Genomic DNA, 144179 nt, shown 5'->3' with positions numbered 1-144179 from the left:
TAAAATAATTGAATGAATAAAACTATTACTGACAGTTGTATAAATTAAAACGTACGATGTCATTGTAACTATGTCACCTAAGTGTTGTATGGTAACTGTATCAATTTCCTTCGTCAAAATTCAATATCGGGGATTGAAAATGCAATAGAACCAAAATGTAAAGTATTTTATTGTCACTAATCAATGATAGTTCTAATATCATTTCTAGGGATAATACTTTTTGTTAAAAGATTTTTTTTTCATTTACTGAGTATTGTACATGTAAATCACAAAAATGCAATGATCTATGGTTTACCTACAATGCGTGAATGAAAGAAGAATCGATCTTAAAAATAAAGACTAAAACAAATAAACCCCCTTTACGGCAAGATATGATACAAAACAAAAACGGATTTATTGATTTGATTTGATAAAACGAGCCATGTCTCTACAAGAATATTTCAATTACTAAGTATTTAGAGGTGAAACGTATAACACAACACGTAAAATGACAATAACATGTAGTTTATTGTTTGATGAAAGATGCACAACTTAGTCTTAACTTGTGGTTTGGAATAGTGTTTGACATAGTTTTATGAATAATAGATGCTGCTACCGCTGCTGCTGCTGCTCTCTCTCTCTCTCTCTCTCTCTCTCTCTCCTCTCTCTCTCTCTCACGTTCGAGTTTATGTAAGAATCACTTACAAAGAAGACGTACTGGCCGGATCTTGGGGCGCTGAATACCCCGATATCCTGAATGTATCCACTTTCTTTGTTGTTTATCACCACCGGAAACACTATTGTACTTCCGGTCCCGATATTCCCTGCAGAAGATGTTCCGGGTGTGAAGGCTACTTTATTCGAAGAGCCTATTGATACATTGTGTATTCACTATATGTCAACATAAACTAGTATAGCGCAAAATTTGTATTTATTATTTTGTAATGATCTGCATTTTGCGGGAAAAGACGCTAGTAGATAGTAACGTAATCTTAAAAGATTTTTTAACTCACCTAGACAACGTCGGGGGGAGCTTATCTTATATCCCCAGCGTCGACGTCCGGACCTGGTTAAAGTTTTTGTTTCATGTCCTCTTTCTAATTATAAATTATTACTTGTCCTATCTTTACCAAACTTGCATGGATGATACATCTGGGCCTTCTTATGGACTTGAAAGACTTAGGTGGTGAATTTGGGCCAGGAATTTCAGATTCTGGAGTAAATTAAGATTTTAAGAGCTTGTTAAAGTTTTTGGAGTAGGTGCCCTCTGATGATTTTATCTTAGTTATAACTGGTCCTTACTTCACCAAAATTGCATGAATGATGCGTCTTATGATACATTGTATGATACGGATGCACTTGACAGGCTTGAATGCTGAATCTGAGCCATAGGTTTCGGATGCTGGATGAGGTTTAGATTTTTGGAAATGGTCACATGTTTAATAGATATTAGTACTATTTCAAACTTGCATAGTTAATTTATATATATAATAAATAAATTGCAAAATTAAATTCAGATGAAGAGCCTGATCTCCATTATCTATGATGCTAAACAAACTCCTACCTCATGATCACTCAAACTTGCTTGATAGATGTGTTTGTTGTAAAATGATTTTAACATGATATTGCTATGTACACATTTGTATATAATGATACATATTGTATAATATGATATAGTATTATATATTATTGTATCACGTGATATTGTTTCAAATGATATTGTATTACATAATATTGTATCATTCAATACAATATATTGTACGATATTGTATTATATAATATTTTTAAATAACATGAAAATGTATCATATGGTATAGTAATGTATAATATTTTATCATATGATAAAATTGTGAAGTATGACATTGTATTTTTAAAAAAAAATATTTTATTATATTTTATTAATATACCACATGATATCGTATCATATGAAATGAGACAATTTTCTATCAAATTATGTGTTATCATACTATACAAATCAAATTATTATTCATATATGATACATTATCTTACAAAACAATGTAGATACTTTATCATACAATATAATATTATATGTTACTATATTGTGATGTATTAATAATATGATATTGTATCATATATGATACTCTATTATATCATATATTATGATATCAAATACAAAGATGTATAACACTATACAATATTATATCATATTATATGATACAATACGTTAGCTTGATACAATGTTATATCATATATGTTACAATATTATATTGTATAATATAATATATATCGTAATATATAGTATCGTGTGATGCAACATTGTATTTCATATTACTGTATTGATAAGCATTGTATCTTACAATACCGTATGGAATGAATATATGATTATCAAACTAATTTTTAACATATGATTTACGATACTGCGTCAAAACAGTATCCATGAATATCCAAGATCATTAACTATGTTTTTCAAATAATATGATAAAGGTGATGCCTCACAAAGATGATGCCTCGTGTCGGTGATCTTTGTAATTTGTGGCAACCTTTGTTTTATTTTAGGAATTATAAGTAATTCTTTGAATATTACGAGGTAATGAAATATGGTTGGGGTGATCAAATTGAATAAAGCCCAAAAGGCTTTATGATATATTTGATCACTCCCGACCATTATTCAAAAGAATGATTCCTTATTACTAATGTTTATATAATTTTCAGCAGTGTGTACGATTGAAAATTAAATTAGGCATTAATTAACTGTATTGGAATATAAATTGCAAAAGTGTTATCACAGACAAAGACACTGGATAATGTAAATATTTGTAAACATAATTTTTTATGAGCTTTGCAAATTGTTTACTGAAAAAATAATTTTGCCACACAAGGCATGTTTCATCCCTCTCTGACGGATCAGGGATAAATAATTAAGGTGGTATGGGACACTTTCATATCGTAACTTACTTCCTATATAACAAAATAAACAACAAAATCAGTTGGTTAGAACGTTAACTACAACTCTGTAAGTCACGAGATCGAATACCGCAGGGCCTTTTATAATTCTAAACATACAAAAAAAATTAATCCGATTTTTTTTTTTGGGGGGGGGAGGTCACATACTGCAAAATTTAAATTAAAAACAGGAGAAAGAATATTGATTACTTTGATGTACTTTTTTCCACATTAATATCGACAGGTGTCCGTGTCCCATCTTAATACACTGTATAAACTGGAAACTTTGAGGCCGAATCTTATACCTAACCCGACGGCTGGCCCCAAACGCCAATAACACGGCCAATGACTAAGACCAAAGGGTGTTCCGAAAACATCAATGGCCAAGACCAATGTGTTTCGAATAGTGGTTCAGTTCAGATAAGCCAGCCATACGTCCAATACAAACCATTTTGGGTCAGGTTCTCTACTCTATCCACTAAATGGCTGTGCTCTGATTCTAATTCCTCGAATCGCTTCTGTTGCAGAATAATGCAGTCGACTAGACTTCAACATGTCAGCAGCGGTTTTGTAGACTGATTTTTCTTAAGTGCAAGTCAATTCCTGCTTATATTGGAGGTCATGTAACACTACTGTCCGTTATAAAAGTACTTTTACGTAGCAGATCGGACAATGAAACAACTATTGAATAACCCGATTGAAAGTCGTCACAATACCAACCTGCCAAATAATTTGCGTTTTTAAAATTGTCTGTAACTGTTTTAAGAAACTGGCATATTAATTAAATTCAAAATTCATACAGATATCGTATCGGTAAATATTTAACTACAATGAGTAACTTCTTTTATAAGTAGTGACTATATGCCGAAAACGTGTCTGTATGAAAAAATTTCAAAGAGTTTCGAGGCATGTTGGTTAATTTTTAATTTACAGAATCTTGTTCTCAGCTACAGTAGAACTGGGTTATAACAAAATCGTAGGAACCAATGGATTTACTTCGTTATATCCGTAGTTCGTAATATCCGTGTAATGAATTCGTCATAATAGCAATAGCAAATTCACTATACACATGTTTTCTTTCACCAGACTACAATTTTTGCTAAATAAGGCTTAGAATGGAAAGGCATTCTTTTGATAGGATTGTGAGTTGAAGAATTTATGTGAAAATAAATTCTTTGAAAATGTTATGTTGAATGGTTGTGCAAACTATTTAAACAGTAAAGAAATTCGTTATAAAAGTATTAAATTTTGTTATTATTCACCTGTACGGGACTCAAAATCAGTTCGTTATATCCGTAAATTTCTTATATCCGAATTCCAAAGATTTGTTAAGAATTTTACTGGGAACTCAGAAAAAAAATTCGCTATATTCGAAATTTCGCTATATTTGTGTTCATACTAAACGAGTTTTACTGTAGTAGCATTGTTAGTTGAGTGTTAGAATATTGTGATTTTGAACTTTTGATGTAACGCCAACATCATTTTTCTTTACGTTTTATATACTTACCCCCTTACTTATTACTTTTGTTCTTTATGACCATTCATACTCGGGGGAAGGGGCACGTGGTGTATATGACTATGACAAATATTTCAGTGTGAATGACAGAAAACTATTCGGTTATTCTTGAATACGTAAATATTGGTATCCAGAACAAAGATATCTCGAATACCCCGCTGTCGAAGTCAACCGCCGGTGTAACGAAGAATTTTGACCCGGGTTGAAAATTGACCCAGGGGTCATTTTTCCACGTTGAATAATGAGACGAAAGGTGTTGAATAAAGACCCTAATCCGTTGAAAATTGACCCGCATTGTGGAATTTTGATCATCAAACCGGTTCAAAATTCAACAGCAAAGAAGCACAAAATAAGGAATCAATATTAAAACTTGAGTTTATTTAATTGAAAATTATCAGTTTATACATATTTATTCTTTATATTTATGTGTTTCAAGGGGGTGGGGGGGGGGGGTTAAAATGAAACTTTATAAATGAATGTTTTTTAATTTACATATTATCCCTTTAAATATGTAATAACTATTTTATTCATAATAAACTTTTCGCGTATAATTGCTGTTTTGTGTGATATCTATATATTTCTTTAAAAAATATATGTTTTTTAAGAATATTTGCATATGTCACAGGATTAATCATTTTAGTTAATTAGTATTCATATTTGCGTTCACTTATTTCAACATTTCATGTTTTCATTTCCCATTGTTCATTTGTTTACATTCACACCGCTTCATTCATTCATACAATCATTCATAGTATGATAGTAGTACGAGAGGTCACTTGGTTACGTTTGGCGGTTGGATCAGTGAATGAATGGGTGTGTTAGACTGGTTTTTCGGGTTTAAAGTGAGTGAGTGCGCATGTCCGTTTGCATTATCGACTTTTTAGCATGAAATTTGATTAAATATCACGACGCCACCCAAGACAGACGGTTGAACTATTAAGCTTCATAGCTTGTCAACCCGACTATTATCCTAGTTCATATTGCTGTTACACTTGGTGAGTTATTTTAATCAAATATGTGTAATTTAAATACTATTTAGCTAAAGATGAATTTAATGAGTGAATGTAGAGAATGAGAGTGTTTTAGTAATATTATAATTGTATATGATTATAGATCACCTAGCTGTACTTGAGGAGACCATTTATTCGATATACAAATACAACAATAAATATTCAGCGTCATATTCACAAAAGGCCTTGGAGTTCTTAATTGTTCCCAAATGTAGCCCAGAATATTATTTATCAGCTACCCCTTGACATATACATAATTACACGTTAAAATATTCAATGCAGTTAAACTCCATTTTTTAAATTCGCTGGAGAAGTGTAGAAATGTAAATATTTTAAAAATTACAATACATCATATTGTTTAATTTTGGTTTTACGTTCACCCAGTAAATTGAAACTTTGATATTGTTCATTGTATATTTTCTGGGTGTGTGCAAATACAAAAATTTAGAGTATGTCATATTGAGATTTTTGTGCTCGCACCCACTCAGTTTGTTAAAACTGTGATTTTCTGAATTTTGTATTCACACCTATCCAGCCAATAACAGTGTACAAAATGATGATATGCTAACATGTACTCTTTCATGATTAATGAGTAGTAACTATATCTTGAAAGCCTTTTTTTTTAATTCTATTTGTTACGTAGTTACTAGGGTAACTAAATATCATCAAATCGCTGATTTATTTTAGGCATAAACAATTCTGCTTCATGGAATCTGTAGCAAGTTAGCAACCTAATTTTTGTACAGGATGACAATAAAATAATTTTGCTTTGATAGTTTCTAAATTGCTTTGATTACAAAAATTTATCATAAATACTAACAGTAATTGTTTTGGTCAATAAATAGGCGAATTGCATTTTTTGAATAGAAATATGTAGAAGAAGATCATACAGCAGCGTTGGAGTAGATGGTTGACCCTCCTATCACAGCCACCTACATTATAAATCAATTTAAACGTGTTTTATTGAACGGAATGTTCAGATTATTGAATTGATTGGATAAGAGTAATAGCCTATGTAAACCCTTTCAAACATACAAAGTCAAGAAGAAATTATCTACAGTCATAAGAATATAGTATTACAAGTTTATAGAATATTATTGATATTATGTGCATATAAGACAGGGGATACCTGAATATTAAATAATTATCGGAATATTTATCATATATGATTGTATGACATATTGTTGGTAGACATGTTGACTAACACCTTCATTAACAAACCTATCACCTTCCTTTATACCTGCAGGGATACAAACATAAGAATGACATTTTCATGATCCAGCCCATTTGAAAAGAACAGTAAATAAAAGGGGACTATATATTAAGCAAATATACATGTATAATACTTAAATAGGTTAAAACCGTGTAATCTAAGAGAATCAAAAACGCTTTGGAGCTCTAATATAAATATAAACATGGGAAACAATTTTACAATTTTATCTATATGAAAAATCAGAACTACCATAAAGTATATAGTTCATATAAAAAGGTACACTAATGTCAATAAGTTGTTTAAAAGTTCGTCTCTTTGTTGAGTATATCTTGGATATCCAGGGGGGAAGATCACATTTCCTTCAGATGCAGACCTACACTATAAACATCGACTCCCATCAGTTTAATAAATCCTTAAAGTAAGCTTTACTAGCTTTATTCCGTAATAGACGTAAAATAATATTTCCTATTGCCGTAACTGAAATTTTTGTAAGCTTTAGGTATATTTTGTTTTTTAAGTTTTGACTTAAAAAAAGATAAAGTTGATGAAATTTTCTTTCCTGCATGAAGATTATTCCATAATTTACATGTAGACGGAGCAAAGCTATTGTAATAAGTATATAGTGGTAGATAGTAAACAAGCTCATTCGACCTAAGATTATATGTATGTTCAGTTAGAAAATATGATTTAATTCAATCTAACATATCTTGTAGTGCTAAACCATTTTTAATCTTGGAGAATATAATTAGTTTATGTTTATCCCTTCGAGATTGTAAGGTTTCCAAATTAAGCTCACAATATAAAATGATTTTAGAAGAAATAACTCTGATCCCTGTCACTGTCCTGGTTGCTTCAATTTGTAAATGTTTAAGCAAATCGGATTTTCCTTGATACAGCTGCTCCAAACAACATCACCATATTCCATTCTAGGTCTGATAAAAGCCGAATTTTAACAAGTGTTTATCTATCAATTATATGCTTGAGTAATCTTAATATATTCAACTTTTTGCATGCCTTTTCATGTATACCATTAATATAATTAGATCAACCATCCTCCGATTGTATATTTAGATGCCAACCTACTTTTTAAAAAAAATTGATAACATTTTTGCTGTATGCTATATGTTTTTAATTTTGAGGAAATATATTACGTCAGTTGCCTGTGTTTCTTATTTACTGGTAATTAATGGAATTGAAAACTCAAAATGATAGTTCTAAATAAATTGCATTTTTTAAAAAGAACTACGATTCTGCATATGCAGAAAATTGAATGGTGCTTCAATAAAGTTAATCCGACAAGTTTATGAAAAATTATTTTTTAAGTATATTTATATGTATAATACAGTATACATAAAAAAAGATAAAAATATGACAACCATTCATTTATTTTTTTGTCAGGGATGCTGACTTCTTCAAATTAAGCATAGGTATCTGACATTATATCCTTTTGTCTTGATATAAATATATATACCCTTTACCCAATAAAACAGTATAGAGGTTATATTTTCAATTATTAGAAAATACAACGCCAGGTGCTTGTCGAATAGAGCTCTGTTGAATTGCTTTAAAAGTGACAATAACGGGCAATACATTGTTAGATATATTTATCAGAGATTATGACAAGTTGAAACTTAAAATTCTGTCACATGAGGGAATGAAAACCATGTCATCTATGTCAAAAAGTATTCTAGCCCTACTCGCCTGTTCCATTCCGAAGCAAACGGTCATTTTCTTAGCGTTATTAACATAGTATAGTAATAATAAATGGATATCATATTTTCAGTCTCAAAATTAAATGATTAATTGGACCTAAATGTATCAACCTAAAAGAAATTAGCCCGTCCGCATATGTATCGGACAGTATGAACATTTTAAAACTAAAACTTTCAAATATGTGCATGATTGTACATTTAAACTGTGTAGAGTAAGTTCCAGTTCAGATCAAAACTCTGAGGTTGGGATCAATTCTCAACAGGATCAATTTTCAACGTGTCGATGTCTTCAGAGTTTAGAAAAATCTTTCTCATACCGTTGAAAAATGACCCCGGGTATAAATTTCACGATTTTGGTCTCAATTTTCAACGTTGAAAAATAAACCCCCGGGTCAATATTCAACGTTAAAAAATGACCCCCGGGTCAATTTTCAACCCGGGTCAATATTCTTCGTTACACCGGCGGGGTTTGCTTATTTATATTTAAAGATTAAATCGTGCGATGGCCTAAAATTATAGTAATATATGTAATAAGTAATCATTCTTTGAAAATTATGAGGTGATAATTTCGGTCGGAACGTGATCAAATCTATCATAAAGCACTTCGGGCTTTATTGGATTTGATCACGCCCCGACCAAAATTATCACCTCATACAATATAATACTCAAAGAATTATTCCTTATGTTCTTAGGGTATGCTGAACTTTAAATACCTTTGAACTGGTCTTGAGTGAATAAATAATTTATTACGGGACTCTCTCTCTCTCTCCCATGCAGGACTATTACTGGGCCAACCGTGAGCTTATTTTCTTGTTGTTGGACCCAGCCTCATGAAACCTCCAACAAGCCAACACGCGTTTTAGTTTTCAGACTTTTATATAGACTTTACATGAAATATATTTTTACGTGAGTACACCGAAGGTCTGATTCCAACTAACTATAATTTACAATTCCGAATAATATATAATGAACAATGGAATAACACAATGAAGGATTAACATAATACGTACAGATATAAGTAAATCAATTATCATACAGCTATTGAGTAACTCGGGACATTTTAGCAGCAGGCACATAAAAGGATTAATAAGATGAAAGAAGCTTAAGTGTCAATAAACATAAACAGAAGTCAATTAAAAGATAAGCTGTCCATCATTGATTGAGCCTCAGGTGGAATTAATGCTGCGCGGAATTTATAAAGTTTATAAAACAGTTGTCGAAATAGATGAAAAGTTTTAGTAGCAATTAACACAAAGTCCGAAAAAGTTAATTTACACAATAATTAAAAATAGTCCGAAAGATTGAATTTCACACCGTGACATGCTTCGCGTCAGCGTAAAACACTTCCTCGTGTTTTGACGTTTTGTAACACAGCACAAAGGAAACAGAGTACTAAGTTCAAATAACTTTAATAAGGTTACGAAGCAAAAGATAAAGTAAATGCAAATCAGGTAAGAAAGTTATCTCGGTTATAAAGTCCAATACTAGTGTAAAAGTATAGTTATCGTTCCAAGCAACAAGTACACCAGACAACACAGTCTCTGACGGGAGAAGTTGTTCTACAGTCTTTGATCGTATAGCTTTAAGGTTTCAGGATGGCTGGAGAGGATGCTCTTCCTCACTGATGGTGATTTGAGGACTGATCTCTCCTGACCAAGTCCGAGTATATTATTTTCCAAGGAAACAACGAAGCATTGTTGTTGCGTGTCGTGTTTGACAGGTGAAAGTACTAGGATCAAAGGACATTCACCCATAACTCTGATGGTTCTGTCATAGGGCTCCACGAAGTCGGTGACCACGGCAACTTAGATGGTGTATTCGGTACTTAATGTCCATTTATGATCCCTTCAACATGGTCAAAGTGTCCTTGGTTGTCGTCAAGTGTTGGTACACCCATCCATCACTCCCGCGTAGAAGGAAAGTCGGTGACCATATCCCTCGAGGCGTCGTATACTGATGTACAGGTAACGGTCCGTGTCCGCATGAACAAGCACGGCTCTGGTCGAGTGCCTGAGGCTAGTGCGCTTCTCTGTACAGGTGTTAATTAATGTCCATGCAGACAAGTATAAAAAAGATAAGTGCAAAATAAACACGGATAATAATAATAACACAATTTGTTGTAGCTAATTGTGTTACAGTTTTATCATCGACGGTAGTCGCGTTGTTGTTTTCTTTGCTGCCTGTGTAGTTGAAATCGGCGGTCAAGTTGTTTATCAAGCAACACGGACTCTAGATGTTCTTCATCACTTTCCAATGCCCAAATGGTCTGCAGCAGGGTGTTGTTTTGTTCCCTCAGCTGTTTGTCTCGTCAGCCTCCGTCTGAATTTTTATTACATATTAATAATGTTCACTCCCGATATCTTTTAGTTTCCTATGCATTAGATTCATGAGTACTCGTCCGCCGTGTGTGTCTTCTTCTAATTTATGAATTTTCTTTACATACATATCAATGTCAGAACGTTTCGAGTTTTCTTGGAGCTTCGTTCTTAAATCCGTATTTTCACTTTGAAGTCTTGCGTTCTCAGACTTAGCACTTCGTAGATTTTCAGCTATACTATTCGTAAGTTAATTCGACATGCGTAGCTTAATCTTAGTGCTGTGTAGCTCAGTTCGTAGGATACTTGAGGTATCAAACAAAGAATGAAATTCACAGGCAAAAAGAAAAAGAAATTCTCTATTCCGGGTGGGGAATGGGGAGTGCATAGTATGCCTTTAGTTGTTCAATGGTATCTTTATTATTTTCACTTCCATTAGATGCTCCCTTGGGAGGCAAATCTATTTTCCTTATATGATCAGCAATTTTTTTTTATACGTTTGTCTAAAACAAATTATTATTTTAAAACGGGGGGGGGGGAATCTATGATAAGTCAATTTTTTATATGTAAGTTTACGAAAAATGTCTGCTTCAAGAATATGCGAAATAAACTGCAATGAACAGTATGTTAAAATCTTTTTTGATCAACAACATTGTTTCTGGGATATATTCTATTTATTAATGTTATATCCGGAATGTGTACATGCTCGGTTCTATATGTTATTTATGTCATGCGAATGAATACAAAAATAAAGTAGTTACAAGATGGCAACCTCTGTTGTATTCCATGTGGTATAGTGTTCGGGCGAATATGTAACATATTGGCGACGAGGATAAACTCCGGTAACCTAAAATTATTCCAAATTGTCTGTTTCTAACCCGTCCCATTATATTTTGGATCTGTGGTAATGGCGGCGTTTGGTGTAATTGGAAAAATTGACCCATTTGACGAGACTATCGAACCGTGGGAATCTTACGTCGAACGATTTGAGCAGTACTTTACAGTGAATGAGATATATCATGGAAAAAAGGTACCGTCTTTATTATATCTCATCGGTGGACGATTATATTCTCTTCTGCGGGACTGTTCCTGATAAACCAGCTGAGAAGACTTATCAGGAATTGGTGACATTACTCAACAGCCATTTGTCTCCTCAGCAGAACGCTTTCGTTTCGATAAAAGAGACCACAAGGAAGGAGAAAGAATATTGGAGTATGTAGCTCAGTTAAAGAAACTCTCGATTTATTGTGATTTTAATGCTTCGCTAAATGAAAAGTTGAGGGATAGAGTGGTATGTGGTATAAGACACCCTCACATTCAAAAGCGCTTGCTGTCAGAGAAAGACTTGACATTTGAAAAAGCTATCATGGAGATCAGTGTGGCAATGGAGGCGGCAGCTAAGGATGCAACAGAATTAGTACAGGCTAGGAATCGGACAGATACAGGAGCCGTGAACAGACTGCATGTGAAGAGTAAACGTTCCAGAGGAAACGACAGGAAAATTTAAGTACAGTGTTATCGGTGTGGTGAGAAAGGACATATAGCGAAAGACTGTCGGTCAGGAGAAGCACGGTGTCATCGTTGTAATGGAAGTGGACACGTAGCAAAGGACTGTAAATTCAGGAATGCAGTGTGCCACAACTGTCATAATACGGCACACATAAAGAATGCGTGTAAAACTTCAAAACCTCAAATGCCTTCGTCTGGAAAACATCAAAGAAGAAAACATGTTCATTATGTTGAAAATGACCCTCAGGATTTGAGTGATGACAACTATATAGCTAGTTTAAATTTAACAAGTGCAGACATAATATGGATTCATCTGAAAATAAATGGAATTATGATGCAGATGGAATTGAATACTGGTTCAGCTATTTCGGCCATGGCAGAGGAAGAATTCAGGAGGAAGTTCAGAGATCAGAAGTTAAAAACTTCAGACATCACTCTACGCACCTACTCGGGAGAACACATCAAGCCAGTGGGTTATATGGATGTGGAAGTGGAATACGGTGGCACTAAACAGACATTGCCATTATACATAGTTGAAAAGGGAGGACCAGCTCTTCTTGGACGGGATTGGCTGAGAAAAATTCAAATTGACTGGAGATTGATTAAGGACACGCATGCCATTAACACTGAGAAGCCTACCAGCGGAAGTAAAATTATAGACAAATATAAAGATGTCTTCGTTGATGAAGTTTGAACTGTGAAGGGCATGACAGCAAAACTGAAACTCAGAGAAAACAAACCAAAATATGTCAAGGCCAGGAATGTTCCTTTTTCCTTACGAACAAAGGTGGAAGAAGAACTCAAGAGATTAGAAGCGGAAGGAACTCTGACCAACGTACAGCATAGTGATTGGGCAACTCCAATTGTGCCTGTTCAAAAGAAGAACGGAAGCATCAGAATATGTGGCGATTTCAAGGTTACGCTTAACCCACTACTCAATATCGATCAGTATCAATTACCTAAAATTGATGACATCTTCGCCAACCTAAATGGTGGAACGCATTTCTCTAAGATCGATTTGAAGCAAGTATACTTGCAACTTCCAGTGGATGAATCGTGCAATGAGCTACTAACTATTAGCACACATAAGGGGTTATATCGTTATAATAGCATGGCCTTTGGAATAGTGTCAGCGCCTGCTATTTGGCAGATGACCATTGAGCAAGTATTACATGTAAGGAGTCCCTGGAACTCAGTGCATGCTAGAAAACATGGTTATAACCGGCAAGAAAAATGAAGAACACCTCAAGAATTTGGACATGGTTCTGAAGCGATTGAGCCACTATGGACTGAGAGCAAATCTAGATAAGTGCGAATTCTTCAAGGAAAACATTACCTTTTGGGGCATGTGATTGATAGAAATGGTCTACACAAGACACCAGAGAAGATTGATGCCATAGTTAAAGCACCTTCCCCAAGTAATGCCTCTCAGCTAAGATCGTTCTTAGGTTTAGTGAACTATTATGGTAAATTTTTACCTGACCTGGCAACAGTGCTTGGACCATTGCATAACTTCTGCGAAAAGACAGCCATTGAAATTGGACAGAATCTTGTGAAGAATCCTTCAACAAGGTGAAGGACTTAGTAGTATCAAATCTGGTACTTACACATTATAGCCCTGACTTGCCAATTTCCCTGGCATGTGATGCATCCCTTATGGACTCGGTGCAATTATTTCTCATGAGCTACCTCATGGAGCAGAGAGAACAATCGCTTATGACTACGACATTGGATTCCGTAAAACTTCTAAGCATGCGAATGCAGATTCAATGTCACGCTTACCACTGAAAAGCACAGAGACTGATGTAACCATAGATATGGTGGACGCTTTTTATCTTTGACTGATTAAAACTCTACCAGTTTCCAGCAAAAACATTCAAAACGAAACTCGTAAAGACATAGTTCTTGGTCGTGTCATGTTGTGCATTAACAGTGATTAGACATCTACTGATAAAGATGGAGAGTAAGCACCATACTACTAACGACGAAGTGAACTATCTATTCATCATGGCTGTATCATGTGGGGAGTAAGAGTCATTATACCTACCAAACTCCGCAACTTGGTGATTTCACAGATTCATGAAGGACATCTAGGAGTGGTCAAAATGAAAACACTTCCTAGGAGTTTCTGTTGTTGGCCAGAAATTGACCAGGATATTGAAACTATCGCCAAAAGATGAAATGGATGTCAACAATCCCAGAATTCGCCTAAGGGAACACCATTGAATGCTTGGGAGTGGCCAACCAAGCCATGGGAGTGAATTCACATAGATTTTGCAGGACCGTTTTTAGGATATATGTTTCTTATAATGGTGGATTCAAATTCAAAGTGGCCAGAGGTGGTGAAAATGAGCACAACCACATCAACCCGTACTATTGATGTTCTGAGAACCATATTCTCCAGAAATAGACTTCCAGTCACAATTGTGAGCGACAATGGCCCACAATTAACCTCAAGAGAATTTGAAGAGTTCTTGAATGTTAACGGCATAAAGCACATCAAGACATCACTGTACCACCCATCTAGTAATGGACTTGCAGAGTGTTTTGTCAAAACTTTCAAGCAAGCCATGAAATGCAGTAAGAATGATGCAGGGGGCATTGAAAGAAAACTGGCAAATTTCTTGTTAGCGTATAGAAATACTGCATATGAAACAACGAATGAAGCACCAGCAAAGCTTATGATGGGGAGGGAGTTAAGAACGAAAATGGATCTTTTGAGGCCAAACACAGAGTTACACGTCAAGCAGAAGCAAGAAGAAATGTGTATACAGAGAACTACACAGAGCAGAGAATTTGAACCAGCACAGTCGGTAATGATGCGTGATTATCATGGGAAGGAAAAATGGATTCCGGGAATAATTGCCCAAAGAACTGTACCTGTTTCCTGTCGTGTGCAAGTGGACCCTTCAACACAGTGGAGGAGGTATGCAGATCAGATTGTAAAAACACAGATTCCAATCATGTTACCAGATGTTGAGATACCTGAGCCGAGTGTTTCAAGTGCAGTTTCAATGGACAATTGGGCAGAGAAGTTAAAAACGCCGAACAGCAGATCTTTACCGTCGGTTTTATCGGACAGTGCGAAGAGATCAACTCCGTTGGTTAAACCTACTGTTGCGAAAAACATTGAGTCTAGTCAGTCTACACCGCTGAAATCAACAGCACCCAATCAGTCAGAGAGACGTTACCCGTTACGTACCCGTCAACCAAAAATCCTGGAATATTATGTATACTCCAAGTAACTCTGCGAAACCCCAAACTAATTTGTTATTCAGTTTAAGTATTAAGTTGTACTGTGTTTTGGGGCATGATAATCCCCTATGCAACTTACAGGAACCAAGAGGTTTTCTTGCAATTAATCCTAGTCAAGAATATTTGTATTTTGTATGTATCTTTATTTACATGATAAGGTCGTAATTCATATGTATAAGAGGAAGCATTTGTTTATGTTTATATATAAATTCAATTTCTGACAGTTAGCATAAGTAATATTGTATAATGAAACATGTGTGTACATCATTCTTAAGGAGGGAGAAGATGTTATATCCGGAATGTTTACATGCTCGGTTCTATATGTTATTTATGTCATGCGAATGAATACAAAAATAAAGTAGTTCTAAGATGGCAGCCTCTGTCATACTCCATGTGGTATAGTGTTCGGGCGAATATGTAACAATTAATAAATAAAAAATCATATAAATTATTAATAATGAATATTTACTGTTAAAAAATAGTTATTTTTATCTTATTTTGCATTCTAATTCATTTACGTTACGTTGCTACTTTTATTTTTATTTATTTATCATAATTCATTATTTGATCACATGCTGCGCTCGCTACAACGGTCGCACCGTTAAACATATGAAATTATTTATGTATAATTCTTTTATTAAGATATAAAGATATTAAATAAAATAGATAAAGTAAATGTCACTTTGTATGACACTTAGTGTGGTTCCCTAAATTAACAGTCACGTGATACGTCGGACCGTAAAACATATTATTCATGTAAAATTCTTTTATTAAGATATAAAGATATTAAATAAAATAGCTATAGTAAAAGCCACTTTGTATGACACTTAGTGTGATTCCCTAAATTAAAAAGTCACTTGATATGTGATGAAAATCCTACCGAATGAAGGTCATATACAATATTCAATACGCATGGTTATGTCCAGTTGCATATTCCAGCGATTTTACCCACATTAAAACTAGATTTTATGAATCTTGCTGCACAGTGAATATCATCACACGCCATTGCATGTATTTCCTTTTTGTTTTCAATTTAGCCGCTTCAGATTTCAACTCTCTATTTGTGTTTAATCCATTTAAATCAGCTCTGCTCAGCTAAAGGAGTTTCCATTTTTAAATATTGTTGCTATTGTTGTTTAGTATTCATACGCGCAACTTCGTTTACATTATTTACATTTTTGATCAATGACACTTCACATTTTATGATTTGAAAATGTTTTATTAAATGATAAATAACTGAATATATCATCAATTTCTCTGTATTACGTATAATATATATCATTGATTAGGTGTTTATTTAAGAGAAAATCAATGTCGGGAGAAAAATCATCGGAATGCAGTGTAAACAATGCCGAAATAAGACATATAATACAGATACCCAAGATTAAGATGAATGTCAGTTAGTATATATTCAAGATAATACAGGCATGGATATTTTTGTTTTATTAGCGAGTGTACTAAGGTTAGCATATGGACATCTATATGAATTGACCGGCCTTTACTTACTCAGTGTGTACAGAAAAAGGCAAAACTGTAATACTACCCCGATTGTTATGAAAGAGAAATTTTGCTAATATCAGAAGCACTTGACAAGTGCTGCTAGAATCCTGTGCTCTGTTGCTGTAAATAAAAATACGTTGTATTTTCAATGAAATTGAAGAAATTGAGGGGGGGGGTCCGAAAATAAATGACAATATTTATTTTATTTGAATAACAGTAGGTTTCTAGAAGTAACACTAATAAAGATGAACTAATTGCCGTAGTTTTTTTTTTCAGGGTGTTACTGTATCACACATACGAATTAACTTCAAGGTAGTGTTACATTTTTAGCTCACCCGAGCCGAAAGCTCAAGTGAGCTATTCTAGATTTGATTACATTTTGTCTGTCCGACCGTCTGTAAATTTTTCACCTTTTCAACATCTTCTCCTCTGAGCTAATTTCAACCAAACTTGGCACAAGGCATCCTTGGGTAAAGGACATTCCAAGTTGTGAAAATTAAGGACCACGACTTTTACTATAGGGGAAATAATGAAGGATTATCAACAATTTTTTCTCAAGAACCATAAGGCCTGAAAAACTTAACCTTGTGTGGAAGCATTCTTAGGTAGTGTAGATTTAAGGTTGTGAAAATCATGATCCCTGGGTGTAGGGTGGGGCACAATGGGGGGTCGAATTTTTACATACGAATATGTAGGGGAAAATTCTTAAAAATCTTCTTCTAATAAACTAATCGGCCAGGAAAGCATCCTCGGGTAGTATAAATTCAAAATTGAGAAAATCATGATCCCAAGAGATAGGGTGGGGTTACAAACGGGAGTCGAACTATTACAAGGGACTATATATAATAAATCTTTAAAAATCTTCTTCTCCGAAATCAATTAGCAAAAAAAGCTGAAACTTTTGTGTAAGCATCCTAAGGTAGTATAGATTCAAAGTTGAGAAAATCGTGACCCGCTGGGGTAGGGTGGGGTCACAATTATTATCAAATTTTAGTTTAGGAATATATAGAATAAATCTTTAAAAATCTTCTTCTCAGAAACTAATCAGCCAGAAAAGGTGAAACTTCTGTGGAAGCATCCTCGGGTAGTGTAAATTCAAAATTGTGTAAATCATGATCCCCAGATGTAGGGTGGGGCCACATAGGCGAGTTCAATTTTTTACATACGAATATATATATGGAAAAATCTTTGAAAATCTGTTTCTCAGAAACTAATCAGCCAGGAAAGCTAAAATTGTGTGAGAGCATTTTTAGGTAGTGTAGATTTAAATTTGTGAAAATCATGATCCCCAGAGGAAGGATGGAGCCACAAACGGGAGTCGAACTATAACATAGGTATTTATAGAATAAATCTTTTAATAACCTTCTCCTCAGAAACCAATTGACCAGAAAAGATGAAACTTAAGTGGAGCATCTTCAGGTAGTGTAGATTCAAAGTTGTGAAAATCATGATTCCCCGTGGAAGGGTTGGGCCACAATGGGGGGTCGAATTTTTACATAGGAATGTATAGGGAACTCGTTTTTTAAATCTTCTCAAAAACTAATCAGCCAGGAAAGTTGAAACTTTTGTTGAAGCATTCTTAGGTAATGTAGATTCTAAGTTGTGAAAATCATTATCCCCGAGGGCAGGGTGGGCCAAAAACATGAGTCAGATTTTAACATAGGAATATATAGGAGAAAATCTTTTTTTTTTAAATTCTCAAAAACTTATCGGCCAGAAAAGCTGAAAATTTTGTGGAAGCATCCTAAGGTTGTGTTAATTCAAATTTCTGAAAATCATGATCCCCAGGGATAGAGTGGGGCCACAAACAGGAGTAGAACTATAACATAGGAATATATATAATAAATGTTTTAAAAACCTTCTCCTCAGAAACCATTAGGATGAAAAGTTGAAAATTTTGTGGAAGCCTTCTTAGGTAATGGCAATTCAAATTTGTGAAAATCGTGATCCCCAGGGGTAGGGTGGAGCCAAAAACGGGAGTTGAAATACATGTATACATAGGTTTATATAACATCTTTTAAAAATCTTCTCCTCAGAAAGCAATTCCCCAGGAAAGCTGAAACTGTTATGGAAACATCCTAAGGTAATATTAATTCAAATTTGTGAAAATCGTGATCTCCGGGGGTAGGGTGGATTCACAAACGGAGGTAGAACTATTACATAGGTATACATAAAATAAATCTTTTAAAAACCTTCTCATCAGGAACCAATTGGCCAGAAAAGGTGAAACTTGTGTTGAGCATCTCCAGGTAGTGTAGATTCAAAGTTGTGAAAAATCATGATCCCCAGATGTAGGGTGGGGCCACATAGGCGAGTTCAATTTTTTACATACGAATATATATATGGAAAAATCTTTGAAAATCTGTTTCTCAGAAACTAATCAGCCAGGAAAGCTAAAATTGTGTGAGAGCATTTTTAGGTAGTGTAGATTTAAATTTGTGAAAATCATGATCCCCAGAGGAAGGATGGAGCCACAAACGGGAGTCGAACTATAACATAGGTATTTATAGAATAAATCTTTTAATAACCTTCTCCTCAGAAACCAATTGACCAGAAAAGATGAAACTTAAGTGGAGCATCTTCAGGTAGTGTAGATTCAAAGTTGTGAAAATCATGATTCCCCGTGGAAGGGTTGGGCCACAATGGGGGGTCGAATTTTTACATAGGAATGTATAGGGAACTCGTTTTTTAAATCTTCTCAAAAACTAATCAGCCAGGAAAGTTGAAACTTTTGTTGAAGCATTCTTAGGTAATGTAGATTCTAAGTTGTGAAAATCATTATCCCCGAGGGCAGGGTGGGCCAAAAACATGAGTCAGATTTTAACATAGGAATATATAGGAGAAAATCTTTTTTTTTTAAATTCTCAAAAACTTATCGGCCAGAAAAGCTGAAAATTTTGTGGAAGCATCCTAAGGTTGTGTTAATTCAAATTTCTGAAAATCATGATCCCCAGGGATAGAGTGGGGCCACAAACAGGAGTAGAACTATAACATAGGAATATATATAATAAATGTTTTAAAAACCTTCTCCTCAGAAACCATTAGGATGAAAAGTTGAAAATTTTGTGGAAGCCTTCTTAGGTAATGGCAATTCAAATTTGTGAAAATCGTGATCCCCAGGGGTAGGGTGGAGCCAAAAACGGGAGTTGAAATACATGTATACATAGGTTTATATAACATCTTTTAAAAATCTTCTCCTCAGAAAGCAATTCCCCAGGAAAGCTGAAACTGTTATGGAAACATCCTAAGGTAATATTAATTCAAATTTGTGAAAATCGTGATCTCCGGGGGTAGGGTGGATTCACAAACGGGGGTAGAACTATTACATAGGTATACATAAAATAAATCTTTTAAAAACCTTCTCATCAGGAACCAATTGGCCAGAAAAGGTGAAACTTGTGTTGAGCATCTCCAGGTAGTGTAGATTCAAAGTTGTGAAAAATCATGATCCCCAGAGGTAGGGTGGGGCCACAATGGAGGGTCGAGTTTTTACATACGAATGTCCAGGGAATTTTTTTTTTCATTCTTCTTCTCATAAAATAATCGGCCAGGAAAGCTGAAACTTTTGTGAAGGAATCCTTAGGAGTGTAAATTCAAAGTTGTGAAATTCATGATCCCCGGGGGTAGGGTGGGGCCACAAACGGGAGTCGAACTATTACATAGGAATATATACAGTACCGTCAACACGGATCCCGTATTTTCCGCGCACCCCCGCGGTCCAAATTGCAACGCGGTTTAAACACCTGTCTCAGGTAAAAACCGCGTGCCCCCGCGGTACAATCACCCATAATGACAACACCCCCGCGGTTTGAACGATCGATTACAGGTGTTAAAAAGTATCGGAAAGGAACACGAGTTATCTCCCTCGATTTAAAAAAAATATAACATGCATTAATTAAACATAAATGTAAGTTAACAAATGCATAACGATAATCATGATCCTTTTATAGAAAATCACATATTTTGAAGGTAAATATATTTTTTTAATATTTGCTGTTTATTTGGTAATACTGGGGTAATATTTGAATTCTAATCATTTAAAGCTGTACAATCCAAGGTGAAATGAGCCATGCCTGCAGGTGTTTGAAAAATCATGATTTACTAATTTATTGATCTATCGATATACGATTAAATTAAATTTTAAAATCTTACAAAAAAAATATAAAATTAATAAGACTTATTTACTTAAATTAGATATTTTACTTTATAAATATTCAGGTACGTATATTTTTATTTTTCATAATCATTTTATCCTATGAAACCGTTAAAAATTCATTCAACTTTTAAAAGTGGCTTAATCGCTCAAATTACGGAAAATCACGACTTTATAATTGCTGTAACAAACGTCATTGTTTTGATAAAAATTTTATAATTTGTTAGGGAAATTGATTTCAACCAGCTCTGAAGACCGACTAGTTGTAGCCTTATAAAAACACCTGCTCACAATTAAATGTTCAAAGAACAATCAGTTCTAATTAAAACACAAAGGAAAAAGGTACTCATGATTAAAATTGTATGATTCTTCACATCGCACGGGTTTTATTCAGTTTTAAACTAAGTGTTGCCCTGAAAAGATACAGGTATATACACGTATATTCTGTGATTTTCATAAAACAATGGCTAGGCGTTCTGGTGTGCGTGAAGATAGACATTTCTTTACAAGAAATGGAATGAAGTTGTTACATCACAAAACAACATGGGAAGTTGTACATGTTATTAAATGCATACATCTCGAGTTACTTTTTAAAAAATTCAAATGCCAACTATTTTTGTACACATTTAATTCATTGTGTATATTAATTATAAGTCGCGATCATTTCCTGTGTATAGTGATTAACAAACCTAGGGTAGAAAACGACATGCTCTAGGGGTTTTCACACCTATTCAAGACAAAAGAAAATCTCCAAATTGCGTACGGCTTCGTCTAACCGTACACCTATCTTACAGAGGAGGCTTCTTGAGCATGTTGATTGAGTGTCGCCGATCTTGATTTTATCTACGATCTTTATGTGTGTGTGTGAGAGAGAGAGAGAGAGAGAGAGAGGGTAATGCTCTTTAGCCCCCCCCCCCTCCCCACGACGCCACTGCATTCAACTGAAATATAATAATATAAAAATTTCCTAAGTTAAGTATTCATAAAAGACCAATATGCAGTTTCAGTCCACGTGCTTCACCTGTCAATCAAATCAGCCTGCGAGCTGCACCACGTGCTTTTTCCTTGATAAAGGAAAACAGTTTCGTTCTATTAGTCTTCAGGTATAAAAAGGAAAAAAAGTTTGTCTAACAATAAAGTATTTCACACTGTTTATGATGTTTAATTTAATGCTTGACACCGTGTTTATGAAGTTTAGTTCGTATACAACGTTATTTAAAAATAAAACTAATTCTCTCCCTCTCTCTCTCTCTTTTCGGGGGAAGAGACATGTTAAACACCTTTTACAGTTAAAGAAGGCAGTAAAATGAAACAATTATTTATTGTTTAACTGTTAGATAAATTGTTTGATATACGGGAAGAATTTCTGGTTGTCACTTGTTGCAAGGAATATCCACCTGCCTCATACCCGTGAATTCTGTGCGTTCAAGCGAAGAGTGATATCCTGTCAGTGCGATGGTTTCACACCTGATTGTAAAACAATTAGGACAAATACAGTTAACAGTTGACAGTCATTAAAACGTTGGAAAGGGGGGTACAAAAAACGTTATAATTCGCTGCAGATACGACATATGTGTAGTAGCTTCATATTCAACACACATAAAATGATATCAATATCTTTTTATATTTTAAGGGAAAAGTAAAATTTCATATTTTGCCGTTGATCGTATGGTATACGTACAGCGCGTAGCATGTGCTTGTCACGGACTAGGTTAATTGTCTTGAGTATCGACAGTCTCTCTCAGGATTATCCCCCTGTCTCATATACATGTACCAGTGTATTCTGTGCATTCAAGCGTAGAGTGATTTCCCGTCAATGCGATGGTTTCACACCTTTGTGTTAAACAATTGGGACTAAAGTCAAGTACAATTTACATGTACTTTCACAGTCATTAAAACGTTGAAGAGGTGGAGGGGGCGGTTACGAAAAACGGTATTCGCAGCTAATACTACATGTACATTTGTGTTGTAGCTTCATATTGAACTCACTTAAAATTGTGTCAATATAATTTAGTATTTTAAGGGTTGAGTAAAATTTTCATATCATGCCGTTGACCGTAGGTAAACGTTCTCCGTGTAGCATGTGCCTATCACGGACTAGATTAATTGTCTTGAGTATCGAGAGAGTGCCGTAAAACAAGCTACAAACTGATATGGATTAAAACATTTTTGTAGTCGGAAATGTTTAAAATCATTAAAAAATCGAAAAATAATATTTTATAGTTCTAACCCTCTCCGACATGTAGATTACATTATAAAAATGATTAAATATTTTTGAAATAATAGGTATATCAACAGTTACATGAAAATTATTACGGGTGCAGATGATTCATTAATTAAAACAATTCTAAAATAATCGATAAGGCGTTTTGAAAACGTGCATTAAAAATACGTTTAATATGTGAAATGAAAACAATACATCAGACATGGCCAGTATAGAATGACTCTTAGTGTTAGGTGGCCGTCTTATTGTCTAATAGCATACAGGTAAAAATCTCCGATCACCTTGTTCAACGGTAGGTCACACCGCCGCGGTTTAAACATGGCTGCAGCGAGGACCGCGATGAATTAACCGCGATGGTGTAACGCGGAAAGGATTAAATAACCGCGGGGGGAGCGCGGTCAAATACGGGATCCGCGTTGACGGTACTGTATAATAAATGTTTTAAAAATCTTCTCCTCAGAAACCATTTGGCCGGAAAAGCTGAAACTTTAGTAGAAGCATCCTTAGGTAGTGTAAATTCAAAGTTGTGAAAATCATGACCCCCGGGGGTAGGGTTGGGCCACAATGGAGGTCGAATTTTTATTAAGAATAGAATTGGAAAAATCTTTAAAAATCTTGTTCTCAAAAAGTGTAAATTCAAAGTTGTGAAAATCATGACCCCCTTGGGTAGAGTGGGGCCACAATGGGGGTCAAATTTTTACATTAGATAAATATAATATAGTAAATCTTCAAATATCTTCTCCTCAGAACCTCATCAGACAGGAAAGCTGAAACTTGTTTGGAAGCATTTCCAAGTTGCGTAAAAATCATGATCCCGAAGGTACAGTAGGCCACAATGCGGGGCCAAATTTTTACATAGAAATATACAGAATAAATCTTTAAAAGTCTTACCAGAAACCAATCGGCGAAAAAAGCTGAATCTTGTGTCGAAGTATCCTTAGGTAGGGTAGATTCAAGTTTGTTCTAATCACGACCCCCGGGGGTAGGACGGGATCACAACGTGGGGGGAGGGGGGTTATATAAGAATATTTAGGGGGAAATATTTTTCTAAAAAACTCTATGCCTAGAAAAGCTGAAACTTTAGTGCAAGCAACCTCAGATAATGAAGATTCAAATGTGTTCAAATCAAAATCTTGAGGAGTAGGGTGAGCCATATTGGGAATTTACAAAGAAAAACATTTTAAATATTTAAAAAAGCTGAAATGTAATAATATATACTTTTATTTATATGCAATTATTTTGACATATTGCTGATTCTTTAAAATTGATAGACTTTGGCCCCTGGACGATTCTTTGGCCTTTCAAGGGGCTCAGAATTTGATGACAGTTTATATCCCATATATAAACAACTGTTCAGAATCTTTTTTGGAACTGCATTGCTCAACATGTGATCTGACTATAAAATCACCCTGTTAGAAAAGGGACTAATTATAATAAACATTAGAATATCCAGGGAGGAATGGATTTTTATTTATACATGATCTACATGTAGTATACTATATTGTCCAGATAGTTTGTATTATGACTCCATTAAGCTGATTTTATCTTTCTATTTGTTCCTTGGGTGAGCGATGTGGTCCATGGGCCTCATGTTAATTTTTTGATAAGGTAAAAAAAGTGATCTATTTTCAACTGTAACGTGAAACAAAGTTTCCAAAGTAGAAGAAAAAGTATCTGGGTGAACACCTTCACTTGTTATTGATATTTAGCACTGTTTTCATAAAAATAAACAGTTTTTAAATTTATTATTATTTTGACGGTCATTAAACTCGTACTCGCCTTAACCTTTTAGTTTCGCCTTGTTTGAATTTAATTCTGGAGAAGAAACCCTGAAAAGGTGGTTATATGACCGCTGTCACTATGATAACCTTGACCAGAGTAATGTTGTATCCACACTCTGTCCTCTTTTTGTAAAGTTAACACTGCCAGGTTTGGACCTGCGTTGTTATAGACGTAAGAACCACCATACGCATATGTTCTGACTTTAACTACTCCATTCAGCACGACGTTTAGATAAATGGTATTAGTACCGGCAGCCTGCACATTGACAAAGAAGACATATTCCCCCGCTATGGGTGCGGTAAATACGCCGGTACTTGGGTTGTATCCATTCCCGACGTTTGTGATCACCGCAGGAAATACCAGAGTACCGCTGTTCCAGGTAGAACTACCAGACGAAATCGATGCTGTAAATCCTATTTTTTTAGACATATCTGAAAGAGGTTTGATTAATGATTAGATTTTGTTTACATGAATCACATTTTTTAAAGAAAAATAATTATCAATGTAAAAAAAAGATCACACCACAGAAATTGAAAAAAGAAAGTTTCAATTTAACAACAAAAATCTCTTGTTGTAGCAGTTTTTAATGATGCAAAACATTTATGCTATAAAGTTGCATTAGTGGTCAGAATCTCGACCATTAATGATATAACTTTATTATTAATCAACTCATAACCGTAATTTAATGCCACAATTTCAAAATCATGTCACTGTCAAAGTTCACTTCCAGTAATGAAAGGAGAAAAAAAACAAAATTGTTGACCTTAAATGATATAATTTTTATTGCATTTGGGGATGGACTTTAACAATTATGTATGAAATAGCTAGTATTGTTTTAAATTTGCATATTTGCTATTTTGCATTAGCCTCTGTTTAATTATTTTTTTCATAGCTAAGAGGAGTATTAGATTAACTATTCAATCAGTTTCTACTTTGCTTTACCAATTCTTTTGGTATATACTTAAGGTTTTAAGTTTTAGTCACAAGCTTATATAAACCACTACTTTTTACGAGTATGCATACTCAGCTACTACAAGGTTAATTGAATATTGTAGAATAACAAAATATGATAAAAAAAATTTCTTTAGATCGTTTTGCCTTTTATTTCGAGAATTAATTAGTCCCCTTTTCGCATTTTTCTGAGCTAAAATACGCAAATGATATTTTTACCTCAAATATCCATAAATGAGGTACGGAGAAGGAGTTAGTCAGTAATACAAGTAGTGAAAACAATCTAGTAAACTAAAACTAAAACATAGAATGGGTCGTCATTAATCAAAATAGGATTTGCGTAATTATGCAAAATAGCGTGTTTGTTATACCCATGTACTTATCATAATAAAGCTGAAATCAGTAGAAAAATTAAAAACTACAGATAAACCCGATTGCATAATATATTAAAATTCTTTACAGTTACATTTAACATGGAAATAGGCAGAGTGGCATGCAAAAAATGCATGTTTGAAAAAACAATGCTATTCATCATTCATAATTACTAGTAATTGTTTCATTAATGGTCAAAGCCCATGGAAAACTCTCTAATGACACAGTATCCTTTAATTAGCTTTTGTTGCATTTGTGGTCTGAATCTTGACATTTAATGATATTACTTTATCATTAACATTCCCGTCCAATAATGATACAATTTCAAAATTATATCACTAATTGTCTAAATACAGATAATCTTAAGATATGAAATAACGCGAAATGAATACATCGTTGACTATTAATGATTTATTTTCATTGTACCAGTGGATGGACTTAAATCATTTATGATACGATTATTATGAAATAGTACTGTTTTGAACAAGTTATGGACAAATCGTGCTTTTTTGGATACCCCTTCGCCTACATCTCTGGCTAAGGAGAATGTACTAGATATATTATAAACAAAGAGACAGATAAAATAAATACATCGTTGACAAATAATGATCTTAGTCTTTATTTGAATAACGCCTACTGGATGGTATAATATTGTGGATGGACAAATCGTGTTTTACGTGACACTTTAAATTTCTTTTCCTTCAGCCTTTTTTTCTAAATGAAGATTTTCTGCACATGCTCGTATGTACATGCACAAAAATGTGTAATTTTCTCTCAAATATAATGTTTAATTCACATTGATGAATTATTCAACACAGTAAGAATGATTGGATTAGTAATAATAGCATGTGCTTCGCTAATCTAAGTGATTTACTCGCCCTCTCTGGTGAGGCCCCCGGCTGTGGGTATTCTCTTTCGATACGTTTTCATGATCACCAAGAGTGCACTCGCCCCGATTACGTAAAAAACGGTTTGTGAAGCGATCTTAATTTTTTTAAATCTGTTTAAAGGGGCATGGTCAAAAAGTATTTTTTCGTTTTAATGTTTACACTGCTTCAGCAAAGCATTTTTAATAGTCAATGAGAATTTGACTGTTAGTCGTCGTGTTTTAAGCGAGATACAGGGGTAACAATTCTCTGTTATGTAAACAAAGCTTACGTCATGTTTTTAGCTTAAGTGAGCTTTTCTGATCAAAATTTGTCCGTTGTCTGTCGTCGGCGTTGGCGTTGGCGGCGTTGTCGTTGTAAACTTTTCACATTTTCTTCTTCTTCTCCAGAACCACTGAGCAGATTTTAACCAAATTTGGCCTAGAGCATCACTGGGTGAAGGGGATTCATGTTTGTTCAAATGAAAGGGGAGATAATTGAGAATTATTGAAAATTTGTTGGTATTTTTCAAAAATCTTCTTCTCAAAAACTATTCGGCCAGAAAAACTTAAAATTGTGTAAAGGCATCCTCAGGTAGTGTACATTCAAGTTTGTTCAAATCATGGTCCCCGGGGGTAAGGTGGGGCCACAATAGGGGGATTAAGTTTTACATAGGAATATATAGAGAAAAAGTTTTAAAATCTTCTCAAAAACTATCAGGCCGGAAAAGCTCAAATATAAATGGAAGCATCCTGAGGTAGTGCAGATTCAAGTTTGTTCAAATCATTGTCCCCGGGGGTAGGATGGGGCCTTAATAGGAGGATCAAGTTTTACATAGGAATATATAGAGAAAATCTTTAAAAATCTTCTTTTAAAAATTATATGGCCAGAAAAGCACAAATTAAAATGGAAGCATTCTCAGGTAGTGTATATTCAAGTTTGTTCAAATCATTGTCCCTGGGGAAATGGCGGGGCCACAATGGGGGAATGGATTTTAACATAGGAATATATAGAGAAAATCTTTAAAAATCTTTTTCTCAAAAACAATTAGGCAAGGAAAGCTCAAATTTGAGTGGAAGCATCCTCAGATTCAAGTTTGTTCAAATCATGGACCCTAGGGTAGAGTTGGGGGATTATTTTTAATAGGAATATAAAGAGAAAATCTTTAAAATATTTTCTTTTAAAAACTAATAGGCCAGGAAAGCTCAAATTGGCGTTTAACCATTCTCAGATAATGTAGTTTCAAGTTTGTTCAAATCATGTTCCCTGGGGATAGGGGGCACAATGGGGGATAAATATTTATATATAGAGAAAATCTTTAAAAATCTTCTTCTCAAAACTATTAGGCCAGGAAAGCCCAAATTTGAGTGGAAGTATTGTTTAAAAAATAATCCTGGGGTAGGGTGAGGCCACAATGGGGAATGAATTTTTACATAGGAATATATAGAGAAAATCTTCTTTTTAAAAACTATTTGGCCAGAAAAGCATAAACTTATTTAGAGGCATCGTCAGGTAGTGTAAATTCAAGTTTGCAAAATCATAGTTCCTAGGGATAGGGCGGGGCCACAATGGCGGTTTAAATTTTTACATAGGAATATATAGAGAAAATCTTAAAAAATATTCTGGGAAAGTCTTCAGTCCAAAACTCAGTACTTAGTGTGAAAGCACAGGTTATTCAGATTTAAGTTTGATGAAACCATGTTTCCCTAGTGAAAAGTGCGGCCACAAAATGGGGGGGGAGGGTATATAGGAATAGAGAAAAATCTTCTTACAGGTACAACAGCGAAAGGGGCTTGGTATTTACCAAAAAAAAAAGATGTGGATACAATTTGGCAGATATTCAATTTTTTTTAGCAAGATATACTGTACTTAGTTGTCAAGATATTTTTATTTTAATACTGTAATGCTAATTTGATCAGAGTTAAGGCAATTGTTGCTTAGGTGAGTAATGTGGCCCCTGGGCCTCTTGTTGCTTTCGTTTTGAATGTTGAAGTGAAAGTTCCGAATGTGATAGATGTTGGGAATTGTCTATTTAAGCTTCAAACGAATTAGAAGAGAGGAAAAAACAGCTTATAAATGAACTTCAACTGGTATATTGAACATTCTACTACAGTTATTGCCGAGATCAAAGAGATGCCGCGGACATTATTCTCCAATATACCACGAACGTCATCAGTAAATTATCAGATCAGAAATACCTATTTGTCTCGCACTGATCATGAAAGTACAACTTCAAACTGTTAATTTTTTTTTTAAACCATGTCAATTTCACGTGTTAGTTCCAGTCAAAACGATGTGTATTGCCTCAAATGTTTATTTTTAAGAGATCAATGCGGCTGTTCCTAGGACCTCCCTAGCACATTTTCACTGCGTGTTTTTACATAAAATATATAACGTGTAGTAGTAATTATCGTATTAAATTTTCCTTAAAATATCAGGAACATGATTCAAAGATATTTTATAAATAAGAAAAGAGTATTAAAAATCCAAAGAAAAATTCTGTCGTCTGCATGTGATTCTTTTGATCAATACACATGTAAACATTACTAACAAAACCATTGGGGTTACACGGAACAGCTGTCAAAATGACCTAGATCGTCTCTCTATAGGAGAAATGATCTGTAGAAATACTGAGCTGTTAGTAGAATAGAAATAAAGTTCTTGTTATCGTGAATGTTGCAGGATAACCTCCTCGGTCTCGAAATGTTGTTTGAAATATAAAAGCCTCGGCTTTTATATTTCAAAACAACATTTCTCGACCTCGGAGGTTATTCTGCAACATTCACGAAAACTCGTACTTTATTTCTCAAACATAAACAGTGCACGAGCCTTGTTTGCATATCAAAGAATTGTGAGCTCTGTATCTTGCTTATACATGTGCCTCCACGACTGACTCTTAACTTTAGATTAATCATTAGAAATGCATTTCTAAAGCAATGAAAACAATGAAAATAGAAATATAAAATTTAAGCAAAATGGTGCCTATGCCCCTTTGAATTTAAATTAAAATCCAAACGAAAATTAACGGTGTGGAATGATTGCATAGAATCGCTAATCTAAATAAAAGATATGGTGAAGTTTGAAAATAGCATGATTAAAATTGCGACTTCTAACGCTATAAAAGTGTTTAAACCACAACAAGAAAGCATCACCAGTATCTTTGATTGTGTATAATACATACTCTCTTACATTGAAAACAACTGTTCCAAAATATACAGATTGAATATAAAAATGATAATTTTTTTGTTAAAAAAATAATTATGCATACAAATTACTAATAATTATCTATTATTCCCGAAGAATTTCTTATTGAATTTGAATAGAATTATTAGTCAATTGAAAAATTAACTAATTTGTCCGAAAGAATGAATATTTTAAGTAGAATACCCGCTTTAGAAAGGTATCAGTGATGAAATTGAACAATTTTTGTATAATGGCATACTTACTTTTAATGTGTTCGGTTACTCTATCCTCAACCAGTTGAATTGCCTGTAAGGTACCATTCAGTTCGTCTGTCATAGATTGTCTAATATCCAACAATGACAGGCTTGTGTATCTAACCTGGACTTTAAGGTCATCTAGACTTTTAACCGCAACGTCTAACCTCTGTGTCAGGTTTCTATCATTCGCCTCATTTGTCGCCATATTATGAGTTAATTGGTTCATGCTACTCAGATACGTGGAGAACTCCTGGATAGAGGGGAGTTTGGATACGTTCAGTTTGTTAAGTTCTGCTTCCAGGAAGAACACTCGATTTTGAAGTGACTGTATGGTGGTTCGGTCACTTGCAGTCTGTTGTTTCAGGTTTTCTATCTCTGCAGTCTTTTGTTTTAAGTTTTCTATCTCTGCCGCCGTTTGTTGTTTCATAATGTCCAGTTCCGCAGTCTGGTTCAGAAGCATTTGCATCATGTCCACTAGGTCGATATTTTGTCCAGGAAACCCGTGAATATTGTCGGTTAAGTTCCCTGTGTTCCCGTGTACCATCAATCCTACCGTTTCTCCTATGTTACATACATGTAGAAGGAGCAAAATAAAACAGTAAACAGCATCTTGAAATTTCATTCTGATGTTCATTCTTAAACCAACAAACTTTGTCTGAAAAATTTGCCTTAAATACATGCAGGTTATTACGATGTTCGATCTAAATACTTAGATCTTGACACGTTGATCTCATGCATAATTTGCTTACTGAAATTAATGCAACAATTTCTTTTTCACTAGATAATTTGTGATTCTTAAATAAATATTCTAAAACGAGTAAAATGTGCAACTGAATTTAAAATTCCATTGGAGGGATGGAAACAAACGAATATTATCTGAGTTTCTAAAACCGGGCAGATAAAACGGCGACCGAATTTTATCCCTGAAGTCGTTTACCTGGGAGATAAAAAAATGTAGCTTACTTTTTGAACACATTTTAGATAGCAAGATGATAAACAAATAACAGCTCTTTTTTTTTCTTTTTATCCTCCTCCCCCTCTCTAATTCTGACATAACTGATATTCCTAAAATTGGAATATGTTTAATATTAACGTCAAATTATAAAATGAACACTATCATTTATAAGGACATTTACGATATTCGTTTTTATTTCATCATTAAGAGACCGACCCTAATTTATCTTGATCATAAATGAGATGTAATAGGACTGTAATAGCCATTTAAGTGATTTTATATAAGGGGTGGATTTTACTATTTCAAGAATTTACCATTAATCATGGTCATTGATGTCAACGTTTGTCATTGTTTATTGTTTATATTACACTGTGTTGGTCGGTCCCATGTTTTTTTTATTTTTATCCATGCACATACTTATTTCCTAAAGCATTTTTATTTGACAAGGTTTCATGAAGAACTCTTCATTTTATGGATAAAGGAACCTATTGATGATCAGCATTAAAATGTACTTACAGTAGTTTCAGTGATGATATAAGTTAATCCTTACTATAAATAACATGGCTTCTACACTTAGTGCATGTAGGCTGCCATTGTGTGACATCATCAAGTAGTTCACTTGGCGCAATAATTTGAACATTTGCATTTATGAATAGCAAGTATAAGTAGATACTGTTAAAATAATATTGTTATTAACTAATCCTTAATGCATTACTTGTAGACATGTTTTCTAATTCTATTAGATCTTTTAATTGGTACTATTTAACTCTGCCCCAGAATAGGAGTAATACAGTCAGTGTTGTTAGCTTTATGTAGTTTTATCCAAGGATATAGTCCCTATTCCAAGATAGTGATTACTTGATGTAGTAAGTAAGTAATTCATCAGCTTTAGATATAGAATTAGTACAAGAACAGTTATTAGGTAGAATTGAACACTTTAATTATTCTTAATTGATTTATTTATAATGAGTTATTCCTGTCAGGAATTGTCAGGAGAATAGAGCATTTTGATGCTCCAGCATAGGCTGGAGGGCAGGAAACGCAAACAAGACGAATCGATTGCATCATTAGGAGATGACCTCAGACAGATGTCCCAAAGAGCCCACCCTAACTTAGATGCTAGAGCACAAGAAGCATTGGCCTTAAACCAGTTATACAAGTCTATTTCTCTGGAGATGAAGTGCCGCTGCATTGACCGGAATTGTTCCACCATTGCCCAAGCTGTAGACATTATAGAGAGATACGAGTCGATACTGGGAGATGGGGCTGAGAGGAAGAGAGCAGTAAGAATGGTAGGCGCAGATTCCAAAGAGCAGGAAGATGACATTTTGAAAACCTTGCATAATATAATAACTCGTCTGGAGCAGTTAGAACGAAGACCAAGTCCGAGGTACAACCAATCAAGACGAAATGGACAATAGAACAACCAATGTTCTGGTTGTGGCAGCTCAACACATTTTATTAAGCAGTGTCCTGTAGCTAGAAATAGACCAGCAAAACAGGGAGGTGCAAGTGGACCGGCAGGCCAGAGGTCGGGAAACTTCTGCCGCCATCTCACTAGGCCAGGGGGTGACGGGAGATAGAGGGCCAATTGACATAGCAGACAGATATGGTGTGTGTGGGGAGACACTGGGGAAATGGGACAATGGTTTTTTATATATCCGAATTTCTGAATGGCCTTCCAATAGATTTCTTGATTGGTTCTACGTCTACCATAATTTCATCAAAAACTTTTACCAGAGAACTCAAAACTTGAATTAGCAAGATCAGATCTGGTGCTGAAGGGAGTAAATGGAGTTCAACTGCAGACCTTAGGCATGGCCACATTTGAAATTACCTTTAAAGACCAAAAAGAACAACAGACAGCAATAATCTGCGATATAGAACAGCCTGCAATTCTTGGACAAGATTTTCTGAGAAGAAATGTACATAGAATTGATTACAGAAAAATGGAGATAAAAGTTGGGAACAATTCACTCCCCTGCTGGGTCAAAGGAGAAGCTGAAGCTGTGTGCGCAGTTCATGTAGCAGAATTCACGACTATACCTCCTCTGACCGGGAAGCTTGTACAAGTGTCTATACCTAATTCAGACCATCTAAGTCCTATAGGACTGATTGACAGAAACAGGATTTTTCGTAGCCAGATTATGGTGACTCCTGGGCTTATAGATGTATGCAAGAAAAATCCAGTGATCCAGATACTGAATATCTCCAGTGAGGAGGTCAAGATACAGCCAAACCTTAGGTTAACCACCTGTGAATCTGTTAACCTGAACTCTTATCAGACATCACATGCTATGCTGTGACAACAAAGGAAGAACCGGATCTGGTACCATCATATCTCCAAGAACTTTACACCAAAAGCTCAGTAAACCTGTGTCCTCAGATGAAAAATCAAAATTAGCAGAGCTACTTATCCAATTTCAAGACATATTTTCAAAATCATCAGATTATTTAGGTAGGACCAATCAAGTTCTTCACAAGATTAATACCGGGACAGCTCATCCCATCAGACAACCATGTAGGCGCTTACCAATTGGGAAGAGGGAGGCAGAACGCGAGGAGGTAGAGAAGATGTTAAAGCGTGGAGTAATAGAACCATCTTGCAGTCCATGGTGTTCCAATGTTGTACTCGTAAGAAAGAAAGACAACACATACAGATTTTGTGTAGATTATAGATCACTGAAAGAAGTCAATGTACGAGATGCGTACCCCCTTCCTAGGATTGATGAGTGTCTGGACAGTCTCAGTGGAATGAAGTGGTTTAGCTTCCTCGACCTCAATTCTGGATTTTGGCAGATCGGCATGGCTCCAGAGGATAAAGAAAAGACAGCATTTGCGACAAGTCTTGGCTTGTATCAATTCACAGTGATGCCTTTTGGACTCACCAACTCCCCCTCCACTTTTGAGAGATTGATGGAGGATGTTCTTCGAGGATTGCAGTGGGAAGAATGCCTTCTGTATTTGGATGATATAATTGTACCTGGATCAACTTTCCATCAAACCCTTGAGAGACTTAAGCATGTTTTCATACGACTTAGGGAGGCAAATTTAAAATTGAAACCCAGTAAATGCATTTTATTCCAGACCAGTGCTAAGTTTCTAGGACACATTGTATCTGAGAATGGAATACAGACCGATCCTGACAAAATTTCAGCTATCAAGAACTGGCGCACACCAACAAAGCCAAGGGAGGTAAAGAGTTTCTTAGGTCTTGTATCGTATTACAGACGGTTTGTTCAACGGTTTGCAAACATCACCAGGCCTCTACACCGTATCTGTGACAAGGGAGCAAAATTCAGCTGGTCTACCGAACAGGAAGAAGCCTTCCAAACTCTAATGGAAGCACTCATGTCATCCCCAATTCTTGCGTTCCCTCAAGCCAATCTTCCATTTATTTTGGACACAGATGCCAGCCATTATGCAATAGGAGCTGTCCTGTCTCAGATAATCAATGACAAAGAGCATGTAATAGCCTACATGAGCAAAGCCTTGAACAAACATGAAATGTCTTACTGTGTGACCAGAAAGGAGTTGTTAGCTGTGGTGAGGGGATTAAAAAATTTCCATTCCTATCTTTATGGGCAAGAAGTGATCCTAAGGACTGATAATGCAGGTCTGAGTTGTATGAAGAGCTTGAAAAACCCAACAGGCCAAGTTGCGAGATGGTTGCAGTTCCTAGAAACATTCAATCTGAAGGTTACTCATCGCCCAGGTTATCAGCATAGGAATGCAGACGCTCTAAGCAGAAACCTATGCAAACCATGTAAGAGACAAGAAGAAATTAATCAGACAAGTGATGACTCCAATGATGAAAGAATGCATCCTACTGATTCAGTCAATGATGCAAGTCCTGTTTGCAATTTCCCAGAAATCGAAGTATCGAGAGCAATCACAAGACAACATCTCCAATCTACAGGGTTCAAAGAAAACCAGCTGACATTGCTTGGGTGGTCCTTAGAGGAAATACGAGATCAGCAGTTAGCAGATCCTGATATATGCCTTTTACTGTCAAAATTGGAAGAAAACAGCCCACGCCCAGCTTGGGAGGAAGTATCTCCAGGTAGCTCTCATCTGAAGACCCTATGGACTCAGTGGAATCGCCTCCATGTACTTGGTGGAGTATTGTATAGGACATGGGAAAAAGAAGATGTTGACGATCAATGTATCCAACTTATAGTTCCAGCGGCTAAGAGAATAGAACTTTTGAAGTACATACATGACCTTCCATCATCGGCACACTTAGGTGTTGACAAGACCTTTGAAAGATTAAAGAATGGATTCTACTGGCCAGGGATGAAAGAATATGTTAAGAATTACTGCAAGTCCTGTCATCATTGCTCAGCCAGAAAACCATCCAGAAAGCAAAACAAAGCACTAATGGGAAATTATATTGTCGGAGAACCTTTTGAGCGAATAGAAATTGACATTTTTGGACCCCTACCAATCACAAACTCTGGTAATCGATACGTATTGACCCTGTGTGATTGTTTCACCAAGTGGACGGAAGCCATCCCAGTACCAGACCAGACTGCAGCTACTATCGCCAAAGCTTTTGTCAACAATTTCATTTGTCACTTTGGATGTCCGCTCCAAATACACTCAGATAGAGGAAGTAATTTTGAATCTGAAATATTCCAAGATGTATGTAAGCTTTTTCAAATAGACAAGACAAGAACAACAGCCCTTCGACCTCAATCCAATGGGAACATTGAAAGATTCCACAGAACGCTTGCACCTATGTTAACTATGTACTGTGAAAAAGACCAAAGAAGATGGGATGATTATTTGCCTATGGTTATGATGGCTTATCGGTCCTCAGTCCATGCTAGCACCAAGCACACTCCTAATAAAATGATGCTGGGCAGGAAAACGGTGATGCCGTTGCAGGCGGTCATTGGACAACCAGATAAAGAAGAATGTTGGGAAGATGAAGAAGACTACGTACAGAGCCTTAAGAGTAAATTACAATCCATCCATGAGCTGGCAAGGAAGTTCTTAAAAGAGAGATCTCAGTACCAGAAAAGAAGATATGACCTTTATGCTAAGAGGCGAAAACTTGGGATAGGACAGGCAGTGTGGATCCATGAGCCAATCAGAACCAAAGGAGTGTGTAGCAAACTGACTTCACCTTGGAAAGGTCCATTTGTCGTGACCAAATGTATTGATGATGTTACATACCAGGTTAAAAGAAGTCGGTCACAGAGTCCTAAGGTGTATCATATTGATCGGGTGGCCTTGTATCATGGCAGAAATATTCCAGGGTGGATCGGGCAGTTCCGAAGGCAGCAGGGATGTTCTAGAGAGGCAACAGAAACACAAACCTAGTGTAACCATAGAATAGGAGAAATCTAAGTACTTAGTGGTGGATATAATGTAGTTTAGGAGGCTGGACTGATCACCCGGTGATCTCAATGAGAAGTCCTTGCTGATTTTTTTTGTTTTATTATTAAATCAGAAGATGTTCCAGTTTTAGAAGAAGGACAAGTTGAATATGTTGTATATCGTTGGAGTTTTGTTGTTGTTGTGTTGTTGCCTAATTCCTGTTGCGCTTCCCCTGCTGTTTTAAACTCCTGTCCATATCCATAGTTGTTCCCCCCTTCTTAAGCGTTCCCTATCTTTTGACTTGAGACATTTACATGACAGACGAAGATCCCTGGTTGCCAAGTTGTGTGACTTCAATCCATGCAGTTCAATATACCGACTATTAAATTTCAGAATGGCATCTCAACGTATCCTGTTGGAAGTGTAGCATGGAATTTGCATCCCTGAGAAGTCGAAAAAACCACATGTCAAGTAGGGAACATGGAGAGTCGTGTGCCCCTTCTGCCCGAAGGAGAAATTATTCAAAAGATCTACGCCAGAGCTAAAGGAACATGTGACTAGTCATCACCCGACAGATTTAAACAACCTTACAGATAAAGACTTCTTTGCAGAAAGGAATGGATTTTGGATGGCAATCCACTCGAAAGACTACAAAAGACTGGTTACACCCAGTCTGTACCAGGCACCCTCATCAATCCAAGCCAGGGAGTTGATACGGACTTGGTTTGAGAAAGCTAAGGTATCGAGGCACCGGAGAGAAGAGTGGGAGAATGGGTGGAAGTCACAGATTAATGAAGAACCTGGTGAAGAGGCCTTTGTCCCCGACTATGACGAGGACCCGGAGCCATCGACAAAGAAACTTAAGTATTCCCCGGAGGATCCAGCAATCAGAGAATCTCTGCAACTGTGTGCAGTTGAATTCGACTTCAATCCTGCCCTGACACTGCACTCACAGGACCACACACTGTGGTACAGAGTTACCCTCCGACCATTTAATAAGGAACCTAAGATGATGGCCAGTGTTCTCAGAAGAGTTCAGGGTTGCTCCACTGATCCGCCCAGCTTCAATGATCTAAAACATCCTGGGAGACAGCTTACGAAGCACCTGGCAGAGACAGTTGGGATAAAAGAAGATGATATACTCAAAGTAATGAAGGGGACGCAATCTATATTCACCTATGTCCATGAGAAGAATTTGACAGAGCCCCAAATGGAAAGCAGAAAAAAAGGGAAAAGTGTCCAGAAGGAGGAAAGCAGGAAAGAAGGGAAAAGTGACCAGAAGGAGGAAAGCAGAAAAGAAGGGAAAAGTGACCAGAAGGAGGAAAGCAGAAAAGATGGGAAAAGTGATGAGAAGAACATAGAGAAGGATAAAAAGGGAAATTGTTGAGACACAATGAAAGAGAAACAACAAGAAATGACAGAAGAAGCCAGTGAACCAACGAAGCAACAAGATGGAGACAACACCATTGTAAGTGTAGACAATGAAGGGATGTCAGCCCAGCCAGATTACTCTATCCAGGATCTGTGCATCAATCAAGCCTCCTTTTCCTTAGTGACGCCCTTGACGCCCTATGCCAAAAGCCCAACAATCGCGGAGGAATGCCCTGGAAATTGCAACTCTGATATCATCTTGGCAATCCCGGTGGCAGATGCCAGTATCCTGTCCGGTGTGCATGACCAGAAATTGAGAGCAATGAAGCTATTGGCCAAAGGAATAATGCCACTTTTTCCGCCAGCAAAAAGGGAATGGGATGGAGTCCAGACAATCACAATCTCAGATGGACCGGTCCCTTTGCAGTGGCCCCCAGCTAATTGGAAAACTTTCTCATCGGAACAGAAGCTGCACGCCTGGGAAATGGCAGCTATGTACATTGCCTCAAGGGATGGACTGGATTTTTCCATAGACCGAATTTACATGCTGTCACGCTTCAATTTTCTTTCCCTTCCAGGATCATCCATGCCAATTCTTCCAAAGGAGCAGACGAACGAGGTTAATATGAGACTTTGCAACTATAGAGCTGTCTGTGACATTGCCTTGTTTGGAACCAAAAGCATGCAGCAGGAGAAGTTCCTTGACATGCTGGAAGGTTGTGGGCAACTACGCGATATCTCCTTGGACTGGATTATTGAGATAATTGAAAGACACAACGTAAATTTGAGACTTCCGAAACTTCAAAATTGAGAAACTTTTGACTTTAATTCAGGAGAATTGTGAAATTAAGGTGGAGGGATTGTAATAGCCATTTAAGTGATTTTATATAGGGGGTGGATTTTACTATTTCAAGAATTTACCATTAATCATGGTCATTGATGTCAACGTTTGTCATTGTTTATTGTTTATATTACACTGTGTTGGTCGGTCCCATGTTTTTTTTTATTTTTATCCATGCACATACTTATTTCCTAAAGCATTTTTATTTGACAAGGTTTCATGAAGAACTCTTCGTGTTATGGATAAAGGAACTTATTGATGATCAGCATTAAAATGTACTTACAGTAGTTTCAGTGATGATATAAGTTAATCCTCACTCTAAATAACATGGCTTCTACACTTAGTGCATGTAGGCTGCCATTGTGTGACATCATCAAGTCGTTCACTTGGCGCAATAATTTGAACATTTGCATTTATGAATAGCTAGTATAAGTAGATACTGTTAAAATAATATTGTTATTTACTAATCCTTAATGCATTACCTGTAGACATGTTTTCTAATTCTATTAGATCTTTTAATTGGTACTATTTAACTCTGCCCCAGAATAGGAGTAATACAGTCAGTGTTGTGAGCTTTATGTAGTTTCATCCAAGGATATAGTCCCTATTCCAAAATAGTGATTGCTTGATGTATTAAGTAAGTAATTCATCAGCTTTAGATATAGAATAAGTACAAGAACAGTTATTAGGTAGAATTGACACTTTGAATTACTGACAGCTGAGTTCCTGACAATGTAATTCCTGACACTTTGAATTACTGACAGCTGAGTTCCTGACAATGTAATTCCTGACAAAGTAATTGCTGACAACCCCTTGTAAACATGTATTTAGTTTATAAGTCTACTCCCATAGTAGGCTAGCTCTCTATATTAGGAAAGTTATTCCCCTTTAATTCCCTTTATTATTTTTGCCATGGTGACCTAGGGCTTAATTAGCTATCTCCCACCACTCACGAAACCCTGCATGATATTGTGTGATTTGGACCAACACAGTTTTGTGTACAAGCTGTTGAATTGTTATAGGAACTTATTTGTGATGACATTAATAAACTGTTACAAAGAATATGAGTTATGTCTGAAGCATCAACAGCAGAAAGGAGGACAATAAGGCCAGCCTGTTACAGGACTGTATTGATATCACAATTAAAGAAATTACACACCTTCTTAATACAATTGTTTTTAAATTCAAAATAATAATAGTGTAATAATTTACTTAGCAGGTGATTTTTTTCTTTTTTATCCAATGAGAAACCCCGAAAAGGTTGACCCGAATAACGTTTGACCCACACTCTGTCTTGTTTTAGTAGGGTCAAAACCGCCATGTTTGGACCGGCGTCGTAATGATTACTTGCCATTGTTCTGACTTTTCTTGCTCCATTTACAACTACGTCGACATAGACAGAAAGAATGTTGTAACTCTGTACGTTGACAAAAAACACATATACTCCCGCGGTGGGAGCGGTGAATACTCCGTCATTTGGGTTGTATCCGTGCCTTAGATTTGTGATGACCACAGGAAAAAACCAAAGTACTGCTACTCCATGAACTGCTGCTAGACAATACCGACGCCGTAAATGCCACCTTTCTAGACAGATCTACAAAAGAGAAAATATTCATATTATGTAAATTGGTGTTCATCACAGATTAAAGTTTGCTAATATTTAAAAAATACTTAATATGTAGGAAGAAAAATTATATACTGTAAACGTATTACATTTGGCTGTGTATTCTATTTAGTGTTTTAGGCTGAAAACGGCGTCCGCAAAATCAAGTACATCGCCAAATGTAAAATATGTAAGTAGATAAATAGTTACATTTAGAAATGCGCTAAATCAAATCTACGTTAACTTGTTCAAAAATCATTTTCCGCCAAATGTCGTACACGCTAAATATAAAACGTTAACAGTATGCTCTAAAAAATTGATTTTTCCACTAAAGGGCTATCTTTATATGTTTTTGTTGCCATGATCACGGGTTAACATAAACACCATTGATTGTTCCTTGTTGTTCAACGTCACTTCATTTACTTTTAAACCTCAGCAGTAAAAGGCTTTAATATTTAAAGAAATAGAGCATTTTGATTACCATCGAAGAAAGTTGCGATTTCTGTTTACTGTATCAATTGTTAAGATAAGAATTACTTTCTCTATTTTATGTCGACAACATTGTGCGTTCGGACAAAGTTCCGTTTGCTTAACCTAAGGTCATGTGTGATACAATTTTGAACATCCTCTAGTTGTTATAATATTATACTTTATAATATAATATTATACTTTATAATATAATTTTTTTTATAATACATTTAGTTTTATTTAGGGAAGAGAAAATAAAAAATGTTAACATTAATATTTTTATGACTTTGAATTTGATACTTAGTACACCTACTTGCAATTTCATCATGGACGTAACCATTTATTCTGTCTTCCATCTGTTTGTTTAACGATCTGTTCATAATATGAACATCTATCAACGACAGACTCGTATACTGCAGCTGGACATTCTGGTCCTCGAAATTTTTTATGGTGACATTTAACAAATTGGTCAAGTTTTTATCGTTTGCCTCCTTTGTCATCGAATTTTGAATTAAGTGTTTGATGCCACTTAGGTATGATGATAATTCTTGGGTCGACGTGGGTTTGGAAGCGTTTAGTCTGTCCAGCTCTGCCTCGAGTGAGAACAACTTGTTCTGCAGTATCTGAATGGTGGATCTATCATTTTCTGTTTGCTGTGTGAGGTTACTGGTCAGTTCCTGGAGACAGTTTATCTCTACGGTCTGTTGTTTCGGGTTTTCTATCTAAGCAGTCTGTTGTTTCAGATTTTCTATCGCCGCAGTTTGGTTCAGAAGCATCCGCATCATTTCCGTTATTTCGACGTTAACGTTGGGGCCATGACCAGTCGAGCCATGAACAGCGTCGGTTAGATTAGAGTTCCCTTGTGCCATTGGTCCTTCTCTTTCTCCGATGTAAATCAATAAAAGAGAGAATGTAAAAGAAACTGTATGTAGAAAAAGCGTTTTCAAGACTAAATGTTAAACACTTCTCGAACCAAAAACGATGCCCTGTCCTTATGTAAATCTGCAGAAAATAGCTTTTTCCTCAGATATTTTCAAACAGTTTTGCATGATATGAAGATGTTTGATTTATATAGTTCTTTGAACTTGTCAAATAACCTATTTGAATACAAAACAAGTGAAATAAATTGTTAAATTTGAGTAGAATATCGTGTTGCTTAACATGTTACGAGTTAGGTGCATTTAAAATTCGTTTACATAACATAGCACTCGAGAGCTGTTCAAGTGTTCCCCCTTTTATTACAAGGAGTTCAAAAATGGGAATCCTGAGATAACAAACTAATAATTAACAGATGATTTGACGACAATTTGCCATATTCGTATTACAATATATTATTTCTAAGTAAATAATTTACTATTCTTTAAGTAGCATTTTGTGTTTATGAAATTAGTATTTTAAACATTTTACATGCGTTTCTTGCATACAAATTCATTTTGAGTAAAAACACAGCAAGCAACTAATTTCAATTTATTTGTTTCTATAAAAGTACAAAATATTCGGTAGAACCATTTTGACCATCTGTCAGACAGGTCAAAGTAACATGAACGAGACCGTGTAAAAATCATACACATTAAAAATATGCCAGTAAACTATTCGTTGCCTTTCCCTGAGACTCATTAATTGCCCGTCAATGATACAAACAGATACTTGGGTAATTGTGTTTATCATTGGATACATAAAAGCTATACTAGTCAGTGCAGTACTAGTTATTCAAATACTAGTATATCAATTTGGACCGAGACTTGCAGCCCCAACACAGGACACCGTATTGACAGTTTCTTCGTTGGTATCTGAAATCAAATGAGAAAACCGGAGTACATAGAAGAAGGTCTGAGGAATTCGGCAAAATACTGTGTCCTGCATGTGTTTGAATCCCAGTCTGTCTCCTGCCTGAAGGGTCAGCACAGTGACTTTGTGTCCTGCGTTGTAATTTGTATAGGCCAATGCCCTCACCCGTGTCTCTCCATTCTGCGCGATTTTCCACGTAGATGGCAAGAACTTTGAAACCCTGAACATTGACGAAGAAGACATATTCCCCTGCTATGGATGCAGTAAATACCCACGATACTTGGGTTGTATCGTATGAACGTGACTACAGGAAATACCAGAATATCGCCGTTTTATGAACTGCTAATAGTTGGAAGCGAGGTTGTAAATCCTTTTCTTTTGAACACATCTACAATGAGGTTTTCTCGAAAATTTGATAATGTACAATAAAGTACACTCTTTTTATTTTTGTTCTTTGGGTGTGTTTCATTATATACTCTTTGAAGTATATTTGAAGTATATGACCATCAAAAAAAAATTAAATTTCACCAAACATGAGAACATTGCTTTTAAGATGACACGACTACATCTTGAAATCTTTTTGTATTTTTTAACAAAGAAAGGCAATCAACTTTCAAGTCAAACGTTATCTTCTCAATACTACATTTTTGAAATCGAGTAAAGATAATCGCAAATGTTATTTACATAATCTATTTTTTGCAAGAGAAGATATAACGCCCATAATTTATTACACCAAGCATTAAACTAACACAGGCGTTTACATTTAAGAGTCATTGCTGCTTGGATGTGAAAAAATCTCTCATTTGTTACGTTTTCGTTCGTTGATAGGACGTCAAGATCATAAGATTTGAGATCTTGAATAATTTCTTTGCATTGTATTGTACAAAACGTATTTAGCGTTTATATATCTGAAACGTAAAGTTATATTTGGTTTTAGTGGTTTGAACGTTTGAGATGTACAAGGCGTGCAATGTTTTGTGACTATATAAGTAAACGTTAAGCCATAAATTTGTCATTTTATATCAAAGGCTATTTTATCATATAGAATCAAATTAAATGAATACATCTACTACTGAGAGTTGTTTTAAGTAAAACTTTGATGTCATTGATATCCATATCACCTGGGTAAGGGTTGGATGGTAACTTTGTCAATTTCATTTGTGTTCATTTAATATGGGGGTGTTATATAAACCAAGGTGCAATAGAACCCAAAACTAAAGCATTTACATCTATCATTGTAATTGATGAAATAAAACTCAAATATCAATACATGTAATACATTGAGGAATTGTTGGAAGTTTTCTCAATAATTATAAACCATGGAAACGCAAGGATATATCGTTTACCTACAACGTGTGAATGAAAGAATAGTCGATATTAAAATCCACTTTCCAAAATTAAAGACTAAAACAAATAAACTATAAACTCTCTTACGGCAAGATTGAATTGGTTTGATAAAACGGGTCATGTCTCTGCAAAAATATTTCAATTATTTAGAGGTGAATCACATAACACAAGTAAAATAATAATTAGTTTATTTTTTGCTGAAAGATACACAATTTAGGCTTAATTTATGGCTTTAAACAGTAATGTTTGACACAGTTTTATGAATAATTGAATAATAGATGCCGCTGCCTGTGTTCTCTCTCTCTCTCTCTCTCTCTCTCTCTCTCTCTCTCTCTCTCGTCAATCTTGCATTTCAGGTATTTAAATGTAAGCGACATTCATGAACACAATCAAAATGCATTTATACCAGAATAATTACATTTGCATTTATAAATTAAATATGTCTTAATTCAGTTCACAAATGATCAAATAGCCTAATATAAAAATATAAGTATGGTGCTTATATTTTTTCAGTAAAATCATCTAAGTAGAAAACTTCACAAAATTACATCACATAACCGTTGCATAAAATTCCAACACATATTGTAACATTAAACCCCTAAACTTTTATTTATTAAAATGCAAAAGATTAATGTTGACGTCAGTAATGCATTCTTCTTTTTTTTTTTAGAAAATATATGAACTTTACTTCATTTATAGTTAAACCATTATCTTTGCTAAACCATATGACGCCCACTTTCATACCAGTTTCATATTGTCACATGTTCATAAAAAATGCACACGTTCGAGTTTATGTAAGACTCTCAGAGAGTCTCTATAGATGCTCATTGGAATCATAATTTTTAACGCTCTGTAGTTGGTGACGTCATATTTCATATGAGAAAACCAGAAAACGTTGTAATAGGAATTCCCTCGCTGTAGAATGACGACCCACTGTGGCACTTGGCCCACACTGTATCCCCCTGCTGTAAATTCAGAGCCGCCAAGTTCGTCCCGGAGTCGTAGAAATCTTTCCCCCGCCCTCCGTCCGACATAGTCATGACCTTTGCACCGCCATTGTGGACGATACTCACGTACAGTGTGTCGCTTCCATAGCCCTGTGCACTTACAAAGAAGACGTACTGGCCGGATCTGGGGGCGGTAAATACCCCGGTATCCGGATTGTATCCACCGCCTTCGTTGTTTATCACCACCGGAAACACTATTGTACTTCCGGTCCCGATATTCCCTGCACCAGATGTTCCGGCTGTGAAGGCCACTTTATTCAAAGAGCCTATCGATGAGAAAAAAAATGTCAACTTCTCAGTCGGTACATTGTGTATTCACTCTATGTCAACATATACTAGTATAGTATATAGTGCAAAGTTTGTATAAATTATTATTTTGCGATAATCTGCATTTCGCGGGAAATGACGCTAGTTGACAGTAAACTTAAATGTTGGGGTTTTTTAATTCAAGGAATAAGAAGTCATTCTTTGAGTATTATGAGGCAATCAAATACGGTTGGGGTGATCAAATCCAATAAAGCCCGAAGGGCTGTATGATATATTTGATTATGCCCGACAGTATTTGATCACTTCATGATATTCAAATATGATATCTTATTACTAATGTCTATGTGATTTTCAGCAGTGTTTACGATTAAAGATTAAAATAGTCATTCGTGAATTGTATTGGATTTTACATTACAAAATCGATCGATTTGTAGATCGTTTCATGAAACAAATCATTTTACAACACGAAGCATGTTTCGTCTCTCTCTGACAGATCGGGAATAATTAATTAAGGTAGTATGGGACACTTCCATATCGTAACGTACATGTACTTCCTATATATATCGAAATAAACAATAAATCAAGTATAATTTTACAATCTTTTCTTACCCATAATAATTACCTAACACTTGGCGCAATGGGTTTCAGCGTTGACTACGAATCTGTAAGTCAAGAGATTGAATACAGCACGGCCTTTTGTAATCTTAACCATTCAAAAAAAAATTAAATCTATTTTGAGTTTTAAACCAGTAAAAGTATTTTGATTATAGTGCACTTTTATCCACATTAATACTGGTAGGTGTCCCAAAACACCTTGAAATAAACTGAAAACGTTCAGGCCGTAACGAATAACAAACCCGACAGCTGCGCCCGAACACCAATAACAAGTCCGATGGCTAAGACCAAAGGGTGTTCTGAAAATGTCAATGGCCAAGACCAGTGTGTTCCGAATAGTGGTACAACACAGATCATGCCAACCATGCAATGAATACAAACCATTCTGGGTCAGGTCTTCTACTTTATTCCATAAATGGCTGTGTTCTGATTCTAATTCCTCGAATCGCTTCTCTTGCAGAATAATGCAGGCGACTAGGCATGCAAGAATCACTCCTTGCAACATGTCAGCAGCGGTTCTGTAGACTGATTTCTCTTAAGTGCAAGTCAGTTCCTGTTTATATCGGGGGTCATTTAAAACTACTGTCCGTTATAATTGTACATGACAGATCAGACAATGAAACAATTTTTGAATGACTCGATTGAAAGTCGTTAATGCCAACCTGCATGAAATTGTCCGTAACTGATTTAATCCAATATTCAAATACATATCGTATCGGTAAATATTTACCTTTTTTTAATGAGTATCCAAGCAGAAAACTCCTTTTCTAACATTTTCTTTAAAAAAAACATTGCTCTTTGTCATTTCTAACTGACTGGATCAATTGCAGATTTTTTTTTATTGAGGTCAGTTTCTTGTTAGCTGACTCAATTAATTATCATTTCTTTCTTAATTATTGACTCAATTAAATTAATTATTAAAACTTCCTCTACTTCTATTTTCTGTAAGATTACAAATACTTCCGTTATATTAAAATTAAGTTTTAAATCACAGAATTCTGTACTCAACCACTAGTATTATTAGTTAAGTGTTAGAATACTATGATTTTGATCTTTTAATGTAACGCCAACATCATCCTTCTATTCGTTCTATATACTTATTCATTCTCTCTCTCTCTCTCTCTCTCTCTCTCTCTCTCTCTCTCTCTCTCTCTCTCTCTCTCTCTCTCTCTCTCTCTCTCTCCTTACTTTGATTCACTTATTTTGGTCAAACAAAGATCCTTATTTCCTCAAAAGGACCAATATCCCAGCGTTAATTATTGTATTTTTGGAGTAAGAATTGAAAACGTTAAATCATTTTGCTATTTGGGTAGTGTTTTTTTTTCAAGAAGTGGAAAATTGAATAATGCTGAGAAGCATTAAGTAGAACAAGCTAACGTCAAAGGCATTATATGGTACGAAAAATACGTTATTTTAACCTACCTATTAATTGTCAAATAGACCTATTTGACAAAGTCATTAACCCAATTTTACTCGTGTCATAGGCGTCGGAACCGGGGGGGGGGGCTAGGGGGGCTTAGCCCCCCCCCCCCCACTTTTTTTGCAAAGTTATACCTAACCATTAGAAACATAGCATGATAGAGGGTTCAGCCCCCCCCCCCCCCACTTTTATTCGCAGGGAAGATTATTGTTCCAAAGTTTGCCTTGAAAGATAGACAAGTTGGATTCAGAAGCATACTAGCCCCCCCCCCCCCCCCCCCCCCCCCCGGAATATGAATTTCATGATTTTGAAAAAAAAATTGGGGTAAGTAATTTTTTTTTTTGGAAGTATAGGTATACTCCCCCCCCCCCCCCCCCCCCCCACACACACACACGGATTAGGATTTCCCTGATTTTGGGAATTACTTTTTTCTCTATATTTCTGAGGATAAGTCTAGCCCCCCCCCCCCCCCCCACCGCCCCCACTTTCAATTTGCTTCCGACGCCAGTGCGTGTGAAGTGTGGGGTTACGAAAATATAGTTATAGATATTATCGAAAAAGTACATCTAAAATTTTTGAAAAATCTAGTACTCCAATCTGTAAGGTGCATGGAGAAGGTGGAAGGTATCCTTTTTCACTCTTTGTTATCATTAAAATGATAATATGTACTGTGCGGAAGTTTTGACAGCCCACGATTGTAAACTCACTAATGTAATATGTTGTTATTTTTATAGATGTTACAAATACAACCATGGATAAAATGTACACATGATATACTCAACTCATGCGTGTTGTCTTATATATATGAGAAAATCAAAAAATATGCAGTTATAACTGGCTTAATTCAATTGTTAAAGAAATATAACAAAATCAAATTGTACATGACTGGAGAAATATAGTAGATAACTCATTAAAATGCAATAATTAAAGAAATTTTAAAACAAATTTCAATTTAGAAAAGTACTTGTTGATTTTAGCTACAGATCTACAGATCGCGTTTGCAAAATTACGAACATGTAACCATCGAAATAGATTGCTCTATATTGACAAAAATTTAAGAAAATGTACACTGTGTGACTCACAGTATTAGTATTAGGGATGAATCTAATTATATTTTGGAATGTACACATTTTGCAAACGATAGAAAAATGTTTTTGTCCTAGAGATACTGTTAAAACTCAAAAATATTATAAAATATAACGAGCTAATGAATACTTATAATGTGAAAAAAAGGAACTAAAAATATTGTCAAGATTTATTGAGAAAAAGTGTGCTCTTCCAAAAACAAACTTATACAACCTACGTACTGTAGTGTAAACTCAACTTTTTTCATCTTAATTACTTCTAATGTACATGTGATCCTTGACTGTTTTTGTGTTCATTTGTATATACTTAGGGTATGCTTAACTTCAAATACATGTGGACTGGTCTTGAGTGAATAAAGAATTGAATACAATTGGTCGGGTGTGATCAAATCCAATAAAGCCCGAGGGGGGTTTATGATAGATTTGATCACGCCTAGGCCTCGACCGAAATTATCACCTCATAATATTCAAAGAATGATTCCTTATTAAGCGTAAATTAAGTTTACATAACTACTACTTTGTTGGTCTTCTTGATATTTTTCATCCACTATATACTTTGTATATATATATTTATATAACCTGCCTCCCACAATTATTGTAAAGTACGATTAAATTTTTGTTATGGGAATGTATGTAATAAATGTATACGCCAATAAACTACTACTTATTACTTATATTTAAATTTCAGCAGTTAACGATTAAAATTAGAATTTTAAGTATGCAAACTCCGCTTGTGCCCCAATAATTTCATTTGAATTTATTGATCTGTATAGTACAAAACGACTCGTAGTGTTATCACAGACAAAAACTTAAAAAATCCCTCCCTCCTGGATCTGGAAATTTCAAGGGGGCAATTTCAAACACACATTTTATAAGGATAGCTTTACTTGCTGATACAATTGCAGAGGTACGTTCCTAATTCCTCGCTTCCTTATTTGCCAACATAATCACTTAGGTGCCTACCTCCTTACTCGCTGACATGAATAGTCGTTTGCTGTATTAATTTTCTTATAATTTCTGAAGCTTTCTCGCTCAAATAGTTACGCACCTGTTGTTACATGTGTTACATTAAAAGTTAAAAATTTATCAATTTAAACTTAGGAAACTGTTATACATGTAGTTAAGTTTAAATTGATAAATTTTAAACTTTTAATGTAACACATGTACGTGGTTTTACGTTGTTACGTTGCTTTTTAGACAAATAGGGTAACGTTCCATATTACATGTACCTTTTTTACTTACTGACTAATTGTTTGATGAAAGATGCACAGTTTAGGCTTACTTTATTGTTTTAAATAATGTTTGACATAGTTTTAAGACTAATAGATACCTCTACCGCTACTTCTAGTACTACTGATGCCGCTGCTGCTGCTGCTACTACTGTCCTTTACAAAAAATTAAATTACTAATAATCAAAATTTGTACCATGTTGTATATTTTATTTGATAAAATGAATGAAATATATCGGAAAGGACTCTCTCTCTCTCTCTCTCTCTCTCTCTCGTCAATCTCTCTCTCTCTCTCTCTCTCTCTCTCTCTCTCGTCAATCTTGTATTTCAGGTAATTACGCGACATTCATGAACACAGTCTAAATGCATTTATACCAGAATAATTACATTTGCATTTATAAATTTGCTTTAATACGGTTCATCATGCAATGATCAAATAAACTAATATAAAAATCAGTATTGTGCTTATATTTTTTCAGCAGAAATAATTATAAACTAAGTAGAATATCACACAAAATTACATCAATTTCACGACATTGTAAACGTTGCACAAAATAGCACTCAATATAGTAATGTTAAACCCTTAAACTTTTGTTTATTATAAATGCGATAGTTTAATGTTGACGGTGTTATATAGTGCCTTTTCCCCCTAGCCATCTTTCCCCCCGGAAAAATGGCTATATAGCAGTTCTTCCCCCCGGAAAAGTGGCTATATAGCAGTTTTTCCCCCACGGAAAGCTGACTATATAGTGGGATTTCCCCCTTTTTATAGCCAGATTACCCCCACGGAAAACCTACTATATAGTGGACTTTCCCCCATTTTTACTTTCCGGCCATGTTTATTGCGGACCATTCGTGACAATAATTTGCAATAACTGATATGATATTAATTTCTCACAAAAAAGGATTATTATGGCATTTATATATACATAGAATAAAATACATGGTTTTCCAACCCCAAATATGAACTAAGGCATGCGCCTTCATAACATGCAAGTGTCATCATCGTTTATTTCACCTGTTCTGACCCCTTTTTGGAACACCTTTTACACGGATTTACCTCGAATCTTTTTCATCTAATCGATGCTTATCTACAGTTTTGACTTCGACGTTATGAACACGTGAGAACACATTTGAGTGAAAATACGCCGGTTTGTAAATCCAATTTTCCAATGTATTACCATCAATGTATAAGCTTCTCCCAGGAAACTAACTGACCAATCTTGACTTAATTTCGTAGAGGAAGGGAATAAAAAGTGGAAATGTATTACTCCGTTCGTCCAAAAGGCTATCAATTTTAAATAAATACCGTTAGAATTGACGATCTTAAAAACAGTTATATATTTCTTCTTCTAAATATCAAACGGGAGACAGGATGCAATGATATGATGAGAAACTGAAATGTTTTAGTTTTACTTTGATTGATGGGGTTCTAAATTATGGTTAAGGGGGTATTTTAATTATGTATTAAAAGCATGTGTAAAGTTAGTGTTTACAATTTCGTTTTAAAGTTACGCATATTCATATTTTAAGCACATTTCTACGAAACGCGAGATATTATGATGTAAACATTTTAAAAAACAATGAAATGTCTTCACAACCAGAACAATGTCGATATCTTTGCTGGTTACTTTGGAAAATGTGAAATGGAGCCTGATTATATTGTCACTCACTATTTGCTAATTTTTCCACTTTTAATGATAATGAATTTTACCCGCGTACCTTTTTAAAAAATTTTGTTCGTTAATTTAAAAAAAAAAGCAGCAGAATTAAACGTAATTTTCAATCATTTTGATAAAGAAATATATGAGTGATTGTGTATTTCTAAATGATGTTTTTACTTTTAAATGACCGTAAAAATATGTTCATGTGGTCATCTATAGTTTTTGAGATATGGGGCCCTAAAAAATACATATTCTTTATAATTGGATTTCAAACATCGGGCTAGAAAACAACAAAGGCTCCTACCCTGCATAGGGGCTTAAATTTTCGGTGTCATCTACTAGTGGTATACCACTATCACTGTGAAAATATGGTTAATTGGTCATCTCTAGAATTTGAGATTCGGGTCATCACTTATAGAACACTATTCAATCATTATAATGGGGTTTTATACATTGGGCCCTGAAACTTCAAGGGCCCCTACCCTGAGGGCTGAAATTTTCAGAGTCATCTTCAAGTGGTAAACCACTGCCACGATAAAAATATGGTGATATGGTCATCTCTAGTTTATGAGACATTGGACCCTAAAGAATATGCACTATAATTATTATAATAGGATTTTAAAATCGGGCTCTGAAACATCGGAAACCAAATTTCTCTAAAACAGAGGTTTAGCCTGGATGAAATTTCACAAACAGACAAACAGTCTGATAAATTTATCAAGAAATTCTTAAAACATTCTCGTTTAATACAATTTCAGAACACAGAATTATGCATATAAGTGTATAACTTGTAAAACTTTTTTCAATAAATTACCTAAATTAAGTTCTATGTGTAATTCCATTACACACATGTTCAACTTTTAGCATTGTCTATAAAAATAATAAATCGGCAAAACGAAACTTAACCTGTACAGATGAATGCAGATATACATGTATGCAACCTGGGAGTGTAGAAACATTGATTTTAATCCTTACTGGATTTCCATAAATATTTTTTATAATATCTGAACCAAAAACGTGAGGGAGAAACCCTACTATGGGGGAAAAGCTACTATATAGTAGCTTCTCCCCCGGGGGGGAAAGGCTACTATATAGTAGGTTTTCCGGGGGGAAAAGCTACTATGGGGGAAAAACTGCTATACAACAACGGCAGTAATGCAATCGTTTTCTCTTGAGAAAATATTTAAATTTTTACTTCATCTATAATTAGACCAACCTAAGTGAAATCATATGACATCAACTTTCATACCAGTATTCGTTTCATAATACCACATGTTAAAAAAATGTACACGTTCGAGTTTATCTATCGAGTGTATCTATCGAGTGTATCTATCGAGTGTATCTATCGAGAATCTCTATATATGCTCATTGGAATCATAATTTTTAAAGCTCTGTAGTTGGTGACGTTATATTTCATATGAGAAAACCAGAAAATGTTGTAATAGGAATTCCCTCGCTGTAGTAAGACGACCCACTTTGGCACTTGGCCCACACTGTGTCCCCCTGCTGTAAATTCAGAGCCGCCAAGTTCGTCCCGGAGTCGTAGAAATCTTTCCCCCGCCCTCCGTCCGACATAGTCATGACCTTTGCTCCGCCATTGTGAACGATGCTGACGTACAGTGTATTGCTTCCATAGCCCTGTGCACTTACAAAGAAGACGTATTGACCGGATGTGGGGGCGGTAAATACCCCGGTACCCGGATTGTATCCACCGCCTTCATTGTTTATCACAACCGGAAAAGCTATTATACTTCCGGTCCCGATATTCCCTGCACCGGATGTTCCGGCTGTGAAGGCTACTTTCTTCGAAGAGTCTATTGAAAGAAAATATGTCAACTTATTGGCTGGTACATGGTGTATTCACTACATGTCAAATGCAGGAAAATACCTCTAGATCTAAACGCCCATTTTTTAAATTTGCCTTTTTCATGAGTTACCAAATGAAGTTTTAATTTGCATTTCAATATAATGCATACTTTGTGGTGTCAAAACGTTCTAGAAGTCTATGCAAATTAATAATTAGCTTTGAATAATGCAACAATAATAATTATCCCAATAGAAGTTGTCTTACTTATAAAATGTGCATTTAACCTAAACTTGAAAAAAAATTCAATCACTTAAATGCTATCTTTGTTTCATAAATGCGAGATATTGCAATTATTTTCTTTTGTATTTGTGAAACAGCAATAAGGAACAGTTTATTTGTGAAATATCAATGAAGAGCAGGTTTTTCACATAAAATGAGTAAGATATGCAAGATATTGTACATCAATCAGTATGTTATACATGTACATTGATTGAAGAGCTAAATTTAAATAAAAAGCGACGACCTTTAACACCAGTCGTCTCCTTATTTGGTCTATAATGTTCATTTGATTAGATAGAAACAAGAATCTGATTAGTCTAATCTGTAGAAGGTCATGACGATGTGCATACGTCATTTCCGATGAAATGAAAAAGTAAATCTAAATCAATCAAAACTTACCCAAAACTTACCCTGAACTATTTTTGACAAATTCGTATTTGCTAGTGTAAGGTTTGCAACCGTTTCCAGTAAATGTGTGTGGGATAATTCCAGTTCCTTGAATTTCCTCTCTTGTAAAATAAAACAGACAGCTAAAATTGAAGGTATCAGGCCTACAAAAACCTCACAAAACAATGTTGCTGCAGAACTGTAGCTCTACAGGAAATTTGGGTTGACGAACCTTAGATCAACAGTCTGTCAATCTGAATTTCCCGTAGAGGTACAGTTCTACGCCTAAAAACTATATGTAGTGTTTCTGCTAATTGTTAGTCACTGTCTGGTCATGTTAGTTGCAAGTACTGGCTTTTAAACACAAATTAATTTGTCTTTATTCTGGACAAACTTTGAGGCTAATAAAATAGTTCATTCGCAGTGGATACTTTTTGGGAAAAAAATCTTTCTTTAAATGTTATAGAAGAGAAAAAAATATTTAGAGGTTGAATTACTCATAATTCAAAAGTTTGTGGAGTTTTGTTTAGTGTAATGTTGTAAATTCTGAATGTACCTACTACCAGGTGGCAGTCAATTGATACAAAACCTACAACTGCCGGACTTCATGTTGTAAATTACAACATAACTTTTGGTCAATTCTCGCTATTACGGTGGCGTATCTCTGCCCCTTGTGTGCAAGTTATTTTTCTTTCAAATATGTCGACATGCAAAATAAATATGTTGACATGCAAGATAGTTATGTCAACATACAACATGACTATGTTGACATGCAAGAAATATCAATTTAAAACATGGGTTTTTTTTCACCTGAAATAAGTAAAATATACAAGATATTGTACATCAATCAGTATGTTATACATGTACATTTATTAAAAAGCTAAAATAAAAAGCGACGACCTTTGACACCTCTCCTTATTTGGTCTATAAGGTTCATTTGATTAGATAGAAGCAAGAATCTGATAAGTCTAATCTGTAGAAGGTAATGACGATGTGCATACGTCATTTCCGATGAAATGAAAAAGTAAATCTAAATCAATCAAAACTTACCCAAAACTTACCCTGAACTATTTTTGACAAATTCGTATTTGCAAGTGTAAGGTTTGCAACCGCTTCCAGTAAATGTGTATGGGATGATTCCAGTTCCTTGAATTTCCTCTCTTGTAAAATAAAACAGACAGCTAAAATTGAAGGTATCAGGCCTACGAAAACCTCACAAAACAATGTTGCTGCAGAGCTGTAGCTCTACAGGAAATTTGGGTTGACGGACCGTAGATCAACAGTCTGTCAATCCGAATTTCCCGCAGAGCTACATTACTTCTACAGCTAAAAACTATATGTAGTGTTTCTGCTAATTGTTAGTCACTGTCTGGTGATGTTAGTTGTAAGTACTGGCTTTTAAACACATTAATTTGTCATTATTCTGGACAAACTTTAAGGCTAACAAAATAGTTAATTATCGGTGGATACTTTTTTTTTTGGGGGGGGGGGGGGGATCTTTCTTTAAATGTTATAGAAGAGAAATATTATTTTAGATAATGAATTACTAATAATTCAAAAGTTTATGGAGTTCTAGTGTAGTGATTATGTTGTACATTTTGAATGTACCAGATGGCAGTTAATTGATACAAAATTTACAACTTCATGTTGTAATTTACAACATAACTTTGGCAAATTCTCGTTATAGTTGTACGTACATGTATAGTAAAGGAATTGGTTTTTACAGGTACATTCGAATGTTAAACGTCGTCAAACACACATATATACGTGTATAGCCCCTTCCATAATGTGAAAAGTCTGTATTGCATTTTTGTAGTCATCAGCAACTGGCGGAAAGAGACTCTTGCAAATAGTAAATAATTTATGGGTTTGTTTAATTATAAGTAAATATAAAATTATAAGTAAAAATGTTTCCGAGCGCAAAAATTGGTTTACCAAAACATTGATATTATCAAAACGGGGCATGTTTCGGCCTCCTCTCTAACAGATCGTGGATAAACAATACGGACGGAATTAGCCGAAATATAACCAAACAAACCGAAGGCTGGGGTGGTGTTCCGAAAGTACCAATAACAAATCCGACGGCTAAGACCAAAGGGGGTTCCGAGAATAACAAAAGCCATCTATTTAAAACAACTTTGTCGGTTAAACCCAGATCAGCCAACCATGCAATCAATACAAACCATGAACAATATTTGACAAATTCTGGTTAGCCTGCGTCAGTTCTTCTATTCTATTCCACAAATGGCTGTGTGCTGAATCCAATTCCTCGAATCGCTTCTCTTGCAGAATAATGCAGGTGACTAGAAATGCTAAAATCAATCCAAACACAGCTTCTCGAAACATGTCAACGATTCTGTTGACTTATTTCCCTAGTGCAAGTCAGTTCCTGATTATTGGGGAAGGGGGGGGGGGGGGGGTGTCATTTAAAACTACTGTCCGTAAGATGCACATAGCAGCTCGGACAATGAAATGTACAATCCCTGAATACCAGTAGCCTGATTGAAAATCCTTATACCAACGTAACTTTTTCTTGTTGATTTTCCTTAACTGTTTAAACAAACTGGCAGATAAAACCGAAAATTTCAGTTAGATGTTTTAAGAATAAGTTTTTTGTGACGGTTTTAGGATGACTTGTTCGTATCGGTAAATATTTAACAACAAGGGGCATTCTAAGCAGAACGGGTCCTTATTCTGACATTTTAATTCTAACAAAACTCACTGCTCAGATCTTTCATTTCTTTCTAGACTGACTCGCTTGCAGAATATTTTATTAATAATATATGTCGTCACTTGTTTGTTCGCTGCATGACTCTCTTACTTTTTTAATAGACTAGTTGTTTCAGTAAATACCAACATATTTCCTGATATTTTTTTTATAAGTAGGAATATTTATAGAATATCCTATCTATATAGCTAATTAAGCGGCTTCCCCATCGCCGCATATAAAGATATATAATAACCTTCTTACAAGTGCTTTAATCAGAGACATAAATAACAATGTTAAATGTTATTTATGTCGCTGCTTTACCTTAAATATATTGATTCAACTTCTCATTTCATTACCGACGTTCTTATATATGCGTCTCAATTTTTGTTGTTTTCATATTCAGACGCATGTGCACGATAGCTATATTGTCAGCACCTTGTTTATTTATTTATTTATTTATTTATTTATTTATCTGTATTTTTATATATATTTTTTTATTTATTCAGTCAGTCAATCATTCTGGTCAAAATATATTTGCCAATGAAAATATATCTGTGGCATCGGAAGCAAATTATCTAATATAGTTATGTCTAACTTTGCAAATATGCCCCTCTCCCCCGGTTCCAACGCTTATGTATATTAATGTTAAAAATATTAAATGAACGTTTTAACTATTACGAGTATGCTTTCCGTACATTAGTTTAGTCCAGGAAAGCCTCGCTTTCGTTTTGTTTAGACATGGCAGACGATGAACATCCGTTCTAAAGATTACACGAAAAAAACTAAAATTTAACTTTAATCTTCTAACGTACACTCAATCAACTAATGACATTTTCTGTATAAATGAGGAACGAAGACAATTTCCAAAGTGGTAAGTCTAGATATGCAATTAGTTTCTAATTGACTTACATTTTTTCATAGAAATGTTGCCGTATTTTGAACATGTTGAACCATGACATTTTATAGTTAGTAAACACTTCATCTATAGTTTTCATTATAAACACCTAAACTGTTAAACAATGTTGGATTAAGAAACATTATATGTGGCGTTTCAAAACCATTTAACAACAATGTACAGATGTAAGAAGAGAAAACAATTTTCCCTTATCAACAATAAGAACAGGGGCTTGTGTAGAAAAAAATATAACAAGGGAGGATGCCATCTTGGATACCGCCACGCTTCATCAGCTAATTCCTCATTTAAATTGTTATTAATACTTTACATATGCGCTGATTCGTATTCCTTTACAAATGATTCTTCTTTGAGCTATCACCTCGAGTTTAGTTCTTTTTTTTATCAACAAACCTCTTGATTTCTCACATAAAAATTCAAATGGACAACTCATTGGCTTCTGCAGAAAGTGACAGTATGGCAAGTGAAATTTCTGTCATACGATTGGTTATGGGAAAAGCTAAGGAGTTGTCGATTTCGGATCTTTATGCAAGAAAAAGGTAAAATTTGTTGATATAGACTAGAAAATAATTAAACTGAAGGTGGCATCTTAAAAAAGATTTATTTATCTTTCGTTAATATGAATGAACACAAGTTTCTAGTATAGTGTTTTGAAAGAGAAATTAGCTGATAAAGTGAGGCAGTATCCAAGATGGCATCCTCCCTTGTTATTTTTCCTCTGAGGTACCCACTTTTTTAACGATGTTTTTATTTCTAGACAAGCTCCTGTGCAATAAGCAAATGAATATCCATATTGTACTTTTAAATAGCAGTAGGCTATATAAATAGATATCGTTTGTCATTTACAAAATTAGCTGTAGAGCGCTTATGGCCAGACATACCAATTCAAAGAATTAAGATTCTATGTATATATATGGTGATCAGTGGTGATTGGTCAGTATTTGTCATAATGTACCTCTTGTCTATGGTGAAACATCGGACATCATGCATGAACAGTGCATGTCCCCCTATTTCTTCACAGATTCCCTGTTCCAGATCATATATGTGACCACCTGACAATAGAAACCTAGCTAGCATATGTTTTTTATTATTTGTAAGTATATAGTCTGTTGTAATAAAAACTGTATTTGTGCCCAACTCAAGGCCACAAGATTGAATTACAGTTAGATTGGTAGTTGTGAAACTTTGGTTCTATTTTTTGCTGGTTATAACCTTCATTTTTGTTGACTGTGATACTGTGTGATGGTTGCTAACTAGATGCAGGGAGATGGTTTATTCCTGGTTTAGTTTATTTCAGCAATTGTTCACTTTAAATGTTTGGATGTGTATCACGGTTGGTTGAGTTGTTCGTACTAGCATTGGGATTCTGGATGGAGATTAGATCTTCCTGGGCCAAAGCCCTTACATGTAACTTATCACTGCCATTGTGGATAGAAACCTCCTTCATGTAGCTGCATTGAACCCTTGTAGCTTCAGGCATCCCTTCAGAGAGTCCTGTATTCCTATCAAAAATTTTGAGTTGAGATTACTTTGGGGCACATGCTTCCAGTAGGGAGGTGGACTGTCCCAGGAAGAAATGCCAAAATCATTCAGGAAAGAGAACTACTGGTGGGAACTTGGCCAAGCCGGAAACCTGCATGCAAGAACAACAGGAAGTCAGATTCCAGAGGGTCTGGTGCTGTGCTTTGGACAACCTCAGATTCTGATGACACTCATCTGAGCTTGGAGTCCGGCAAACAGGAAGTTAGCATGTCACCTTTTTGCTGTAAGGTAAAAAAAAACTGTGATAGGAGTTGATATTTCAACCGGAGTTAGGATGTTGAGGTACCTGACAAGAGCAATATTAGCTAGCAAACCTAGCAATATTGATTGACTGGAAGAAGAGAGTAAAATGACTAAGCAACTGTGAATCAGTACAAAGTCCATGTCAAACCACTAGGTTTGCTGTTTGCCTTAAGATGAATGGTATGGCCATGAATGTTGTGGTGGACACTGGAGTGGGAAGTCTGTATGCTGACCAATAACTTGGGCTTATCAGCTGATGTACCATACAACACATGTTAAGGAATGCGTCAACATGTTGCAAGCTAGATGCATGATTCATCACAGCCTAGAACCAGTGAATATCCAAATAGGCCCACCCTACATACAAAGCAGACTTGCCTGTTGCCCCTTTGAATGATAAGATGTACTATTTAAGTCAGACCTACAGTAGATTTCTTGTTTGATCAAAAGGTGCAACTTTACCTAGACAGTGCAGTTCTGGCTTTAAAGTCCATTATTATGACCTCATGCAGTGCACAGAGGAAAGCTAAGCCTTACAACAATATATATGTATATTCACCAGATATATAAATATGGATTTTGTGCAGGATTGTGAAAAGTTAAGGCGGGTACTGATCATTTTATGTGGGGTATATATACTGGCTGGCCACGACATGTACATGTAAATGAAATATTTTATGTACGTCTATAAATCGGAGGTTTAAGCAATAATGCATGCATATTTAATTTTTGCAAATGGAATTGTATGTAATAGTAACATCAACATAAAGGTAGTTTTAATTAATATTTATGTTGTAGCTATTAAAGCTTAAGAGCATGTCTACGAGAAAACCATGCAAAAGGTGGTGGGAGCAAGGTTCTCTGATCAACTTCATATTTTGTGTGCAACAATGTGCATCTATATGAATTAATTTGCCACAAAATTTTTTTTGATGTGGTCAGTCTAAACTTGGTTCTGCAGCACTGTTACTAAAAATAGCATTTTGACCCTTTTAAGAATAAAATTTTGTATAATTTACCAAATTAATGTTAAGAATTCTGAGTTTAGTTTAAATATGAATTCAAAAAGTCATTTAGAGTTAACACTAACAAGGTACACTTGTGTAATTCATTTTGTGAGAATTCCCATATATTCTTTCTGTTAAGTGCAGATAGGTCACGAATCTGGCATGTTTCCAACTTTTTGTAAAATTGTGAAAATATTCATTTTTTAAATGCTTAAAAGTCAGAAAATGGCACTTTAAATTCACTAAATCTGTTTCTAGTTATAAAAGGACATTTATCTTTACAATATATCAAAAATCTGTCTTTGGACTCTCAATAATATTGCAAATATATTGTCTTAAAGTTGGACATTTTTCTACTTTTAAAACTCTCAAGAATCTGTAGTTTGGCATAAGCTTTACATTGTAACATGTATATTATGGGGAAAAAACCAGACATATTCGCGAGCCAAACAATATTTTACTGAACTGAAGGATTGCTTCAACACATTTCAGTTCTTTTTTTTTAAATCAATGCCATTAAAACACGAGAAATCATGGGAAAATGGGAATTTGAATATACATGTAAGCTGAATTGGACTTATTTGCCAGTGCTACACATTCACTGGCGTCGGAAGCAAATTGAAAGTGGGGGGGGGGGGGGGGGGGGCTTGACTAATTCTTAGAAATATTGGGGAAAAAAACTAATTCCCCAGATCATGGAAATCCTAATCCGTGGGGGGGGGGGGGGGTATACCTATACAAATCTCACCTACCAAAATGTTTTTCCCCAAATCATGAAGTTCCTAATCCGGGGGGGGGGGGGGGGGGGGGGGGGGGGGGACTAGTATGCCTGTGACTCCAACTTCTCAATCTTTCAAGGTAAATGTAGGAACAATTATCTTTACTGCTAGAAAAAGTGTGGGGGGGGGGGGCTGAATCCTCTATGATGCTATGTTCATAATGTTTAGGTCTAACTTTGCAGAAAAAGTGGGGGGGGGGGGGGGGGTGCTAATCTTTGTTGAATTTAACAGAATGTTTTTAAAAATGTGGAAGTGGTGTGGTATCAATTGCCAATGAATGTCCATCACATTAAATGATCATAGATTTGGTAATTATTTTTGTCCGACAGTTTAAAGGATTGAACTTTTATTGTTTGAGGGGTAGAGGGACCCGATATCAAGCCTGAAAAAATGTTAATAAAAAATATGATACATCATAAATTACACTTAAAATTAGTAAATATCAGCAGAATATCAGCGTAATATAATATAGAGACCATTTTATTAGCATTTCATTTTTTCAATTTTTTTTTTAATCACAAGACAATAAGAGAGTGTAAAAATTTTGACTTTTTTATTAGACTGCTTCATAACTCTGGGACCAGGTCTTCTTATGATGGGTTATAATTAAATAACAACCCAAATAACAATCCCACAAAAACAAGTTATGATGTCTATTTTAATATTTGGGATAACTTTTTTATACCGGTAGTTTATGTTTGTATTCATCTGTGGTTTTCGCAGGTTGAGATCCCCGGGGGAAAGGGTAACCTAACACCTCATTCTTTCCTTTACACCTATATTTTAATTTTAAGAAAAGATACAAACTTTAATTTTTTCCAAGAGGAGATCAATTGCTAATAGAGAGGTAGGGAGTAGACCTCTCTATTAATTTCAGATGTACTTACTGTGTTACATTCTCAAGAACTTAAAAAACCCTGGCCCCCTCCCCGTCATTTCAAGATTCCATGAAGTCTAACCTTAACATCTAAAGGGTAATTTTTAGATGGCCAGTGAAATGTACACGTGTAGAAATGTGATGTCTATTGCAACAGACTCCGATGATAACGATGAAAAATTGCACGAGGCATTCCTTGTGAATTCCGAATTATTTCAACATAGAAAGAATAATCTTAGCGTGACCTGGCTACGCTCAGGTCATACCCCATTATAAATTAAATCTTTGTAAGAAATCAGTTCTCGTTTTTGTGGATTTTTTCGAGTAAAATATGATAATCTGTGAATGAGATTATCTTGGAAAATTTCCCCTTCATCTATTTTAATTGTACTTCTATCACAAGTTTGTATATTTTGATTAAAATTCGTCCAAATGTGCTGCTTAATTATATTGGGACAGAAAATAGCAGTTTATAGACTAGATACAAGTCTCCATCAAACTTCAATATGTATGTGATATAGTGAATAACACTAACAAGATGGGGCAATTTTTGTGCAATTAAAATCATTCAATATCATAACATATATTAACACTCACAGCATTTCTCAATACTTACACATGTAGCCTGAACTTGAACTTGTATAGCTTTGTCAACATTCTGACTAGTTTACCTTCTCTACAGAAGAGCGCAACAGGGGAGACAATTCTAACAGTAGTAATGAAATGCAAATGTAATGAAAAAGAATTCTATGAGAAACAATGATATCCACTAATTTTTTTTAATTTAAAGCAAAATAGGGTGGTTTTTTCATGTTTAATTACAAATATTGACTTCAGTTGATTAAAATCACTTGTAAAATAAAATTTCAAAAACCAAAAATTTTTTATTTTATTTGAAAATGGGATGTTTTTGTTAATTTATTACTTTTTAGTCCTTGAGAGTCCAAAGATGGATTTTATATATTTGTAACATTACATCAAACAGTTTCTTATTAACACAAAATTTCAAAAAATAATATGCCATTTTTAACCGGGTTTTCCAACGGAAAAATCCGGTTATTAAAATGGTGAAAATGGCGGGCGGGCGGGCGGATGGGCGGGCGGGCGGGCGGGCGGGCGGCTGCCAAAAGGGTACCCTCATTGTACGGATAACTCCTCCTACAGTTTTCAAGATAGGAAGTTGTTCTTTTGCAGATCAATTGTACATATATCAGAGGTGTGCATATTGCTAGGATTTTGATTTCTGATAATTTATCGAAAAAATACCAGCTTTTGAACTTAGTCATTTTTTGGCAAAATATTGCATATAGGGTACCCTCATTGTACGGATAACTCCTCCTACAGTTCTCAAGATAGGAAGTTGTTCTTTTGCAGATCAATTGTACATATATCAGAGGTGTGCATATTGCTAGGATTTTGATTTCTGATAATTTATCGAAAAAATACCAGCTTTTGAACTTAGTCATTTTTTGGCAAAATATTGCATATAGGGTACCCTCATTGTACGGATAACTCCTCCTACAGTTCTCAAGATAAGAAGTTGTTCTTTTGCAGATCAATTGTACATATATCAGAGGTGTGCATATTGCTAGGATTTTGATTTCTGATAATTTATCGAAAAAATACCAGCTTTTGAACTTAGTCATTTTTTGGCAAAATATTGCATATAGGGTACCCTCATTGTACGGATAACTCCTCCTACAGTTCTCAAGATAGGAAGTTGTTCTTTTGCAGATCAATTGTACATATATCAGAGGTGTGCATATTGCTAGGATTTTGATTTCCGATAATTTATGAAAAAAATACCAGCTTTTGAACTTAGTCATTTTTTGGCAAAATATTGCATATAGGGTACCCTCATTTTACGGATAACTCCTCCTACAGTTCTCAAGATAGGAAGTTGTTCTTTTGCAGTTCAATTGTACATATGTCAGAGGTGTGCATATTGCTAGGATTTTGATTTCTGATAATTTATGAAAAAAATACCAGCTTTTGAACTTAGTCATTTTTTGGCAAAATGTTGCATATACATGTAGGGTACTTCATTTCACTGGATAAGGGTTGACATGGATTATGGATACAGTTTACATAAAAGAAAACCCGGTTTGCTGTCACATTGACAGCATTTCACTTGTGTTTGATTAGAGTCACGTTTGTTAACATAAGGATACAAATGTCCTCATGCATTAACAGTTAACTTGAACTAAAATGGAATTTAAAGAATAGAAATTGGTTTGTGTATTCATATTCGCATTTACACAGGGTTTTTTTAACCGGATTTTCCAACGGAAGAATCCGGTTATTAAAATGGTGAAAATGGCGGGCGGGCGGCTGCCAAAAGGGTACCCTCATTGTACGGATAACGCCTCCTACAGTTTTCAAGATAGGAAGTTGTTCTTTTGCAGATCAATTGTACATATATTAGAGGTGTGCATATTGCTAGGATTTTGATTTCCGATAATTTATCGAAAAAATACCAGCTTTTGAACTAAGTCATTTTTTGGCAAAATGTTGCATATAGGGTACCCTAATTGTACGGATAACTCCTCCTACAGTTCTCAAGATAGGAAGCTGTTCTTTTGCAGATCAATTGTACATATATCAGAGGTGTGCATATTGCTAGGATTTTGATTTCCGATAATTTATTGAAAAAATACCAGCTTTTGAACTTAGTCATTTTTTGGCAAAATGTTGCATATAGGGTACCCTCATTGTACGGATAACTCCTCCTACAGTTCTCAAGATAGGAAGTTGTTCTTTTGCTGATCAATTGTACATATATCAGAGGTGTGCATATTGCTAGGATTTTGATTTCTGATAATTTATTGAAAAAATACCAGCTTTTGAACTTAGTCATTTTTTGGCAAAATGTTGCATATAGGGTACTCCATTTCACTGGATACGGGTTGACATGGATTTTGGGTTCAGTTCACATAAAAGAAAACCCGGTTTGCTGTCACATTGACAGCTTTTCACTTGTCTGAGAAATTCTTTCTGAAAAATTGACAAAAATGTATAATTATCATTTCTTGGCATCCTGCCAACATTTACACCCTTGGGACTTCATGGTGTAAATAGATATATGAAAAAAAATATGCAACGATTAAAGGTTTGAACTTCCTCTTTTAGAATATAGTCTTATTTTTTTCAAACATTGTTTATACATTTTGTAATTAATTACTGAATTTGACAATTTTTCTCTTAACTTTTTTAGATTTTAGAGGCTAATTAACCAGAATGCAATACTGGCCGTTACTATAAATAGAAACATCCAGTGCAAAAACAAACATCATATATCTGACTCTAGATGGGTATCCTTTAAATCTATGATAAAATTCTGTTCATTCTTGAGACTTGCTGCCGCAGCTTTTTTCCATATTTGCATGGTTTTCTCGTAGACATGCTCTTAACCACTATTCAATATTCATACAGTTAAATATAACACCCTTTAACTGTGTTAAAAGTGCATCCATTTTTACAATCTAATTTATTTCTTTTCAATTTATTTAAAGGGTAAATGAAACTTAATTCAAATATTTTTTGGTGATTTAAAGTACTGGTATTGAATAGGCTGATATGAATAAAAAAGAAAGAGTAAAAGAAATTAGGAAGGTAGGGTTATATTGTAATCAATAGAATTGTCTGGCTATGAGATGGTTTCTGTTTAGATTTGACTGTACTCTTGTTTGAATTTATAGACTTCTGCAGTTTGAGACCAAAAAATCCAAGAATTGAGTTTGTTTCTGTTTTCAATTTCAATTTTTAATATGAATAGATTTATTTCTAAAAATTAATTAACATCACCATTTTTGTCGCAGCGTATGATTTTATTGGTTATTTGAAGGTCCAGATTGTGTTATAAATATGTGTAATCCTGCCAGTGATATTGATTTAATGGGTAAAGATTTTAATTGTGAAAACAAGGGATATTTTCCTTCCAGCATCAAAAGTATTCGTTAGGAGAGCTACTGTGTGCAGAGGTGATTATAAAAACACAAACCGACTGGAATTTGGAAGGTTTTAAGTGAAGGTGTCCGTTATTATGATACTGTAGAGAATTTTTTTGAATTCTATTGTGAATGGTTGCATTTCATGTCAACTGTTGATTACGCAGACATTGGCACAGTAAACACCTCCTTTTCTTTTATGGAACAAGCCACAGAAGGTAAGATCTATATTGAAAGCAAAAACTAGCGAGCAGTTGTTTCAGAAAATCAATAAACAGCTCCTTAATAGCTCGGCTGTCAGGTGAGGTTTTTTCATTAAGGTACCTCTAATATCAACTATCAAAGCAACAGCACTCTTCAATACTCCAAATTGCCACTCATTGGAATCTTTCTATTTTTCTCTTTCACATTGCCATGAATATGTACAGCAGTTTGAACCCCAAAATAAAGTGAATGCTTTTTTTCATGCAGCCATGCATCCTTCTGTAGCAGATTCAGCATTAGAACCTTCCATCCTGTCACTGCATCATGCAGTAAATTGAACCTTAAAACATTTTAAACCATGCACTCCTCTTGCGGCAGATTGAACAGCTTCCACTAAGCCACTGCACCATGCAATAGAACCCCAAAGCATGGTGAACCTCCTTTTAGACATGTACTGCCTCATGCAGAAGCACCATGATTTTCAACTGGTGTCCTATATGCTACAAATTGAAATTTCCATGAATACTGTGAACCTGTCTTTTCAACCAGAGTGCCAAATACAGAAGATTGAAACTCTTTACATTGTCTCAGCTATTAATTCATCACTCCATAAATGTAGCAGACTGAACCTGAAAAATCACTGAACCTTGATCCATCCATTCATGAACTGCTGCATGAAGCATATTGAACCCCTAAAACAGCCAGCTGTGAACCTCTTCTCATCCACAGAAGATTGAAACTCTTTCACTGTCTCAGGTAATAATTCTTCATTCCATAAATTTGGCAGACTGAACCCGAAAAATCTCTGAACCGTGATCCATCCATTCATGAACTGCTGCATGAAGCAGATATTGAACCCCTAAAACAGCTAGTGAACCTCTTCTCATATACATTTTCAGATCCTTTTCTCAATCATGAATTTTGCCATGTAGAAGATTGAACCTGAAGAAAATCTTAAAATCTTGATCTTAAGTTTTCATAGACATTGTCAGATACAGAGAAATCAAACCTCCTCCCCCCTTGCAGTATAGATTTAAACCAACAACAAAGTGAACCTCTTCTCAATCAGCAAACAGAAAAAGACTATACTATAGTGTGAAACTGCCTTGAATAAGTGGAGAGGGATATAGATATGACAAACAGTAATGCACTGTAATTAGGTTCAATTTAAAATTCCAGGCCACCTATCAGTTTGATATCAACCAAATCGTGTTCACAGAAAGACAATGAATGAATAAAATGAGTCTGGAAGGTGCCAATTGCAGGCTTTGTTTAGAGGTGATCAGCCTAACACATGCCTGGTGCTTTGATCCTTACACCACTGTTCTCAGAAGCTTTGGGGTAAACATTGGTCCACTACAAAGAGGATTTTTTAAATCGTCTTGCATGGTCTATCAATTATTATTATACACAAACAAACCAATATATATTAGGGTCAAATTCAAAAGCTAATCTGTAGTGTATTACTCAATCGTTTAAAGGTCTATTTTGGTGCGGAGTTGTTGCGATTGTTTCGTTTCTTTATTTATGCAAGTTTACGAATTTGAGCCTGGAAACTACAATGATTCAGTCATTACGTATTTAATTGAGTACAATTGAATGTACATGTATTACATGTAACCAAGCTGTGTAATATAATTAGCCATTGGGATCTAAATTTTACTGGAAACACTTGGGGACAAAGTGGAAAGATATTTATATAGGAATTACCAAGTACATGTATAATATATGTGTGATTGAATGGAATTTGAGAGATGATTTAAATTGATGACTTATGTAAATCATGAAGAAGCCAATCAGTCCAGGTGAGCTTGAAAATATTCTTTTTAATTGATATACTGTAAATTAATTTCTTATTAAACATAAGGAATTCATACCCATGTAACGTCCTGAGAAGCACATCTCGTGAATTTTAAAATCTCACTGGTTTTTTTCGGACAGATAAAAACTAAAGAAAAGTATCAATATGTATGATAAAAATTTGTCGTTCGGAATTTTATATTCTCGTGGTTTGACACAAAATGATTGAATCGCTGAATCTAGTCCTCACGTAAAATAAGGAATCTACACTATGTATTGGCTATTTGGTTTATATTAAGGAGGCTGGATGGTCAGCAAACTAAACATCAGATCTACCATAAAATTTTGAATATTTTTTTAGCCATAAACTGTGTTATTTTTTATTTAAATAAATATCCAGATATTTCAGGTTTGCAATTTTAATATTTTCTTATTTCTTTAAACAGAGCTCTTCATCTCAAGGAGATTATTAAAGTCTATAAAAATGGCCACAACCATCCAGCTCTCTTAATACATGACACATGTACATTTATACTCTATTACGGTACTCCTTGATGTGTTTTACATTAAATCCCCCACGTAAAATATTTATAATTCAGAAGGTAAATGTAACTCTAGATTTTATTACATTGGAAACTTTAGTTTCAGAAACCTTCACAGAATAATGGATTAGATGTTTAGATATTTTAAATAATTAATTGATATCAGTCACTGAGGAATTGATGCAAGTATAAACAAATGGTAATTCTATACATGTATAGTGAATGATTTGATAGCAAAATATCAAGAAGCATATTGATGAGTTGCTTTTCATTATTTATGATTATGAGATACTGGAATATCGTACTACGTATTCAAGGTTAAAAAATGAATTTTAGTTCGTCATGCTTAAATATACATGGAGTAGCTGTGCTTATAATGATAGCAAAAGAGCAATTTTTCAAGTGCGTGGACAGTTGTCATAAATTTTGTGGGAATCCTCCGATGCATGTTATAAGGCTGATCTGAATGCAGCGGTTCTGCTCCACTCCCCTAGACTCGAGTTCAAAAGTCCATCTGAGATTTGTTTGTGCCATTTAAACACTATCCTGGAATGCATTTTTTTTATTCCGGTCATTGGGGAGAGGCCAGATTTTAGAGTATGCCAAGAATTTAAGTGTCTTTGCTTGTTTCCATATCTAATCAAAGTACATGTACTGAAGTACTGAAAGCCGGGCTCTTTTGGTGTGTCTTTATGCATATTGTGTAGTAAAGACTGAAAATCTCTCTCTCTCTCTCTCTCTCTCTCTCTCTCTCTCTCTCTCTCTCTCTCTCTCTCTGCCTTGAATTTTGCAACAAGCATTATATATTCAATCCCCGTTTCTTCATCGTGCAGCAAAGTAGTTCATGGAAATTCATGCGCATTGTATGTGTTCAAAATGCATAGTAATGTTTTAAAAACACGTTATTAATAAGAAAACTAAAAAAGATAGACAATTCATTCGAAATTTAAAAAAAGAAACACAATGCCAACACTTTTGACAAAACGTGGCTCTTTGTGTAACTATTTGGTATAGCGGAAGCTTTACCATGACGCTGTTTGGTTTTTTGTTTATTTGTGCTATTTATAGTAACATTGGCGATTTGCCTGCCTATAGCCAGGACTCTGCTTTCAGCAGAGCCCGGCTAAAAATGGAACAGATTTTGAAAAAAGTTAGCAGCACACATTTGAATATATATTTTTTTTTATTCATATGAATGTACGTGAGTTTAATGAATTTCAGAGGCATGTAGTCTTAAATCTGATGATCTCAAAAGATAACTTTCTGACATGAAAATACATAAAATTCTTGTTCAGAACAGACAAAAGAAGAACATCTATGAATGGAAATTAATAATTATTGATTAAAATTAATGTTTTAATCTGTCCAATTGATGGGGCCTATCCATGAAATGGATAAACAACCCTCATAATTATAATGATTCCAGGTTCCATTTAGATTGATGAGCAATACCATAAATGAAACCCTTATATTCGTTTCAGTCTGATTTATTTATATGAGAGGTGTTATTAAGAGAGAGAAAATATTTTCTCGATAAAAATCAATATAACTATGGTCATCTATGTTGCCAAGGATACCATGCACAAACTGGTAGATTGTACATGTATGTAATGGTACTCTTTAGCACTGAAAGAATTCATCCTGAAATATATTAATGTTAGTTGTAATTTACACTAAAACAAAATAACAAATAGCTCTTTGGAGAAAATTGAAATTATAAATTTTAATAACTTGTACATGTGTTTATTTTAATTACTTTTAATAATTTAATATTTTCAGTAATTATTAATAAGTATATAATGCTGAATTTTAGTGTTTCGCATGCATGTATGTATCTTGATTGTATGTATATACCTCTGTTATTTTAATATAAAATTCTGGTTATGACCTGACAAATTTTGACTTGTTTGCAAACAAGTATAATAAATAAAACTTATCAAGACTGGGCATTAGAGTGAAGCCTTTCTAAATGAAGACTGGATTTTGGGGGGATTTACTCGCCGTGTGATCATTCTGATAAGGCTCTCCGTGGATTTATCTAGTCAGAATTCCCCATTTTATTTAAATAAACAAGACAGTTTGATATACACCCATTGTCCACACAGTAAAACTCATTAACTTGATATATAGCTTAATATGTCAACTTTTTAGGAATGTTATTTTAATTAAGGTTATAACCCTTAAGTTGGTCAGTCCCTGATATCCTAAAATCACAGCTTTAAAGATACTTATTTAGAGACTTTATTAATTAACAATTCAGCTTTTTCAATTGTGACTTCTTATAATTCTATTTTATTTCAATTTACTGTGGAATCATTTAAAATTGTGATGACTCAATTTTCGTGGTTTTTGTTGGTAGCCCTCTAGCTCCCACGAATTAACAACCTCAACGAAAACAAATTAAGAGTTATCTTAATTGAAACTGAAAACCGATGCATCCACGAACTTACATCACCATGAATAAGCAAAAAATTTCACACTCCGCTAAAATTGCCCCCCACGAAATTAAATGATTCCACAGTATTAAACCTTTTTAAACACCCCCACACCTTCTTTCTAACCATGTAGAATCAAAATCATTAATTTGAAAACTAATTGATATTAGAATATCATACTTGAGTCTGGTACATGCTAATATGGCATTATGTTATTTCAATTCAATTAAAGTCTTAATTTGAATGAAGAAAATTTCTTTTTTTGTTGTTGTGGAAATATGCCTCATAGCAGTTCTTATTTCGTCAGAGCTAATGACACATTTTCCCTTGGGATTAAGATGTAAAGTCAAATTGCTTTTCAAATTGAAAAACCTCTTAAAGGAAGAAAAATCAATATTCAGCATATACACATACCATATACACTGCACAGTTTCTTACAGACGTTGCAAAATCTTTGACAAGAGCCTTATCCATTTAAATGGAATTTTTCACCTGAGCTTATAAGTTCACACAACAATGGAAGAGCAGATAACTTTGTAATTTTCACAATAGCTAGAATCATTTATAGTGAATTTACCATTATACAATGTATTTCAAATGTTTTGGGACTTTGTCTTTGTACCCAGAAATATATGATACAATGAAGGAAGTATAAATAAATGGTATCCTAGCTAGCTCGAGCACCGTTTTTTTATCGTCTATTTGTACATGTAATTGTCATTTGGTGACATTGTATATATATCCAAGTTTGTGTACAGTGCCATGTACTTATAATAAGCTATAGCTGTATATATTTATTTGTGTTCAATACGTTTAGAGAGATTGTGAAAGAGAAATGGCAGCGTGAAAGCCTGGTATAGAAATACTGTTGTGATTTTGTAATTACGGTACAAACCGTTCGGCATTGTCAGCTAAATTTGGTTGAGCCAATATATGACTGTGTATATTCACACAAGTCTCATAATGGTTATTATGTTTGTGGAAGAAAAAATCTTCAGACATACTATCACTGCATGGCTAGGACACACATATGTTTGTGTATTATAAACGACGGTGCAATGAGACTGGTTGGAAGCAATATAATTCTGTTTATTAATTATCTTCTGTGGAGGACAGAGATTGGATTGACACTTCTGCAGAAATATTGATATTTTCTTTATTTTTCTGAGTGCTGAGTGATTCATAGAAGATGTAGATATTTCATCAAGGAAAATCCATCATGAATGGGAAAGGTGTGCTTCTGTGTTCCTATATAGCATGCAATTCGACCATCAATCCATCTTTTGCTGGGAAACTGAACATTTTTCACTCAATAATGCATGCTAATTTGTTTTGGACTTTTTGTATCTGCAAGATGAAGGTTATGTTTTGGTAGAATTTATAAGGGAATTTTCTTAGTATTTTAACCTGTCCTGATGATTTCAGGTAACACCAAGAAGTTCTTGTACACGGGGGCCAAGAAGGATGACCCCGGGGAGGATCAGTGGATATTTTCCCCTCGCAAGGAGACCAACCCTGTCTCTGGTAAGTTCGTACCGCATGGAAAAAATGTCCTCAATTTGATGCTTCTACAAGCCTAGCATATTGTTGTTTTCATTTTGGTTTTTTTTGGGGGGGGGGGCAGATTGTTGTATAGAAATAGTTTATAAACATGCTAAAATCTTATTTTGAATCTTTATGATGAATATTAGTCTTTCATTTACTGTTACAGGCCACATTACAAAATGGTCATATACAATTGATTGGAATTTTTTTTCGCACATAGAGTGTTAAATATAGGATCGATATAGATCCAGAAAAAAAATTTAAGTCAAGAAATTAAAAAACAAGCAGAGTTCAATGCAAAGAAATTCATCCTTTTCTCCTTTATTAAAGTGAGAATGTCCAGAGAATGGTAAAAGAAATCTTTTACTGGTTACGTCACAACTGTACCTTAGTTTTCAGTCCACCTCCCCCATCCCAACTTTGATTATTTTAAGCATTTAATGATGATGCAAATGAAATAATAAAGACACTATAAATAAAGCAAGTTTTTTAAGTGACTTCTCCATTCATAAATTACTGATCTCAAGGTTTATGAATTATGCTTTGATGTTTAGATAAAAATGATTACAAATTTAAGTGATAGAGACAAGTCAGCAATTGCTAAATCACAAATATTTCTTGCTGGAGAAAAAAAGGATCTCATCATGCCATCTGATAGATTTATTTGCAGGTATACCGTATAGACACTTGCATTGTGATCTGTTGTAAAACTATTGCATTACAAATCCAGGTTCCAAGTTTGATATGGATGATGTCTGGAGTATAAAGAAGAATGTGTCAGCTAGTGGGGGCCTGATGAATCCGAGTGATGGCCTGAACCTTAAGGCGAACTCCACGTACTACTCCAGATACGGGGGCATTAAAGGTAGTGTAAGCGTTGGATATATGCTGCATACATGCAGTTCTGTATGAAAAATATCATAGTTTGATGCCTATTTTTTTATAAGTACGGAAAAAATTATATCTAGTGTGATATCAGACTGATATAGAGCTCACTTATATCTAATACCTAGATATCAGTACTGAAACAGTTTTAAATTAAATGTGATATCTGGGACTGATATAGAGCTCACTAATATCTCACTCCCAGATATCAGTACTGAAGCAGTCTGATATCAGGTTTGACATCATACTGATAAAGAGCTCACTAATTCTGGCACCTAGATATCAGTACTGTAACAGTTTGATATCAAGTGTGATATCAGACTGATATAGAGCTCATTAATATCTCACTCCCAGATATCAGTACTGAAGCAGTCTGACATCAGGTGTGACATCATACTGATATAGAGCTCACTAATATCTTACACCTAGATATCAGTACTGAAACAGTTTGATATCAAGTGTGTTGCAGATATCAAGTGTGATATCAGACTGATAGAGTTCACTATTATCTGACCCCCTGAAGGTAAAAAATAAAGGACTAACATCACAACAGTTAAAGATTGCTTGTTGACCATATACATGTACACTGGTATTTTTGACTAGGTTGAAAAAAAATGTTGTGCAAGTAAAATAACAAAAAGAAAAAATTAAAATTGACTGATTCCCTCTTTGAAGATTTTTAAAGTAAGATTAAAAAAATATGAATGTTTACCTGGCAAGTATCTCACCATGCTTGTACAGTAAAACACGGTTATAACGAAGCGCCAGGGACTGGCGATTTTGCTTCGTTATAAGCGTAATTCGTTACATCTGTCAGCTTTACAACAAGTAATATAGTCACGGGGAATGAAAATCACTTCGCTATAAGCGTCAATTAATTATGAGCGTGTTCGCTATAACCGTGTTTTACTGTAATTTAATACTTGTATTTTTACCAATACAATGTGATTTGTAATTAGGGATTCATAATTATATGCAATATATATATATTATATCAAAGATCATGGCAGTTTTGCAATTCAATAATGATTGTAAAAGAATAACTTACCACTTCTGATTGTATCAGATTTTGAGCTCTCACTTGTAAACATGACTCTTGATTTACTGTGATTTGACTTTTAGTGTTCCCATTGTAGATAAGAATGACTCCAGATTTGGAACACCCAGCTCTAACAAGAGCAGCAATGCTCAGGGTATGTAATATGTAGTATGTAATATGTAATATGTAATGCCAGAATGCATGCTAGCTCAATGTAATATGTAATGCCAGAATGCATGCTAGCTCAGTCCACTTTATTATTGATAGTAAATTAAATGTAATCTTTCAAATATTTGGCATCGATTTCTTTTATGCATTAACACAAGTCATTGAGAAAAATTCCACCAATTGTATGGGAATGAGAGCAAGGAAAATTGCAGATATTTTTGCAAACTCTTGATTTACAATTGAAATAAGTTAGACAAAAAATCTTATTCAAAATCTGATGATTGGCATTGTCAATGGTGATCTCAGGTGTATTGTTTCTGTCTGAACCCACAGGTACTTCATCCACCTGGAATTCCAACTACACATCTAAAGGTTTCAGCTACGGCATGAACAGTAAAGATCCGACCCCTCAGCCCACACCCCGAACCGGACGAAACAATAACGCTACATTCAACGACTCCTCCCTTTGGTGACAAAAATATGCAGAGAAAGGGGGATGCAACTCCTGTCAACTCGCATTTAACATAATTGAAAAAGTGCTGAAAAAAAATTGTTTCAAATTTTATATTTATAAATATCAAATATTTTAATATATTTTTTTTAGGTGGGTTGGTAATTTTTGGGTAACGGAAACTTTTATTTTGGAAATTCATCCACAGAATTTAAGAGAAAATATTTTTCCATCAAAATTGAAAAATGTAAAATTTCATTGCTAACTCTTATTTGTCTCGCAATGGAATATATAATTATGAACACATTCATGAATATGCATAATTATCAGAGTTTTATTTTTCGTTCCTCTTTTTAATATGACAACATTAAGAGCTCAATAGAGAGATCTCAAAGTTATTTTGTAAATGGGATGGAATTTCCTTGCAAACTTTTTTTTCTAACTGAGAGATGAATGATCAGGTTTAGATTGTTCATATGAAATACATGTACTGTGCATGGAAGTTGTCACATTGTAAGTTTCTTTAACTGGTTCAATCTAAAAGTCATCTTTGCTGCAATTTGTTCATGTAACAATGCTAAAGCTATGTTCATGAAATACAGTGACCTTTTTTGAAGGAGGATGAAAAGATGATGTAAATGATCTGCTTATAAATAATTTGAAATTTGTTAAGTACCAACATGCAATGATATGTATTTTAGGTTTATGATATTTTTGGCACCGTTGTATTCTGCCATGCTTTGACTAGAATACCAGTCATATAAAATATTTATATGTGAATGAAATGCATTACAGTACACATGGAAGCAGATGAGTATTTGTGATTTGATAACTTGTTAACATGTATGTGGTCATATGACCAAAACAACGAAAAATTTAAACTTACATTGTACCATGGCTATAATTATTACAATCCAATGTATAAGAACATTGATTATTACAGTCTTGTGAGTAATAACATTGGTTATTACAGTCAGATGTGTAATAACATTGATTAATTATTACAGACTGATATGTATTACGATGGAATAATACAGTCAGGTTTGTAATGACATTGATTATAACAGACTGATTTGTAATAAGATTGTATATTACAGTCCAGTGTGTAATAGCATTGATTGTTTCATTGTATAACTTCACCAGTATGTGCCTTGATACTGAAGTTCATTTTTTTTCTTGATCATGTATATGATATGGCAGATATGTTGGAGGATTTGATTAACAAAGCATGAAAATCTAGACAGTGCCAAATGATTGCTCTTGTTAATGGTTGAATAATTATAGTGGTTGTGTTTTAATTATTTTTTTTTTTTGATAGTACACTATTTTATAAATTTAGAAAAAAAACTATGTTTAATATAAAACTAGATGTATTTCAGTAAGATTACATGCCAGAAATAGCCTTGGTATTTTTTTAAGCAGTTCATATTTTCTAGATAAAGACCATGCATGCATTCAACTTTTTCTTTGTACTAATCTGCAAGAAGTGTTTTTAAAATGATTATATCACTATTACATGTATTATTAAGTACTTTTTGGGGTTTTTTTTAATTTAAACCTGTTGAGATTAAGCATGTATAAAATGATGTTATTATATTTTTTATGTGTAAATTGTTTATATTTACTGAAGTACTTACTTGGATCGAGAGATATATTTTGAGAAATGATGAAATTAAGAATGGTCCAGAACTGTCATATAATTACGATAATGATATAAGCCTTTGAATATATCCAGTTATCTGCATGAAAGACAAAATGAACTAAAATACTTTCCTAATGAAAGCTTCAAATTCTTAAAATAAATTGGAATCGAAGATACTTTATAATAGGAGAATAATCTTCAATGTGTATTGCATGCTTAGGGAGTTGTGGGTTTTTGTTTTTGTTTTGTTTTTTGGTGGAAGAAAGATCTTTTAGGAGTTGAGAAAAAACTGTTGTTGAATTTGATGAGGGGATAAGACAGTTAACTGTAACAATTGTTGGGTGTTAGTAGACATTATATGTGCAATAGTGACTATGGGATGTATGTGTGACAAAACAAAGGGAGAGAATATATCATATCATGAAGGTCAGTAATTCTTCAGATATCAATCTTCGATCTAGACTGGCAATTTGTCTTTTGCTTGTACTGAGACAGTCCAACTTGCTAGGAGTGAGCACTTTTAACAAAGATCATTATTATAGTTGGTTTTTTTAAAAGGGTTAACCAAAGTTGATGAATCAGTGAATGTTGAATTATTTTTCAAGAAAATTATGAGACATTTTGAAATTCTGTACAAACAGATCAGCATTAAATAAACTGAATTAGTTGCATTGCTGTTTAGTTTTAGAGCAAGAATCATGCATTTTAAGTTTGAAATACTGTACAACTATATTTATTTTGACATTTAAGATTGTAATTTTTATGTCTCTCTATATATAGATTAAAATCACTATTTGATATCTATGTTTAGCTTATTTAGGGGTTTTTTCTTTCTACTTTTTCATCCATTGTAAGTTTAGGTATTACAGTTTTTGTTCATTTTCGCATTAGTAATTATACTCTGCAATATATTACCATATTATTAATTAGACACTAGTATTAATCTAGTAATTTATTTTATTGTTTATATTAAATGCTGTATTGTTCTGTTCCGTTTATATCATTTGTGTAGCTATAGTGTTGTCTCTACAGAGGTGATTAGTGCTCATGCTATTTCAGTGTTAACACATTTATATCTCTCTATATATACATGTAGGCATTTGGAGATCTGAGTGATTCTTGTTTCAGAATTTCTGTTTTCCTTATTTATTTACTGTTTTTTCTGTATAACATTTTTTGTTACAATTTTGGGTTCATCTGTTAAGAGAGAAAAAAAAAACAAAGTTAAATATACATCATATTGTTTATGCATTCTAGTCTGTAGCCCTTTTTTGTTTCTCATTTCTTATATATTTTGTGTTTGTTATATGACTCCTCATGAAAAGTGAATAAAGCCACATTATTACATAAAAGAATTTTGAAAAATTGTGTTGTCTGATTTTTATATAACAATTTTAAAGAATGGCTTCTTTATCTATACTCTTATTTTTTCCTTTAAAGGCCTAAACTTATATATCTAATTTTGTAATATTCTGCACTTTGTGGAATCATTGAAACAAGTGGGCATTAGCCTAAGGCAGGAATAATTTGTCCTTTGGGTATTAGAATATTTGTATTTATAGGGCAGGATTTGAGGGGCCAACATGGCTTTTTGCATTTCATGTTATTTTAAACCATTTACTCATTGACAACTATTTACCATCTTTTAGAACTGGAAATATGTTCCCTATATTAAATAAATACGCTGAAAACAACGTTGTACACTCCTCAGCACTAACGTGCCTCAGTCCATCCAATATCTTGACAGAAATTACCGTAGTTTTCTGATTAAAACAATCACAGGTGTTGCTGTTGACGAAGAAAATGGGAATTGCCATTTATATATTGAAAATCTACATGAAACTGATGGTCAAACTTTTTCATTGTAAGATTCAGTAGCCTTTTGTAAAATATAATCTTGCATTTTTATCATATGAGGAGAATGCATAAAATTTTGTTCCTTTTCATATTAATTAGTTTTAGGAGAGTCTTCATTCTAAAACTTGTCACGCATTTACAAGAGCCCATGCCCTTATGTAAGTACATGTGTATGTATTTCAAAACCATCATGGTATTACGATAATGAAATATATTAGATTCTGATAAACATCAGTCCTAGTACATTGTCTAAGTCGCTTCATTATAACACCATTTCACACTTTTTTTCTTTCAATTTTTGCAGTTATTGTAGGAAAAATACACAAACTTCATTAAAACTTTTAAAATTCTTGTACACCAGACTTAACACACATTGTAACTGTGACACAATTTTTCAAATTGCACTATGTGTTAATGGTTTGTGATATCCTGACTGTAAGAATTTTGATTTATCATTATACTTTTAATATAATTATACTAGTACTTTTATTATGGTCAAGATCTACTAAATGATTTCAGGGCTGCATTTTACAAAAGAACTTGCAACAAAGTAGTAAATATTTACAGTCTCATAAAATGGTTTAAGAGAACAAAATTGACATAAAACCCATTTGTTAACAAATATTTCAATTCCCATAATTATATTTTCCAGCCACAAGAATAAATCATTGATTAGTTGGTGATTAATTAGCATTCATTAATTTGTCGTAAGTCGTAATTCCTTTTATAAAACGCTGCCCAGGCTGAGAGTGTCTTTTTGATGCTAGAACCATTATGACGTCATAATTGATTTGATGAATCGTTTCCCGTATTTTACAGCTTAATTTTTTCTTCTTTTCGATTTGTTCACCATCAACAATGAAATATTTCTTCTCAATATTTCTTTCTGCAGCTGCATCCATCTTGTCCTTGCACAAATTTCCAATTTCTGACGATAATCGAGTACAACATTAAAAGATTAAATGACCAACACTCTATAATGAGTTATATTTTATTGTTTCAAATCAACACAAAATTCAGCTTTTCTTTATATAAATGTAAACATGTAACAAAACAACATTTCTTGGTGCATGTATAACAACAAATGGAGTAAATTAATAAATTAAATAAAATATAAATAATGGTCAGAAGACAAATCCGTGTTAAGTTCGATAATTCATGTATATCATAAAGGGAAAATATTTTAAAAAAAGAACACACCCAGAAATAATCGTACAAAAATACTGCTCTGGTTAGGAATATTACTGGACGGATGGCTAAAATATTTAATAATATTTCAAGAAAAACTTGTATACAAATCGAAAGTTTATAATAAAACAGCTTCACTGTGTATCTCTCAACAATGTCTTGCAGACAGTGTTCATTGAATTTTCTTTCAAATATAATACATATCATATAGTCCAGGTTTAGCAGATACCGGTAAATATATTATATATATATTACACATTTTATCAGGGGAAGTCAATCAGAAATGGCAAAAAAGAAAAAAAATCCACACTGTAGTGAAAAAGAATTATTTTTTTCAAAGTTCACGTTTTAACAATATTTTGAAGTTGGATTGCAAGTTTATTTGATGTCGCACAACAGAGCGACACCACGCAGGATCCAGTGGTCGGGGTTCTTGTTGGTCTTCAGAAGCAGCGGGAAGATGTAGGTCAAGTCGGTACGACGAGGCTTCTTGTAGACGGGACACTCATACAGGTTGGTGGCCTTGCTGGGCTTGTCCACGTTGGTGGCAAAAACGTGGGCGACCGGGAGGGGAGTGTACAGGACCTTGGGGGTGGGCTCTACCAGGCGACAGTTCCTGCGGTCCCAGCCGGCCCCATCCAGGAATAGGCCGTAGATGTACACACCTACAAAAGAAATAGTCATCACAGTCATTAGGAAACAGTTTTGAAAACCACATTGTCCATACTGAGGACTTAAAGATGGAATCCTTCTCTGACTGTCATTTTGAAACAGTTTCATTAAGTTTATAGACACAGAGGTACTAATCATTATTATTTCCATTATTCTGAAGATGTTGATGCAAAAACCAAGCTTTTTTATAATGTTATTTTTATTAAATTGCTCTGCATTTGTCTCTTTAAACCATTCAAAAATTTCTGTCTGCTTCAGTAACAAAGGCCTTATTCAGGACTAGCTTTGATAGGTACACTTTATTTAAAGATCTGTTAAATAAGATTCCCCTGGCGGTACAGGGGTTTTGATTGGCTACTGACCTTCGTTGGGCGGGGTGTGAATGTCCTCCTTCATCATCCTGGTGATCTCGTTGTCCAGTACCACGGCGTCCAGAGCCCAGCCCTTGTGGGCGCGGGTAATCTCCTGTCTCATGGCAGTCAGGAAACCCTACACAGAAACACAGTCAGTCATATATTCTCACATGATGCACAATATTCAAACCTACATCATCTCTTGATGCTGTTTAAAAATCATGTAGTTAATTTTTTGACAAAGCAAGTTGTCATCTCAATACAAAATACGCTTTGAGAAAAAATTATATTACTGAAAACAAAGTTTCTTTATACCTAAATCTAGCAAATATACCAAGCCCTGTTTCGTTAATTATGTATCTAAACATTCAATTTTTTTTACAAAATATTGCGATGTAAAAATATGTGTATATTTTAAACAATACACCTACGATGTATATAAACATGATTCCTGAATACCAAGTTACTCTGTTATAGCAAGAGAGCTACAAAGCTTGAATTACCTGAGGGTTGAAGAATCCGGTCATCCAGAAAGAAGTGGGTCGTCCCTCAAACAGCCAGGTGGAGAACTGCTGGTTTCTGTCCAAGAGGTCGGTGAACCAGAACCCGAGGGTGGCTGACTCCCAGGAGATCTTCTTCCAAATGGTGGGGATACGGGCATCGAACATGTTGTCCAGCGCGTCACGGAGGTTCTCACTCATGATGATGGTTCCGTCGATGGCCAGTTTGAGGTCTGACAGGGTGGTGCGCACTAGGGAGATGACCCTCTGCATTCTGTCGATCTCCTGGCGGAGGAAGATGTTGATGGGCTGCAGCATGCCCATCTTTCTCAGCCTGTCTTTGACCTGTAATAGATAAATCCGATTAAGTTAATCTTGGTCAATAGAAATCTTTTTGAAAATTTTACAAATATAATATATCAACAAGCTGTTGTATGGTAAAAGTTAGAAAATTACAAACAAAACAAATATTTTGCTCAGAAAGTCATCATTTACAAATATTTTTTTGTACATTAATGAATTAAAACAGTGTACTTATGTTGCATTTAAAAAAAAAATACAATACATCTAAAACAGTCATGGATAAGAAGTTAAGGTTTTTTTGATTATGCGGTACACTCCACGTACCTCGTGTGGTACATAGTCCTGTGGCAGCTTCTCCAGCATGTCGTCGGCCAGTCTGTACACCACAGCTTCTCTGGTCTCACCGCCACCACCGCCGGCGTCTTTTGGCTGAATGTCCACAATGTTGGAGAGCATGGTGTTGGATGTATTGGTCTGGTACCTAGTAATAACAAACAACATGATAGAGATATTCTCAATGGTTTTGGATAACGAATAAGAAAGAATTTATGAAAGAAAACAAATGAAAAGAAAACATAAGAAAGGTGTCTTTTGAAGCAATCAGAGTCAAAAACACTCATCTTATTTTTAATTTCCTGGCATAAACTTAAAATCATAACAAGCTCACTTTTGCATGGATTGAAAGTGTGCTCATTGCAAGTCTTTACACCCTGGAGTCTAAATTTAAGTTACCGTTAATCTGAAAACAAAAAAATATGAAGAAGCATGTAGATACTAACGTAATGTCTGCATTGGAGTGAAGACCAAAGCACTCTGGTGTGTCTCTGAGGGGCAAGGTCTCGATGTAGGCCCGGTACTCGTCCAGGTTCTTACAGCGGGGGATCTTGTAGCCGGTGTAGAACTGGAAGCTGTCCGAGAACATGGCCTCACTGAACCACACCTTACAGTACGTGTTCAAAAGTCGCTTGTCATAGTCGTCTGTGACACGACCTCCATACTGTACCTCACCTGCCATGTATCTGACTGTGTTCCAAGAAACACCCTGTAGGACAGAAGTCAATCATTTAGAGATCCTCAGAATCCGGCTTAGTTTAACTAAAACATTACAGTTACTATCTATACAAATAAAACTGTCAAAAAAATTTGCGTTTAGAATCTTTAGATGAATAAAATCTTAAAGTAAAACCAATTCTTAGTAATATGTATGAAGTAAATCTGAAACATGTATTTCAGTGGCTAATTAACTAAATCATAGTTTTCTAATTCCAAAGCTCTTTGAATAAAGTTCATTAACTATCACAGAAATATACATATCATGCAAATCTCAAACCCCTTAAAAAAAAACAACCCTCACCTTCTTGGGGTCTATGTCATCCAGATGGTTCTGAATAAATTGGACAGTGGAAGTAAAGTCAGCCTGGTTGAACTCGTAGGGGATGTTCCATCCGATGGGTCCGAACTTCCTCCTCTCCTGGACGGTGGTATGGAGGAAGGCCACCCCGTACAGCATGGGCTTCCACTGCGGCAGGTTGGTGTACTCCAGTTGTTCCTAAAAGGCAGCCATCACAATCAACCATTAATTACTTTACTTTTTTAAAGTATGCAAGATAAAATAGCTTTCACTGCATACAGCTTTAGTTACATCTGACCAAAAAAATCACATTTTCATAGCTTTGTTTTTTTAATCTCAAGATGTGATAATTCATGACCACATAGATCTATTGATTATTTTTTCTTCAGTTAGGTGTTCAAACTTTAAACAACTGCAGATTTTACTGAAGTCTTAATCAGGAAATACATGTATCATCAGAAGAATTCAATCAAATTGACCTGTATAATCTCTAATTACTTATCTAATGATTTTTTTTCAGACAGGTGGTCAGCTGTAAGAAACTGCAGCTTTCACTGAAGTCCTAGTCAGAGAACAAATGAATTTATCCGTTATTCAGTAGTAGAATACATTTTGATTACCTGTGTGATGAGGGCATATGTCCTCTTGAGTCCAGCTTTGACACCTTGTGGAGGTTCATTGGTGAACTTGATGGAGCTCTGCAGGAGATTGATGGGGAACTTCTTGTGTTCCTCAGTGGTCATCCATAGTCTGAAGGCATCGTTCACATTCTCTGCTGACGTAACCTAAACAGAAAAGATTACACACATGCAGACCTTATAGAATTTAAAAGCTATAACATTAGACAAAAGCCTTCATAACCATTCCCCAAAATACCAAAATACTACCAATTCCAGGGAACAAATGAAAATGAGTTATTAAACTTAGTTCAAATTTAATGTGGGCATGTATATTAGATATTCAACAATAAAGGGATTTTACGTCATTATATTTAAATTCATGGGAATAAAAAAATCAACAATTTAACTTTCCACTTTGGCATAAGCATCAATTAATGATTCCCAGGGCCATGTAAAGTAAAATAAAAATATATAAATATTAAATATGGGCAAGAACTCACAGAATCCAAGCATTCATCCATGAAGTCAAGTCCAAGATGGCAGTTCTGGAGGAGCACCCAGGAGCCGTCCTGCATGGAGGAGGAGATAAGACGGCGGGCGTGAACCTCCTGCCCTTGTCCCATGGAGATGTAGCCACACTTGATGTTCTTTTTCTTGGCCAGGGCCATGATGTTCTCTGTTGGGTCAGAACCCATGGACAGGAAACACACCATGGGAGTGCGGATGTTGGATTCCTTCCACATTTCCTCCAAGTTTAGGATCACGCTTTCCGCAAACTAGAAAACAAAGTTTTATCACCTTCTACTCAGTTGTATGGATTGAATAAAAAAAAACATTAACTTATTCAAATGAAAATCAGATGTGGTTTTTACAGTGTATTAATAATCATTTCTACAACCAATAAAATGAACTAAATAAGACGTCATAGGCACTAACCCTGGGTCCCATTGCCTCTGCAATGTACGTCTTTGCCATTGGAATTGTTCTGTCTGGGCACCAAGATCTGATCAGGAGCAGTTTCCGGAATGTCTCTAGAGTAGTGGTGTAGCCATCAGGAATGGTACATTCCTCTGGGGCATCTTCATCAAACCATGCTTTCCAGGCCTACAAAAACAACACAATGCATTACTGTAAAATCATGCATCTCAGAGCAAATAGTTTTTTACTTGCACATCTCCCCCGAGTAAATCATTATCAAATTACAGACAGTAAATAACAGTTTTTTAGAATTTCTCAACTTTTCTAGACGTTTTAAAAATACCCTCTTTTGACATATAGCATAAAATCAGAAAGATGGACAGGAGTAAATCCCCTTTTTTTTTTAGTTTTAAAAGATGTTTAATCAGGGTTTTTTAAGTTTTGCAAATACAAAATCAACTCTTGTTTTTTAAATTGCAACTTACTGTCATTTACTTGAACTTGACTTCCTTGTCATTAATTTAATTGTTCAATTCTAGAATAGATAAATCTCCTTCCCCAACAGAAACCAGAATTCTCTTGATCCAGCGAGCCTCACCTTGTCATTCCTGGCCACTTGACCACAGATCTGGCTGAACTGTCCCAGCTTGCTCAGCTCCACCAAGTTGAGCCAGGTGATGTCCGAGATCCACTTCTTGGGTTTGGGCTCCACGGCATTCAGATCCAGGGCGGCACCTCCCTTGATGAACGTCTGGAACTCCTCCATCCGGATCTTGCCCTGGTTCAGCTCCACCTTACAGGTCAGGAGGGTGGTGTACAGGAACTTGTCCACCTCATACAGGCCCCGGGCGGTGTAGCGGAACACCTCAAACGTCAGGTACTCAATGATGTTGTTGATGCGCTTGCTGGTGATGGGGGACTTCTGGGAGTTGTGCATGGACAGGTCGAAGAGCTCCAAGAACTGCTTCAGGGAGGTCTGGTACATACAGTTGACCATGCTCATCTCCACAATCACAAAGTACAGGATACTGCCTCTGTTGGATACTAGAGAAAAACAACACCAATTCTTTTACATTGTCGACACCAACTTAAAGCTGATCTTTGAAACAAGAACTTATGAACACAATTATGTGAAAGCCTTTTCTTCAGATAAAATACTCATCTTTTTATTATTTTCACTCACCAGGTCTGAACTCCTCACGAGCCGAGTTGATTTTGATCTCGGTTTCAGCAGCCACCTTGAGTTTCTCGCTGACATCTTCTGCTGTGGCCTTGGTGACCTGCAGTACTTGGATCAGGGACTCATCTTCCACCAGTGAGCCCTGAGTGGAGGTCAGCCTGTACAGAAGGTTGTCTTCCAGCTCCTGCATCTTCCTCTTGTTGGCTGTTACCTCTTCCATCAAAGACACTCTCTCCTGCTCCAATTCCTGTAGGATTCATCAAAGGAGAGAAAAATTTAAATACATTTATATAAAGAGCAGTAGGGTACTTTTTCTCTAGCAAGTAATCAAACCTATTTCAAAATTCTTGTGAAAAGCAAGGCATATATTGCACACACCAAAAAATCTATCCAAGCTTGACTCCTAAAATCTAGAATTATTAACAATAAACAAAAAAGAGAAGAGATGTTAATGACATCAACTTATATATGTTGCTTTCAATTCAATTCTGTACCTGTTTCTCTGTCAAGATGACGACACCTAGCAGTTGGTCCTCCAGACCTTTCATTGTGACAGTGAAATCTACGATGGAGGTGCGGGCGGACACTTCTGGGGTGTAGGTGGGGTTACCCAGCTTTGTGGTGATGTACAGACGGAATCCGTTCATCACATCAACCTCCTTGTCTCCCACTTTCACCTAGGTAAGAGAAAGAAAAAGATTTTCTTAAATCAAATGGAACTATCATAATTTAATTTTTTACATACTGTTGATTGCTTTTAATGACTTTATGAATGCAAAAACCATTCACCAAAAAAAAATTATAAAGGCTTTTAATGAAAACATTATTGTGGTTCTGTCAAGATAATCATCGATTTCCGTTAACTTCATTACTTTGTAGATTCCACAGAATCAAACATTCGGCAAAGTACAGCACATGACAACAATTTATCCTGGTGGAGTCATTTTCAATGAACTGACTTATTCTTGAAACTGTATGCTTTACACCATAAATCCCCCCCCCCCCCCCCCCCACCAAATTAATGCCAACAAAGAACAATGAAAACCCACAGAAGGCTAGCTGTGAACAAACTGCTTACCTTGAAGGTGGATCCTGACTTGATAAAGTTCTTTTCCAGCACGTTGTCCAAGGCGGGGTCTAGCTCCTCACCCACGTCCTCAATGATGAGGGGTCGCCCCAGGGACAGGCTGTCCTCAAGGTGGGCTCGGAAGTACTTGTGGTTGAGGGCGGTAACCTACAGAGATGAACAGGTGTCTACAGGTACAGGTATATTTGTACATTCATTGCTTTTTTTCCATTACTTTGATCATTCCTATATATGTATATGTGGTATGATCATTTCTTAAAACCCATGTAATCTAGGATGTCACTCTATCTTTAAATCTATGAGCCTTTATTATATATGCAAGATTCATCTGAACTTGTTTTTTTTAGCTGAATATTCTTGATAATCTAGAAATGGTTTTTTCATAATAGATGGAAAGCTAATAATGCCTTCTGGATAAAAAGTAAAATACAATTCATAGCCCCTTGGAGCAACACATGTAAACAAAACACAAAAAAATTTTCCTCCTTACTCCTCCATTCAAATTCCTATATTGTCAATCAAATGAAACGCCTACCTGCAGTTCGTTCTTGCTTTCTCTCTTCTTGATCCAAGATTTGCCCTGGCCCTGTGGATCGATCAGCAGGGGGAAGCGTGAGGCTTTGGTCACGATCAAGCCGTTCTGAATTGACAGCTCATCATTGGGCAGACCTTCCAGATTCCACTCAGAGATAGTGGCATTATCCACCAACATAGACACGATATTCAGGTCCTGCCAAAAAGTTAACAGAGTTTCATTTTGCTAGAAATTTTTGTTTTATTTTTGTTTTCTGTTTTTACATGAAATTTAAACTTATTTCAAATTGGTAAATTTCTAACGAAAACCTGTGAAAAAAAAAATCAAAAAACAAAAAAAACTAACATCACTGAAGGGGATTTTCTGGGCAATCATCTCTTTCTTCCAGTTCTTCAAAATGAGGTTACGGAACTCCTGGTTGAAGGGGCCGGTGTAAGACAGGAAGCCTGTACAGAGTAGGACGTCGCCCACCAGTCGGTGGATCTGGGCCTGGAACCCCTTACTGGCCTCAGTCCATCGGATTCTCTCCCCAGACAGACCCTGAATCAGGGCGGTCGCATTGTTCATCTTTCTCCTGCAGGCCTCAGCATCATCCACTAATGCCTACAAATTTGAAAAATTGTTATATTTCAAGTATTAAAAATAAAAAATGTGCAGTCATTTTCATGTAATTAATGAATTTCTTGTCAACTTTAAAATTTTTTGTGATGAAATTTATATATCATAATATCAGCACACATCATTACCACAACTCCAACACTCCTCTAAAAGAAGAGAGGAAATGGCTGCTATCAACTGCTTCTTTCCCCCTTCTCCCTCTCTCTCTCTCTCTAAGGTAGTGAATTATTCACAACCGAACTTCTCACCTGTTTCTCTTTCATGGCCGCGTCATACATGGCCATTACAGCTGCCAGCTCCTTGTTCTTATCGTCGAGCTGAGCCTGAGCTTCGTTTAGGTCCCTCATGGCTGACTGTAGACGGGCCTCCTGCACTGCCAAGTTTGCCTTCAGAGGCAGGACTTCTTTGTTGATGCCGTAGAAGAAGGCCATGGCTTTGGTCCAGGAGCAGAGACCGGCTACGTCACCACAGACTTTCTGGGCGGTCTCTAGTGTGTAGTCCTCCATCATCAGGTAAGGCTGTAACAGCTCCACCGTCTCTTCATTAATTGTGTCCTGAAGTGAGTGTATAGAAAATCAAAAACCAACTCACCATTAATGGTTTGCATAATTTTAAACATATATTTATATTAGCATATACACATTACAAAATAAAGTATCCACATCTGGTGATTTTTTATTACTATATAATTATATAACAGTATAAATATCTTAAAGAGATTAATATTATTTGCAAATGTTTAAGGGGTGTGTTGAACAAGTATAGATACCTTGTTAAATGTCATGAGACCATTCAAGAAGCCACTGCTGCTCATAAGTTTCAAGGCATCTGACCATGACGGCTTGATACAAGGTCTCTCTGGGTCCTGTTGCACTGACTCCAGACGTTTCTGGAACAGCAACAGCACACAGTCCATGATCCTCATGATCAGGTGGGGGGGTTTCCCCAGCTTCCTGACCGTGGAGATGTGGGCGGGCTTGATGGTCTGGAGCGCAGACTCAGCCTCCTCCAAGGCCGGCCTTGCTGCCTCCAGTTTCTCCTCAGCGGCTGCCTTGTCCACGGAGATGGTGTCTACGATGTTCTGGGCCTTGTCCTTCACCACCTGTACGTTGGCCTTCACTTTCTCAGCGGCCTGGGCACTGACGGTCACCTCAGCCAACACCTGGTCGGCCTTCTTGGAGGCCACGGCTAACTCCTTCTCCTTCACAGCCAGTTCTTTGGACAGTTCGTTCACAGACTCTGTGGCCTCCACTAGTTTCTTCAGACCTAGCAAGAGTCCACATTGTGTATACAGATGGACCAAAGTGATTAAAAATGTCTTCTACTTAATTAACAGAAACTGATAATGTTAGCTCATGTTTATAGAACCATATAATTATATAAAGATATGGTAGTTGTTACATGTAATTCGTGATATTATTTTAATTCATTTATTGGTCTTCTTCATACTTCATGCAATACACACATACCAACACATCTTAATAACAAAATCTTTTTTTAATTTTGCTAGATATTATATTAAAGTACATGGAACAATTTAATGTGACACTATCAGCAACCTACCAGTATTCATTCTCTCAGCCAGAATTCCAATCTCGCCTTTCTTTTCGCTGTAGATGGTCTTGTAGCCAGCGATGAAGGACAAATAGGACTTGGGGGTGACATACGTCTGACGACGGAACCTCTGGAAATACTCAATGCACATCTCTGCCACAAGATCCTGTCAAAACACAAAATCATGACTGCATTTGTACATCCATCATCTAAACACTCCAACACACTGTTTTACACTTCTCCATGTTACTTTACACTTATAGGCCTTACTACTTTACATTCTTTACACTTTACACACAACTTTACCATTCAGCACATTACTCTACACTTCTACACTACATAAGAATTCTAAAAGGAAACAGCACCTATACCTAATTAGCTGCTACAGTTAGGAGTCTTTTTTTTTGCTCGCATTTCTACTATAGATTCATACCTGGAACAGACCCATGGTCCCCTGGACAGCGGTTTTGACAGCTGGGGTGCAGGAAATGTCAAATTCTGCCAGGAAATGGTTGGAGACGGCAATCAGGGCATCCTTGGGCCAGCGCTGGAACCAGTTCATGGTACAGCCAGAAATCAGCCCCGGGAACTTCAGCGATCTGCTGCGGAACTTTTCTCCAACCTGTCGGCAAAGGGAGATAACGTGCATAAAGTTTAATATATTTTTCAAAGTCTTCACACTTTTTTCAGTTAAATGAATCCAAATATGTCACAGAAATAAGTAATTATAAAAAATTGTTCTTTTTATCTAAAACTATCCAAAACATTTTGTTTACAAAATGAAGAGAGCCTATAGCCTTGTTATATAGTAAAAATGCTCATCTTGAGTTCTAGACCTAATGAATTACAGACTTTTAAAAAACACAGACCTGACCTTTAAATTTTGGTCAAGAAAACTTTTCTGTCATGTTAAGGATCAAAGTTAATGACCACTGTTATAGTCCCAAAAACAAATCACAAGATAGATGGTTTACAGTTTACAATAATAGTTTTACAGCTGTTTACAATTACAGTTTACATTTATAGTTTTACAGTGTACATACAGGTGAGAAGCAGAGAGCCACGTGAAGATTCTGTCGACACCTAGACAAGTAATAGTCATACAGGTTTTCATTAGTGGGAGGACGGCGGGGGAAATCCTTCTTCATTTCTCCGATCAGTTCTTGCAAGATCTCATCCATCTCATCTCTGGCAAACAGACCAGAGACCTAAAAAAGAAAATAACCATGTAGTCAAACCTAAATTTTTCATGAAACAGTAGAAAAAATAGCAACACACAGTTGCTAAATATGCAGAACAATAAGTTTCAAACTACTCAAAATAATTACTTCCTAACTATTACAACCCCCCTCTTCCACTTCCCCAACTGGCAAACTTTTAGTCCTGCCTTCCATAAAAAAGATCTGATAATAAATTCTTTTGAGCCGAAGTTTTCTTTGAGGAACCCAAGGAACCCTCTCTGGTCCTCCAACTCACCTCTCCGGAGGACAGAATGTTGTTCATGTACTCGAGGAAGCCTTCGTCCTTGATTTCGTTGTCGGTGAAGATGAAGGTGATTCCCTTGCCCTGCTGGCCAGCAGTGCGGTACAGGAACTTCAAGTCCTCCAGCAAGTTGCTCACGTTGTACGACCTACAATACACAACTCAGTATATCATACTTTCTATTTCCTCCTCTCGTTTTTTTAACGTTGCACCCCGTCTTTCATCTTCTCTCCCTTTCTCCTTGTACCTCTTTCTCACCTCTTATCTCTCTCTCCTCTGATCTCTCCCCTTTCTCTCATTCATGTTTACTACAGAGATTTTTTAGTGGCAATAAATGATTTAGAGTCAATGAATAGTTTTACAATAGTGTCTGACAGTTTACTAGAGTGAAAATTGTGTTTGCAAAGCAATTGTATCACTTTATGCTGTGAAAAAAACCCCAGACAATTTAGCATCCATCATGGTAGGAATAACTGCAAAGATGAAACTACATGCAAGAAGTTCAGTGGTTTGGGGTTTTTTAAAAGGCCTTTATTCACCAAAAAAAAAAGTTTTTTTTTGGGGGGGGGGGGGGGGGGTAGGGGGAATTTACATTTTAATTTCAAACAATTCATATGATATATCATGACACATATATTGTTATTTGTGCATTTTTCTTAACATAATCAAATGCAACTATTTCTTTGGTGAAAGCAATGATGAACATTGAACATTTTGTGTGTGAAACACAACAGACTCCCCATGATCAACACAACATCGTCTGTCTTACCTCCTTAATGTTAGCAGTTACAACAAATCAAAGTTCATGGTTCTTACATCTCAGCTTCATCACCATTTCAAATTTTACATTATGCAATTTTTAGATGAATTCATAAAGACCAATGACCATTCTTATCTCATCAATATTCTCAGATTAAGAATTGCATGACTAACCATTGCTTATGGTTTCATTTTTTCAAATCAGATGAAACATTTTGCAGTTTTGGCAGAAATTAATTTTTTCTTTTAAAGTGTTTTTACCTGGATAAGGTGATCTGGAAGTTTTTGTAGCCAGCAATGAAGGATGCCAGTCTGGTCAAGCTTTGTTTACCGGACCCGCCCACACCCACTAAGAGCGCGTGGCCTCGCGGGGTACGGATCACTCGCGAGATCTTTACCAGATTGGTCATGGCGTCCTGTGATGTCAAAAAATAATGCTTGTTAATTTTCATTCCATACCTTTTAATACTTCAACATATTTAAATACAGGTTACTTAAAAAGGGTTGGAATTTTATAAAGTATCTATCAAAGTTTATAAAGTATCTATCAAAGTTCTATCAATATCCAACTTTAAATTCTGTAAAACACCTGTGATCATGCACAGATTAACATTTTATTCTTTAAATTGCATTGCATAATGAAAAATACCCCATATCATGAAACATTTGAAAAAGCAGAGAAAAACCCATCCAACTCGCCTTGAAAAACACGAGATCCATTTTGGCTCCTCTGATGCTTTCATTGTACAGTTCTTGGTAGGACTTCAGACGCTCGGCCAGGAAGTCGAGTGAGGGGATAGGCTCGTAAATCTTGGGGGCCTCCAGATCAGCATCATCTGCCTCCTCACCTACCCGAGGAAAGCAGAACGTTAAAACACTGTGTAAAGAGGGATGACTCAAAAAAAAAAAAACCCACACACAATTCTTATGCACAAGCTCAAAAAGTGTATAATATACATATATGCATATCAAACTTCAATATGTTGAAAGATGAAAGCTACAAAATAAAAGTTGTTTCCCATGTTAAATGATAACATTGATTTTCTTTTTCAAAGGAAATTCATTTAAAACGATGAATAATGCCAATTGAAATTATCAAAATTCATTATAAACTGATTATCTTTTATATTTAGAATGATTTCAGCAAGATGTTTTTATTATTCAAACAAAAAACTGATTACACAACAAAACAATTGTCTTGTATGGCTCAATTCATTTTTTAACTAACAGCATTGATGGCACAAACAATTTACTGTCAGTAACAAAACAAAAACTCAAAAGAGCACTTAGAGACTATCTATTTAAATATTTTATTAAAGAATGGAATTCTAAATTCACTATACACGCTGACAAAAAACTAAGTTGCTACAGCACTTTTAAGCAAAATTTTGGCCAAGAGAACTACCTAAGATTACTTAAAAATTTTGAGCAGAGGAGAAGTTTAACTCGTTTTCGCATTTCCGCTCATAGACTTAATATTGAAAGAGGACGATATCAAGACATTCCACGACAAGAAAGATACTGTAATAGATGTAATGTCAAATCAGTGGATGATGAAAAACATTTTTTATTCTCATGTGATCATAATAAGGCATTAAGAGATACTCTGTACAAATTAGCTAATGACTCTTGTAAAAATTTTCAATATATGGACAATAACCAAAAATTTTACTGGCTTATGACAACTGAAGATCTACAAGTACTTGTACAACTCAGTGAAATGATTCTTAAAGGTGGAATATAATGGTTATAGTTATATATACAGATATATTATGCAGTGTATTTACTTTGGTTGGGGGGGGGGGTTATGTTATGTATAAGCATACTGGCTTGAACACTTTGAGTACAAGTAGGCCAGTCTAATCGACTGTGCAGGCACCGTCCCTTGGTACTCTCTGTTTTCAGGCCACTTTGTTTCTGTATAGCTGTTGTATTCACTGATGTGTAAATCCTATACATATATTTCATTGTATTAATGAAACATTTTGCATATTGTTGCCTGGACATTGTGAGCAGTATTTCATTCATTATTTGTTATAATCATGATATTATTATTATTTTTTTTTTTTTTTTAATGTATATGCCCCCTGAGGGCCCTTGATTGGTGAATAAATATATTGCATATATGTAGTGAGTGACATCATGCTTAATAAATTTAAACTTAACATGCATTTTTTTCTTCAATATTTTGTTTATATCAGTGTGTAATAAACTGGACATACATAATTTTTAAATTGAATTATAATAAACATAAATTCACATTCATGTGAAGATAAAACACCATCTAATTGTATAATAATAGCTAAAACTGTGTGTGATCCATTGTGTTTACAGGTATATGAACAACATTGACAATGATGTTTGACAGAAGAGTGAGAAATCTAAACTAAGTCTCTACTCTACGTGATTGAGATTTCTTTTTACTCTGCTTCTTGGATTTTCCTGGGAGGAAACATCATAAAATATTGTTAGATCCACTACTTGTGACTTTATATACACCATGTCAAAGTAAAATGTTTCATGACACACTGATTTAGCTTTATGAAAAAAAAAATCTTGGTACACAATTCAAGTGGAAGTTAATCTTGCAATTTTAATATTATTCAATTAACCGATACAGTTTTAGAATAATGAGAAATATGAACACAACATACAGCCAAAATTTATTCCTCGCTTAAGAATTTTCTCTTAAAACTAAGAATATCAACAAATCAAAGTACTATTAAAGTGATTTGGAGAGTTGCATTTTCTTAAAATTAACCATTTACCAGTAATGCTACAGGACTTCATTCTACACTAGATATTCATAAAAAAAAGAAATGATTCAAATGACAGTGAAAACATTTTAAGTTAATATAGAGCAGAGCAGCACCTGTCCACACTGTAACAGAGGGGGACATTTACCTGTAGGTTCAGGGGCCTCACGCAGGAAGTCTACAAAGTAAGGCTCAGCCTCCATTTCAGCCACAGCGGCCGAACCACATTCTTCCTCCGCCACCTACAAAGTAGGTCATCATTCACAGTTTGGATGTCTGTTATAACTTATATAATACTATTCAAATATGATCCTCCATTATGATAGTAAACTACATTAATATATTTTGCTTATTTGATTTTTCCTTGACAAAAGTACATGTATTTATCAATTTGTATTAAAAAAAAATGATCCAACGCAGATCACATTGTTTATTTTGCCCACAGTTTAATTGACAAAAAAGACCCAAAAACTAGAAATAAAGGATGTCGAAATACCATCAAGCAGTACCTGTTTAATCGTCTTCTCAAACCAGTCCTTGTCAGAAATGTCTACGAATCTGTCCACGATGGTACGGAAGCACTCGTGTTTCCATAGCGACATCATTTTGCCAGCATTGTTGATGATATCAGGGGTAGTGTTCAACATTCCTTGCCAGATTCGGCTCAAGTCACGCAAGTTGAAGACATAGTGGAACTTGGCAGGGGTGGGCAACATCTTGACTTTGACCCGTTGCCACACCTTTCTTGTGGCCGGCACAAGGGAGTTAACCAGTTCACAAACCTCCTCCGGGAATTCTCTCCCCTATTAGGGCAAAAAGCAAAATTATTAGTCATAGATTTCAGAGCAAGATTTAGAGTATTATTTTAATCTGCATTAAACTTTCCACAGTAAGATTTAGAGTATGCAAGATATTTCAATCTACAATAATTACAAACTAATAAATAAATATTTTTTAAAACTTTTCTGAGTTTCCAGCCTATCTGATATCTATGGTTATAATATCATCATTACAATATTACATATTGGTCTATACAGTTATAGATCTAAAGTCAGGAAAAATTAAAGCGACCCTCTATTTGTCAGAAACCATAGAACTAATAAAGAAGAGAAAAAAAACAGGATAAATTAATGATAAATTGATTTGATAACTAAAATAATGTGCACAATATAGGTGAGAAAATTCAAATAAAGTGTTTCAGGAAAAAAATACCAACAACATAAAAATTACATGCTGCACATACATATCAATGAATTAACATCTTAGAATGAGACATTCCATCTGTTCATGCATCACAATTTGTGCAGTAATTGATATTGATACTTGTATATGTCCCAGCAAAAATGATTGCATTGCATATCTACAGGTATTTCATAATGTAATTTCAAATTTTGATACACATATTACCTAATGATAATGGAATATGACATACTCTGACCACAGGAGTTGTCATTTGAAAAAAAATTAACTAAAGATAAAGAAACAAGAAATGGTGGGTGGAATAGGGGAGGGTGAGGTGTTCGAGGGAATATAAAAATTACAACAAAGTGAAAAATTAATAGAACTTTTACAATGTAAATGTGTTAAACAACTTGGATACTCAACATACATGCTGCAATTAAAAAAAATAAAAGACAAACAAATTAGACAGGGTTATTTTTATTACATGGTAGAATATTTAGTTAATTACATAATCTATCAAGAGTTTTTGGGGGGGAACACAAATTTGACAATGGATTTTTTTTCTTCAAACATATATATATAATATATATAATACATGACCTTCATCGACCATTTTTATCAATAATTAAATATAAATACATAGAAACTTTTTTTTATCTTCGATTGAAAAGGAAAACTTACTGTAATGAAATATCCATTGCCGATGGTTTTGAAGATCTTGTCAATGGAGCTGTTTGAGGGCAGGGTGCAGTTGAAGATGTTGAAATGCCTCTTCAGACGGGAAGGGATGTCATTACGGCCTCCACCAGGGTGAATCATGGCCGCGATCATCTGAATGTCCACGATGTTGGTGAACTCTCCAGGCTTCTCCAGGTTGTAGAAACCCCTGGCTTCCATCATCTGTCGAGTGATCTCATTGGTCACCTACAAAAATTAATGTTTCGATCAAGTGATCTCATTGGTCACGTTCAAAAAATCATAAGAAAATCATTGTAGTAAGCTACAATTTCAATGGATGTCTATAAAATGTCAAAATCAAGCAATATCATTAGTCCTTTCCAAAAAGACAATGCAGTATCAAAAATATAAGCAATTTTAAATATCTTATCGCCCTTTTTAATTGGTCCCTTTCTATTATAATGCATGTATAGACAAATTCACAAACTAAAGAAATCTTAGTCCTTTTTAGATGTAAAAGGCAGTACGGGTAAGAGAGTTTGATTCTTTGGAATTTTCTTTCAGAAGAAAACTGTAAAGTACTCATTTTATAAGCTTGCTGAATGAGTATAAAATGCCATGGAGATAGTACCTGATCTCCCCACTCGTTGATGATGGGCATGTTAATGTCATCCACAAACACGGTCATCTTCTTCCCCGCCGGTGGTCCATAGGTGGTACCCATCCTCTTGTCTACATAGCTCTCAATGGTTCTCTGAAATGGATAATAAAAGTTATGAAAGAACACTTTTAATAGGGGCACAGATCATTGGAATAAGCTTGAGTGAGATTTAAGCAACTGCCTCTTTTCTTTCCCAAAGATGAGTTGTTTGAGTCTTTGGCATTACATTTTCAAATTAGACAGTCCCTTTTCCATTAAATGAAGTTAATTTGACATTGGGAAATATCTAGTTGAGGTATTGTAGGTATTTGGTAATGCTTCTTTATTCCCCCTGATATAAAGTGTGTTGAACATTGGACAATGCCTCTTTCCCCAAGAATTGAGGAACTGTGAGCATTGAGCACTGCCTCTTTTCCCTGCATGATAAGGTGTTTTGGACATTGAACAATTCCCCTTTTCCCCCCTGGATTGAAGTGTATAGTGACTTACCTGGAACATGTAAGGGGTACTAGCACTGGAGAAGTTGAAGCTCTTAAACATGTGTAGCTCTGGGTCGAATTTACCACAGTATCCCTGCACCATCACAGTTTTTGCTGTACCCTATCCCAAGATAAAAAAAGACCAATGATCAAAATTGATAATTCAGTAGCTTACAAACTGGTCACTATAAAAGAAAAACACAACAATGTACAAAAACAGAAGACAGGATCAAGCAAATTGATGAGAAAGTCTTCCTACCTGTTCACCAATCAGCAGAACAGCCTTGCCCTGTTTGGAAATGGTTCCGATGAGGTAGTCCGACCTGACATTGTCCACGTTGGGGACCAGGATTCCGGTGTACTCGGGGACAGAGTCCGAGGGGTAGACATACTCGGGCACCAGTCCTGACCAATGCTCCCAATCTCCGGTCTCTCCGACCATGTACTCAAAGATGGTGTCATCCCCGGACGCTGGAGGAAGGGGCAGGTTGCTGACATTCTCTTTCATCCAGTCCTCCAACTTCTTCCTGTCTTCCAGCTCCAGCAGAGCTCCCAGAGACCACATGTGGGCAAAGATGATGATTCTCTGAAGATGGGGTACTTTAATGTCTTTAGCCTCCTCCCCTGAGGGAATCAGGCCCTCTAACAAGTCACAAAGCTGGCGGATGTACATACACTCCAGAATTTGCATCTTGGGTTCGTATTTCTGAATGACCTGCAGGTAAAGCTTGGGGAAGATGGATTCACAAGTCTGCATGATTGTGTCCTGTTGGTTGGCTGGCCGAGTGTTCAACCATCCTGTGAGAGGAATAGTTAAATAATTCAGATTTTCACAAAATATTTATTTCCAAAACTTATTTTACTTTATATTTTAGATATATATCTTTTGCACAATACCTTATAATGGGGAACAAAGACTATCAAGTTAGAAAATCATAAAAACATTCTTCTTTTCTAATGAAAATGAAATTTCAAATTCTACATTTTTTTCTTTTTGGAAAATGAAGATATACATTGTTATAAGAGCTAAATGAGGATGGAAGATAATCACTGATGATTCCGAGTATGGTAATATTGAATGAATTATTTTCAAATACTAAAAATAAATCCAAAGTTTATTGAAACAATCTCCAACTGCACCAACCTTTAAGGATGGGCTCCCAGTCGAGGATGGAGCTGGACATGAACACCATGCCGTTCCTGGACACAGTAGCTGGGGAGGCGTTGTCGATGTTGTGTACCTCAAAGATGATCTTGCAGTTTGGAGCCATGGGGATACGGTCTCCGTTAGCCAGGGTCAGGGTTTTATTGTCGTCCAGCACAGAGTTCAAGTTCTCAATCCAGATGGCATCTACAGGGCCGTCCAACAGCAACCACACATGCTCACCCTGAAAGAGTTGATAAACACAAAAAAGATTTTAATTTTTTGTAAGCATCCTGGCCTCAAAGCCATAAAACCTAAGACAAGTTTCTTTTTTATCTCAGTCTCACATTTCTCAGTACATGCTCTTTTGTAAAAGCCAGACTTCGATCAAAGATGTGAGCGAGATAAAAAATAAGCTTGACTTAGTTTCATGGCGCTGGAGCCTAGAGTTAAACAAATATAGTTAGGGTGTTCATATATAAATAGTGCCTGTTTGGGAGGGTAACAGTTGAAATTGACACCCCGAGAAAACCATTGTCAACCGACGCTTCGCGTTATCCTCCCAAACAGGCACTATTTATTTTGTTATACTGAATGTCTTTTTTAAAGTTTTTAAGAAAATTTTACTGCTTTTATATAGGAATAACGTGAATTCTACAGCGAACCGTACGCGCATAATTTTCGCACATGTAACATTTTTTATTGTTATACTTTCATGTTAAATACTGAAATCTGATTGGTTAAGACGCAGTTAATAATATTTTCTATTACCCTCAGCGTTAGCAACGCACTTAGCAACGGGTAACATTAAAAAATGTTAAATGCGCGAAAATTATGCGTGTACGGTTCGCTGTAGAATTCACGCTATTCCTATATAAAAGCAGTAAAATTTTCTTTAAAATTAAGACATTCAGTATAACAAAATAAATAGTGCCTGTTTGGGAGGATAACAGTTGAAATTGACACCCCTCGAAAACCATTGTCAACCTCCGCTTCGCGTCGGTTGACAATGGTTTTCTCGGGGTGTCAATTTCAACTGTTACCCTCCCAAACAGGCACTATTTATATAATGTTACCCGTTGCCAAGTGCGTTGCTAACACTGAGGGTAATATAAAATATTATTAACTGCGTCTTAACCAATCAGATTTCAGTATTTAACATGAAAGTATAACAATAATAATTATCATTTTTGAAGAAACACTTAGTATCAACTCTGTGTCAAATTTCTGCTCAAAATAACAAATTAATACCAAGGCACCATCAATTACCCAATCAGCAATATCACACAAATATTTTTTTTTTTACATCTGTGTGGTGTGCTTTTCAAACCAACCACAACAATGTTAACAACATTTCACTCGTATGTAGTAGCCCCTTGGATTCTGACCTTCTTAGTTTTGTGGGTCCTTCTCCACAGAGTGGAGAAAATTCCGTCAGTCCAGTCATTGGTGGCCACATCTAGTCGACCAAACATCTGGGGGGCGCTGATGGCCTTGGGGTTCATCCTGAGCTCCTTGTGGGGTTCTCCACAGTCTGTCATAGCCTTCATCAGCATGTGGATACACTTGGTCTTTCCGGCTCCAGTGGGTCCGAGGGTCATCATGCCGTGTCTGACACGCTGAGTCTCGAACAGCTGGATCAGTTTCAGTATCCAAGGGGCATGGAAAATCAATCCCGCTTCCAGCACCTACAAACATGCATTCAACACTTTAATCTAAAATATCTTTTACATCAATTTTTACTTCAGCCTTTAATTTTTTCTTAGATTTTATCCTTAAAATAAGTATCAATAGTACTTTAAAAAGTGTTTTTTGTTTCATTACAAATTTCATGACCCAATTTTTTTCTTAAATTAATCATTAAGCCATCCAATTCTTCCTTACAAAATGTTTTTTTGCTTTACATATTCAACATCATTTTAAAGTCAAAAGAAACAAAAATGTACATTTTTCTCAATGGCTGCTTCAATTTCTGGGTATCCTGCTTTGTCGAGGGTAATTCCCGGGAACAAGTCATCGATGAGAGACATGAACAGAGGTTCGTCCTCATCCACCAGCTTAGACAAGTTCATGTCACGCAACACTCTCATCACGATCACAGTTTCTGCGTCCTCTGGATTCGCTCGCTTGAATGCTCCCAAAGTACGTAAGACAGACAGAATGTTACGTAGACCGAAATCGTAGTGGACCTGCTTAGACAGCTGTTCCTCACACAGTTTGTAGAGAGTGAAGAATTTCTTGGCCAGAATGATGTTCTGCATGAAACCACAACTGGCGAGCTTGACGCGGATGATGATGGCTCTGTCAGGGACCATCATGGCCACTGTACGGAAGTTGATCTTCAAATTCTCAGGCAGCTCCTGACGTCCTGCGTAACCTGGATTCTGTGTACATATGAAAAGAAATTACAAATCAATTATTCAGTTTCTGTTTGTAAATAACTGTATTAAACTAATTTTTGTTTGGCTAAAATTTTAAGTTCATACGTACACATATAAATGTTTAAGCAGATGTCACTATGACTTGTGCTTAAAATATATTAAAAATTTTGTACAATCTTTAACTATTTAGGACCACAGTGCACTTAATAACAATTTTATAAGAAATTAAGTGTTTCAATCAAGTTTTTATGAGAATTGAAATTCAGTAAAAATTTTATTCGTATCAAATTTTAAAAAAATTTAATTTTGGGTTTAAATGGTGAAAATATGATTATTTTCTACTTCCTAAAGGCCATGTACCATGGTTAAGAAGATGCCAAACTCTGGGTCCATGTCTACATTGTCTCCGTCTGTGAAGATGAACTGCGTCTTCCTCTCCTTCTTACACAGCAACACAATGGCGATCTGCTGGGCAGCCACGGACAACACAGGCAACTCAATTCTGTTGAACTCGTCAAAGCAACCCCATGATCCTGACTGGGCCAATCCTATCAATAGAAATAATCGTATGAACCCATTTTCATTTAACAAAATTTTACTATAAAATTTGTTAATATCATTGATTCAAATGCATTGGTTCTGTAACATAAAAATTTGTTGATACTCTTGATTAAAAAAAAGGTTTACAAAGACTTTTTTTTTCATTCTTGAACGTAATAAAAAAAAGTATATATGTACTTCATGACACTTAATGAAAAATCTTATATCCTCCTTCAAAGTTTTACACATGTATCTTAAACTTAGTCTAAAAAAGTCCAGGCAATTTCAACCTTCAAAATAAAAAAAACCTGGAAAGTCAAGCAGCAGCTTGTTACATAGAAGACCCCCTGACCTTTGTAGATACGCCCCAGTCCTCTGTAGTCCATCTGATCGGAGCAGTTGAAGACCACCACGTATTTACCCAGACAGCGACCCATGTCTTTGGTGGTCTCTGTCTTTCCTGTACCGGCGGGACCGGCTGGGGCACCTCCCAGGGACATACCCAGGGCCTGAGCCAGGGTGATGTAACATCTGAAATAGGTCAAGTGCAACTATGAACTAATGCTATAAACAATGAACTTATCTAGTAATCTTATAAAAAAAAATTAAAATTATAGTTTTCACTGGTATATTTTTTAATTATTTGTGTTGATACATTACAAAAACAATGACAGAATGAGACTAAGACAGGTCCTGGGGCCATCAAACAATACAAGCTCACTTATGATTCCAATCTCACTATTCCACTACATATTCTTTTTCTAAAAGCGAGACTGAGATCAAAAGTGAATTTTTCCAAGTTTGATGGTCCTGATTCCTGCTCCATTGTGACCTAGGTGAGACAGATCTGCTTTGAGACCGAGATGTGCATCTCCTGACCGAGATACAATCTTTTACCTGTCAGTGAGGGGGGTGATGACCAGACGGTCGGTACAGCCCAGGAACTCGTTCATGTAGGTAAAGTCTACATCTGTGATGGAGACCAGACACTGGTCCGTGTCCTCCTTGAAGTAGAAGCGGGACTGCTTCAGCCACTCAAAGTCGTTGGGCGACCGAATGTGCATCTTCACCTAAGAAAGGATGGACAAAATAGTTAACAACAGAGGTTACAGTGGTCTCCCATTGGTTCATTTAACCTTAATTTTGCACTATCTATCGAAGTTCTTAGCCCTATGCCATACGACAATTTTTTTTATTAAGATAAAAATTCATTATTTAATAAGGGTATCTAACAATCACATTAATAAACTTAAAACATAATCTTTGAAAAAGGTACACACTGTCAGGTAAAGCTTATTACACGTATTAAAAATTATGTGTGTAAGTCCCAAAGAGAGAAAAGTGCTACAGATCCATATATTGTGTTCATTTTTCAAATTTTTACAGAAATATAACTTAAAGATATCATTTTCTTACCAAGTCATCAAAGATGTCTTTCTGATGGACATGCACTGTAATGAGGGTCTCGTATTTAGTTCTCTCAATTTTGGTGAGCTCAGTGGTTGTCATGGCAATGAGCTCGTTCAGAATGTCCAGGAACTTCTGATTGGTGTTCTGCATAACTTTCTTGTCCACTCTAGCATTGTTCAGAGCCTCCTCGGAATCTCGGGTCCACAACATCTGGAGACCCAACAAACCGATCTGGGATGGGAACATGTTCTCGAACTCAATGAGTTTGAAGCTGGGATCTCCGATGCTAATGGCTGCGGATCTGGTGATACTGTGGAGAGACTTCCTGGAGATACGGAGCAGGTCTCCCAGCCAGATCTCCACGTTACCCTGAGCCATGACTGGTTCCTCCAGAGGGACGTTTTCTCCCTCCTGGGAGTTGAGAGCAAGAATCTTGTCGTACACCTTCTCGTCGAAGCTCACAGTCTTGGTGTTGTCAAACACGCTCAACAAGTGGGCTTGGATGGTGTGAGAGTCGCTGGCCTGACCCAGAATCTCCAGCAGGGCGGGGTCAGACACGAAGAAGAATCGGGGGAAGACCAGACGCTTCTTCTCCAGGTATCCAGTCAACGACTTCTGACAGATCTCCAGCTGTTCCAGAAGATGAGGCAGGAGCTGACTCAAAGTGTCGTCTCCCACGCAGCACTGCACCACGTTAGGAATCTCATGGGCCCTCTGCATGATCTTCATCCAGGACTTGTCAATGTTGCTGAAGCGCTTGGCTTCCTGAGGCAGCTGTTTGGCAATGTCACCGCCCACAAATACAGCCTCCAGGTAGATCCACAAGTTCTGCACCACCAGCCAGTTCTCAATGATCTCAGTCGTGCCGGTCAGTTTCTGGACCCACTCCTGGATTTTGGGCTTGAATGGAGCATTGTATCTGTTGCTGAGGAGAGATCCCAGCACCATCAAGCTGTCTTCCATCAGCGCCACCGTCTCGGAGGTGGTGTCACCTTTCAGCAGGAGCTCACCCCTGGTCTTGAAGCTAGTGAACTGGAAGTCCTGGGCACTCCAATCATTGACCACTTGCTTCAGCTTGGCTTCAATGTCCTTCTCTTTCACGGCGGAGATACACACATCCTCAATGTCCTCTTTATACTGTAACAGGGGAGCCTCAATCAGGTTTCTGAGCAGGAAGTTGTCAGCTTCCACATCAAATGTGTGTCCAGTGATCTGAGCGATGCGTTCCCAGTGGCGAGGCATCATGGCTTTGTTGGCCATCATCTCCAGAAGAGGACAGGTCTCGTTGAAGTCATCAATGGTCTTCTTCAGCTCCTCATAGGCCTGCCATTCTTTCAAAGCTTTGGGAAGCTTACGGCATCTAGATATCAAAAACAGTGATTAAACATTGAGCAAAATCTTTTTTATAACAAACGTTTCGTGAAAAAAAAATCATCATCTAAAATTGAAATCAAAGACACACTTGTTGCCAAAATCAAGCAGCTCATTGTTGATCTTCTCGATATCTATCTCAACCCATGGGATATCCTGATATCCGTTGACATTTTCTAGGACGATGTTGTAGAGCTGATAGAGTTTCTGTAAAAGGTTCAGTTCCTTCCTGATTTTCTGTAGTTCTGGGTACTGGGTGACAGTCAGACCAAACAGCTCCTCACCCCCAGAGTATGTGGTGTACTTCCTCCATAACTCGTCGAATCGGGCCTGGTAAATGTTCAGTCTATCTGATGCTTCTCTTGGATGAATGCCGTCTTCCATGGGACCCCTGAGGAGAAGAATAAAGAAAATGATTTAAAAAGAAAAGAGAATAAATAAAACTAAATCATTTAATAAAAATAATTGGCATTTATCCATTTAGCGCCACTTTCTAACTTTCTTTTTCTACTGATGTTTCTTATAGAGAAAGTTATTTGTGAATGAAAAAATTCATACTTGGAGTCGTAGTCCCCAACAAAGACGTCATTGTCTTTCTTGAACTGTTCCACTCCAGCCAAAAGGTCAGACTTGAATTCAGGCTGAATCTTCAGCAGATGGTTCTGGACTTGCTGCGACTGAGCGATCAGCTTCTTCCAGCCGTAGGACAGGGTGTCCACTCTCTCAGCATTGCCATCATTAAAGAAAATGTTGTACTTGTTGAGCATGGCGTAGCTCTCTTCCATGGGAGTGATCGTCATGTCGATGCGGATCTCTGCCTCCCGAATCTCGGCCAACGCTGCCATGTGGGCGCGGACATCGTCCAAGTCCTTGACGGGTCGAGACAGTCGCTTGGTGAGATTTTCGATGAAGTCCAAGATTTCGTCCATCTCATGGGCACACTTTTCATTCAGGGCCTTGGCGTAGGCCATCTTCCAGTTCTTTGCCTCGGTGATCAAGGCCAGTTTGAGTGGTTCCGTGCTCAACAAGGTGGCTCCTACTCGGTAGCTGGGCTGCATCTCTTCCTTCTCCGTCTCGAGTTTCTGTAATAAAACAACATCACTATTACTAAATCCCTTTCTTCAAGCAATTAATTTGGTTGGACACCATATCCCAGACTTTCCGGAGTGTGTGGTTTAATACAATTACCTGGTAATATCTGATCTGGGCCTCAATCTCAGTAAGTATAGGGTTGGTTGTCATGAATTCTTTGACGGTGGCTTCTGGTTCCTGTAACACAACAGAAATTCCCCCATTAGTTCAATATCCATGTAATCACAAAACAATCTCCCAAAAGTTATTCATCAAATAATCAACTGTTCACACAAAAAGATGTCTTTTATAATTTATTAAAAATCTGCATTTGTATAGGCATCTTAGTTTTGTATAAAATATTACAAAAATATCATAACCTCTTTCATTATTTTTTGCTTTTTAAAACCAAACATAAATTTTTGCATTGGCATCTGAACTTTTGTATGGAACATCTCATAACTTCTTTAATATATTATTCTAATTTTTTCCCTTAAATCCAAAACAACTCAAATATTCTCTAACCAGACACCAGGTAATATGATTAATAGCCCCCAGCAGCTGGTCAGGATGAACTATATCTACCTTATCCCAGAGGTGGCTATCCTTGGTGAAGATGTCGAGCACTTCCTGGGCCTCCATCTTGTTCTGAGTGATGATGGAGTTGAGCTGGATCACGATCTTGGTCACATCTTTGTGCTCGGCGATGATTTTGTGCAGTGGCTTGATCATGGAGTTGGGCATCATCTTGGCCTCCTCTCCTTGGTCGGCTGCCAACTGCTCCATTTCCTGTGTGCATGCAATAATATAAATAGGTCAAGACACAAATTTCTATAAAAAAAATTGATCGAAACCAAAAATCCATCAACTGTCTGATTATTAGGTAAATAAATATTTTTCTTTTTTTTTATCAATCTGAAAAAAACTATTGTTTGAAACTAACTTCCATACATTTGACATCATTTATTAGAATATTTTTCATTGTTATGTAATATTTTTCACTGATTTATATATCATTAATCTGAAGATGAAAAAAAAAACAACATCCATACATTTGATAAGTTCAATATCATATTTAGCCATGTTTAAAATTTTCATTGTTTGACTATTTCATATTATTCAAATCATTTAATATCATTAATTCTTTTGAAACACTGCCAGGAACAATTAATTAGAGACAAAAAAAAAAATTAAAAAATAAAGCTGAAAAATAAGCTTGAAAGATTTTTTTTCATTTTTATCCCAATATACAATTAAATAAAACTGTTAAGATGATTAAGACATAATGTAAACTTGATGGAAAATGTAAATCAACATGGCGGTGAGGACATCAATGCCATATGCTACCCAAGATCAGTAACGGCAAGCAGATGCTAAAGTTAAAGCTTCCATACACCCTTTCTTCTTGTTACATGCGTCAATAAAACATATATTTATATTAAATTATATATTGGGGACACAATTCTACTTTCATTTTGAAATTTCTTTTAAAATTTTCATGACAAATCTTAACTGAGCTGAAGAATTCTTGTATCATGGTCAATTATGACTTTTTTTTCTACATTGGTGTTAAATCCTCCATTTAGAAAATATTTACATAAAATAAAAGGAAACAGAATCATCGAAGTGAAAGGACAATTAAGAATGTATAATAAAATCTAACACATATTTCATGCATAAGCATATGTCTCTAAACTAATATCCATTAATTTATCAACTACACCATGTAGTTTAACTCTGAAATTTAAACATATGTAGAGAATAGCTAGAAGTGTTATGAAAGGGTAGACAACTGTGAAAAAAAAGTTGTCAGTGTGGAGTTTTCTCCCTTTGATTATTTTTGTTGTTTTTTCTGTGTGTGTACACTTAACCCCTTCACAACATTAATATAACATTGCCTGCCCCTTAGTGTGTACAGAAGCTGTGTAACACATCTACCTTTCCTTCACCTCGTGAGGACCTCTCAGGTATCTAGGACAGGGAAATTCAAATCATTAAAGTGTCAAGTACTTCTTTTTTTTTTAAATTCATATCTTCTAAAACATCAAAACTTACACAACTATTCTACCATGAAATTAATACCTATTAATATAAATGAGATACAAAGTAACTGTATTTAACAGTTTTTAAAATCATCTAGATGCTAGAGGCGAGCTTGCAGAAAGCTTCATACATAATTACTAACAAATCATACATTCCCCCATTTCCGTGCTCTATTCTAATTCCATGCATCGTATTAGATTATTTTCTTATATTCATACTGACATAAGACGAATTCTCGCCAAAACCTATGCTTGCCACCATTTAATTTTGCTTGTTAAATTGTGACATTTCATTGCGGAGACTTGAACAGAATGGTAATTAGCGGTTATTCGTCCTCGGCCAGTATACATATTTAGCAGAATATAGCTGTGATACCTATTGCAATATTTGTATACCACATGAATTATGGTATACCAATTACTGAGAAACTGAAACGAGTCTGAATCTAGTCTACAGACCTATAGATATCTACAAGTATCTAAGCTTACATTATTATAATTAATATGAAATATGTATACACATTATTATAGGAGACATATATGTCTTGGTGCTTCATACAGATCCTGTTCCTACAAGAAACTTGCTAGTTACAGATTGACTAAGTCTTCTTCCCGCTAAGATTCAGAATACCTGATTTTTGGGATATGTGTTGATTTACAAAAACAGCTGCTTTTTCTTTCTGTCCTATAATTCAGGTTAATTTGCGATTCAATGATAAGATAATGTTTCCAAAAAAAAAAGTAAAAAGAAAACAATTGTACATAAACACACGAGCACTCTTGCATGATGTTCAAAAATTCAGATACAACAGCCCCCCCCCCCCAATAAAAAGTAAACAAAATAAACAAAGAATCCATCAAAATCTGCTTCTTACCTTGCAAATTCTCTGGTTTTATGCATTTAAATTCATTATTTCATTACTATATTTCATTCACAGCCTACACATGCACATTTGTTTTAATTTTTAAACAAAATTTGAAAAATTTTAGATCTGAATTTTAGAGATGAGAATTGCAATCAATGGATAAAATTTTTTCAACCCATTCAACCATGGACACGAAAAAAAAAATGAGCGCACATACACACACACAGATATATACACACAGCCACACACATCATGCGTACCTTTTGCTGCTGTTTCTGGTGGTAGATAAGGTGTTCCCACTGGGGAATGTCCTGGGAAGTCTTCAGTATCAGCTGCACCGCCTTGTTGAGGGCGGACTGAAGATCATCCAGGCTGGGCTTCAGGACCACGTTAGGAATGGCAAGCACAATGTCGGCCCGGAACAGCGGGGGCTTGGAGTCCATTTTGTCAGCATCCTTGCTGTACTTGTTGAAGATCTGGAGTCTCCTCTTGATGGCGTCCAGCGACAGACGGGTGCCTGATGGAGTTAACAAAAAAATATCCCGATATAGCACACATGGTTTTACTTTTTTCACAATCCTCGGTGCAACTGATCTTAAAATCTTATATACACAATGTTTTAATATTATTATGAAAGACAAATAGGAATGAAAGGTTGCTTATATATAAGTTTCCTTCATAAAAATCTTGGAATTTCAGAAAAATTTGCGCAAAGTTTTGAAAAAATTTTCACAATCACCATTGGAACTATTATTTGAAATGAATAGATCATTGGCACTAAGAAGTTTCTATAAGATTGTGGGCTGTTGCTCTTACATTTGACCAGGGCCTCTGTGTTTCTCTGGGTGAAGTAATTCAGCAGGGCGTAATAGCAGTCTGTCTCAGATGTCCCTTCACCCTCGGCCAGGGCTGCTTTCTCTTTGGCATTCAAGTTTCCTTTCATTGTGTCTACTAGCTCATACACAGCCTTTTCTACCAGCTGGCTTTGACTAGAATTGAAATTTCAGCAATGTTTACAACTCACATTTGCTATGAAGAAAGAACTTATAATTTTGCTGCTTCAGGGAACAAATTTCATATAAAGTAATTCAAAAAATCATCATCCCCTCCCCTTTCCTCACACCCTCCTTAAAAACCATTCTAAAACAAAAACAAAAAACACCCTCCTCCCCATTGAAAAAAAGAAAGATTGATTATGCCGTTTAATGAAGTCACTAGCTGATGTCATTGGCTTACTTGGCGAGTTGTTTGGAGGCGCTGTCTACAGCGCTGGCGGTCAGCTCCAGGAACTTGTCCATGGTAACGGGCTCGTCCTCCGGGAGGTCACACAGGGCGGTGACAGACATGTCCTGTAGCACTGCCTCAATGCGACAGTCCAGAATGTCCTTGACTGTCTTGGAGAGTTTATCCAGCTCACCCATCACCTTGTATGTGTTTTCTATGTCTGCAAAAGCAAAACAATGGGGCTCTTGATACTTGTGCATCTTTTAAAATTACTTCAGTTTCTGATTTTCTTCATCACTTGCTTATATAGTGAATCATTTTCACTACCGGTACATAGATTACTTGAAACTTGATTTTTTTATAACTTGGCTTTTACAATTACATGAAACTTGCTAATGGGCATGATTTTTCTCCCTCAAAGAATTATTTTGAAAAGGTGAACATGCAAAGCCAGGAAAAAGTAACATGGTTGAATTATGAATACAAATTAATATATCAGAATACTAAGTGAAAGAAAAACTTTCTTACAGGCTTCTACATTGAGAGCTGTCCATGTAAGGGCAGTAACTCCTGGAAGAAGTGCCTCCTCTACTCGGTCACAGAAAGGCTTCATTGGAGGCTGTAACACGGCTGGGATCTCATCCCTAATCCTCTTGTATTCCAGCAACATTTCCCTCAGACTATTCCAATTAAAAGCAAAGAATGAATGTAAATTCAATACAAAGCCAGTTCAACAGAGAAGAAAAAAAAGTTAAAAAGACAATGTAATAACAATTTTAGAAAGATTCTAATCCCTTCTTTTTTTTTCCAAGTGCAATAAGTCATCACATCATCATATGCCTTTTCATCATGTAAACAGAGAGAGAGAGAGAGAGAAAGAGAGAGAGAGATTGAGAGAGAGATGTTATGACTTACGAGACTGAATTGCTCTTGATTTCTTCTTCCTTGACAATCAGTGCCTTGGCCATTTCTGGAACCTCTAGTTTCAGAGCCTGGAGACACTTAGACTCCTGGATCAACTCCAACACTTGGGGGTCAAAGTTGACGTACAACTGGTTGGTCTCTGGGTGGCGGACCAGCAGGGAGGCATTGAGTCCCCCCTTAGCGGCCTCCACAGCCCTGCACCAGCCTCTGTGATACAGCATCTGAAAGTTTCCCAACATTTCAATTATTTTTAAAGTACATTACTAAGTCAATGAATTGCATGAAATAGCATAATTGATGAAAGTATTTTTGTGCAAGGGAAAAGGCATTTTATGTTTGTTTTTCTTACCTCATACTCTAACAAAACTCCAGCCATTTTGTTGTAATTCCTCACAATTTTCTTTGCCTCTGGATGCTGCAATTCAAAATAATGCGTTCAAAATTTACATTTGGATGTTGTAACAGATTATCAAAATTAAATACATGTCAAATTTTCATCATCAAAACACACAAAAACAAACCTTCAGAATCTCAGGCTTGGTCTTGAATACTTTCATTGGGTGTTCAATCTTCCTGTAGAGCTGTCTTGACCAGGCGATTCGGCCGGCCACTGGGGGCAAGTTCCTGGGAATCAGGGGCTCAGCCTTGTACTTCTGGTACGCCTTTCTGATGGCCTCCAGATCCTTCCCATAATTCATCAGGACCCGCATGTACTTCTCATTCATGTCCAGCTCTGCTCCTCCTATGCTCTCAAACTTAGTCAGAAGTTCCACTGCTTTCTCAGTCTGTCACAGAAATTGTTACAAATTATGCTTTATTTGTTCTCTATTGTTAGTACTTTCTTTGCCTTATCCTGTCTCCTTCTTTTTTCCCATCTATGTATGTTTCTTTTTCTTTCCTACCTTTCTTTCTCAACATCTTTTAACCTTCTCTCTCTCTCTCCTCTCTCTCTCTCTCTCTCTTGCTCTCTCTCTCTCTCTCAGCAAAACATGCAACTGTGATTACATGTACAAAGACAAGTGGCATTCCTGTCAATTTGTTTTCACAACATCTAACCTTTTTCATAATTGTGGAGTATAAATATACTGAGAAATCTTACATAAATACTATTAATGTGTGCTTTTGAACATCATCATACAAAAGTCGTGGAAGCACAATATTCATATTCTGTCTCTGATATATTTCTTATCGGTCATTGATAATAAAAACTTGAAATCAAAGGAAAAAGAGACAAATTCCATGTTGGAAGCTACTCACAGTAGAAAAATGACAAATTCAGAAAATCCCATAGAGATTTGCATGGATGAGATAGCTGACTTTTCTACACAGTAATACAGACATGTATAGAAGATTCCTCAAAGTGATACTACATTTAACGAGAAACTTACCCTCACTCCCTGATCACAGACAATCATTAAAAGATATTAACTTAAATTCTCCTCAGTATTTGCATATCAGTATTTGTATTTACAACATTAGTCAACAATATAATTCAACTTTTGTTTACTATTGAAACTTTTAAAGGTTTTCTTTACAAATCCGTTTGACATTTTTTTTCTTGAAAATTCTTGAAAATTAATACAAGTCTAAAATGAGCAGTAGAAAACATATTATTCATGAAATGAATATTTTTTTTTTTTAGTTTTTGTGGATAGAGAGATTTTGAATACTTACAGTTAGAGACCTAGAAAACCAGGAGTCCATGAAGTTTTGGATGTTTGCTCTGAGGGCATCAATCTGACTACGGAACTCAATGTAATCTACATCATACTAAATTGAAAAAAAAAACATGTTATTTCAAAACATGATTTATTTTCATCCAACTAAACTTTTCATCTCATTTTGCATAGTAAAAAATATTGTTAAAAGTATGAAACTTTGCAATGTAATTCTGTATGAAACAAAAATACAAGATCTTATTTTTCATACAAATATAGGAAAAAAACTCATGCAGGTTATTAATTGAACTTTACACCAAATTCTTGTAACTGAATTATCTCCCTTGTCATTACCTCTGTTTTCCTATGGTCAAGGATGTTATAATTCTTCTTCTTGGTGGCGTCTACAATCGTCTTGTACTTGACAGCGATGGTGTCAATCCCTTCAATCTTGACCGTGTGAAGGCTAGAAAACATCTCCATCGTGTTCACCATGTCAGCTATCTTCTCCAGACGCTTGCAGAACGTGTCAAATTTACCAAAGATGTAGTTCTCACTGAACTCAAACTGCCGCTCATTCGGGTTCTCTCGGAGCTTTTCCTTGGTTCTCTGGAACTGTTTCTGGTACTCCTCGTTCAGTTGGATGCACTCGTTCAATCTCTGCAGGAGCACTGGTCTGTGATAGCAACAAAAAATCATATCAATTAAATGCAGGCAAGATTTATTTATTCCTACTGTTATCTGTACATCATTTAGACATAATTCACTATTTTTCACTGACATGGCATGATCTCATCTCACAGTCTTCGACACAGCCCAAATCCGATTTTGGATTAAGAATTCAAACACCTAGACACTGACTTTTAAGTCTTCTTTGAATTTCATAATTAAACTGACTGACACAATTTTTTCTACATTTACAAATAACTTCATATTTTCTATCTGTTGTTACATAAGGGTAAGTAGACGTACCGTGGGATTTCCCAGATTTTACTGACATCGTGCATAATGTAGGCTTTACAGGTAGTGATCATCTGATTGGTGACCTTGACAAAGAGTGAAGTCATTCTCTCGGAGGTGTTGTAATACTGAGAAATACTATAGATCATCCTGATGGCATTCATCAGGCTTGGAATGTGTTCCACCATTGTGGCCTGCAATCAAAATACCATTCACATAAATCCTCAGATGGCAAAACAATTTTTTGGGGTACCAAATTTTCTTTACTTCAAAAATTGTTACCCTACTGGCTTAAGACTAATTCTCACCAAGTACAATTCCTTGCAAAGAAATGTCATAATTTAACAGGCAAAATGATGTGGTTGCAAGAATAGGTACTAAGCGAGAATTAGTCTTTGGCCAGTAGCTTCGGACAGTTAACTTAGTAGCTGTTAAATATAGGTACTTACAGGTGTACATTTGACCAATGGACCAAAGAACTTGTCCAAGGTGTACAGGTACTTCACATTGTCCTTGGCTTCATTGGCTGTGTCTGTGATCTGACCATCCTGTGATTTAAAAGAAAAGCATAAATATTTAAAGGAACAGTGATGTCTAAGATAAATTCAACAAAATTCTCATTGTTTTATGAACAAAGAAAAGTTAAGCATTAATATTCTCCTCAATTTTTTTTTCATTTTTTGAGCATTTCGTGAGCAAGTTCATATTATTCAAGTCAACACTGCTTCTATCACTGAAGCTCAGCACCAAAAACAGACCTGAGTTTCCACCTTTTTAGTAATGCAACTTTATCTTGTATTTTCAGAGTTAACCAAAGGATTCCAAAGACAAATCTTGAAAAGTTAGAAATAGGATAAAAGAGAAGCTTAATTCTTACCAACTCCTTCCATCTACGGAGTGACTTTGACTTGGCGACTTGGAGCACACCAACTACAGCTTTACAGCGGGGACTCTTCATTTGTTCCAGCAAACTACAAAATATATCCAAAGTTTATTCTCATATCCTATTAAGTTTTCTGTAGATTGAAACCCATTGCAATCCAAAGCAATGCTAATAACTTATTTATTCACAATCAAGATCAATGCTGCTTTGCTGTTCTTGAGAATCTTTTTGCCTACTTGTTGAATTTAGCCATCCTGCTCTTCCAGTAAGCCAACTCAGCTGTTGGACCAATGTCGTCTGCTTCTCTCCTCATCTGCTCGGATTCAGCCAATACCTGTTCAATCTGCTTAGACCATGTGGCCAAGAGATTCTCAAACTTTTCCAAATATTCAGTGTTGGCAGCTGTAATAGAGCAAACAATTCTTTCTCTGAAACAGTTTCAAAATAACAAAGACACAAGTATGAAAAATATTTGCTTTTCTTTTTCCCCGAAACATTGGTTTTAAAATCATATATTTTTAAGAATCTATGCCATTAATGCGCAAATCTGCTACAACTTTCAAATGGTTAAATTAAATCAACATGGTAGATTTAATTCATCAATTAAACATTTATTTATACCTGCAGCCTGGTAATCTTGAGGAGAAGCAAAGCTATCTACGACATCCCCGATTCCATTCTCCGCAAGAGTGACCTGTCCCTCCATATTGTCGACAGCAGAAAGCAGATTGCTGATGAAGTTCTCCAAATGTTCCAGGAACTCGTCCACTTGGGGGGCAGTTTTCTTTTCTGCGTTTTCCTCCGAGGAGGAGGGCATGGAGATGGTGCCCCAGGCCTCAAGCGACTTGAGGGCGGGCAGGATGATTTTGGAGAGGTATTTCTCCATGCTATTGAGGACGTTTCCTCCGGTGGCATCCACCATGCCAAAGTTGACCTCCTGTGCAATGTTGGCAGGGGTAATGGCCTTTGGAGATGTTCGTAAGAAGTACAAGCATATGCCATGGAGGCCCTACAAAAAAATTCATTTTCTTATACTTAACTTTCAGACATTTTTGTATTTTGTAGAAAAAATTGGTAAGAATGAATGCCATTATTGTATCCTATCAACAAAAGATATAAAAGAAATTACATTTGAAAAGCAGAATAGTTTATCAATGTGTAGATGCATCCTTGCATCTCAGAGGATGTATTCATTTTTAAAAATTCTAAAAGCTAATGTTATCTTTTCAGTAATACAGACAAAGGAGATTCAATGACTGACGTAACACCGTCATAAAAAATATCAAAAGTAATCAACCCTTTACAAAGCTTCATTGGTGAGAGCAAAAAAGTCACGTTTTAATATTAATTGAACACCCAATAAATCTGGATTCCACTTTTTCCCCACCATTCTGATTGCATGTTTAGCTACAGTGTAATTAACGACCAAACGTGGCTGCTTTCAATAACCTTCTTTGAATGTATCGGAGGTAATTCATAATTCATTTAGTCCCCCGATTGAAGCCTTTACATCAGGTATTTAGCGGCTAGCATATTGATTAACAGTGTCACAGCATTCCCCCTTATAGAAGAGGCAAAAATATCAATAATCTCTCTACCCCTGGTGTTGATCAAAATCTGCCTTCACTCCTGACAACTCAAACTTGTGAACCAATCTTTGATACCAATGACCCAATACTGTAATTCTTCTCTTAAGACTCTAGGGACTACATAAAAAGCCAGGTTTCTTTTTTTTTCTTTTACTACCAAATCTTTGACTCGATTGGATATCACTTATCTAAAATGCCAAATCAATAGAAAGCCCGTTTTTCTCGGTAGGCATTGCATTTAGTGGTCTCTAAGTGCTTAACTTCCACTATCGGAAGTCCGAAACAGTTCGACAACATGTCAATATCAAAACACTTGGGCTATGAATGGCTTTTTTATGTGGGAACTAATTGATATTCTATGGTCTAGCTCTGTGCCCCGAGTCAGAATTTAGTTCTATTGACATGTTGTAATAAAGGAGAAGAGATCAAGAGCATCCTCGCTCGGCAGAGTCATTTAATATTAACAGGTTACCTCTACTATATACATGTCCATTCCCCTTACCCCAATCCAACCCCACACCCCTACCCTCCTCCCCACTTCCCTTCCAATTTTTTTTTTATTTTTCAGCTATAAAACATGAGATTTTCTATTGACAAAGAACAAAACAAGAACATGATTATCTGGGATTAAAGGCATTTTAGATGCTAATTGGAGCACAGCATTAAAAGATCCTTATTTATTCATGAAATCAATCTGTATTTTTTCTATTAAGACAGGGGGTGTTTCAATGAACCGTGCTTTTGTTCCCCTGAATCTAGTCCACCGCTTTATTCAGCATTGATTTTGTTAAACTGTCTTTTAGTACTTCATACACAAGGCTTTTTCATAAAAAGAAGACTCTATTCCGGCTTTTTAATTTGATCGAAGTGTTTCCTTTTTAATTTGATTGAAGTGTTTTCTCTTATGAAACTTTTCCTCTCCCTCCATTAATCTATTCAATACGGAATCTAACATCAAAGCAATGCGTGCTGATAAGAAAGATTTAGATATACATATATTTATCTATACCTCTGCATCTCCTGGGGTTAAAAAGAGTTTCTTCTGGCCATTTCCCTGATGAAGAAAAAAGACAAGAAAATTATTTCAATTCATTGTTTGTAGATGGGAATAGATTATATGATATAATAAATATCAAATTGTAGAAATCATTTCCAGTCATGAACTTACTGCGTCTTGATAGAAGAAGATAAGTTTTCGTGTTCCATTCTCCTTGAAAAATGGCTCAATCATGTCAAACTAAAAGAAGAAATATTGGCATCATATTTATAATAGCAAATCAACATGTGTCAACTTAACTACAAAGAAACTCTCCAACAAACATGCTCATAAATTTCGACAAGGTACAGAATACCTTTTACAAATAAAATTCTATTCATTTAATTCCACAAAAAATTTCTGTGTTTATATAGACACATCTTTGGGAAAGTGGAGTGACTGTTTTCAAGAAAATCCATCCGCAAATCCTAACCACAATTGTCTTTAATTTATAGAATGAATAACATTTTAACAGTCACAAAATATCATTTCTGAACATTTTTTAATGACTTCTCTCTATTGATTTTTAATTCATGATGCACAATTGTGTCAGGTCAGAATTCCTACATGCCAAATTTGCTAGAAATAATCATTCCCACTTTGAACTCCAAACCCAATTTACTCTAATTCCCATATAGCCCTTTAGCAAACAAGTAATGACAGAAAAGCAAATAGAGATATAAGAAATGTATCAGATTTCAACAATTTAAGCATTAAACGTTTAACAGTTTTCAAACCCAGATTTAATACACCTTAACACCAGGTAGATATATAGACCAGGCCCTTCAAAGTGTCACAAGATAAATATTGACCCAAGCTATTTGGAACTGTTGAGTCCACTACTGAACTATTTGATTACCGGCCCAATCCAAACTCAATCCGATAACTCTGTCTGTGATGAACACAGAGTAAGATCTTATGGTCATTGTGAATCAGGTGGCCATATATCAACAGAACTGGAGAATCGTCTCTTCATAGAATAACATTTAGGGCTAATTCGAGGACATGTTTTCTTAACTTCTTCAGGACAAGAGCCCAATACTCCACTCATTCAGTAATCTTCTATTCTCAACCTGACACATCAGTACTATCATTTATTTTATTCTAATGACAATTTTCGAACGAGTTATCATGTGGAAATAATTTCCAAATACATGTACAAGAGCTTGAGATATGTTTATTTATTCTGTAGTTATATATTAAATTTCTCGCCAAGTTTCTTCGAACATATTTATCTGTTAAGTTCCCTAACTAAATATACTTTTGACTTATTATGATTTTTATACAAATTCCATACAAATTTTATACAAATTCCATACAAATCACAAATCATGCAGCTAAAAGCGCTTATTTTTTTCCTTAACTTAACCAAGTCTGTCAGACGTTTTAACACAAGGACAGTGAAAGAATGTTGGTGGTATGAGGAGATATCAAGGAAGAAAGAAAAGATTCATTTTTACTTACCCTCTCATCTCCAAACAGAAAGTCTTCCACAGCACTGACTTCTAGGTTCAGGGCATTTGCCAGTTGTTGGAACATATGCTGGTGCCTTGCATCACACTGCAAAATAATTCAAAAGATTCAAAGTCCATTCTTGTGTATGAAAAGCAAAGTTTATCATTATTAATCGGTATATCATATATCTATTCATTTTCTTTTCAAGTGTTATCTTAATGGTTAGTCATTTCATCTAAAATTCAACTTGTGTTTTGCATTTGTAATGTAGAAGATGAATGTTTCACAAGACTTTAACAGTCCTGCATGTAGTGTTGCCCCTTTTTTATAGGGGGTGGGTCCCACAAATAAAGAAGCAGTAGAAGCATTATAAAGCCTCAAATGTTTTCAAATCATAAATAAATTATAAAATACCTCTTTCATAATAGAATAAAATTTAAAACCCTAACTTGACTCCGATCTGTACAGTGTATAATAAAAAAACCTATTCACTGGCAATTCAGACCATAGCAAGTTTATTGCCTATACTTCAAAAATAAAATAGGTTGCATTGAAGGAGGTTATAAACTTGCTATTGGGTATTCATAGTCAGAAAATATTTCATATTTATATTATGTTTTGGTCTTTTATGCATTTGCATTGGGTTTTTTGTAGTGTGTGTGTGTGGGGGGGGGGGGTATTTTCTGTCCCCTTCCTGTTAGTTTTGTGGTTAACTTGGCTCTTCCACTGAATGCATTTGCACAAATAGGGACTTCATATTACGTAATCAAATCAAAGTTTGAAAACCAAGTTTATACAGGTATACAATGGAGGTTTTAAAAGATTAACAAAAAGCAAGCAATAGTTGTATGCTGAAGTTGTTCGATTTTTAGGACCTGAATGAAATGTCTGTTAATAAATTCATCAAATGCAATAAATCTCATTCAATTCCAATGCAGACACCATTGATATAATGTGAATAGGTGAAAATCACTTGCATATGAAAATGCCAATGCTGGTTTTAAAAAATATCTTGGCCAATATTTTTTTTCGGCCTTTTAATTTTGATGCCTTTGGTTATCTGATTATGGACCAAATTTCTGTGTACCGGTAAAGACCATCACGATTTTTACTCAAGATTAAATGCCGTTTAGTTTTAAATACATGCATTGTCCTTATATAAAGTGCTTAAACTTTAAAGAACTATAAACTACCAAGGTATTTTTTCCACTACAACCCTATCATTTTACAAGGTTAAATTGAATTTTCATCTTAGTCCTAGAATTGAACCCTGCACTGCATATCTACAATATCAACAAAATAAATCTATGGAGCTGTATTAATCTTCATTTTAGCTGTATTACAACCAGTTCTAAATGAGAGATTTCTCAACTCCAGGATTAATGAAGGTTAACAGCCTTCATTTTTTTTTTAAATGGCTGGCAGATTTGGACCAAAACAATAGGCGGCTTAACGTATTAAGACGGTAAGTGTGCGAGTATGTGTGCACCCTTAGAACCGGTCTCCGATGGCATCTACTGCATATATGTCTATAAAGCATTTAAAAAGATTGATAAAGAGCTGTGTCCATGGCTACAATACAACAAAATGGGGGCCCCTGTAAAGTTCAACCTACACGCAGCGATATTATCAATCTCTAAGCTACCTCCTGCATTTTGGCACAGAAATAACAATCGTCCATTTTTCATATTATTCAAGAACAATTGCATTTATAATTCTAAGCCGAATCATTAAATGGAAAGATTAAACATGACAAATTTGTTACAAAAATTTCGTAACTTGGCTCCAATATGCGTCATGTCTGATCCAAAGGTTTTTCCTGCTTCTCAACTATTAATAAATATGATACTTGTATTTACTTTTAAAACAAGGTTCTTTTACCCAAGGTTAAAAAAACTGAAAGACACTTAAGACTGATACAAGGTTGCATGCATTTTAAAATTGCTTCTACTAGTAGGGCTCTTTTATTTCTTTTGATTCAATCTTTCTAGATGAAATTAAATTACTTCATTTCCAACCCCTGAGAAAAATTCGTAGTTCTATATACCAAGGCCTACTGGTAGATCTTGAAAAAAAGAACAAAAGCTATAGCTAATAAATCTAGTCTTAGCTCTGAACTTAAAACTTCATAAGAGAAATCTTATGCACCACTGACTGGAAAAAAAAGAAACATTTCGAAACATTATCTAGATTTAAATAATAAATCACATGAATGATTTTCTCTGCTATTAGCTGCCTATTTAAATGAAAACTAAGCATTAAATATCCTGGAGTAAAGTTTGACAACTACTTGTCTTGGAGAGAAAAAAATTTTTAATTCAAACATGATTGCAAATACATGTACCTGTGAAGAAATGCAAAGAAAAATGAAAGCTTTTGAAAGAAAGAAAAAAGTTAACTCTCACTGGAAGAAAATTGGTTTCTCCGGTCTATCTAGACAGATTTTGTGTTACTTAAGTAAATTCACACTTCATTTATTAAAGCCCTTTGTTGGTTCACAGAAAGGGTAAATATTGACTCAAGATTTAACACAATCAATTGTAAATAAAATCTAGACATACTGTAAAATGGTCTTTTTATACCCATTGGTAATAATCATTATGCAATTTTTTTTGTTCAAGCAAAGGGCAATTGAGAGCATAATTTCTGTATTTGATAGGAGGGAAATGTATGCGGACTGAGATCTCCAAATGATAAACCAATGCTACAGACCAAACATTAGCCGAGGTATTAATGCTGCTATAAAGACATTGTTAACTCCAACAAAAGAATACCAATATTGATTTGCGAAATGTCTAACATCGTAAATGTGTCTGCATACCCCATATACTCAATACATGGTCATTTCACGTTGGCTAGAGACAGCGTAGTTTAATTTCGCTCAAGATTTCCATTCATGCCGTTTTCTCAGTGATATTTATTCTCAAATTTCTGACGCGGGATAAAAGTGGATAAAGCTCGCAATTTCAACACAGAAATAAAAAGCCAAAGAGCAGAGTAAATACATGCATGTATTCAGGATCCATCCATTTCTTTATTATCTCCCGGATTATGTGATTTGAGTCTTTTCAAACCAACCACATGCATTTACCTCAATTTCAGACGCCTTTAATAATTTTGAAAAGTTTTATTATCAGAAAAAAGTTACATAAAATTGGAAGTGGGGGATTTTACATACAAATAGCACATTAAACTATAAAGTTCTATCACTCAACACTACCCCCGTGGTGAGCCTTTCATACATACCTGCATTTGTCTTTCTTCGCGGTTCTGTTTTGCCCGCTTCTGCATCTCTTTCATGGCCTCGCTGCTGAGGACATTTTTCTTTTGCTGCGTAACCTAAGAAAGAAGCATTATCATGTTTTAGTTTTCAAGACATCAATCAGCAAGATTTGTTGGGCCATTTAGGCAAGCTGTGGAAATATATTCTCTTATACTTAATTCTACTTCAGTCAGGCCACATTGATTTCAATGAAAATTGATGATTCTTTTGCATGTATTCATTTTTATAAAAAAATGTTTTTATGGTAAAGCTAGACGTTTTATCAAAAATTTGGTGTCAAAAATTAGAAAAGCCCTTCTAAAATTTACAATTATAAGAAAGACACTATTCACAAATCATCTATATACTTTCATTTAATGTTAAATAAATTTGATTCATGTGAAAAAAGCAAACCTTTGGTTGCGCTGCTTGCTTCGCTGGAGGTTTCTTCTTTTCATCTCCTATTCAACCAGAAAAACGCATATTATACCAAGAAAAATATGTGCTTTCTCTTTGAGTCTTGCTTTAATTAATATAAGATGAACCAAGGAAAAACAAGTAAATGATAAATTATTCATTGTACAGGGTAGATCAAAGAAAAAAAGGTGCCAAACACTCCATTTGCTGTGTAAAGTCTACAAAAGGTGAATAAACTATAAGGTATGCAGTTTTTTCCTTCCTTGCAGAATCTGAATTCAATAAAATCAGATGTTTAGCCCTAGGCTAGAAGACTTCTATCAACAATTTACAGTAGGGGTGCAATGGATGTAATAATTCTTTTCATAGACTATTCTTTTAAGTCTTAGATACGCAAGAACTCCAATGTGTTACCAATATCTAGACACCCATTCTCTCTCTCCCATTAAAACAAATTTAACTCTGAACTGACAGAAATCCTCATAACATTAGAATAACTGTCAAAAATTTTTAAGTTTCCAAATGTCAAGAATCCACCATTTTTATGGCATTCTCATAATTTAGGCTCTAATGTTCTGCCTGTTTTGATAATTGAAAATTGTATACAGATTTATACATTTGATTTTGAAAAATGTTAATTCCTTTGATCAACTTCTAAAAATTAACGCAAAAATTTGTTTTCTCTCAAAAAATATTTTTTCCTCTGTTTCCTTTATTCAAATAAATACCCTCTCATACATCAAAATAAAAAAAAATCTTCAAGGGGGTCTATCCTACATACCCTTCACAGATACCAATGGGGGTGCCACCTCTTGGTCAGGCTTGGGGCTGGGGGGTTTAGTGGACTCCTTTTCACTTGGTCCCCCATCCTGTTGCTCTGTATCAGCCATTTCGTAAAATGCACTGCTACAATAATCCTAAAGTAAACTACACTACGATCTACCGATTAGACGGGCGACATCCCCGTCCTTCACAACTTGAAAAAGTAACAGACCGTTTCCGGTGAGCGCGTATGAATACTCGCAACTCGTACGAATATCAAATCTTTTTAAAACGTGAACAAGTACGCTTCAAAATCAATGAATTTTCTACATAAATGTATATGTACTTATAACCGACAAATTAGCGTCTCTGTGGCAGATATTGATAAGTTTCACGAAGACCTTAAATGAACTTTTATCGCGGAGTAACATCCATAACGACAAGGTAGCGTCGTGTCCATAGAAACATGATGCTAAGGAGTAAGGTGCGCGAATATTCGCGGGAAATGTCATTATGGTGAAACACCATTACGTGAGATTTCTTTCTAGCATACATAAACACTAAGATTTGGATAACATTGTAATTAATTTGTTAGATTAATGAACAAGTAAAGATTAAGCTTAGATGTTGTGTGGATTTTTTTTTCACTTTCCATTGGCCTTGCTACATGTGGATTTAAAAAAAATGATTCGACATCGAGTCACCCACGACCGTATAATTTATAGATTCTTACGTAATTTGAGAATCGAAACTATATGAGTTGTGTAAACAAAGAAATTAATATTTAAAAATTTTGTAAACTGATATTTTAAAACACCGTCGCTTGCGACAATATGCTTCGTAAAAAAATATTTATAAGACGGGAAGAGTTGTCATTCTTCACAAATATAACATTACGTTGCAAAAGAACTTGCTTCATGTAAAGGCTTTAAGCCCATCAAGTTAACGTTGCTTTCAAATATGATTTCAAGTGCTACAGTGAGACAAATTTTGGTCACATGGAATATATTTTCGATTTGGATAGGCAATACACATCCTCTTTAGGTGAAAATCTCAAAAAGTTGGATATTATAGAGTATACCCACTGCATGCATATAAATTCAATCATTCGATCCTGAAACGAAGTCGATGCACTTGTAGTATCTGTACAGTAATGCCAGTTGTTCAAAGGTTTGACCAAATGGCATGTACCGGTAATTATGAAATTATTGGTCTCAACAAGAAATCAAACTTCATCCAAAATTCTCTAAATAAATTATATCCACTCACAAAGACATAACTTGGTTAATATTTATTGATAATTTAATTTTTGCCATCCTTACTCACGATGGAGCCAAATTTAAAATTCCACAAAATTGAATCAATATTTCGGACTTGAATTTATCTTTTTTTTTAACACAGTTACAATATGAGTATTAATCTATTTTTTAATAAATAGATGTTCCGGTATAACTGTAAAGTGAGTACTAAATACATGTACTAGTAAATTAGAAAGAACAAAAGGCACTGTACATATACATATATAAACACCTGCTCTGTTTTTACATGTACTTCTGCTGCAATTGCAATGCACATACAAGGCTGCAATATAGTCTTTCGTACATTTATTATTTAATCAAACAACTATCGAAATATTTAAGACAAAAATAAAATCATACAAATGTGTGAACATTAAGATTTTACACATTCAAGTACATGTATTATACTTCTTTGCATCAATTTGAAAATATAAACAGAAAATACTGTATATTTCTTATTTTTCCCTCACTACTTAACTGCACCGTTTTGCATCAACTCACTAAAATATAAAATCCTAAGCATCAATTTCTTATTATAACTTCAGTTTGTTAAAAATTGTCTGCAAAATAAAAGCCAGATCTGCAAGGATCACAATAATTTTGTGCGAATATTAATTACCAGCGTTTATTAAAAAGGGGTCTACAATACACTATCAGGTCTGGAAAGACTGCAAAGTAATCAAGAAAATGATGTCCTTTTGCAAAGATTTAATTTAAAGAGATAGTTTAAAATAGATGAATTAACAGGGGATTTATATTTCTGGCAATCTTTTTTTTTTTACTCAAACTATGGTACATGAACCTTCAGATAATTTTGTAGAGATATTTCTATGGCACATGAACTTTTAATGGCTCTCCAAAATAGACAGGTATGTACCAAGTGCTTTCTTTGTAGATAATTTCAAAGTATAAACTTAAAGTTTAAAGTTTGGTCAAATTCTATTTCTCTGTTTTTATTATTTACAATGCTTAAGGAATGCATTTTTAATGATCAAATGAAATTTGGGTGCCAGTCGTTGAGCTTTTAGCAAGATACAGGGCTCACAATTCTTTGTCATGAAAACAAGGCTTGTGCCCTGTTTTTGTTTACATAGGTTCAATATACCAATAAAAAATTGTTTTCAAGCTGATTTGTATATCATCTTATTCATTTTAAGCATAAATGAACAGTTCCTAACGATTAACACATTTATTTTAGGTCTAAAACTGGAATTTTCACTTCAACATTCAAAATGTAAACAAATGCTTTGTTTACATAGCGAAGAATTGTAAGCTCTGTAACTCGCTTATAACTCAACAAATGACACTCAAATTTTGGTTGCCTATTAAAAATGCCTTACAGAAGCATTGTAAACATTAAAATCAAAAAAAAAAATTTGACCAAAATCGTGACCATGCCCCTTTAACGCTTTGTTCATCCTTTTTTTTTAATGACCACAACCTAATTCTAAGGTCAACAATCCAGAAATTTAATTGCATGCTCTTGAAGCTGATATATGCTGCTTAACTTTTCCATGATTGGTCCTATGAGTGAACTGTATAAATTTTCTAGCTGAAGATTTTGAGTGGGAACATAAAATGGTTTCACCTTTTCAAAAACATGTTGAATCAAATGTTCTGTCAACTTTTTTTAATCAACAATGGTGTCTAAGAGCTTCCAATGACTGACTATTCTCAGAAGAGAGCATATGTGTGGTACTATGAGGTATGATCATTTAATATGATCAAATCACATATAGGAATGGAAAAACCCCTTCAAATTTGCAACCAAACATCAATATCACAGCTTACATTTACTTCCACAAAACTTGAAACATATTTAGAGTTTGGCAGCAATAAGAAGTTGTACTCTCTTTATTTATCACAACAGAGCTCAAGATTTTAACAAATTAAAGTAAAAATAACATTTTAATATGTAGAACACAGGGTGAATTTTCTTTGATTGAATGCCAAATAGACCTAATATTCATAAAATCTGTCATAAAGTTCGTCCTCTTTGAGTATGGCATTTGCAATTTCCAATGGCAAACAAACGGACACCTGGGTCTGCTTCTCGTTGTTGGCAATACATGGAGCTTTTGCCAGATTTACCATTATGTGAGGTCCAAACTGATCGTCTTTTTCCTCAAACTCTCTCCGACTTAACTGTTGAATGAGTGAGGATATCTTGTTATACTGTTCCTCAAATCGATTTCTCTCTGCTTCCACTTTTCTGGAATATTCCTCCCTCATAAATTCATCGTCTCTCAAGGCTATACATTGGAGATGATCAATTTGTGCCATGTGGTCTATCTTTAGCTGCATGAGTTGGCATCGTTTTACAGTTGGGTCTATATAATGATAATGAACAGATCTCACTTCCATTTCTTGTTGACATCGTAGGTTTCTAATGCGATTTCGGTCAACAGAATCTTTCTCAACCATTTTCGATCTGAATATACATTTCATGTCCTGAAGACAATCAAAATGGTTCCGCTCTAATTCCATCATATCCATTTTCAGCTTTCTAATACAATCTGTGAGCGATCTTGTGTTTAATTCACTGTTGCTTCTGTAATTTATGTCACTGTTTTCCCCGTGCAAAGTTGAAAGATGAAAACCTTCCAGCCGACCTTTCACTCCATTGTTCTTTCTTCTAAAAGTTGTCGCATGAGTCAAGTTACTGTCAGGATTATGAATACCATTCGAGTTCCATCTTCTCATCACACTCCTAGTCAATTCATTTTCATCTTTCAAGAAGGACCTTTCTTTATTATAATCTATTTCAGCGCAATAGCCCTCTTTGGCCTGACTGCTTCTAGAATCACACTGATCCTGCAAAATCTTGTTATCTACAAGAGGGCTCACGCACACTGTAGGAATATTATTCTTTCTAGCAGTACTTGTCTGGCTTTTCTCTCTGTCGTCTGCTCTCAAAGTAATATCATTGTCCTCTTTGTCCGACTTCCCATCTAAATCAGATTCCGAGCTGTCAATCAAACTGATTACCACATATTCAACATCAGACCCTGTTTCATCCTTCTCAACACCCTTTTTTGAAAGTCCTTCAGCTGTCACCACCTTCTTCGCATTTGACACTTTTGACTTCTTTGAATCGTGTTCATCCTTTTCTACATCACTGTCCTTTCTCTTCTGACCAGTACACACAACATTTGCATTAATATCAGCATAAGTTGTTGCTGCACTGGATGTCTTTGATTCAGCAGGTCCTGTACTATGATTGTTCTCAGTATCTGATGTTGAATCTATCACAATGTAATCATTTTGAACTAGATGTAAGGATTTCTGATCAGGGTCCAAATCTTCCTTGTTTGATGCTTCAACTTTTGAGAAGTTTTTCACAGTTTTGTCAGTCACAACAGTATCTTCTCCAAACAACAAAGTTTCTTCATCAAAATTATCATCTGAGTCTAACTGACTGTATATAAACTCATCCAATCCAAGAATGTCTTCTGCAAGTTCCACTTCTTCATCATCATCTTCTTCAAGAAGAAGTGAAGCTACAGGCGTTGTAGTGGAAAGGCCTGCAAATCTTCCAGGTGTTCTTTCCTCCAGTTTAGAATCTTCTGTGGAAGCCTCTTCACCTGTCATCTGCTTATCTTTAGTAATGTAGGACTGAGACAAAATGCTGTCCATGTTGATTTTGCTCAGCTGTGTATGATTGAGGTTTTTCAAGGAATCCTCCATTTTTAACCTGGATGGTCCTTCAGAACTACATAAACTGTTTCGTGGAAGACCACAGAGCACTGTTACCTCTGATAACAAATCTTCATACTTCATCTTCCTCAATTCTTCCAGCTCAGCATCTTCTTGATCCCCATCTTCCTCCACTTTCTCTGTATCTCTAGCACATTCCTTTTCTATTGAAGCAGGAGCAGCCATAGGACAGAGCCTTTTTGGAACTATTGGAGTACTGTGAGCTCGCATTGTAAATGTCATATCAACTTTAGAAAGATGAGGTCCCAGTAAACTGGGCGTACATTTATCGTCAACAGCATCTTTAGTCGATGGGGTTTCCACTAGACTGGCTTCGTTCGCCTTTATCGGAGACAAATTTAAAGTCTGATCCAGTGTTTTGGATTGGGATTCATCTTCACACAGACTCAAAATGGAATTGTGCAACTCTTCCAAATCAGATTCAGACCCCATGCTACAAAGGTCAATACTTTATATTAAATCAAAGAATTAGATGTTTATTAAAGTATGAGTTAACATTGGCTCTTGCTTCTAATGAAGGGTCAGGGCTATGAAAAAATCACTGAAGTAGCCCAAGAGGTCTAATGTCTGAAAAGGTTAATGTCAAACCGTGATTTTAAACAAAGTTTGTATAAAGTCATGAATTTATACAATTTGGATTCCTCTTATTATAGGGATATTTCAAACCAAAATTGGTAACAACTGGCTTTGTAGTTTGTAAGAAGTTAAAATATAAAATTGTTATTGCATGATGCACAATTACACAATGACAAAGACCAGTACCAATAGGTCACCTACGTGACTCATATGACCTAAAAATCTACACTCTTATAGTACATAACAGTATATCTCGCACAATGTACTATCATTGCTATACAGTCATACTTGTGTTAGTCTCAAGCATACAAAATATTTCACTTCGATCTTTACAAAATTATGTCTTCCTATTCCAAACAAGAGGTCCAGGGGCCACATCATTCACCTGAGCAATATAGCCATAATTCTGATCAAATCAGCATTACAGTATCAAAATTAAAATATCTTGACAATTTAACCTCCCCCCCTCCTTTGTGGCCCCACTTTTTTCCAGGAAATAATGGTTTAATAAAACTTTGATCTTGAAGCTTTTGTGCCATGTTTGGTTGAAATTGGCCAATTTATTCTGGAGTAGAAGCTAAAAACGTATTAAAAAGGTTACAGATAGACAGAACAACCCAAGACAAAAATTATTAGGAAAACTCACTTAAACTTTCAGCGCAGGTGAGCTAAAAATGCATTTGTTGCAATTTGCAATTATCCAAAAAAAATTAAAATTCAACAAAGAGCCCTTTCATGCAATGCTAAAAAAAGATTTCATTGAAAATGTATTACCCTTTGTGTTTGGTTTATTTTTAGGCTTTTTTTTTTTGGGGGGGGGGGTATTATTATTTCATTTTTGTTTTAATTTGTATAATACAAATATAAAAGTGTTGTCAAGTTAAATTCATGGGGGGTGGATAATAATATGTACATATATATAAGTACCCCCCACTGCTAAGCAGATTGGTACATGGAACTAAAAGTCTGTCTAACAAACAGTAAGGGGAATTCACATCTGGTAAATTAACTACCAGGGTCAATAACAGTTTGCAATTTTAATAAGTAGTAATATAAACTACATTGGAATTAATTAATCAAAGGGACCCCTCCACAACTTCAAATCAAAATTTTCTTTTCTTTTTTTTGTGCATTTTGAATGATTGACCAAATTTTTAATGTTAGAAGTCAAGTTACAAGCTAAATACAGAGGTAAAAATTGTATGTAAACAAAGCTTGACTCGTATATTTGTTTACAAATAATGTTAAGTAAGATTACTATTTCTTTTTACTTATGGGAAAAAATATAACATCATAATAAAATAATGATTTGATGTGTTCATAAATACTACAATACAATGTAACATGTAGATAATTTACAACAAATCAAGAATCATTTGATTGAACTTATACCAATACAACATATATGTTAACAATAAAAAGACCAATGTTTTGTTTACAAAACAAAGAATTCTAAACTTTGTATCTTGCTTGTAACTCAATATTTGACTTTAAAATTTTGATAAAGCATTAAAAATACCCATACTAACCAATCTGGACATTAAAAATTGAAAAATAAAACTTGAAAATTTTAAGCTCAGATCGTGTCAAGATACCTTTCAATAACAGTTAACTCTTTTGGTGAATTTTAAATTCAATACAATAAATAATGTTAAAAAATTTTCAAGCATTATCATTTGCTCCTGTTTTTATCAATCATTGAATGCTCTAAATCCTATATACATGTAATACTTAGTTTATATCATTGTGATTAAATTAAAATTCATTAATTGATGAATACATTGGCTCCCTGTGTACTAATTAAGCTGAGTTTCAGCTGACATCTTGATATTTGGAGTCATATGCCATCACCTGTCCAACTATCATGCCAAGCCAAATATCAGTCAAGATTTACTGTGTGCAGGCAGATATTTTAGAAAATTTGAAAGAAAAAAATACCATAAAAATTAAGCCCACGGACAATAACTTTGTAAAAATGAAAATTATTCACTGGCCGAAGATTAATTGTTATTGAAAACTCAAAAAGAAATAAAATATGAAAACCTACAGAAAAATCGAATGACACATTGAACTGTTGAAAGCCAATCAGTTATCATCTGAAAATTACTCAAACATACCCTGATTTGTAACTTATAAATGCCTTTTTAAATTTGCATAAACAGTTATAATTTTAACTCTGTATATTGCTATAAGTGATGAAATTATTAGATATCATACACTAATGTATAAACACACACTGATCTGTAAGAGGTGGGGGTATTCAAACTTTCCAATATCCTAGGGCCTGCATGCCCCACCTGCATGCATATTGTTCAAGATGTTAATAAATGGTCTTTCCCCTAACATTTGCTCATGAATGATCAACTGTTTTCTCAAATTGTAAACACTGACGCTTTTCTAAAACATTTAAAAATAAGTTAAATTGTACAAAATCTTTGCAAAATAATTTCAGTCGGTATCATTGTTATTTTTGATACACCTGTCCATCAACTTCATGCTGCATGCATGCTGACGGTTATGGTAAATTAGGTAACGTAACGGTCGTTTTGGAACTGGAAATGAAGTTTGCTACGTGTTGAGAAATTCGACAACTGATTACTTTTTACCATGTTTCGGACTTACCTTTCCCTTTTCTCTCCCTCTTTCCCTTGACTTACTTCGGAATTTGGACGTCTGACACTTGATATCGTTTGCAACCTCTGTCAACACTTCCAAAATATGGCGCGCTACTTTCGGAAGCGGTGTTGCGTGAATTCGGCCTCCTGCTGCTGGACCAAAGGATCGAGGGGGGGGGGGGGGGGGGTCGAGTAATGCTGTTTGGTAACGCTGTTTCTGAATTGCGGGCCCCATGTTATGCAGGAAACATTATCCAGTTATCCAGAAATAATTTTTTGTCATCTTCAGACCGTCTGACTGCAGGCATACCACAGGAATTGGTATTAGGTCCACTTCCGTTTGAGGTGTTTTTTTTTTGGGGGGGGGGGGTTGTTTAGTTGGTTTTTTGTGTGGGGGGGGTACATAATACAATTGATGTTGATGTATCAATTATGATAAATTGCTCAAGCTCAACATTCTTTATACAATGTTTACTACAGACATTGAATACAATTGAATGTTTGGGAATCGTGATTAAGCTGGACTGATTGAATTTGATATTATTTTTGCATGGCATATACTAGTATTTATATAGAAAAAAAGGGGAAAAAACGGCGTTTAAAAAATTGGCGGTATATTTTTAATCTATTTAATAAAATGTATATTTATACATACTGTATCCCCATAAATGTTACTTCAATATAAAATTTGGTGTTATTGCTGCTTTAAAGTAGAACTTATGTGCCAAGCGAAACAATCATATTTTAGCGCAACTTTACGTTGCAGAAATCAGAGGCGGATCCAGCAATTTGGAAAAGGGGGGGTTCCAATTGATGATAATCAATACTTGCAAAATTCATTAATTTTCAACAAACAACGCCTTTTAAACGTTTTCCGTGCGTAAATTTAATTAACAGTTATCTCGTCAATATCTACATGTATTTCATACCTATTTTAATATCAAAGTGCACTGCAAAGCGTTTTGGGTTAGGTAAGGAAGATTTGCACAATTTCTAGCCTTAGAAAAAAAAACAAGTCTCCAGCAATGAGAACGTGCGTCTATGGTTTAAAATAGAAAGAAACACTAAACAAAGTACTGAAGAACTGGCGGGAGTTGATTTTGTCGATGTTTATTTATTTTAAAATCAATGATGTTATTTTGCATGACAAGTACATGTATACGTAGTTTCTAATTTGAATTACGTATATTTTTATAATATGAATTTTTGAACTTTTTCGACTAGAATGTCGAGAAACCTCCATATGAATCATGTTAAATAATATTTAAAGATAAAATTAATTCAATCAAACTATATGTATCAGTGGTAGAAATATTTCTCGAAAATTGTATGGATCCAAGCAATTTTGAACTCTAGTCTCGTTCAACCAAACGCTCGGCTGACACCGTAAATCTCCGACAAGGGTTTACGGAGACAGCCGAGCGTCGAGTTGAACGAGACTGTATTGAACTCTGGCGTAGGAATATATACGACTACAAAAATATTTAAATTGTTCGTACCATTTAAAATCTGACTATTTTTAAGGTATTTCTAAATAATAAGTTTCCTTGAAAAACAATGCTTTAGCATACATTACATCGAATTCATCAATTATTTTTAAGAACTAAGTCTTGTCAGGAGCAATGATTTGTGCTGAGGTCCAAACACTGTTTCACTTTCGGTTTGTCCGCGTGACTGCATAGGAGAGTTGATTAAAAATCAACTCCCAAAAATGATTCAGACATATTACGACAAGCTATTATAAATATGAATTTTTTGGTAATATTTTTTATGTCTTTGATGTTTAAATTCTGAACTATTTATCGATTTTGATTTCTATCGATTGCCTTCTTAAATAAAGGTCTAAATGATAGGATATGACAAAAAAGGGGGATACTTTATCTGCTGAATAGATTTTACATGTGTAATACAATGGTACAAGCAATAGTCGTCCCAGGGAACTTGATGTGACCTCTGTAATGGGTGCGCAACATCACCCGGCACTAGTACAGATGCTATCATATTCAAGGAAGTTGTGAAAAGTTGTGCATTTACATAATGGTTTACATATAAACCCCTTACACGGTATTTTTGTAACGTAATTTCCGATTCTTGGAAACAAAAAAAGGGCTTCGTATGTGATTCAGGTATGAAGGTAGCTAGCATTCCAGAAAAACAGCAAAATCCGCGTAAGAAATTCTTTAAATGAGCAATTTTAAAAGCATTTATTTGAGATAATTAGAGTATTTATAGTATAAATGGGAAAAATTGCCTTTAAATAGGCAATACAAGTTTTCCAGAAAAATAGCATAACCCGCATAAGAAATTCTTTAAATGAACCATTTTAAAAGCATTTATTTGAGATAATTAAAGTATTTATAGTATAAATGGGAAACATTGCCTTTAAATAGGCATTACAAGTTTTTCAAAAAAATTCATATGTCCCAGAGAAAGGGGGGGGTTCCGACCCCCGGAACCCCCCCTCTGGATCCGCCAATGATTTGAAATGACTACAATACTTGGTATTTTTTTTTTCAGTGCATTGTTTCCAAACGGACATCACATTATCATATCCGTAAGAAAAGCATGAGTATCAAACTGTACATTAGGATGATTGAAAATGTCATTTGTACCAAATGCTATTAAACAACTAGAGCAGAGCTCGTGGCAAAGCCACGAGTAGGTCTTCCGTTGTTGCTGCGAGTTGAAAATGTATGTGATATGGTGTCAATAATTTATAATGACTAAACTTTCAGTTCTGCTTTTGTTATAAAAATGTGTTGTGATTGAAAGCCTGTATATAAAACGTGTTTTGAAAAAGAAAGAAAGAAAATGTTATAGGAAAACTATCTGTCGAACACAGTTTATGTAATCGTTTCAAACATTCTTTAAAAAATGAGATGTTTAATGGCGAGTTAAATTTTCAGAGGGTAGCAAGCATTGTTACATGTACTCATGATTCATGTGAGGAATTGTGTTTTTTGGGAGTTGATTTTAATCAACTCTCCTATGCAGTTACTCTAGCATACCGAAACTGAAACTGTGTTTGCACCTAAGCACAAATCATCGCCGCTGACAAGACTTAGTTCTTGAAAATAATTAAGTATTTTTTAAAAGGAAACTTTTTTATAAATACCTTGGAAATAGTCAGATTTTAAATGGTACGAACAATTTGAAGTTTTTTTAGTCGTGTGTATTCCTACGCCAGAGTTCAATAAATAGTCTCGTTCAACCATCGGCTGTCTCCTTACATCTCCGGCAAGTAGAGAGTCAGTCTATATTTAGAGGTCGCATCATCAAGCTATCACGTGACCTGGTATCTCTTACTTGTCAGAGATTAACGGAGACAGCCAAGCATCTGGTTGAACGAGACTAGAGTTCATTATTGGTTGGATCCATACAATTTTTGAAATATTTGGAATACCAAAACATAGTTTGATGAAATCAATTCTATTTTAAAATATTACACAACATGATTCAATAGAGGTTTTCTCGAAATTCTAGACGGAAAAGTCAGAGAATTCATATCATAAAAATGTGCATAATTCAAATGCAGATTATAAACTACTTGCCAAGCAAACTAGCATATCGTTGATTTTAAAATAAATAATATTCGATAAAATCAACTCTCGTCAGTACATCAGTACTTTGATTTAAAAACCGAACCCGCCTACAAAACACGTAACCTTTTCTTTAAGATAACTTCTTTATTTAAAAATATTTCTAAATTTTTAAAAACTATGTGCAAATTTAGAATTGTTGTGTGATGACAAAATTTACAGACCCTGCAACGTACTACTACACCAAAAAACGTGCGACTTACAAGCGAGAAACGTTTCGTGTAAACCGTTTAGCGTTTCGTGTGATTGTGAAGCGTTTCGTGTAAACCGTTTAGCGTTTCGGGCAAAGCGAGTAAATCGTTTCGGGAAAAGCGTGCGAGAACCGCGTGAAACATTCATCAGATTTCATTCGGAACTCACTGACACTTCAATTCACTTTCAATTGATGAAAGGGAATATATCCAAGATATCTTCATTGAACAATTTTTACTCATAAAATTTCACAGGAACGAAAACAATTTTCTTACGGAGATTTATAATGGGAAATGTTTACATCTTTTCTCCATTCGGAGGTACTCGGGATACCTCGCGCAATTTTTAAACGTTATCATCCGGGCTTATTAATGGCTGATGCAATGCAAAATCCCCGTAGACTTTCAATATTGGGATGTGTATTAAAACCTGAAGCGGTAGAGGGGGCGTTTCAAAACATATAATCTGGTCATTTTTCATATAAGTGGATGAACGTAGTTTGAGCACAAAGGTATTTACTATTATTGAAATATCAAGCAAAAAGTGGTGGAAGAAAAAACTCGGGACATAGTATACCTTATAAATTTATGAAACTTTGAAGTGTTTTGAAATTCTTTAACCAGGGAACAACGATGTCTATATATAGATTAGTAATAGGATAAGGTAATTTCAAACATCGAAGACTGTACGAATATTTAATAAACTGTTTTTATTACAAGTGTTACCGTTAATAACTAAATCAAAGTTTGCCGAATCTTCCTGGAATTAAACATAGGTTGTAAATTTACTTTGTATAAAAACTTTCTTCATGGTTACTCAGTGTGAAACATTCTTTACCTTAGACGTTTTACTTTTCCACTAAGCATCCGCCTTCGTTGCCTTTCCTTTACACTACATCTAAATTCATCATGTTCATAAGTGATTATTCGTTCGCATTTTAAAATATTTAATGTCCGTATTCTCGGATTCCATGCTAGGAAATTTAGTTGAATATAAGCTACGTCATTCTTATTCATGTGCATGTTGTCGACGGCGCGCGGCCAAAGAAATTTTCACAATCGTTCTTTAAAAAGCTTTAAAGTTATACAATATAGGATATACAAGTAATTTTTATATACAGACCTTAATTAATTTGTTTGCAAGTTTATAACTAACGATTATTCCTTTATCGGCACCACTTATAATTTACTCAACTCTCTCTCTCTTCTCTCTTCTCTCTCTCTCTCGCTCTCTCTTTTCTTTCTCTCTTTCAAGTCACGAGCGGCAATGTCTTAACTCCGCCCAGCTACGATCTGATTGGACAAAGGTCAGTGAAAACATTAGGTAGAAACTTTTCTGGAGTAAACCCCTATTAAACGCTTCAATGTACTTCGCTGTAACTTAAACGATCATGTTTTGATAAGCATATATATTTTTTTATTTACTTACATCGATAACTCTTACTGAGACCATTCGACTTTGTACAAGCAGCACACATAACCTCGGACATAGGGTGTCTCCTGCACCTGGCTGAACCGTTCAATCAACCTCTGTGTATTTGTTTTCATTGGATGGTCAAGCGTCTCTTTTTTGTCAATAGCCAATGGAAAATTAATGACTTCAAGGTAATCGGAATCAGTATTTGATGAAGCATACAATTCAAATGACAAAATTTGTATTAATTATCTGAAAATTATTTAAACCACTGTTAATGGAAAACAAAGAGTCTTAGAAGTAATTAACACACAGGGATTTGCCTATACAATATACACAGTCATGCAATTACTAGTAATTATTATGAGAATCTTTACGCATGGTACTTAATTCGAACAGATTATAATAATCTATACACTGTACGCCGTTACACATGTACGAGGCGCCGGTAATATATACGAATATTGAGTCAAAAATTTAAATCATTTTTATTTCTTGTTCTTTTCAATACAATGTGAAATTACTTTCAGAAAAAAATTCCGAAATACTAATTACAACTTTCTTTTTTGTGTAATCATTTGAATTTTTTCTGGGTTCATGTATATATATGTACAGAACATATTTATTTACGCGCGAATGATACGACATAGGAAAAAAATAATCGGTTGTTCGTAGAACATTTTTATCTTACGAATGTGACTAATTTAATTTTAAATATTTTTCAACATTATCAGTGTAAATAATATCAGGTGTATTTACTGTTTGTGTTTTTACATCGTAATCTCTGAAACCAATAAAAATACTAATGTTAGCAGAAAAATCAAATCCCGCCGAATACTGAAAAACCGATTTCAGTTAGCAATCATACGGATTTTATTTTTGGTATTCACTATTGAGTTACGGTACCTTTTTTTCTGGATGATTTTATTATTTATTATTTTATGTAAAAGCACCATTCCAACAGTTACTCAATTATATAACAATTGATGACCTGGGACTATATATGTTCCGAGCTGTGTGCGCTGAGGCGACACAAGATTCTCGGTCGCATGTGGCGATTGAATTTATACAGACTGACCGAATAAACAAACGGGTGGGAAAGTGAAACAAAATGTTACACATGAGAAGAAGCCACCAAAAAATGATTTTCGATAGATCTTGATATCGTTTTGACAATTAAAAAAGTCCAGCGCGAGCTCCTGTCAGCGGGGCGGGAGGGGGCAGCAATGAGTTCGCTTCTACAAAGAAACGAACGACCATGTAGAAAAACTACAGAAGTGATTAATATGTGACCGATAGAATCTAATCTAAAGTTGTTTAAAATTCATGTGAATTATTTTTTTTTTAAATCATCGAATGCCTCAATTCAATTTTTTATCGTGCTAGCACCTACTGCAAACATGTTACATGGAACTTTGATTATAATTTGATTTTTAAACTACCTTGTATGCTATCTATAAATCAATGCTTAATCAACTGTACAAGTTTAATGAATTTATCTTTTCATCTTAAACGAATATAATAGTTGAAAACATAATAAAATATAGTTGTGTCCGTGCAAAATATGAAACATGAACGCGCGATAAGGTACATGTAGAAGAACACGAACCGACCCCGGATTACTTGTCCACTCGCGCCGGTTCTCCTCAGCCATGTGCGAGGGATGATCATCATTTAAAGGTTTACTATTTGTGTGTGTGTGTGGCGGGGGGGGGGGGGTGATTTAAAACATTATTTGTGCAGTTTCTAAAATATTTTACATAAACAAACTAACCATTAATTTATGTCTTACGTGTACGATGTTTACGATTTGGAGCAATATCGCTCATTAATATTCATTTACACTCAAATGTTCAATTGAATAAATACAAGATGGACAAACTTTTATAGGAATAAATTAAAACAGTTCCTGTTTTTACGGCTATATTAAATCAAACACGTTCATATGCATGTAAGTGTGCGTCGCGGTGTGAGAATCTTGTGTATTAAATACCCGCTTAATTACCGCTAGGTAGTGCAGCCGTGGCTGATCTCATCGGCCGTTGGCGAAGGATATATTACGTAAAGGTACATGTTCAACGCACAGACAAGCACAGTTCAGAACCCAGGAAGATTTGAAAAGTTTGCAGTATAATGACCATACTCTATCAAATAGAAGTTATTTATTTTAAACTTAAAACCCACAATTGATCTGTGTCTATTATTGCTTTAGATTGAGAATGACATTGCTTTTATTAATTAACTGAACGATTTCTTAATTGACACCCAATCGTTTAATCCATAAAAAAATTATGTGTTATCAAAACGAAACCAATTATCGAGTTCGCGGCTAAATAAACTCATACATGCATATGAGAGACACAGCTCTCGTGTATTAGATAACCGCTGACCGCTACAGCCGCGAGCATGGTGACCGATTTTCTCGGCCGCGGGCGAGGGAGAGCTTACGTAATGGTACACACACACACACAGCTCTGATTCAAGGTAGATTTTAAATGCATGGAGTTGATAAATAAAATGTAATGCAAACAGTTTTTTTTATTCCATATTTTGTGGTTAAATAAAAAAGAAAAAGAATGTTTTGTTTTCCAATTGCCGTTTTTAATGATTGTGCACTATAAGAACTTAACAACAATGACTTAAACTCCTAAAAAAAAGCATGTACTCCAACAAAAAAAAAATTCCTATAAATTAATGCCTCCTGTATAAACCAGCATACTTTCTACGGCAACTTTATGCCAGTTGTACGCACAAAGACTTTCGTTAACTTGTCAAATGAAAACAGGTACATGTCAACATGTAAAGCTTTTTACACTCATACTACACAAATCACTTACAAAATAATATTGTTACGACCTTAATGAGATCCCAACAAACAACTTTTCTAGCGACATCTATATCAAAATCCTAACCGTTTTTTAGTTATTTAGCAAAAACTTTTAGGGGCTATTGGCCCTTAATTTAAGGGGCCAGCCCTTTTTTATTGGTGGCAAATGAAAGCCCTTGATATTCTGCACAACTTTTATTCTACATGTTTTAACAAAATATTTTTCGTTAAAAAGATATAAAGGAAAATATGTCTAAATTTTTGCACTTTTTGGAATCCTGTTTTTTGACCCCCTACCTTTTCCTAAATAAGGAACGTAATCCAAAAACAAAAACCGATGTATACAACTTCAATGTCTTTGTTATTCAAATTCGTTGGATTCCCATTCCCTGCTATCATAGTCTCGGAGCCTTTGTCTGGAAACCAAAGGCCCTAAAATTTTTTAAAAGGGGAATAACTCGTTAACGGAAAGGGAATTCTAACTTTTATGAATTGATGAAGATAGTGTTTTGTAAAGTCCATTAGCCCTGAAAATTTGAGCAAAAACCGTTCAGAAATGAGCACGATATGAAGCCTCAAAGTTCGCGTCTAGGAAGAAAAAAAAAAAAAAGAAAAATAAGAATAATCTTAACCCGCACAATAATAGAAAGGTCTTCCGTTGGAAACGGAAGACCTTAATTAGGCTAAATGTAGAAAGCAGAGAAACCATAGTGGTCAGAAATACGGAATGTACTGTCATCAATTATGCAAAGGAAAGACAAATACCTACAACAAATTTTAAATTGTGAGGGTAAAAATTTATAAATATCCGATTTTGGTAAAATCATTGAACTAGGGAAGAAAAAAGGACCAATTTTGAATTATTTTTTTTTTTTTCAGTGGACGATAGACTACCAATTTTTCACTTTAACTATTAATTTAGTATTAATTTCTCGTGTCTTGGAATAGACTCGCGACCATACCCGAGAACTTATACAATGCACACCAAACAGTTATGTACATGCAGAGTAGCAATATGTACGACAATTGGTATACTATGATTTAAGTGTAAATTAAGAAAAACAATAAAATACAAATAAAAAAGAATAATAGAAGTCTTTTCCTACAAAATCTATCTATGAAACCATCAATGTACAACTATTTTGATTTCTGAAATCATTATATGGTTTGTTCCCGTTTTGCGCACATTTGTAAATTAGGTATCGAAAAAATGTGTGCGAAACGGGAATTTGACCAGGTGAGATAATTGCTATAGTCTATATTACAATTCCTGCAAGGGCAATTGACAATAAAATAAATAAAATATATCTACTCAATTCAATTCAATTCAATTTATTTCACTCAAACCGTCAACATGACGGTACATGAGGTACATATATATATAAATATTTACAAGTGTAGGTTTAGAGTCAGAGGTACACGTACAGTACAAATTAGAGAAAAAAAAATATGAGAAAAAAGTACAAATGTTCAAGGAGGACAGACTGATTCAAAAATTTCATTTATAAATAAACAAAGTTTTTTAAGTTTTTTAAGTTTTAAAGTAGACAATAATTCACAAAATTTAAAAGTGTTTGGTCTTTCACAAAATCTGGGTTCCAAGTATTTTTGTCTAATACATGAAAGAGCATTACATTCTAATATAAAGTGCATTTCATCAGCTATTTGATTGTTATTGATTGTTATTACATAATGTGCAACATCTTTAGAGGAATTTAACAAGTATTTTTCGAAGTTTTGATGGTAGAATACTCAAATATTTTTCATATCCAAAAGTAAATTTGAAAATTTTATATATATGACCTTTTGAAGAATTTGCAATATCAGCCGACCATTTCTGCACAAACTGGTCTTTAAGCCTTTGCTTGACAGCATTTGTAATCCAATTAACATTTACAGTACATTGTTCATTCCAAATGTTTGAAAAACCACACTTATCAAAAATAGAATGTATACAATCAATCCATGGGTTTTTAGAAAAGTCATTATTACATTGACTCAATAAGTATTTGTAAAGTATATGAACAATTTTATTTTCTGGCCCGGTGAACAATTTTGCCCAGTATGAAACCATTCTAGTATATATATTAACAGATAACGGAAACCTTCCGGTTTCTCCATAAACCATGTATGATGGGGTACAGCTTTTTAAATTCAGTATATGTTTCAAAAATTTCAAATGAATACGTTCTATGATTTCTATGTTTTCAAAGCCCCATACTTCACATCCGTATAATAATACCGGCGTTACTACTTTATTTACTCGCAATTGATATCTCCATTTAATTTATGTTACAATATTACTTGCATAAAATCACATAATAATTGACATCCATATTCATGAATTTGATTTTAAACATCAATTTGGTCATGAACAATCTTATTATTTTATTTAAACATGAATATTGCAAAAATGTTGAATATGTAGCGCCTTTGTTTAAATTACTGCCTATAGTAAGTACATGTTAAAAGTTTGAAGAGAAAATATCATATGTTAATATTTAATTATTGCTTTTGCTGACATAAATGGAGGAAATGTGTCTAGTGAAAACGCTGCTAAATATTTTTCATTTATGTTGTGGCTTGAATAATCGAAGAAAATAGACAAACTGTATGATGATAAATCGGCAATTTCATATGCTTCAAAAACTGTAAAAATCAAATCATCTAATCATTATTTTTTTTTATCAGTGCGCGGAAATTGAAGACTTTTTAATTATATCATTATCTTTATTTTATCAAACGAAAAAAATGGTGATAGTAATTAGTTATAAAGCACAACAAGATATCTGTATTCTTCTTGTTCTATCGTTAAGGCGCTGATAAAACACAGGTAAAAATCCAGGTAAAATCTTCGACCGAAAGCAGACTATAATTGCTATTACAACACATATCACACCTATACCCAATTATCAAATGTGTGCAAAACGGAAATCCATTATATTTTACAGCCATTAAATTGAAACATTGATTAATTGTGATTAATAAGCATTCAATGATTTGATCGCAAGTCGTACTTGTTCTTTTGTAAAACGCAGTCCTGGAAATAAGCGGATTCAAAAAAAAAAAAATCCGGGGGAGGGGTTTGTGAAGGATATCATGTTAACCGGTGTGTGGACTCAAAGCCTATTTTCGGCAATTTTACTGTAAATTAAGATATTTGATGAATTTTCCCGGGGGGGGGGGGGGGGCTTCAACCTACTCTAGATCCGCACTCGGAGTTGACTGTCGTGTCAACTTCATCTGAAAGTGGTAATAAAAATACCAAAATAGACATAATGAAATTTACTTAAAGAATTGAAAGAATTTATAGAATGTTTGACAATTGTTGAATTGTGTGGAAGATGTGAGATAAAATTGTCCCTTCAGAAGCGTAGCATCAGTTGGGTTTTTTTTTGGGGGGGGGGGGGGGGGTCGGGGGCGTCCCATTCTTTTTCGTTTTTCTTCGCAGCAAAGATTTTCCTTTTTACACATAAAAAAGTGAATTATCAAAGAGTTGCACCCCCTCCCCTGCGAAGAGTTGAAGCATGACCCCTCCCCCAACATTCAAAACAACGATATATATCTATACGTGCCTGCCCTTGTATAACAGTTATTATACACGTACTAATTTAACGTGTCATATATTCCCGATCTGCTATAATTTTTCCTTTTTTTTTAAATATATTCTGCTATAAAATTTGACATTCTTCTCCATTACTACTCTATTTTTGTATGCCATCGATAGGATATATACTATTTTCGTAGAAAATATAAGCATTTCAGTCCAGTGTGACTGCTTAAAGGACAGAAATACCTAGTATATAACCAGTTATCAAGAGGTTTTCTTAATAATCGAGTTATTTAACCACTTTACAACTTTGGTATGGTTCAATCATATATCAATACAGTTATGGTTGATTATAATACATTTCATTATCCTCCGTCGTAAATTTTTCGTGGATATTTGGGAAATGGAGTCTGCGCAAATTTTGAACTTGCAATATCTATGCCGAAATATAAAAAAAAAATGACAAATTGTTTTCAGACTCTTTCTTGATTTTTGGGAGTTGATTTTAATCAACTCTCCTATGCAGTCACGCAGACAAGCCGAAAGTGAAACGGTGTTTGGACCTCAGCACAAATCATTGCTGCTGACAAGACTTAGTTCTTGAAAATGATTGATGAATTCGATGTAATGTATGCTAAAGCATTGTTTTTCAAGGAATCGTATTCATAAATACCTTGAAAATAGTCAGATTTTAAATGGTTCGAACAATTTGAATATTTTTTGTAGTCGTATGTATTCCTACGCCAGAGTTCAATATAGTCGCGTTCAACTCGACGCTCGGCTGTCTCCGTAAATGCTTGTCGGAGATTTACGGTGTCAGCCGAGCGTTTGGTTGAACGAGACTAGTGTTCAACATTGCTTGGATCCATACAATTTTCGAGAAATATTTTGTATTACTGATACATAGTTTGATTGATCTAATTTTACTCTAAATATTATATTTACCATGATTCATATGGGGGTTTCTCGACATTCTTGTCGAAAAAGTCCAAAAATTCATATTAATATAAAAATGTGCGTAATTCAAATACAAATTAGAAACTACATGTACTTGTCATGCAAAATAACATATCATTGAATTTAAGATAAACAAACATCGACAAAATCAACTCCCGTCAGTTCTTCAGTTCTTTGATTTGTGTATGTTTTCATGTAATAAAACAAATGTTGAATGTGTTAGCACAATGACATAGATTCCGATTTTATTGATTCACATAGTAAAACAGCAACATTTAATCTGATGTTATTGATCCACAAATTAGTACAGCAACATTGATTCCGATTTTATTGATTCACATATCATATTAGTACAATGATGTTGATTTCAACTTTATTGATTCACACATTAGGCCTTTAGTACTATCAATTTTATTTAAAAAGTATTTAATTTAAATATATAGATACATTGAAATGGATTGAACAGCAGGCATAATGCCTATTTATATGTTCTCTCCTATACTATTAATGTGCATATTAGTCCAGTGGTGTTGATTACGATTTTACTGATTCAATATTAGTACAATGATGTTGATTTAAACTTTATTGATTAACACATTATGCCTAGTGTCCTTTCCGATATATGAAATGAAAGTAGTCATGTTGTATATTTTATTTGATAAAATGAAATATATCGGAAAGGACCCTAGTACTGTTATTAATGTACATATTAGTACAGTGATGTTGATTCCGATTTTATTGATTCACATATTAGTACAGATAGTTTACATTGGTTTAAGTCTTTTTCATAAATTCCTTATTTTACGCGGATATTTAAAT

General features: G+C 35.1%; 6 protein-coding genes across 11 annotated transcripts; 1 reads left to right on the top strand and 5 right to left on the bottom strand.

Moving 5' to 3' along the window:
- Positions 1–22730: 22730 nt before the first annotated feature.
- LOC136271944 (uncharacterized) lies at positions 22731–31328 on the bottom strand. The gene is made up of 2 exons (XM_066072541.1): positions 30708–31328; positions 22731–25503 (listed from the first exon to the last, which is right to left on the bottom strand). The coding sequence occupies exons 1-2, from the start codon at positions 31321–31323 to the stop codon at positions 25100–25102; spliced, it is 1020 nt and encodes a 339-aa protein (XP_065928613.1). The 5' UTR covers positions 31324–31328; the 3' UTR covers positions 22731–25099.
- Positions 31329–44958: 13630 nt separating this feature from the next.
- Positions 44959–46875, bottom strand: LOC105330777 (complement C1q tumor necrosis factor-related protein 3-like). The gene is made up of 2 exons (XM_011432683.4): positions 46670–46875; positions 44959–45672 (listed from the first exon to the last, which is right to left on the bottom strand). The coding sequence occupies exons 1-2, from the start codon at positions 46791–46793 to the stop codon at positions 45272–45274; spliced, it is 525 nt and encodes a 174-aa protein (XP_011430985.3). The 5' UTR covers positions 46794–46875; the 3' UTR covers positions 44959–45271.
- A 5963-nt stretch (positions 46876–52838) lies between these two features.
- Positions 52839–56566, bottom strand: LOC105330774 (caprin-2-like). 2 transcript variants are annotated; one of them, XM_066071694.1, is made up of 4 exons: positions 56343–56566; positions 55221–55319; positions 54183–54281; positions 52839–53500 (listed from the first exon to the last, which is right to left on the bottom strand). In XM_066071694.1, the coding sequence occupies exons 1-4, from the start codon at positions 56503–56505 to the stop codon at positions 53100–53102; spliced, it is 762 nt and encodes a 253-aa protein (XP_065927766.1). In that variant the 5' UTR covers positions 56506–56566; the 3' UTR covers positions 52839–53099. The 2 variants fall into 2 exon arrangements, with proteins under 2 accessions (XP_065927766.1, XP_065927767.1); XM_066071695.1 differs by lacking the exon at positions 55221–55319.
- Positions 56567–57584: 1018 nt separating this feature from the next.
- LOC105330773 (uncharacterized) lies at positions 57585–78253 on the top strand. 4 transcript variants are annotated; one of them, XM_011432676.4, is made up of 5 exons: positions 57585–57740; positions 72584–72682; positions 73434–73568; positions 74725–74781; positions 75129–78253. In XM_011432676.4, the coding sequence occupies exons 1-5, from the start codon at positions 57713–57715 to the stop codon at positions 75266–75268; spliced, it is 459 nt and encodes a 152-aa protein (XP_011430978.1). In that variant the 5' UTR covers positions 57585–57712; the 3' UTR covers positions 75269–78253. The 4 variants fall into 4 exon arrangements, with proteins under 4 accessions (XP_011430978.1, XP_011430976.2, XP_011430979.1 ...); XM_011432674.4 differs by lacking the exon at positions 57585–57740 and adding an exon at positions 66206–66395; XM_011432677.4 differs by lacking the exon at positions 57585–57740 and adding an exon at positions 67877–68186.
- A 1469-nt stretch (positions 78254–79722) lies between these two features.
- On the bottom strand, positions 79723–122985 carry LOC105330782 (dynein axonemal heavy chain 5). Of its 2 annotated transcripts, XM_034479304.2 has the most exons (61): positions 122636–122985; positions 121852–121898; positions 121422–121514; positions 118185–118280; positions 116853–116921; positions 116694–116738; positions 114717–115104; positions 114332–114497; positions 114090–114183; positions 113662–113760; positions 113225–113406; positions 112607–112928; positions 112269–112364; positions 111116–111379; positions 110944–111009; positions 110586–110815; positions 110199–110350; positions 109683–109890; positions 109263–109435; positions 108707–108963; positions 107477–107509; positions 106124–106327; positions 105656–105736; positions 105026–105549; positions 104559–104858; positions 103103–104456; positions 102584–102756; positions 102039–102217; positions 101507–101694; positions 100712–101149; positions 100154–100453; positions 98766–99009; positions 97881–98419; positions 97632–97742; positions 97113–97235; positions 96485–96727; positions 95131–95424; positions 94770–94863; positions 92565–92713; positions 92127–92281; positions 91101–91254; positions 90668–90832; positions 90058–90246; positions 89634–89790; positions 88840–89336; positions 88319–88624; positions 87798–88055; positions 87453–87647; positions 86909–87064; positions 86325–86507; positions 85834–86077; positions 85249–85694; positions 84669–84836; positions 84233–84508; positions 83733–83897; positions 83116–83310; positions 82541–82803; positions 82086–82242; positions 81462–81803; positions 80968–81094; positions 79723–80598 (listed from the first exon to the last, which is right to left on the bottom strand). In XM_034479304.2, the coding sequence occupies exons 1-61, from the start codon at positions 122742–122744 to the stop codon at positions 80312–80314; spliced, it is 13812 nt and encodes a 4603-aa protein (XP_034335195.2). In that variant the 5' UTR covers positions 122745–122985; the 3' UTR covers positions 79723–80311. The 2 variants fall into 2 exon arrangements, with proteins under 2 accessions (XP_034335195.2, XP_034335198.2); XM_034479307.2 differs by lacking the exon at positions 107477–107509.
- A 1440-nt stretch (positions 122986–124425) lies between these two features.
- Positions 124426–130961, bottom strand: LOC105330771 (uncharacterized). Its single transcript, XM_011432672.4, has 2 exons — positions 130830–130961; positions 124426–128064 (listed from the first exon to the last, which is right to left on the bottom strand). Exon 2 carries the CDS (start codon positions 128061–128063, stop codon positions 125874–125876), a length of 2190 nt encoding a protein of 729 aa, XP_011430974.3. The 5' UTR covers position 128064; positions 130830–130961; the 3' UTR covers positions 124426–125873.
- Between the last annotated feature and the right edge of the window lie 13218 nt (positions 130962–144179).

The sequence above is a fragment of the Magallana gigas genome, chromosome 9, assembly GCF_963853765.1.
Source record: "Magallana gigas chromosome 9, xbMagGiga1.1, whole genome shotgun sequence".
Classification (NCBI taxonomy): Eukaryota; Metazoa; Mollusca; class Bivalvia; order Ostreida; family Ostreidae; genus Magallana; species Magallana gigas.
The sequence above is the reverse complement of the archived record's forward strand: the minus strand, read 5'-3'. Positions and strand labels throughout refer to the sequence as shown.

Excerpts from the sequence above, each read along its gene's own strand:
- LOC105330774 (XM_066071694.1), bottom strand. The coding sequence starts at position 56,505 with ATGTTTCGAGAAGCTGTGTTTGGATTGATTTTAGCATTTCTAGTCACC. Across the intron at positions 55,320-56,342 it reads TTTGTCAAATATTGTTCATG|AGAGGAAATTCAAGGAACTG; the intron begins GTTTGTATTGAT and ends TTATTTTACAAG. Across the intron at positions 54,282-55,220 it reads TTTGTCAAAAATAGTTCAGG|AGAGGAAATTCAAGGAACTG; the intron begins GTAAGTTTTGGG and ends TTATTTTACAAG.
- LOC105330782 (XM_034479304.2), bottom strand. The coding sequence starts at position 122,744 with ATGGCTGATACAGAGCAACAGGATGGGGGACCAAGTGAAAAGGAGTCC. Across the intron at positions 96,728-97,112 it reads TCAACGAGTGGGGAGATCAG|GTGACCAATGAGATCACTCG; the intron begins GTACTATCTCCA and ends TAATTTTTGTAG. Across the intron at positions 82,804-83,115 it reads ATGACATAGACCCCAAGAAG|GGTGTTTCTTGGAACACAGT; the intron begins GTGAGGGTTGTT and ends TCTGTCCTACAG.
- LOC105330773 (XM_011432674.4), top strand. The coding sequence starts at position 66,323 with ATGTCAACTGTTGATTACGCAGACATTGGCACAGTAAACACCTCCTTT. Across the intron at positions 66,396-72,583 it reads TATGGAACAAGCCACAGAAG|GTAACACCAAGAAGTTCTTG; the intron begins GTAAGATCTATA and ends TGATGATTTCAG. Across the intron at positions 72,683-73,433 it reads GGAGACCAACCCTGTCTCTG|GTTCCAAGTTTGATATGGAT; the intron begins GTAAGTTCGTAC and ends TTACAAATCCAG.
- LOC105330777 (XM_011432683.4), bottom strand. The coding sequence starts at position 46,793 with ATGTTGCAAGGAGTGATTCTTGCATGCCTAGTCGCCTGCATTATTCTG. Across the intron at positions 45,673-46,669 it reads AGAAGACCTGACCCAGAATG|GCTCTTTGAATAAAGTGGCC; the intron begins GTTTGTATTCAT and ends TCTCATCGATAG.
- LOC136271944 (XM_066072541.1), bottom strand. The coding sequence starts at position 31,323 with ATGAAATTTCAAGATGCTGTTTACTGTTTTATTTTGCTCCTTCTACAT. Across the intron at positions 25,504-30,707 it reads AGTAACCGAACACATTAAAA|ATATGTCTAAAAAAATAGGA; the intron begins GTAAGTATGCCA and ends AACCTCTTTCAG.
- LOC105330771 (XM_011432672.4), bottom strand. The coding sequence starts at position 128,063 with ATGGGGTCTGAATCTGATTTGGAAGAGTTGCACAATTCCATTTTGAGT.